The sequence below is a fragment of the Solenopsis invicta genome, chromosome 8 (genome assembly GCF_016802725.1).
Source record: "Solenopsis invicta isolate M01_SB chromosome 8, UNIL_Sinv_3.0, whole genome shotgun sequence".
Taxonomy (NCBI): Eukaryota; Metazoa; Arthropoda; class Insecta; order Hymenoptera; family Formicidae; genus Solenopsis; species Solenopsis invicta.
In genome coordinates, this window is record NC_052671.1 from 16,566,234 (window position 1) to 16,696,340 (window position 130,107).

The 130,107-nt window shown below is 33.0% G+C and overlaps 3 protein-coding genes and 1 long non-coding RNA gene across 11 annotated transcripts; 1 reads left to right on the forward strand and 3 right to left on the reverse strand.

Annotated features, from left to right (window-relative positions):
- Positions 1-6,370: 6,370 nt before the first annotated feature.
- Positions 6,371-13,731, reverse strand: LOC105202276. 5 transcript variants are annotated; one of them, XR_005575312.1, is made up of 5 exons: positions 13,470-13,725; positions 12,980-13,079; positions 10,328-10,687; positions 9,879-10,009; positions 8,793-9,533 (listed from the first exon to the last, which is right to left on the reverse strand). It is a non-coding gene; the product is annotated as an uncharacterized LOC105202276 (long non-coding RNA). The 5 variants fall into 5 exon arrangements; XR_005575311.1 differs by having other exon boundaries at positions 13,268-13,723; XR_003269503.2 differs by lacking the exons at positions 8,793-9,533; positions 9,879-10,009 and adding exons at positions 10,835-11,073; positions 11,612-11,853 and having other exon boundaries at positions 10,562-10,687; positions 13,268-13,731.
- A 7,091-nt stretch (positions 13,732-20,822) lies between these two features.
- Positions 20,823-24,515, reverse strand: LOC120358359. The gene is made up of 2 exons (XM_039452400.1): positions 23,553-24,515; positions 20,823-21,006 (listed from the first exon to the last, which is right to left on the reverse strand). Exons 1-2 carry the CDS (start codon positions 24,037-24,039, stop codon positions 20,987-20,989), a joined length of 507 nt encoding a protein of 168 aa, XP_039308334.1. The 5' UTR covers positions 24,040-24,515; the 3' UTR covers positions 20,823-20,986.
- A 41,950-nt stretch (positions 24,516-66,465) lies between these two features.
- LOC105194717 (ATP-binding cassette sub-family G member 1) lies at positions 66,466-103,659 on the reverse strand. Of its 4 annotated transcripts, XM_039452389.1 has the most exons (11): positions 103,590-103,659; positions 89,802-89,815; positions 89,192-89,420; positions 85,290-85,407; positions 81,300-81,495; positions 80,871-81,018; positions 79,693-79,932; positions 78,930-79,046; positions 76,279-76,539; positions 67,399-67,655; positions 66,536-66,874 (listed from the first exon to the last, which is right to left on the reverse strand). In XM_039452389.1, exons 3-11 carry the CDS (start codon positions 89,409-89,411, stop codon positions 66,536-66,538), a joined length of 1,896 nt encoding a protein of 631 aa, XP_039308323.1. In that variant the 5' UTR covers positions 89,412-89,420; positions 89,802-89,815; positions 103,590-103,659. The 4 variants fall into 4 exon arrangements, with proteins under 4 accessions (XP_039308325.1, XP_039308323.1, XP_039308324.1 ...); XM_039452390.1 differs by lacking the exons at positions 89,802-89,815; positions 103,590-103,659 and adding an exon at positions 89,503-89,755; XM_039452391.1 differs by lacking the exons at positions 89,802-89,815; positions 103,590-103,659 and having other exon boundaries at positions 66,466-66,874; positions 89,192-89,411.
- A 7,247-nt stretch (positions 103,660-110,906) lies between these two features.
- Positions 110,907-115,495, forward strand: LOC120358485. Its single transcript, XM_039452888.1, has 2 exons — positions 110,907-114,357; positions 114,810-115,495. Exons 1-2 carry the CDS (start codon positions 111,312-111,314, stop codon positions 115,493-115,495), a joined length of 3,732 nt encoding a protein of 1,243 aa, XP_039308822.1. The 5' UTR covers positions 110,907-111,311.
- Positions 115,496-130,107: the final 14,612 nt, after the last annotated feature.

The following is a 130,107-nucleotide window of genomic DNA, read 5'->3' on the forward strand; positions in this document are numbered from 1 at the left end:
TAGGATTCAAAAGACTGACATTTCAAATAATTGTTTCGTTGTCTTATATTGAGTTGTGTTCATATTATTGACATTTGAGTTAATTTATATTTGAAGGTTTGTTATCACTATTTTGTAAACTTTTCGATGATATTAAGATATGATTTATCTAATAGCTCGGTGTCTTTTATAGGTTGATACTTCAATTTTGCTCGTTAATATAAATCATTTCGGAAACCAGCCGTTTGTGATAATTGGTCTAAGTGATGATTACATTTTCCCAATCGAAATTATGGTCACATTGAATGATGTGATCGGAAATAACTGAATGTTTATCGAGAGCTAATTTAATGTTATTGCAATGTTCTTTGATTCTCGTTTTTAGCCGTCTTTTTGATTGATCAACATATGAGGCATCACAATTTTTGCATGTCAATCTATAAACAGTATTATTATTTTCAAAATGTAGAATGCTATCCTTCTGTATTTTCACAATTCTATTTAATTTATTAAGACAACGATATCCCAAAGAGTAATTATAATCTAATTTTTTAGTTATGGTTTCTGTGACACCCTGTATGTGCGCCATTATCAAGCGAACAGACATGTTTCTTTCTTTAAAAATAAAGAGGTTGTTATGGATTAATTTTTTAAATCTACGATTGATTTCGGTGAATATAATGTCAAGGATATCCATTATTTCTAAGTCTTTTGATACACAATTCAATATTTTTTTTTTATATGTGGAGTGAGATAAAAGTAACGCGTAATCTATTAAGTTATAAATTATCCCCACTTTTTGACACCGGAAGTGGTTTGAGAGATAGGAAAGTGTGCGTCCCAAAAATGTCTCTTTCCGATACCAGTCAATTCTAATGTGATTATTATCAACTATTACTAACAGATCTAGGAAATTTAACGATCGGTTCCTTTCTTTTTCTATTTGTGAATTTTTTCCGTTCATGTTGAGAATTAAATCTCTCAAGGATTGTGTCAATTTTATTTTCCAGAGCTATAAGAAAAATGTCATCAACGTATCTAAAGTATGTCTTTATGTTAAAATCAAAGAAATTCAGTATATCATTCTCCAAGTTCTGCATAACAATGTCCACAATGACGGATGATAATGGTGCCCATCGGGATGCCAAATACTATAGTTGTTTATATGTGACTCCATCGAACGTGAAAAAAGTAGATGTGAGTGTGAATTTTATCGCATCTATGAGATCTTCTTTGAGAATTCTTGTATTCAACTTGATAAAATTCCATCTCTTATTAACCCCTTTGATGGCTGACTCAATAGGGATGTTCGTAAAAAGAGAACTGATATCTAATAAGAAGAGGACCTTCGAATTATTGATGTAATTTTCATTAATAATTTTGTATAAGTCGAATTGTTAATATGATTTCTAGTTTTATGGATGCTATTTATGATTATGTCTTGAAGGAAAAGAATGTAACGCTGTATTTACTGAAGAAACTATGATTTGAAAGAGATAATTTTCTTTGTGTATCTTTGGAAGTCCGTATGCTCTCGGTAGTGAGGTGTTATTTGTCCGTAATCCATAAAAAACACGTTTAGAAATAAATTCGTTCTCAGTCTACTTTATTAGTATCACATTGAGTTGTTTTTCTATCAATTTTGTTGGATTTTTTTTCACTATTGAGTATGTGTTAGGGTCACTTAGGAGCTCTTATATTTTAATACGATATGCGTTTTTATCTAAAACGACCATGACGTTGCCTTTGTCAGCTCTTGTGGTTGTATATAAGGTTTATAAATCAATTCTAATTCGTATAATGCAACGGATTTACCTCTGATAAATTCAAAATTTTTTAGTCAATGTTGACATGACTCTCGGTGATAAACTTATTAATATAGGTTGCGAAATTATTACTATTTTCATGAACCGTTACTGTGTAGTCTATGAGCGTGATATTATTAATCTAACCTGACTTCTTTTTGTTATATAGCCCATCAAATTTGTTTTGATAACGTTCAGACACTCGTTTTCTGAAATTATTAAAAGAGCTAGTGTGGCGCTTAAATAAAGCGTTCCAAATATAAGCTGATAATCCATTGGATAGTACGTAAGAAGTGTGTAATAATATTTTGTGAGAAGAGTTAATTTGTCTGTGGAGGTCAAAAATCTCTATGTTTAGAGTGTTAGCAATAAAATGTTGTGTATTACTTTCTAATTTGTTTTTAGATTTATAATAAAAAAGAAGATAATCCTTTTTAAGACATTTGAGATGGGCAGGAATCACGTAAAATCGTTTGCACAGTTTCAGAAATTGTAGTTTTGATTTCCCTCAAATTATTTTGTAATAAATATCTCGACGCCTGAGCCGTAGAAGGTGCTATAGTAAATCGAGAAAAACATGAAGAACGGTCTATGTCAGAAAAATAACGGTCTATTTTGCGCGAGGCGTGAAGACGGGTCTATGTAGGAATGCTTACGAAGTACGGTTTACGTCAAGGAAAGCGTGAAGAACGGTCTATGTCGCATGAATTTGCAGAAACGTCTATGTACCACAACATTTATTTCTCATAAATTTTGTAGTGGTATGGCTGACAATAAGTGAAGGAAATGAAGAAAATTATGAAGAAAATTTTCGTACTTGTGTAATTGAATCAAACAAATGTTCGAAGAAGAACTACCCTCTGAATAAATTGCACGAAGCAATTGAGAGTTGATTGAGAGTTTCGACTCATTCTTACTCCATCCGTTTTTTGCCCAGCGGAAAAACATTTTACGACCGACTGTTGCCAACCAAAGATTGGCAACAGTCGGTCGTAAAATGTTTCATGATCAAAGAACACGCCGGTCGTGCCATTTGATTGATAGTACACAGATATTCGACAGAAATTGAACTTTGTACTAAAACGAGACTCAAATATCGATTGGGAGATACGGGACAAATGCACATCAGTAGCGATTATCTCTTATCTGAAAAAATCCATGTTAAATCGATAGTCGCATCTCTTGAAGTATATTGTTGACGCTTTTCTGTAATACAGATTGGTTCTCCCGCTGTGCTTACTTCATGAGCTATTGTCATCGTGGAGATCGTGTTTTGATAGTTATCAAGAATTATGTTTGTATCGAGTAAATTTATAATTTATAATATCAAAAACTGTTGAGGCGTAGCGCGCGCCTGTTTTGCAAGTTACTACAAGAAACTGAAGATTAAGGTCAATATTGTTGAGAGTGATTTTTATAATTACGTCCGTTTCGAATATTTGTTTAAGATAACATCAACTTATCACAAAATCGCATTCTTATATCAACGCGATTGCTAACAGATCTGACAAATCGATTAAAAATATCGACCTAAGAGTTCTTAATTAATATTTAGTGCCTTTAAGTTTATATTAAATGATGCCAGAGATAACTATTGAACGTTTCTAAATCGTTTTTTTATAGAATTACATTTGTTATCATTAGGAGTGGGTACTATTATTAGATATTGTTACTAGATATAAATAGAATTATCAGTTCCAGAGGAATGTATTATAATTTTAAAGAAAGAAGAGAAATAAACTAAATACAAAGATCTTTTCTGTATAAAACGTGTTAAACCTGAATTAGTTCAAAATTCTAATCAATCGTTGTTGATATGCCATTTGACTCTGGCCTGTTGAAAATCTGTGATATCCTTCGGTTCTATGCAAACAAAAGCTGCGATCTTTGAATTCTGTGTACTTAGGAAAACGAAAGAAAGTGAAAGCATTAATTATGATTAAACACGATTATTTATTAATACGGTTTATAATTCTATCACGGTTAATTTATGTGAAAAGCACAATGTAAATTAAAAGAATAAAACTTAAATAATAGTAGCATTGTTATAATAGTTGTAATAATTGTTGAACAAATGCGATAAAAGTTTGCTGCAATGTAGAATCTAATGTAACAATAAATAATCTAGTGGGAAATGTTACAGTGGAATAAATCCATTTAAAAAATGGAGATTGTATTTTATTTCCTTAACTATATAATTTTAAGCAATATAAATTCTTTAAACTTTTTTTATATCGTATATTGTATCAATGCGAGTTACATAATTCGATAATACATCATAATGCAACCATTGAAAACATTAACCAGTTCAGATAATGCTACTCTTGAAATTTCAAGATTTTAATTGATAAGATTATATTCAAGGTTATTTAAACTTGGCACCGTTATTTATATATAATTTCGATAAAAGAGTTTATTGCAATAATAATTTTATTTTTATAATTTTATTTATAAAAAGCTTGTTTCAAGACGCTACTTTTATCTCCATCATATCAAAATAAATCCTCTCATAAGTTGGCAGGACCAAATCAGCAGAATCGAATGCGACCTATCAGAAAATTTAGTACTTATTTATTACAGAATAAAAGTAAATAAATAGCTAAATTAGAAAATATTCATAAGCTTACATTTACGTTAAAAAGTTTTGTGATATAAATAATAATTGTACCTATACAATGCTATTTGTGTTGAATTACTGTGCATAATTTTAATGCATCTTTAATGCTATAAATTACGAGTTACTCCACGCTATGATCTTTTCGTACCGCAAGTAGATAAAATGGTAAAGGGAGATAAAGTGGTAAATAAGAATTCAATTATTCCTAAATTTATATTAATTATTTAAAATGTCTGAAAGAACAGTTACAATTCTGTCAACTTATACTGGTTAATTTTTAACGTAATTACTTGACTTAACAGAATTCTCGCCTCCGACCGAAGAATGATGTTATGAAACAAATTTGTTATCTTTTGTACGAATTTGACTACTCTCGAAAACCCGGGCTACAGTTAGGTACACTGAGAAAAAAAATTACTTGAAAGAAAAAAATTTTATTTGCTTCAAGAAAAGTATTTCTTTGAGGGGTCCTAGGAACATAATTACTAATTTCAAGAAGCAGTATTTGCTTTCTGGAAGTAATTATTTTCGAGAATGAAGGAAACATTTACTTGCATCTATGCAGATATTTAATAGAGTTAACAAAATATTCGTTTAGACGCGCAGAATGGGTCTCGGCTCCAAAATAAATATTTTGTTCGAAAAGACATATTTAGTTGAAGCAAGAAAACATTAACTTGCATCAACGCAGATATTTAATAGGATTCACAAAATATTTATTTAGTTACGGACAATGAGGCTTCACCGAGAGAAAAATTATGATTAAAATTAAGAAATTTTTTCTTTAAACATATTTTTTCAAGTTGAAGTAAAAATACTTTTAAGAAAAATAAAAATTTATTTGATTTTAAGAAATGACGTTATTAGCTTTTACTAAAGTAAATAAATTATTTGTTCAAATTATTTATTTAATTTAAATAAATAACTTTTTAATTCAAAGAAATACTGATGGAATTATAAGAAATAATTTCTTTGTTTTTTATTTAAAAATATATTTCTTTCATTTAAAAAAGGATTTTCGTTGCCCAGCCAAATTATTTCTTTGATTCTAACGAAAAGAAATAACCAAGAAATTTCTTTACCTCAAAGAAACTTTTGCTTGACCGTATAGCAATGCACAAATTTGTTTTATACAAACAAATTTTCTTTGATTCAAAGAATCTTTTCTCTGGGTGTTAGGTGTAAAAGAAATATTATGTTGATAACCACAAATATTCAGTATTCAGTATTCATAAAAGGAAAAAAATTTATTTATATCAATGCAGATATTTATGAGAGTCAACAAAATGTTTATTTAAATGCGCATAAGTAGTATCCGCCACGGAAAAAATTTTTAGTTGAGAAAAAGACATATTTAGTTGAAGCAAGAAAACATTAACTTGCATCAACGCAGATATTTAGTAAAATTCACGAAATATTTATTTAGTTACGGACAATGAGTCTTCGATTTAAAAGAAATATTTTCTTGGAAACCAGAAATATTCAGTTAAAGCGAAAAAAAATTTATTTATATCAATGCAGATATTTAGGAAAGTCTACAAAATGTTTATTTAAATGCGCATAATTAGTATCAACTACGGAAAAAATTTTTAGTTGAGAAAAAGAAATATCTAGTAAAAGCAAGGAAACATTAATTCGAATAAACGCAGATATTTACTAGGATAAAAGAATTATTTTTTTGAATATGTAGAATGGGTTTTCGTTACTCAAGAAATATTTAATTGAGGAAAACAAACATTTCAAGGAAAAATGAAAGAAATATTTATTATAGAGCGCACATACATATATAAATATATTTACTATATTTATTATAAAACAATATTTTATGATTCGCCAAATAAAAATCTCAGCTAAAAAGTATCTACTACATATACAAAAAATGTTACATAAAAAGAAGAAATAAGTATCTTTTTTTACTGGAACCTAAAATGAAAAAATTATGTTCTTTATGCTGAAAATAAAACTCTGTTTGAAAATATCTGTCAAATAAAAATACATAATCAGAAACCATTAAAAAACGTTTATAAACATTATTACATATATTATTAATATATGAATTAAGAGATCAATACTAGAATATAAATTAAATATTAGAAAATTTCTTATCACAGAATAAACCCTCACATTATTTTACTTACTCTATAAAACAATACATTAATACAGTCATATATCTTAAAAGTATACAGGCATATAATGTTTCCCATTCGACATAACTTTAATATAATAATCAGTACAATCTAAGAGATCTTTTCGAGAAACAAAACCCCATTTCTGTGTCTCATTTACTTCAAACGCACAAAAATGTCGATTGTAACAGACTGTAATCATTATAGTATATAAAAAGAAAACATGTTTTGACGGACTTATAATAATATATTTAATTTTTGCAAACGTAGATTCATTGTCGTTACTTCGTATACATATTACAGAATTTAAATCATATTTATTCCCATTTATTATTATCCATGTTATACAATCATAATCATTAAAACTGTCGTGGGGTAAAAGATTTTGTAAACGGCCATAGTTACTTATTAAATGCAATTTCGAAACGATAGTTCCAATAGAAATATCATCTGTAAGACCTTGATTGCAAAGAAATCTGTAGCATAGTTGGAGTTGATGTTTTACAGCTAGTGTAAACGAAGAATTTACTCGTGTTTTACATATCTTACTATTTTCTTTTATTTGCATATGCTTAGCTTCAAATCGTGTACATGTCATGCTCTTTAAAGGTCCATACGTGCGCATAATTCTTGGGTAATGCAATAAATTATGATGTTTATATTTTATTGCATTTGTAAATAATTTTATATGTAAAGAAAAATATTCAGAAATAAGTACTTCCAACAAATCAATAGTTTGTCTATTTATAGTGTGTAAGAAAACAATACTAACAATTTGTCTTAAAATTAAGTACAATTTCCAGATAGCATTATCAACTGGGATAAGATCTCCAATAATTAAACAAAGATTTAGAACGAGATATTTCATTTCGGAAGCTAATATAATCAAATATTCTTTTTTTATTAAATTTTGCTGTATTACAGGAATATTTTCACCAAATGAGGTATTCTTAAAATATCGAAGCCTTTCATTAAAAACTTGTAATGTTAATAGTTTATTTGTTATAATAAAATTTTTTAATATTTTCCCAATATCGTAACGACACACATCTTCTAAGAGATCGTGCATGGGATCAACAGAAAAATTTTCTGCGACATGAAAACTGGGAATATTATTAAAGATACACTCTTTGTCTGTTCCAAAAATCTTTTCCTTACAGTGATTTATGTAAGTGGTAATCGTTCGTATTAGATCCGTGTTTTCTCGTAATTGTTTCTGAATATCTTGTTTAGAAATGAAACAAATTCTGCAACAATATGATGAATTAAAACTTCTGGAAAATCCTAATATAGTATTCAATCCTAAATTATCTCCCGCAATAAAGCACAATTTGAAAAGTATTGTTTTCACTTCCCCGTTAATTTGAATCTGTATACCATTTACTTCCAAATCTGTTATAATTTCAATAACTTTTTTAAATATCGTCTTATTTCCCAAACGCTTTTGATCAACGGAATGATGGAGTTGAAATAGAAAAATATTTTCTAGTCTACTGGAATATTCTTCAGGAATACATGGAATTGTACAGTACATTGCACCAAGCTTATGTATACCCTTATGCGAACCTAAAGGATTATTAATTTCAATATCATCTGAAAATAAAATTAATGGTAATACAGTTGTACAGTCCAAATCTTTTACAGTAGACTTCCAAAACGCACTTTGAATTATTGAAGTAATTATATTGTTTTCATTTTTACATTTTTCAATGTATGCAGTTATTGTGGAGAAAACGTTTGGAATTTCCAGAAATTTTTCAAATACAATTTTTAAAAGTACAATACTAATCTTCGTATATGTTAATGACTTTTTCTTTTTGTTAAGTTGACTAAATATTATTGATGTATCTATTGTTATAGTTGAGGGCATTATTAAACTACCAATATTCTGTAAATATTGAAAAGTAGAATGTTCAGTTTTAAAATTATTAAACGCGTTTTCTATCACCTGCAATATGTCTTCCAAACCATCAATATTGTTATATTTAATTCTCAGTATTGATAAGCAAATGCTATTATAAAATAATGAAATAGTTTTAATGATATCGTTAACAACTTTACGGCTTAACGTTCCATAAGCATATAATTTTGCTACAATAAGAGTAGCAGCTTTACTAATTTTTTCTTGTACTTGTAATATATTCATGTCATTGCTTTCGTTACAAGTACTTGATATAATGTCAATAATACTACTACTCTCTTGCACCAAATAATCATTAATCGAGTGTATAGTGAATTGTAAAATAGATTTTTTTTTTTTTCGTGTACTTTTAACCGTACTAACGTATTGCACATGCTTCGAATTATTGATATGATTAGACAGAATATGCCTTTTTAAGAAGTATATGTTGTTATAAATTTGTGAACAATTTTCAAAATTGCATTTTACTGCATTGCACATAAGTGGCTTATGTCTTAATTTTATATGGCACATTAAATAATCTATGGATAATAATGAATGGGAACAAAAGAAACAACGCAACATCTTACATATAATGAAATAAGTGGAAAATGCAACAAAATTTTAAAATTTTACTACTTGCAAACTCAAAATAATTGGAACAATAATAATTAGAAATAAAATTGCATTCAAGTGGAATAACTAGTGTAGTACTCGAAAGGTGTAATATGCATGACGGAATCTACTGTCTACATTAATTGTTTCTTATAACTCATTGTCGTTATTTAACATCTTTATAATGTGTTCAGTACTAGGTATTATTGTATCTCACTTGATTGTTAACTTATAAATACATTTTTGTATAACTAACCATAAGTGTTCACTTGCCGTGGGATACTGTAACTGAAGCACGTGGAACGTCTTGAAGCAAGCGTCGACAGCTTCCACAGTTGAAGGTGTACTGTACAACACGTCGTTAATGCATAAATAAGAAGTGCTGATTTCGTGCAATGTGTGTCCAACAACGATAATGTACGGTTGAATAGTTTCAATTCCTTACACTTCTTGACGTAATCTTCTCTAAGTTTAGTAACATCACCAGGAATCTAAAGTACGATTTATAACTTGTATTAAAGTTTTCAAAATAATTTGTAATTACAAATATTAGTAATATTAGATAAAAAGGAACGGATGCAAAAACACGGATGGAGCAATATGTATCCCATTTGACAATGACTGCAAAACATATTCTTATATTGGATATTACAAGGATTGAGAAATGCATTGAGAAATATATTAGTGTTAATATTTAAATAAATGTAGATTGTTTTTGTTATTATCTGACCGTGCGATACCCGAGACAATACAAACGCGAAACGAAGCATGCTAATTTCTTCCAACCAGGATATATGTCTACACAACTTAATACTATTAATGTTTTAAATACTAACCACTGCATGTTTAATAATACTATCTTTTGCATCATAAATTTATGGTTTCCAAAATTTGTTGTTACATCGAGTCATTTTCTTTGGAGGCAGCAAATGAAGCAATATCATCATTTGTAAAGCGACCTTGAAATCTAAGACAATGAAAACATTACAATACGTACATCTTCTTGGGAAAATGTGGAAAAATTTGTACTGAAATCTATATATATATATATATATTGACCACTTCTTTTATGAAAAGTAGAAATAAATTATTGAAATTGTTTAAACAAGAAATAAAAATAACTGAAAATTTTATTGTTGAAAACATTATTGAAATTCGAAACAAAATTATTGAAAATCATAGAAAAGCAATGAAAAGTACTAAAAAGGCAAAAAAGAGAAATATGCATGACAACTATTGAAAAAAATTTTTTAAAAGAAGGTACAATATATTCAAAAAAGTTTACCTTCGTTAATGTTCGTATCTTGCAATGTTTCCATCAGAAATTGTAACTGATCATCTTTCTGGTTTGGTTTTACACAGTTTGTAAGACGATGGAAAAATGTATTCCATTTATCTATTGTTAATGTTTCTTCATTTAAAGCCATACGTTTAAAGTCATCAATTATTAATGAATAACCATGTGGATGTTTTAAAATGGACCATGTAGTAAAAATATCATATAACGTGTTTTCTTTCGACTGTTCAATATTTACTTGACGAATGTTAAACGTATTATGCCAATGTTGGAGCACAAGTTCCCACGGCATTTGGTTATTTTGCAACCAAAGTATGCTATCTTGTGCCTCGGGATCCTCTATCATATCTATGAAAGAATAATTTACACACGCAAGAAACAAAATATAAACAAATTGAAGAATAAATTGTATCAATATATGTACAAATATTTTAATAATATATGTACATAATACATGTATAAAATATGAATACACAACATTTTGAGTTATCTTACTATTTTCATCAGAATTACTTGTTGAATGTGTTAAATTCATTGTATTTTCTAATTTTTTTGTGGCCAATCTGCGATTTCTCCACAAGTTTAATATTTTACCACGTGCTGGTATTGATTTTTTTTAAAAGCTTTAAAAGGAATCCTTTTTAATAGGCGGTACATAATAAGTACTTGATACTTCCGTTGGAAAATCAGCAACGATTAGATTCGCTATCTTATCAGCACTTTCATTACTTAGGCTAAATAAATAAAAATAGACTATATATATAAATTTAATAAGAGACAAATTATAGGCTCATAATTTTAAAAATTATAAATTGATGGAACATGAAAACCAAAACAAGGTCTTTGCGTTAATTTGTATATATATACATTTTAATAATCAATTCTAAATAATAACAGTGTCAACCGTAAGATCAAACCTTGAGAACCAAGAACAAAAACCTCACATCACATACCGTATTACAATATTTGCAATAATTATTGAAAATTATAAATATTATAACAATTGTTGAAATCAATATAATTATAAGAAATTAATATAATTGTAAGAATTATTGAAATTAATTGTAACTATACTATTTATATTGTAATATAAGCTCGAACAGCAATATAAGGTTTCTTCTTGGCAGATGCTTTGATCCGAATATATCATTAATTATATCTCAATAATTGTAATAAATATCGAAAAACAGTACAAGATAGTTTTTCATCTCAGATTTACATCTGCAGCGGGTGCCGGTAAAATGTAAAAAGATATTTAAGTAAATTTTGTACCGTCCAAGACGATTCTCTACGTCTGTGACAACCATGTCACAAATCTTATTTCTTGTTTTTTTGGATAATTCTTTTTGTCTTGCGTACGCTTTCATTATTCGCTGGCCTGCAACGCATTCTTGTAAAATATCTTTCACTGGTCGTAAACGAAATTCATTTGATATCAAATTTGCATATGCATTTTCTTCAACAAGTTCATTTGCAAGTACATGATCATCACTTTCTTCATTATCATTTATTTTCTATAAATATACAGAAACGATTTTTTTTCACATATAATGAATATTTTAAATATGAATATTTTAAATGAATAGGAAAAATCAGTGTTATCTGTCTAAGGAAACAGGCATTGCAAAATACATAAAAATAGCAATAAATAATAAATAGTCGCCTGATGAGCCCAATGCTGTTCTTATAATGATCAATAATATATATTCAATAATAATATGCAATCAATAATACAAGTATATGCAATCAATAATATTCAAGTTAAGCACAAAAAATAAAAATATATAAAACAACAAATAAACATTTCGTTGAAATACTTCTCTTTAACATATTTAATTAAATATAAATTTAATTGATTTAAACAAAGTAATTTTGTGAATTATAAAAGCAAATGTCGAAATAAAAAATTCATAGCTTTGAATTTAAGGTGTCTAACATAATAAGTGTAGGAAATAGTTAAAGTAAATTAGTTTAGAGAGAGATATTCAAGGAAAATTTGATATCCAAGATAGAGAGAGATATCCAAGGAAAATTTGATTGTGGTTTGAACACATAATCATCATTAAAAAATACACAAATATAATAAAAATATTATAAACAAATATTAACTTAAGGTTTTTTTTTGTTTTGGTACATCGTCATTATCTACGGGATGCAACGGATTTTTTTTAAAAGTTTTTCGCCAGTAAGACAAAAAAATTGCCCTTGGCCCAATAAGTGGAATTAGTTCCGCAATCATTTCTTCCGACAATGCTTGTAAAATATTTGTTGTGATTTTTTGTTCTGTTAAATAAACGTGTATATGTATGTACTGTTTATATAAATATCAACTTCACCTTACAGGCTGCTTGGTTTAATTGTTTATATTATTAAAGATTCCAAACGTATTTTACGAAAAATCTTTTCTTATAAATATGTACACATATGTGCATACATATACGTACGTGCAGATGTGTGAACATAAATAGCACTCATAAATAAGCTGTACAATGCTTTTTGCTTACATTAGTTTATTACTTACTATAATAGATATATATATCATAAAAAATCATTAAAAAATTGCAAGAAAACTTTATGTTTTACAAGAACATTGTCAAAATACTTTTGAGTGCTATTGTATACGCATCATTGAATACTTACTTTCAAAGACGGGAATCAATTCTTGTAATTGTAGACTATGTAATATCTCATTCATGTTCTCATCTGGCATGGTGTTTGGCAAAGTATCTAGCATAGATATCTAAAATTTTAATCTTATAAGTTGCACAATATTCTCAGAAACTGTGCGTAGATGCGTATATTTGTGTGTGTGTGTGTGTAGGAACGTGCGATATGAACATTGAGATTCTTATACGAAAAAAATATAATAGAAACAAAGAAGTATTATAAAAAGAATCTTAGCATTATGTAATATTGCACATTACATACCTTTGAGTTTGGTAAATGCAATAATTGTTTAATACAAATTGCAATAATTGTTCTGCACACCGTATACACTAACACGTATATATATTTATATAAGAGAGTAACACTGACTTTTTCGCAAGAGTACGTTGCGACTCACTGAAGATATAACGCAATGTGACAACTGCGGATCGCGACTAGCAACAGAGATAATCAGCAATCTCACCTGACTCGAGCGCCTTCGTGTATCATTTGTTATTCGTGCCTAGTAACAAAGACGTTTGGAATCAGAGAGCCTTCATGTATTATATACATTTTTTGATCACAGTATATGTCTGCTTTGATCCTAGTAAATGTGGTCTTAATCTTTGCACATATTTCATTCTCTCAACGAAATATTTCCACTGAGCGCGTTCACGCGTCGCGTCAGTCCGAATTAACCAATCAAAGCATTTAATTTATCCCATCTTATTGCCGTACAATAAAATGGGATGCTTTGATTGGTTAATGCGATTGATGCAACGCGATGCGCTCAGTGGAAATTTGCCATTAGAAATCGGCCAAAGATCTCGAAGAGAGACAGAATTGACAATCACATTAGTCAGTCGGCCGAATTCTCATGCAGATACTAATGCTTTGACATTGAGCGTTGATTGAGAAATAGATAGTGGATAGCAATGATGCTATTTATTCTATCACATTTATTATTGCAAACAAATTATTTCTTTTGTTCAACAAAATATTTCTGTATTTCCGAAAGTTTCTCACTGCAAATACATGATTTCTTACGTTCAACAAAAGATTTATATATGATAGCATTGTATTCTAAATCAATAGATTTCATATTGCAAATAAATAACTAATTTCATTCAATAAAATATTAAATAGTTAAAAGAATTGATACATTCCAAGAAATCAAGTTTCTTTTTAAAAATAAATAATTTCTTTTGTTCTACAAAATATGTTTTTAAGTGTAAGTATTTAAAAATACATTCAAGAATATCAGGTCTCTTATTGTAAGTGAATGATTTTTGGCGTTCAACTAAAAAATTAGAAAGGTTTCTCACTGCAAATAAATAATTTTTTATGTTAAATAAAATATTTATTTAATAGTATGTATTCTAGCATACAAAATTTTGCATTGCAAGTTAATAATTCATTTCGTTCAATAAAATATTTAAATGAAAATATTTATTTATTTCAAAAATTTGAGATTTTAGTATAAGTAAATGACTTATTTCGTTCAACAAAATGATTATTTGAACATATTTATTTATTACAAAACATAAAATTTCTTATTGCAAAATAAATATTCTTTTCATGAAACAAAATATTTATTTAAAAGTACTTTAATTCATTCAAGAACATCCGGTTTTTTATTGCAAGAAAATTGTTTCTTTTGTTTAATGAAATATTTGTTACAATGTGATGCTATTTATTTATAAATTCTGATTTCTTATTGTAATAAAATCATTTACTTTATTTTAGTGAAGATATTATTTATGTCCTAGAATCATTACTTACAAGAACGAAATCGAAAAGTATAAAATAAATTACTTAAGAAAATGAAATATTTATTTACATGTGTACATAATTTGTTTTTGTGAAAGAAATATGTACTTATATCTAAGAAATTTCTTTCAAGAAAATGCGTTTTCTTGTTTCAAGAATATTTTTTCTCAGTGTACTGTCACATATGCTCTTGCGTATTAGTATGTACGATATTACGGCAAAAATTCTATTATTAAATTATGCGGTAAGAACTTTTCAAAACACTATAAATAAGTTTATTTTCGTTAAATATTTTGGTTTTATTTTTAGTAATTTTGCGTGAAAAGTACGTGCTTGGGCGGGGGAGAGGTTCCGCCCCTCTCCCGCACACTTTCCCGTATTTTTTCTGACCTAACCCATCCGTCTCAGTCGGGCCATTAACGACGGGTCCATTAACGATGGGTCCGGAAGAGGATGGGTCATAATTTTAAATCTAACATCGCAACGTGGTCAATTGGATACCCTTGGCCAAATTACAACTAAAATAGGGTTGGATTGGATTAGAAAAAATAAACTCGTGGAAATGCATCATTTACAAAAGTTTGGAATTCGAAGTTATCCGACTGATTATCTGACATACACTAAACCGTAATGAAACTAAACAGTAAACGAAATCAAAACAACGCATATTTTCCTATTTATAGACTTTTCACGCTTGTACTAAATGGTCACACAGAGCAAGGTCCATCCCCCCCCCCGCTCTCTCCCTTGCCAAGGGAGCGAAATAAGTACACACACACACACACACACTTGACAGTCCTCACCCTTCCACACTCATCCCGTCATTAGTGAACCAACTGTGACGGGGAGGGTTAGGTTGAAAAAAATACGATGAAGGGGTGCGGGGGAGGGGCGGAGCCCCTCGATTTTGAAAACTTCAAAACACTATAAATAAGTTTATTTTTGTTAAATTTTTTCTGAGTAATAATGCTTGAAAGTTACAGTTCATTGTAGCTTTCAAGCCTCACAACTCGGAAAGTACTCAATGAAAATAAACTTTCTTGTAGAGTTTTGGAAAGCTCTTGACACCAGCTATTAGAGTTTGGAATCAAAAACAGTATGTTCCGTTTAAAAAAATTGATGTGACTTTGACCTGAGCTTGACGACGCCATTCGAGCTCAAACTAATAGTACTGTCTTATGTCCCCCTTGAAACCATACAACTGTTGTCTAAGACATTTTCTTTGAAAATCACTTACTTCGAAGTTATTCGAGGTGCCCTCTTAAAATAAGACACCCTATAAAATAATAGTTTTATTACTATTTTCTATCATTTATACTTTTTTAATTATTTACTCTCATAACATATTAACATTTTATAAATTATACATGTATATAGGGCAAAAGTTGAAAAATCAAAACTAGCAGAGTTTAACCAAAAAATGTTACCATACAAATTGATAATTAACTCAGTAAACAATCTTGGGTCTTTCAATATCAAAACAAAAATAAATAAGATATAACCTCAAATTGTTACTTTCTTGTAAATCCCAGATTACTTAAATTCATTCATTACTAAGTATTAATGCAATATTTAAGAAAACTTGTTTTGAAAATTATAAAGAAAAGAGAAGGGAGAATATCGTAAAATAATTAAATAAATACAGGACGTGACATAATTTATAATTTGCCGCAGAGGAAAAGAAGTAGCATTCGTGAGATAGAAATCAAAGTATATAAACAACAAATATCATAAAAGCCATAAATGATAAAAGAATCACAAATTAATAGTATTTTGTAGACCTTACACATTAATAAATGCAACAAGATTTGATAAACATTTAACAAAGTTTATTTAAAAAAAAAGATTTTTCTAAATAATTTCTTTAGCTTAAAAAATAACGTTGTAATATAGTTTCTTTGCTGCTAGTAAATTTTATATAAAGAAAGATCACAAAGCTTGCAAGATTCGTAATACAATTAGCTTACAATTATTTCCCGTACATAACTTAATTTATACATATAGTGAATTTATACACATTACGTTACATACTAAGTTCAATTACATTATTTAAAAGCACATTCCATTTACATTCCAGGCTTTCATAAGCTAAACTAAAATTAAAAAATTAATATCTAACATATACATTAGGCAACATAATTATCGCAACACTTATTTATACCAAAATTTTGCAACTTCAAATAATCATAACTTCGTTAAAATCTATCGTACTTGAAAGTTTCTTTTTCCCCCATTTTAAAGCTCAAAATCTTTACTTTAAGTTGCACCAAAGTGCATTTGGTTAATTTTGAATACTAGCAAAATAGGCGCGCGCTACGCACGCGATACACAACTTTTGATATTATAAATTTACTCGATACACACATAAATCTCGATAACTGTCAAAACGCGATCTTCACAATAACAATAGCTCACAAAGTAAGCACAGCGTGAGAGCCAATCATGATTACAGAAAAGGGTCAACAATAAACTTTGAGGAATGCGACTATCGATTTAACATGGACTTTTTCAGATAGGATCGACTTTCTTCCTTCCGCCGTTTTTTTAAAAATAAGGACTTGTTTTGTTTCCAAACATTTACATAGTTTAACGCACTCCACGGGAAGGATAAATTTTTTCGTAAATGTCACGGTAGCCGTTGTAAAATTTGGAGTTTTCCCTGCACATTAAAAAAAAATCAAGTTTGTACGATTTTTGTTTCGAGGAGTTAGAATGTATCAAAGTTATGTATGCATTTCTGTCAGTTAACGCCGGCACAACGCCTGGATTTTGATTCGTCTTATTAATGATGAGGCGATCTTCTCTAACTGACTTTATTCGTCTTCGACCTTGTCCTCTTCTTCGAATCCAAATCCACCTGTTTCTTGATAACGAGCCCAAACTCGAGAGATAGAGGATCGATGAACACTTATTCTTCTTGCAACATAACTTTGATTCAATCCTTTCAAAGAGTAATGATTTGCGTACATTGAATTTTGTTCAAACTAAGCATTGTTACAACTCTATCGTTTGCTTCTTAAGTGATACAGTAAAGAATAAGTTTACGCTTATAGAGTTTTGGTTTTTACAGTTTCTATGAGAATCAATATAAATCGCTACATTTCACAGCGTTTCTTTGAATTATGCAAAAATGTTATCAAGAAACAGGCGGATTTCGTTTAAGAAAAGGACAAGGTCAAAGACAAATAACGTCAGCTAAAGAAGATCGTCTCATCATCAATGAGACGAATCGAAATCCGGGTAATGCTGGCGATAACTGACAAAAATGCATAAATAACTTTAATACATCCTACCTCCTTGAAAAAAAATTGTACATACTTGACCTTTTTTTAATTTACAGAGAAAACTCCAAATTTTACGACGACTGTCGTGACATTTGCGAAAGAATTCATCCTCTCCCGTGGAGTGCATCAAACTATGCAAATGTTTGGAAACAAAACACGTCCTTACTTTTAAAGAAACGGCGGAAGAAAGAAAGTAGATATTTAAAATTGACCAAATGCACCTTAAAGTAGAGACTTTAAGCTTTATACGACGAATTTGTCAAACCGTTGGCGACTTGGATGCTTCCCGTTTTCGATGACTGATGCGGCTTCTATTTCTATTGTCTGTACTATTTTTTGTTGCGCTGAAGATGACTCCAAAGCAAGTTGAAACAGTCGTTTTGTAATTTTGAATTGAATAAATGATTCAATATCAATACTTGTGATTGCGCTCTTTGACCCATGCTGACTCTCATTAGACTATTTTCCATTCATTAATTGTACTTAAATTTCGAGAGTCCAAAATTAATTAATTGTTTAATTTTTAACAAAGTTATGATTATTTGAAGTTGTGCAAAATTTTGGTATAAATGAGTGTTGCGATAATTTTGTTGCCTAGTGTATTTCAAAATTACATATACATCTATAAAATAAATCTTAACTATCTGCTGATATTCAGCTTCTATAAAAAGGTAAAAAAAAACTAATAACATATGACCTCCTGCAATGTCTAAATACACTATAACATGTAACGACCCGACTTTTTCCGCGCACGGGGCGGCGTGAATTCGGCGGACTAGGACGCGGATTGAGGTCGCCAAGAGAACTAGACTTTGCGGGTTGTTGTTGGTATAAAATAAGCGAATTTATTGCGCGTAAGAAAGCGAACAGTGTAGGAGTAGTATGGCGGTTTAGCAACGATGCGCGGACGAACGGATGGCGGTGACGCTCGAACGGACGTAACAGAGCTTAAAGAATACGCGCGGACGGACAGACGGAAATCGGAGCGCGCGGACGGACGAACGGTATTTACACGTGCGTTTAACGCGGTATCGCATACGGAGCTATTTACAAGGCTTGGTTCGCGGAATTTCCGAGCCGAGATTTCGGGGAACTCGGGATCTTTTGTTGACGCGCGGGGACCGTGGCCTTGCTGAAGTAGACGACGCGCGCGCGGTACAGCTGTACGCGGGTCTCGATTCCGGCGCGAGACGGTTAATACCGCGATGTTCGGCGGTGGTGATCGACTCACGCCAAGAGCTCTTGGTAGAGGCGCGGAACTCCACACCCCAGGTCGTGAGTCGATACACAAGCGGAGACGGCGGATCGGGACGTGCCGACTACCAGGATCCCCTAATGGAGACCAAGGTAGACTTGAGCCCGTGAACCGGCGGTTTGAGGAAGGCGGACAGCTCTTGTCAAGACTTCTTGACGGAAGCTAAGGCGCTTAACTCCCTGTGAGCACTAGGAAGGTTTTCTTCTACGGACAGGAGAGCGGACGGAGAAGAAGACCGCTCGACTCTCGGAGCGGCGGCGCTTATATACCCGAATCTCTAGGGCAGGGACGGTGCGGGGGTACGGAACGGTACGGAATCGGTGGAGGGTCTCCCCGCCGCTCGAGATCGGTCCGGCGGTCGCCACTCCGGTCGAGCGCGTGCGCGCGGAGATCTGCCACGGAGATCTCACGTGCGGATGCGTCAACGCGCGCTACGCCGGTGTTTGCGTGTCTTATTGGCGCAATGCGCCGTGTTTTTGCTGTCCGGCGGTTGTTCGGCCGGACAGCCCGGAACGGTGGACGGTCCGAGGGGGGAGCGGAAAGGCGGTTTGTTACAAAGTAATTTTAACAATTGTTCTTAGAATTCAAAACGAGTTATATGAAAATTTATATCTCATTCATATTATTTCACAATCTTTTCACTTTTATTATTAATTAAATAATATTATATTATAATTTAAATATTATTAACTTGGACTTCTGTACACGAAACGCTTGTCACGTGAGGAAAGTTAACGCAGTAACCAATTAATTTATTATTCTTTTATTAGAGTGAAAGAATGATTTGTTATTGCATCAACTTTCTTTGCACCACAAACCGCATCCTTTATGCAAGAGCAATATAAGACTCCTATTTAGGCTGTGTTCCACTGTTCACTACGAGTATTGAAAATCTGTAGAATTTATAGGGTGTTTCAAAAATACCTAACACTAAATACACTATGAGATTTCTACATAAAAATAAGTAATAAAAGTTCTTAGAAGAAAAATCAATACATCAATAGTTTTTGAATGGTGAGCTGTTGAAGATGATCAATTACAGAGCGTAATCGTCCGGCACTCAGGTACGGCGCACTCGAACAGTCTTATGTCTTTTATGTCTTAACTTTTAAGTATTAACTAAACTAAAAAAATAAAGATATTAAACATTTCGTTGAGTTATTACTTATAATTTAAGAAATAATGGTTCGAGTCTGCTTTATGTCTTTAACCATTTGATTATTGGCTATTTTTAGGAATAATTTATGTCATATGCGATATTGATAAAACTAACAAATTGAAGGGATTTCGAGTTTTTTGGATAGAGAAAACGTACTGCTGCAGCTCGTAGAATTCGAAGATCGCGGGCGCGTTTGTTCGAGTGCGCCGGATGGTTACGCTCCGTAATTGGTAAACAGCTCACAATGCAAACACTATTGATGTCTCGACTTTTCTTCTAAGAACTTTTATTACTGATTTTTATGTAAGGAATCTCGTAGCGTATTCAATGTTAAGTATTCTTGAAACACTCTGTATAACAAAAATTAAGAAATTAAACGAACTTACAGTGAAGTTCGATTTCAATTATGCTGTCTCGTCCGGATGGATAGAATTGTAGTAGCGTTCCGCTGCGCTATCCTCAACAGGTCTTTTACCGTAAAGCAAAAGGGGCGCCACCCGCCTGCACTCGGGTGCGCCCCGGTTGCACCTTCATTATTTTAAAGACAACAAATCTGAAAAAGAAAAAGGGGGTAGGGGAGGGGTGGGACTCCATCCGGACGAGACAGCATAATTGAAATCGAACTTCACTGTAAGTTCGTTTAATTTCTTAATTATGCTACGTCTCGTCCGGATGGATAGAATTGTAGATATTCAACGCTCAGATTTGTCATAAAAATGCCTCTATATATTAAAAAAGAACAATATAAGCATAAGAAGTGGTAAAACTAAGTATCGCTTAAAATAATATTCTGGAAAGATGAGGTCTTAAGTATCGGACGATTATAAAACTGGGCAAAGACATCGGAGGATCTGCTCCAACCAGCCGTGCGCCTGATCTCGTCTAGGCTAATCCCCTTACTTGCTGCGAGGGATGTAGCTGTGTGACGAGTAGAATGTGCGAAGAAAATGCTCGTATCTATTCCCGCTGCCTCGAGTTCTAACTTTACCCAGCGGGCTAACGTTTGAGTCGAAACTGGACCGTGTGGGGCGCGCAAAGAAATGAAAAGATGGTCGCAGCCTTCTCGCCGAAGCGCTGAAGTAGCTTTAAGATACCATTGTGCCAACGAAAAGACACAAACCTCCGGCTTATTCAGAAAAGGTTTGAACAAAAGTAAAGGTTGAGATCTTCCGATCCCGGAGGTCTTTAGACGCGAAGGAATCTTGATAATCAAGGAATCCGAGAAATACATATTTGAAATCCGAATCGCTGCCAGTGTTTGCATCCTCTGTGCAGTGGTGAGAGCAAGGAGCGTGATCAGCTTCCTTGAAATTTTTTCCAATGAAAGATCCTCATGAGGATATAGAGTAGCCAAATACTCAACTACCGGAGCAGGGTCCCAGACGAAGTCGTAACGGGAACGCTGAGGCTTTAATGTTGCGACTCCTTTAAAAAATCTCTTAACTAGAGGATGAGCGCCTATATTATCCGTAGAAATGAGAGATATAGCCGAGCGGTAAGTGTTGAGAGTGGCTTAAGAGCCCACCTCAGCGAAGGCGGACGATAGAAATTCCAAAAAAGAAGGTACTGATGGGGCGAAGAAGTTGAAATTTCTCTCTTTGCAGAACGACCACCACATCTTCATAGGCTTTGCATATTGGGCTAAAGATGCCCTTGAAAGGGAGGCAAGTGTCGTATCCAGTGCTGCGCTCGGAATTCCCTTTAGCAAGAATGCCTGCCGGACAACCTGGCGGCAGCCAAGGTAATTCTGTTCCAAGCGGGATGAGTGCTGCTAAAAGGAGATGACAGCATGTTAATATCTGGAGCCATGAAAATAGGTTGACTGATTAACAACCGATTAAATAAAGGGAACCAAGGTTGAGCTGGCCACCACGGGACAACCACCACTCCCTCTGCCTTGTCGGTAATAATCTTGCGCAGGACTTTGAGAATTAAAATAAAAGGGGGGAATGCATAAAAGTAAAACTTGCTCCAATCCAAGGAAAAAGCATCGACTGCAAAAGGATCTGGAAGCCAAGAAACAAAACGAGGGCATTTTCTGTTAGCCGCCGATGCGAAGAGGTCAATCTCAAAATGCCCAAAATATCGATCAATTCTGTCAAAATACTCTTGTCTCAGAGTCCACTCCGTTTGATCCGAAACCACGCGTGATTCCGCGTCTGCTTCAAAATTCTGAGCTGAGGGGATATAAGAGGCATAAATGAAAATATTTCGATCTGCGCACCAATTCCAGATCTAGCTTGCTAAATGGCGAATTCTGCAACTGTCCCTGGATAACATATCCAAAGTTTTCTGAAGAAGCTTCTTTCTCCTGTCCGGAGGAATGGAAACTGAAAAGGAGTCCGTGTCAAAAACGAAACCCAGAAATTGACAAGATCTTGAGGGAATCAGAACGCTCTTGCGTTTGTTAATCAGAAAACCTAGAGAAGATAACAATTCCATTGTAGTGGAGATGTTATCTAGGCATTGATCATATGATGCCGCAACTAAGAGGAAGTCATCCAAGTAGATTACAGAAAAGAAGTTTCTTACTCTAAGGGAAGATACCACCGGTTTTAAAATCTTCGTGAATATATAGGGAACCGAGGCAAGGCCAAAAGGTAAAACTCTAAACTGAAAGAATTGACCTTGAAAACGAAAGCGTAAGAACTTTCTGTGTTCGTTATAAATGGGCACCAACAAATATGCGTCCTCCAAGTCAATAGAGGCTAGATAATCACCCGGCGAGATGAGGCGAATTACGGTCTTCCAGTCCTCTAACTTGAAATGCGGAGCAAGGATAAAACGATTCAAGTGTTTCAGGTTGAGAATAAATCTCCAACCCCCAGAAGATTTGGGAATTACAAAATACGGAGACAGAAATTGATTCTCGCAGTCTATAGCTCTCTCAATTGCTGCCCTACTTTGAAGCCTGGAGATCTCCTGAGAGCAGATCTGCTCCTCAGACAGAGATAAATGGACAGAGGGCTCGATGGCCTGAGTGGGCAGTTGTCCCGTGAAAGGCAGCTTGTAGCCCGAGATAGTCTCTAAAATTCTTGGATCAGAAGTGATCTGCCTCCAATGGGGCAAGAAAAGGGCTAACCTACCGCCCACTATTACCTCTTCTCCGCTTAATGCCTCCTCGACCTCGACTGAGATCTGGCTTGGTATGACCGGCGACTTGTGCTCGCCCCTGATCTCTTTGTCGCCGTCCTTGTGTGAGACGCAGGGGCTCGGGCATTTCCCGATCTGTATGGAGCCACCCGTATTTCTTTACAAGTAACTCGCGCTGATCGGTCGCCAAACCTCCACGAGTCAGGTCTTGCCACGTCTGGATCACGATGTCCTCCCAGGGTGAAAACTCCTCATTCTCACGATCACCAAACAGTTGCCTGACAAGAGAGCCGGTATCGTCCTTGGCTATGTCCGCTATAGGCGGTGGCAAACTATTTTCGAGAGAGACATCAGGCTGTGCAGGGAGTGTCTCCACCTCACCTGCCTCACCTGCCATTGGAAAACGCAATAAACCGTCTGCAATTATGACAAGGAAAAAGGCTGTGTCGTCATGCCGCCTGTATTTCGCAAATACAGATCCAGCAGTATTCATACACACCTGGAGGGTCCGCTGACTCCACCTGAGGAGTCAATAGATCCGGGTCCGAGAAGGATCTTGTAACAGAGACCTCCTTTGTCTCAATGCGTGACCCTTGGCTCGTCTGCGTAATCGCAGAGCCGAATCTAACCTGCGGGGAGGGACATTGGGGCCTCCTAACCTCACTCTGGGAGAGAATGTCAATTAATCGTGACATCTTTCTCTCTAAACCCGCAATCCGGTCCGAAGATGAAGACCTTCTTCTTTTCCTAGATTTATGAGATGATTTTCCCATACCTGAAAACTTTAAATTAAAAGAAATAAGCGAACTGAAGGAAATGATAGAAAGACCCGTGTCGAAGAATCGCACAACAGGAAAACAATGAAGGTGCAACCGGGGCGCACCCGAGTGCAGGCGGGTGGCGCCCCTTTTGCTTTACGGTAAAAGACCTGTTCAGGATAGCGCAGCGGAACGCTACTACAATTCTATCCATCCGGACGAGACGTAGCATAATTACATATTTTCAATGTTCACTGTAAACAATAATACACGACTATAGTCACAATTATATCATAACGTCAGATGGAAAATAATACGTTAAAATTTTTTTTAGCTTATGTTGCCTCGTGTGCAAATTGTGAAAGTTTGCAACTTGTAATCACATCATGCATACTAATCAATACGTATAATTGCTGGTGTCGTTGTCAGTGAATATATCTCATTGTTAGTCACAACAGTTTCGCGAAATAAAGAGAAATAAAGTCGATTTACTTTATGACATAGAAGCGGCTATTTTTATAATAAAAATGAAAAATTTTAAGGAAAACGCTCTATTACACGAAGAAAAAATAAAATTGACTGGAATTACAGGACATGCCATGTCAATAATAGAAAAAGTCTATGTGACCATTATCCTAAAATAAAAGATCGTGAAATAACACACCCGTTTTATGTAACACGAGATGACTTATCGTACAAATACGACAATTTAGGAGCCAATTTTATTTAAATATACGTAGATTCATGCGATTATCGCTGTAAACAAACTAAGACCGGGAATACTTATTTTAAACTGCATCTGCAAATAAAAATAATTTTGCAACCAAAAAGCGAAACAATTGTGCAAGGTCACTGTCGAACGAAACATGATAGGTGTGACGCAATCCGAAGAACCGTCACGCGATGTCGTAATCGGGAGCTGTCTTGTAAAGTCCCGTGAATTTCAATGCCCTGTGAGCATACTAAATACGACAGAAAGTAAAATATAAATCAACTTTCTACATATAGAAATTGAAAAGCTAGGAAAACTCATAAGGATACCTATAAACGCGCTAACAAAAGATGACAAAATTAAAGTCTGTCATCAAGAGAAAATTCGAAACGTTTTACGAGTTAACTCATCTCAATCACGAAGAAGAAAAAGCTTTAATTTCTTTATGCGAAGAATATAGCGATATATTCCATCTCGACAGAGAACCACTATCATACATTAATGGAATAGCGCATGAAATAACGATACGCAAACTGATACCTCAAGTATAAACGTGTGCCCGTATCAACTTCCCAAGGAACTTAAACAAGAAGTAAATAAACAAATTAGCGAGATGTTAAAACAAAAAATTATACGTCCAAACATCAGTCAATGGAATACACCCCTATTGGTGATACCTAAAAAAGCGGACGTATCCAGTAGATCAAAATTTTGAATTGTCGTGGATTTAAAAAAATTAAATGATCGAACGATAGGAGACTCGTTTTCTATCCTACATATAACAGATATACTAGATCAACTAGGAAATGCAAAATATTTTACTACGTTAGACTTTGCCAGATCCGGTTATCACCAGATAGCAATAGCCGAAAAAGATAAACATAAAACTGCTTTCTCTAGATCTTACGCAGATACGAGTTTAACCGTATCGACTTTCGACTTAAAAACGCGCCAGCAACGTTTCAATGATTAATGAATACGATATTAACCGGAATGCAAGGTTTGGTATATTTAGATGATATCGTAATTTACGCATCCAGTTTAGAAAAACATAATAAAAGATTTAAAAAGATATTCAATAAATTACACACAATAAATTAAAACTACAATCCAAAAAATGCGAGTTCTTACGCAAAAAAGTAATGTTTTAGGGCATATTATTACCAAAAATAGAATTTTACCCGAACCAACAAAATTAAACATTGTGGACAAATTTTCTGTGCCAAAAATATTAAAGACATACAATCTTTTATAGGTTTAGTCGGATATTACCCAAAATTTATTAACTTTCTAAAGATTGCCCTAACAAAATAACTAGAAAAGGAAGAAAAATTTACATGGACAAATGAACAACAAAACGCGTTCGATATATTAAAAACTAAATTAACTACGGCGCCCGTTTTGAAATATCCCGATTTCGAGCAGAAATTCATAGTGACGATAACACCGTTGAAGCAGTGTTATCAAGCATCCGGTAGATCAAGAGCGCCCGCAAGCTGCGTACTATTACGCGCTGATAAAAACACAGTGATAATTCAAGCAAGAATTGATATAATAATAAATATATATTATAGTACTAAATATTTATTGTGAAACGCGAAAATCTTTAGAAAACCGCTGTGTTTCCAAGTGTTTCAACAATGTTTAAAATACGTTCAGTAATCTTTTTTGACTTCAAGAAAGAAAACTGTGAATACAGTTACCAGTTAAATGCTTTGAGGCCATAATGGAACTTTTAAAAGACGTAACAAAGAATTAATACTTTTATATACAGAATAACTAGAAGAATTATTGATTTTATGATTGTATAAAATAATCATATATTATTTAAAGTAATGACTTTTAAGGAACTTGAAAAATCAATTTTTCCAAGAATTAATTTATCATTATTTGTCTCTTTTTAAATTATACAATTTTTGTTGAAGACATTCTTTCTTCTGCTTTTCTTAATTTCGAGGTTTGTCGTTATAGGCTTCCCTCTATGTATTAAGATATTTTAGCGGAAAGTCATATCAAAGACATATTAGAATCATTCTGAATCATTTATAATCCATTTATGAAGTTAACCGATGTATTAAATTTATTTTTTCAGGATTAATTCAACTTTTGGGATTTAATTAATTTAAACTGCACCGAAAGACATTAGCAAGTTTCTTCCATCATATGATCACCAGTTTCATTATCGTTGTCACCAATGGTAAATTGCAAGTTGTCTATCGTTGCCATCATGTCACCCCAAGTTCTCAGCGAATGCAATACTGGAATCATACCAACGAAGACGAGCAGAAACAGTGAAAACATCGCACACAAGTTTGATAAGAATCTGTTAGAGGCACTTTCGTGAATATTCGGCTATAAGCCGGTGTAACAAAGCGAAATTCGTATCGCGTACGAACACGCTGATGCAATGCGTGCATCATAAAGAATAGGCGATGATCGGACGGCACGATACAATAAGACGCAAAAAAGGGAGAATAAAAAACGAAAAAGAAAAACTTTCGGACATTAGGAAGATCTCGAGCATTTCCTGTTGACGCACGACATTATCCGACGACAAAACATCGTTCGGACAATGCGGCGCTGATATTACAATTGTAAACACATTAAATTGTAAGCAACCATACCTAACATAATATAGGCGTCGCTGGTCCGGGGATCTCGGCGCTTGTTCGCAGCCGTTCGGCTCTTATTCGTCACTCTTGGGATCTGAAGATCCGGATTGCCCAATCGGGGTAAGAATTTCGGAAATCGGAACTAAGCGGGCGAAGACGCGGCAATTCAGAAATTTATAAATAAAGGGTCTGAAAGGCTCTTCAGTACTTATTATTCTATCTTCAATATCGGTCGACGTTGATAATGTCGGAGCATTCTCTTTTTCTGCCGTGCCTCTGCAAGCCGTAAAAATATAAGTTTGCCTATTCGCAAAAAGGCAGAGTTTCTATTTAAAATACGGGCCTAGAGCGAAATACGCTCCTGAGTCAACTCCGGCGATACAGGGTGCAAACCCTCTGCGGCATTATCGTTTCTTATGCTCCGAAGGAAAGATAACTCGACCCACGCGAATGATATCGCGTGAAAGTGTAACTCATTGTAATTGTGACAATTTTGTGCAATAAATAATAAGCGAAACCACAGTGGCAAAGGATTAATTTTTTTCCCATTGAACGTCCGGCAACACTGAGCGTAAAACGATTAAGCTTAGTCGTCCATTCAAAATCTACCTAGGTAGACGAATTTAATATATGATTAATAGTGTGATATTTAATATTTAACCCTTAAACACACCGATCCTGTAAAATACGGAAACACATTTTTGGGTCTGGGAGACTTTTTCAACTTTGAGAAGCTATAATTTTGATTACAATCAATATTTTTCTACGGTATTTTTTTAAAACAAAAGTTCAAAATCTCAGGAGTGTGACTGCATAATTGGCATTACCGACAAATAATTTATTGTGAAGTCATAAAAGTAAAACCATTAAGTAAAAATGAGAAATTGGTTAAAAATCCACTTTGCCTTCAAAAAATCATATCTTCGCAACAACAAACGTTTAAGGACTTTCAAATACGGCGTTTTAAAGCTAAAGAGTCATACTTTCAAAATAAAATTTGGCAAAGTCATTTCTTTTAAGAAGTATAATTATGTAACATGGAGAATATGAGGTATTTTTGGGTATCTGAAAATCCCATTAAAAAAAAAAAATCATATCTTTGTAACAAAAAACTTTAAAGAACTTTACAATACGGCGTTTTAAAGCTAAAGATTTATACTTAAAAAAAAAAATTATATTATTGTCATTTCTATTAAAAAATGTACTTATGTAACAAGGCGAGTATGAGAAATTTTTGATTAAATCGTGTCTAAAATTGAAAATTGATGTGTTTCATGATATATTTCGGAAAAACTTTTTTTTCTACAACATTTTGTAGTATTCCAACTTTAGACAGAGTATATGCGAGTAACATCTGCAAATCGACCTGTTCGAACGTATTTTGTCCAGTTTTTTTTATGTAAAATACTCACAAAAAAAGTTTCACTTACACACTATATAGGTCGCATTGACCCTAACAAAACTTTGCTGCCGTGCCGTTCGAATTCTAGTTGACCAAAAAAGTTGATCAACTATATCAATTGAAAGAGGAGATTTCAAACATTTTTTACGTCTTGGTCCGAACCTCCTATCACATTCCGTCTTCACATAGCAAGCGTTCAAAACTTCATATGGGGTCTCTCAGACCCACTTACGTGTTTAAGGGTTAATATTATATATTTAAGTAAAAAATTCAAAATATTTACTACACGTTGTTTGTCCAGAGAATTTTATATTTTACATAGAATTTTCTATTTGTGTTATTAAAAATTTTGTATCCATACAGAACCGATTGTTGTAAAGAAAGTTTCCAAAAGGGCTTTCAACTTTTTACATTTGATGTGTAATATTTTTGAAAGGATTCTGCAAAACGTATAAAATGTTGCAACAGAAATATTTCTGAAATCTTGTAATATAGAATATGTTGCAATAGAAATGTTTCTGAAATCTATTACATGTAGTAAATTTATGCATTAGATTTAAAGTATTTCAGGAATAATATTTATATTTATTAAATTTAAAAAAAATTTTTTTTTAGTAATTTTTTGATATAATAATATATTTCAATGATCTTTTAGCAATATTTCTACAAGGTTTCAAGTGCAAAAATCGCGGACATCTTGCTATATCAGAGAATTCTCTGAAACATTGCAGAAATATTTTAAAATCTTTCTGAAATATTCCACTTTCTTCAGATGAAATACTTTTGAGATATCTCTGAAAAATTTTGGTGTAGTATGGATATTAAAAATATTTATCTTTTACAAAGATTTAAAAAATTTTGATAATGACAGAAATAACTCAAGTAGCAAGCTGACGTAAATTCACCATTACTTTAATATCAAAATTTTGACGTCAGCTTGCTATCTGAGTAGTAATTGCCAAAACAAGTCAGACTCTGGTCACGAATGATCATTACAAAATAATCAATATGTTGTAATGCATGGCATTTATATAAGAATTTGTCTCATTGGCAGCCTAAAGAAGTTTAAACAAAATATTAAATAATTCAATGCGATTATCAATGCTTGATATTTCAACATAAATTACGCACAATTATTTTAATCTAACGTAACAAGAGTGATAATTAGCACCTGTGTATTTCATTATTTCGGTGGTATACATGTTCAAAAGTATGAAGTCACATGAAGACTAAAGTTTTAAACTCTTCCGTGTGTAAAACACAACCTTTAAACTATACACTCTTGCTTGGCACCGCTAACTTAACGCACGTTATTTCGATTAATGTTCCGTGAACGTTTTACTATAACGAATGGAGAATCGTTAATATTGTAAGTGCGACATGCATGATTACTTTAACCGTGAAGTGCAACAATCCCACATAAAAGTAGAAACGAATAAAGATTGAAATGCGCAACAAAAAGAAATCTGTTACAGGGCAGTAGCTATAAACACTATTTACATTTATATAATTATCATTTGAATGTCAATTTCATCGGAAAGTACTCGAACTGGTATATAAACGCATCAACGACAAGACGTGAATTGAAGTATTAATATAGCATATACAGTATACCAATTGAATCAGAACAACAATAGAAAAACAATAAAAAGAAAATACCAGTTTTTACTATAATAATATTGTAGACTTTTTAAATACTTTTCTTATAAATGTATTTATTATTAATATTTACAGCAAGTATATCTCATTTAAAACATGTAAGGATTCTGTATTTTTTCTTTTTATTTCTGGGAATCAAAGTACGCCGTCCCTAATCTTCATTGTATAAGGGAGAGGGGGATAAGATGATGACCTTAAGGTTTGTCAATTTTTGCTAATTTCTATGGTAATGTAAAAATAACAATCTATTTTTTTTTAGATTTACTGAAACCTCGTTTATCATCAGTTGTTTATCACCTTGTTTATCATAAAAAATTGGAAGTTGTTAAATAAACTAGAATTTTTTAAAATTTAAATTATTTTAGGACACGTCAATTTCGTCATCTTGCTCTCATATGCGGGTAAGATGACTTTTAATACCGAATAAGGTGAAAAACAGTCAAATAAAGGTAAAAATATACTCTTATGAATAAAAAAGATTTATTACAATATAATAATCTTACACAATTTTGATATTACAACGTAGTTGAAGAAAAACGTAAATAAAATAAAAAATATTTATGTAATCTACGAAAATAAAATTATTAAAATTGTGATATACGTTACGATACATATTGCGATTAAAATTGCGTTATATATTGTCAGAATGCTGTTAAGACCGAAAAAACTAATGCACAAATGCATTGTCTTGCTTATGCATAACTTTTGTCATCTTATCCCCAGTCGCCATGTTTATTTGTTTATGAAGTATAAAATATTGCAATACGAAAATTGAAAAATGTAATACATTATTGTAAACATTTTTAGCTATACAATATTGTGATTTTATAGAGAAAATAAAAATATTTATTATAATTATGTTATTTCTTATGAACGAACACTAAAAAGTTACGGAGGGGTGCTTCCAAAACACATTTCTTATTATATTATCTATTCTAATGGACAGATTGAAATCAAACCACAGATTATTTGTTACCATCTAAAGTCTCTAATAAATTGAGCATCGGTTCATTATTTGTTATTAACTTGAATAAATTAACAATTCGTCATCTTACTTACTTTGTCATCTTACCCCCCTCACCCCTACATCTGATGTTTTCAAAGATTACGATACATACATATATGACAACCATCACGCAAAAGCCGTTGTGGTAAAAGTTCTCGTGTTCGCGTGACATAAAATTTTAATATCCTCCACTTCTCATACCGTACCTCTTCTCTACATTTTGAGTTACATTGAAGCTGTTGTTATTTCTGTTGTTGTGCTTCCCACTCTCGATACAGGTATTAGTGGATTGGCGATGAGTACGTAAAGTTTAGTAAAGGCGTAACACTTCTTAAGGGGGCATATACACCCAGGAAGATAAAAAAAGTTGATTTTTTAATTATTACATATTTATAATGTTTAATATTTCGAGAATGACTAGTAAAAATTTCAAATAAAAATTCCGGAAAATGATGAAGTTATAGACCTGATAGCACATTGGCGCGCTGCTGAGATATCGTGATTGGACCCATCCCTTCGGTTTCGTGTCTAATACCACAGTAAAGACGCATTATTGGAGTGCTGTGTTGATAGCTATACTCAGAATAACAATAAAAGTTTTACCAATATAATTTGGAAAATAGCTCAAAAACAATGCACAGCGGTGCTATTACAATAGAAATTGCTGCAGACATAACTGCTTGCATATTCAGTGATGGTATAACTTTAATATTACAAATAATGAGCATTATGGATATTTCTCTCTGACCGAATGCATACCAATATGCTACGCGCGAAGATGATCGCCGCATAGCGCAAGCCGAGGTACGCGCACAGGAACAGACGAAAGAAGTCGCCGACAACAAAATTTAGACGATATGTGCATCGCATCTACTGCAGAAGACTTGTATTATGGCCCTGGAATTGACTCTGTGTAAGTTAAAAAAATTTCATGTTTTCTTAACAAAAATATATGTTGAATATTCAAACGCGTTCTTCTCGAAACGACATTTTCCAAACTGGTACCAGAAATATCTCGACAACCACTGAACCGATTTGCTTGAAATTTATACTGGCTATTTTACACATGATTATCTATTGCATAAGGGGTTTTTTTTAGACTTCTTAGTTTTTTGGGGGAAGCAAGAAAACAAACGAATTTTGTCTTGAAAATCGCAATTTTAAGTTAAATGCTCGCCATTTTGTCAAAAATTGAAATTTTTAAAATCGGCCCCTATACGCTAAAGATGCTATTATATATTTTAAAATTCCATAAACATTTTTTGTTTCAGTTGATTTTTGGCGACGGTACACCTGGTATCGTTTTGGGTGATTTCTTCAGGATTGCCTCTTCACCATATCTTTGTCATTTTACTCAATTTCTTAATAAAAAAAATCATGAAGTTTCTTCAAAATATATATTTTTAACTAAAAAATCCCAATTCGGTAACTCCAACACTATCCAAAAAAAAATTCCAGAAAATTGCTGTTTTTGTGGCCTTCTAGGTGTATATGCCCTCTTAAGCTAGCAGCAGACGATGTGATTTTTCGTGCAATCTAGAAAATTGCTACAAATGTGTTCAAACAGCTCTTAGAATTTCAAATAATTTACTAGAAAAGCGTAAATTGTAAGCAATCTAACAAAAAAAAATTGCATAGTCTGTCACAGACTTTAATCACTTATTGTATTCTTATTAGACAAACTCATTAACAGCACCGTGTCTTTTTGGAGGAGTCAATTGATATTACACAAATAATAGGTATTATTAATAATATCTAATGAATGTAATTTTATTACATCTTCAATGTTAATTTTTATTAAGTATTATGGATTTGTATAATATATAAGAAGATATTATTTGTAAATGACATTTTCTAATTAATTCGTTGTCATTAAGTCATTGTAGAAGTAAATATGTAGAGCGAACAGTTCATAATATAAAATAAAATAAAAGAGTGACTCAAAACGAGATCGCCGATCTCGTTAAATGATTAATTGTTTGGAGTAAGTAGAGCGCACCAAATTTTTAAAATTGTTAGATTCAGTAATTATTAAATTGAATTTCAATTTAATATTGTGATATTACTATTTTTTGTTGAAACAGTAATATTATTCTTACGTTTATTATTCTATAGGTAGATATAAATAAAAAAATTAAATTTTTTAAAGTAATAGAGAGAGATATTTTGACCGTTGCTGTATCAATACGAATTGAACAAGAATGCCTTTTACGGTCGCAGTTAGGTCTTCGTGCTTGTATTGTTTGTGTGATTTTATATACTTTCCTCAAGTTTTAAGAAGCGCGATTATTGAGGACGACCAAACCATGCTTAAGAGGCAACTTGTAAAAGGTGAGATTTCTTTGATAGATTCGTTTGCGCTAGATTCGTTCTACAAGGGTCTTCCTAGAGAATTTCGAGCAGAATTAAGGGGCGAAGATTATGTGGGCCTCACAAATGCTTTCGCTAAAGCAATTGCTATAAGTAAACGACTGGATAGGGATGAACTGCGCCAACAAGGCGCCAGTATCGGCCACCCACGCGACAGGTCATTCTCATCCTTTTCCCCATCGCAACCTAACATACTTCGCCGAGACCCTCCTAGCCGACCGCGTAATCAAGAACCAGCACCGACAATGTCGAAAGACTTATCGCGCAAAATCTGCAGTTATTGTCAGAAATTCGGGCATCTATTTTCGGAGTGTTGTAAACAAATGTATCATGCAGGCAATTCCAGGAATCGCGCGGACGGCCCTACTGGCCCGAATAATACAAACTCTAATAATAATTTCAATAATTCTAAGGATGGTCCAGCCGGTAATGCAAATGGCTGATACGGACACGCGCCGAGAAACTCAAATGGAGCGTCGTAGCCCGGGGCAAGTCGGGGCTTCGGGACGGTTCGCCCCGCTTTTCCAGTAGAAGTCCATCTTCACCCCACTTCATCTACATCCTCAGAACAGCCCCCGGAGACGTTCCCACTATTGAACTAAACTCACCCTTATTTGTGGGGGTGACCACGTTTATGCTCAATACAGGAGCACAACCAAATATAATTAAAGTCGGTTCGGTACACCCTAAATTGAAAATTGATTACACTGAAAAGTTGCCACTTACCGGAATCACTGCAGATATAGTCGAAATGATCTGTTCAATTAAGGGACGAATTCTTCGGGTGCCTATCATCTTTCAGTCGACTCAGTAGTCTCAGACGACTTTCTCATAATACAACAAGGAATTCTTGGAAGCTCATTCTTTGTTACAAATAACGCTCAAATCAATTATGATACAAACTGCGTGGCATGGCAAAGAAGCACCTTTCCCTTTAAGAAGCGCGAAAGCGTCGTTATTCCGCCACGCACCAATACGGGATTTATGATAAGAATATCTAACCCAGAAATCAAACCGGGATACCTACCGCGTCTTTACACTCTCAATGGAGTCATTATGGGAGACTCTCTCGTGACGTGCATTAACAATAAGTGGTATGTTCGAGTTATAAACACATTAAACTACCCACTAGAAATATAGGTCCTTACTTTAGCACTTCATAAGGTTAGCGAAATCGCTAATGAAACTGGAAAGTTATCAATTGATCTTCCACCCAACGCGGATAACCAGGAAACACCGCGAGCTGACTACCTTCTCAAGGAAACATCGGGATAAAAAGACTTTGTTCGCCAAATCCTTTTTTTATAAAAATTTGTTGGATGCATCTACTTTAATTATAAACAAATCCAAGGAGATAAAGAAACAAGCGTCAGCACGTTCAAAGGGAAACAAGTATATAAGGAAGCAAATCGTCAAAATAGTAGGATAACGGAACCTGTATTAATAAGCGATCACGCTCATACATCTTCCCGTAGAATCGACCAGGAGTCTTCAGCCAAGAAACAACAGCAGAACCTCGAGAGGTATCTACTAGAAAAGCTCGCCCCTCCCCTAGGAAACTGCAAAGCAAACGTTCTTCACTGCAAGCTTACTATTAAAAATAACGACAAATATAAGCGCTCTCATGAAACGAGGAAAAGGGCCTCATTATTATATTTGGAAACCCCGTTGGTAACCAAGATCCTAACACAAGCTGACGAAGTAATAAGCCTTCTGCAATTAGAGCATCTGAATAACGAAGAAAAAGCAAATGTGACAGATCTAATAATCAAACACTGCGATCAATTTCATTTACCTACAGAGTATCTCGATGAAACGTAACTACGCATAAAATTGTAACAATTGACGATACGCCCACTCACACTAAACAATACCACTTCCCAACAATTCACAAGGAAGAGATCGACAAGTCGGAAAATTGGTAACAGAAAAAATTGTAAAACCATCAGCCTCTCCGTATAACTCACCGGTTTGGATCGTCCTAAAGAAACCTGACTCGCACAAACGGTAACAAACGTTGGAGGATGGTGATCGACTATCGCAGGCTAAACGAGAAGATCATGGTGGACGCCTACCCTTTGCCTGCGACATCGTCGACCAGCTAGGCGGAACAAAGTATTTGTCCGTCTTGGACTTCGCTAGTGGCTTCCATCAAATCCCGATGGATTCTCAGGACGCTCATAAAAAGGCCTTCACTACACCGCACGGCCACTTCCAATTCGAGAGGATGCCCTTCGGGCTTAAAAACGCGCCCACTACCTTCCAGCGGCTTGGACCAAACCTTAACAGGACTCCAAGGAACAAAACTTTTTGTCTACATGGACAATATCGTGGTGTACGCCAGTTCCTTGCGTGAACACGATATTAAGATGGAAAAACTAATGGAACGACTGAGGGATGCTAATCTCCAGCTACAGCCGTATAAGTGTGAGGCGCGAGTCTATGGCGCGAAGTCGTCTACCTCGGCTATAATATAGGGGAAAATAAAATCTGCCCAGACCCACAAAAAATTTCAGCAGTCAAAAATTTCCCAACGCCAAAAAATCTAAAAAACGTTTGCCAATTTCTCGGACTTGCGGGCTATTATCGTCGATTCATTCCTGACTTCTCCAAGGTAGCAAAACCACTGTCGCAACTTAACAAAAAAATACCCCTTTTCATTGGAACGAAGATTAGCAACACGCATTTATAATGTTAAAGGATGCACTTTACAAGGAACCCGTTCTACAATACCCAGATTTTTCCCTGCCTTTCATTCTCACAACCGACGTCTCAGACTACGCGATCGGCGGCGTTCTAAGCCAAAAACACAATGATAAAGACTTACCAGTAGCATACGGCTCTCGTATCCTCAATTCGGCCGAAAAGAACTACTCAACTTTAGAAAAGGAGCTTCTTGCTATCACTTACTGTACTCATCACTTCTGTCCCTACCTCTACGGACGGAAGTTCACACTCATTACCAAGCATCAACCCTTCACGTGGCTACACAAAGTTAAGGATCTGACGTCCAGGCTGATGCGCTGGCGTCTGAGATTGAAAGAGTACGACTATGAGGTGATCTACAAATGTGGCAACGCTAACAAGAACTCCGACGCACTCTCAAGAAACCCTCCTTGGCACAACACAGCATTAAAACGAGTAATAGTCACAGAAATCATAGACGTCACAGAAGAAGAAAACAAAAAATGACTAGTAAAATAATTTGCTGTTCCTTTGACTATTGATTGTTTTATCGTCAAATTTATTGTATTTTAAGATTATAAGGTTATTATTAAGGGTACTACTACTTTTAAACAAAGGAAGTTCATCTATATTAAAACTAACATTTATTTCATTGTAAAGCTTACATAACATAATTCCCCCTTCTCTAACTGCCGGCTTGGCATAAATAAATCTGTTTTCAATAAAGTATGACTATCTAATGGTAATTCTGGATAAAAATAGTGAAGAATTTTTAAAAAATTATTAAGAACAGCTTAAGAAATACTAAGTTGTACAGTAGCCCAATGTCTTAATAGAAAAGGCAAACTTTCTCTGATATTATTTTGAGGTACAATTTTAATTACAAAATTATCCGCGATGTCATTTACAGAATTATCTGCAATTTCAATTGCAGAATTATCTACGATTTCATTTACAGAATTATCTGTAATTTCAATTACAGAATTATCTACTAAGAAATCGTTAATTTCAGATTGATCAAAATATTGATTAATTACAGTACTTTGAAGTTTTAGTTTTCGAATCTTATACTATTATCATTAAAATATATGTCATTTTCATATCTTTGTGTATTCATTTGTATCTTATTATTAACTTGCATTTGCTGTTGTATTTCTTTCCAAGTATCTCGTATATCTATAGCAACTCTTCGATATAATTGATGAGTACTTACAACATTTTTCTTTTTCTATTGAATTTTCTCAGCTATTTCTAAATAAATGCCAACACTTTTTTCAAAATAAGAATCTTATTCTAATTTTGTTCATTCTGTTTTTTTTTTAAGTTAGATTTTCCGTCTACTAGGAGCGTGCTTCAGTCATATCTTAATATTGTCTTCTATATTTTTGTTAATTCCTTCAGGTGTAGTACGTTTAAACGAATCTAACAGAAGAGAAATAAACAAATTATAAATATCGTTGACAAGTATTTCACAGAAAGAAAATACATGTTATGTATTAATATGTATAAAAAACAATATGTTTATGTCTAAAAAGTAGTACACAAATATATTCACTTACAACTACAATTTTTACAGATAAATCTAAAAATGGCCGCTTATTTAATCGTTTTCCGTAGAAGCTAAATTCTGATGCTAATGTATCTGTGAAAAGATGTTTCAGAATTCTTGATACTTTTGAATATATGTATATCTCGTCCATCAATTGTACATAAATAAACACTCTAAAAGATCACAAAATTAAAATGTTTCAAATTATAAAAAATATAAAAATTGAATTCTTATTAAAAAATGAAAAAATTCAGATACCAAAATATCACTTTGTGCCTTTTCTTTAAGTATTTCTTCCTCAGAATTGATATCATTTAAAGTTTTCATAGGAAACTGGAAAGAAAAATTTTTTTTTTGAAGATATTACTTCCTCTTTATTGTTTGCCAAGGCCAATAACTGTAAATTCTGAGTTTTAATTTGAATTAGAAGAAAAATAACTTTTTCTTGAAAAGCTGAAAAAAAACTACTTTAGAAACTATTTTTAAAATGTATAATTGTGTTAGTATAGAATTTTTAAGCAGATTTATGAAGATTTCCAACATTTCTTAATTTTAATAGTGTTATATTTATATTAATATTTAAAACTTAATTGGTATCATTGATTAAAAATAGACAATTTTATGCAGATACAAATGGAAAATATCTTACCTTTTGATTCTGTAATACTTTCTGTATTAATCTCGTGCGTATGATATCTACTAATTCTATTAGTCTACATTAGACGTAAAAAATTTTGAACTATTACTAGGTCCTTGTTTATGAAATATATTAGACGTAAGAAATTTTGAACTATTACATAGCGTCTGTTCAATAACTTCAAAAAAATTTACATTGGAAGAATCTGTTTCTAGAAAAAAATTTGATAATGTTAAAATTAAATGGTTTCATAAAATAATATGGATGAAAAATATTAACATAGTTCAAAAAATTATTATAAAAAATTAATATTTACTTATTTTACCATTTATTATTATTTAAAAACCTTTATATTTAAAATTATAAAAAAATTATACAAACATTTATAATTATATAAATAGTATAAATATGCTACAATTACTTAATAAATAATTTTTGTCATGATAAAAAGTAAAATATTAATATTACTGTAGTGAGATATACTCACGCGTGCGCAAATACACGCATACACAATCTTTTAAAATTATAATTTACCATTTCTAAAAATTGGAGTTTTTTCTTGAGGTTGAATCAAATTTAGAAATTTGGTCTTTAATTTTGATGGCCAATCATGGATCTCACCACTTTCTTCTTCATCGCTTAAACTAATTTGACGAGGCACTCTTTTCCTTTTGAAATTTTTACTCTCTTGATCTATTTGTAAATCAGATGTTTCTTCTAACAATTTACATTTTTGTCGAGCTTTTTGTAAATCATCTAAAATAATTTAGCAAATATATATCTATAGAACTTCAAATTAAAATAATGATATACATGAGGACAAATTATAAGTTTTTTTACAAAATATACATTATAAAAGATATTTAATTTTAACAAAAGAGCTATTTTATATAAATTCCGTACTAAAACACTTAAAAGTTTATTAAATTTTTTCAAACATAAGCTTAGTAGGTCTATGTCAGTCACAGCAGTACTTAGTAGTAAATAACAATTTTTACAGTTTTTAGCTAATATGAATTGCGTGCCGCATTTTCATTGGACGTAAAATGCAGTTGTTAAATGTTACAAATTAAATTGCTAGGCAATTCAAGTTTTTGATGCTAAGAAGTATGTACAAGATTCCTCCTCTAAAAACTGTTAAGAATTTATTATAAAAAAATATTTTACTCAAGATTTGAACCTGGAATAAATTCTGTTATTCAGTACAAAGTACCAACATAGTTGATATATTGGTGGTTAAATATAAGTTTAGTAGGCCTGACATAGGCCTACTAAACTTATATTTAAATTTTCGTCAGTTCATATTCTTGTATTGCAAATTTTTTAACTTAATTTTGCAGTAATTTTATTTTCCATATTTCCAGTGTACAAAATAATTTAATAATTTTCTTAAAACTGATTTTTGAACAAAAATATAAAAAATTTTAGATTGTAGATTAATTTATTTTAATTCTTTGATTTTATTTTGATTTATATTTATGAAATTCAAAAACATATATAATATTTTGAAATGATTTAAATCATAATTTTTTCATTTTTTGCTCATGAAAAAATAAAACTTTATTTTTATATAATAATTATAAATACATCTTATACTTACCAGTTTCATATAAGCATCGTACTACTGAATAAAGTACGTATATGTGCTGTATCCAATTTTGATCCGCAACATCAGAATTTTATAAAATTTTTTCAAATTTCTTTCGATCCTTTATAGGTGGCCAAAACACTTCTTTTTTTCAAGGTGTTAACCAAGTACTTCTAACGATTGCAACACCACCTCCATCATCAAATTCAGTTATCACATAAGACATAATTATTACTAATTACTCGTATTTAATTGTAGTTAAAAAGTTTGGAAATTCTACACAAAAATCTTTATAAAATATTATAAAATACATATACAAATATAAAATTAATTTTTAATTAGATTATGATACGTTTTAAATATTTTAATAAAAACATTAAGATTAAAAAGATATAATATACTTAATCTTATTTATTTTTTGTTTAAATTTATAAAATTATTTAATTCTATATGTGCAAAGTTATACATGAATGATATATATTTATCATTATTATTCTATTAATATTATTTAGTAATATTACAATATTTTACTCTATTTTAATTACAAAATAGTTTAATTTAGAATAGAAAATATATTCACATAAATCTCTAAAAGTAATATTTTTAACATACATATATTTATGAGATTTTATAAAACCTACATTTCTCATTATAACTTCACATGTGATCAGAATTTTTATTAAACAAAAAATAAATTAGTGCTTAGTCAGCTAAATCAATGTTTTTAAATAAAGTTTTATATAGATAACATTGTAGTCCACTTCAATATTCAAAAACATTGCGTCTGAGTGTCTTCATGTATCCATTTTATCAGTACAAAATTACCTTTTCAAAAAAAAAGGTAAAAAAAGCGCCTATGTGTGTTGCGCGCAACTTATTTTGAAATTGTAATTTAATAAAAATGATATACGTTTATTAAAAAAAAAATGTGTGAAATCTTTTAAAATGCACCTATTATAAAGAGAATATACTTTTTCTACAAAATTAAAGTAGTCTTTTGTTATTTTGTATTTGTAATTTCTTTGAAGAACATTCCTATTCTAACCCAACTGGTAGTATCTTCAATTTTTATATAAAACCCACGTGGTACTATCTCTGTATTGTTATTGAAAAATCTTCGTATTTTAAAAATTCAAGTGATAGCATCTTTAATTCTCATTGAAAAATTTTATTCTAACCCAAGTAGTATTTCCTTAAATATTTTGTAATTTAATTCAACCTAAATGCATTTTTCCAAAAAATCTTTTAAACAATCAAAGTACTATTTTTGTACTTTTATTGAAAAATCTTTGAATTTTAACCCAAGTGGTTGTATTTAATTTTAATAAGTTTCAATGGAATATTTAACGTTTAATTTAAAAGATTAAAAAGGAAACGGTACAAAATGAGAAAATTTTATTAAAATAAACAATTTTTGATGTACAAAAGTAATTTCTGATAGTCAGCATTTCTTAAAATTTAAGTAAAATAATAAGGTTTTTTTGAAAACTTTGAATGTGTCGTGTCCAGTTGAATGTATTTGAAACATTTTGTGTTTATTTTTTGCTATGTGATGTCTATTTTTGATGATCGTACGCAATAATGCACACAGTTGATATTGGGGCTATTCGTAATACCGAGCACCGGGGCGTATCATCGTTTATGTATCACTACATGTGTACACAATACATGTATGTCATCCACTGATGAGTCAAATATATACGATCCTATCAAATACCCAGTAAACATTTTAACATCTTATGTATATAGGTATATATGTGGGATGTGATCTTAGAAATATGGTATGGCTTTGAGCTACGCGCGCGACTTTGACGTATCGATCGTGTTGAGATCAATATCGGCGGGGCCGTCGTCTAGCGAGAGGACTCAGGAGGAGAAGACATTATAGCGTCATGCGTGTTAGAAACATCCTAACGTGCTGTATCCAATTTACTCGTGATATCGTTCTCTGAAGCTTGTCTCATTTGCTTAATTCAATAAATATTTGACTCTCACACAACAAACCTTGTGACATCATTATTCTTAATCCTACATATACATAGGATGTTAAAATTGTTGCTGGGTATTTGATAGGATCGTATATATTTGACTCATCTTCTGAGCTTGCACCAAAGCGCGCTAGCCGTTAGAAAATGCATCAGTACCCCGATGCCGAGGATGAGTACCAGATTATTGACCACGTTTACATCAGTGGCGTTTATCTCGATGAGGAATTTTCTGGGTTTCTTAAAGTAACAAAGCACTTCATCGCACTTTAAGTCCTCTCTGTCGTATCCGTATATAGTATATATTAAACTGTGCAAACCCGCACGAAAGTACGATATGTGGAACATCCAACGAAACGGGTACGGCGTATCAATGTAACGTAAGGCGAAGCCGAATACGGAGAATAGCGCTGCGATTATCGGTCCAATAAAGACTGCAATCTGCAAAATTAATAAAATTCTGCATCTTGTTTTCTTCATATATTTAAAATTGAATATTTTAGCATATTTAATTGTAATTTTGAAGACATACATACATACACATACACACACACACACGCGCGCGCGCCCACGCACACACGAACACACGCACGCATACACGCACGCACACACGCACGCACACACGCACGCACACTCACACACACACGCACGCAGACACGCACGCACATACGCATGCACGCACACGCGCACGCACACACGCACGCACACACGCACGCACACACGCACGCACACACTCACACGCACACACACACACACACACACACACACACACACACACACACATATATATATATAAAACTGTAGGTGATCTTTTAATTTTACTGTTGAACGCTCACTTAATCTTTGCTGTAGTAGATATTTGAACTTTGTAAAAAAAAAGTATAAAACGATTTTCCAACTAGGTCTTATTTTAAAAAGCAAAACCTTTTGATTATTTAAGTTGATTTTTCTCGAAGATTCTTTTACACTAGAAAGTGAAGGAAGAAATTCAAGAAAAAGAGGCCATTTTTGCTTCATTGTTATCTAACTCAGAGAAAAAGAATCGTACAATGCTCATCAAAAACGGAAATTAAAGGTAAAGATCCACGATTTCAAATGTTGTAAACCACATTTGCGTGCAATTTTTATTTTGCTTTGTGGAGCTTTGCAAAGTTTGTAAAATATTTTGAGATTTGACGCATCTCTATTTAAATCCGCGTAACTTCGTAAACAATCTGTAAATTGTTTAAAGACTTATCAATTTCAAAATTAGAGATTTCAAACTTTAGTATGCTTTTTTTAATTTTTTTACGATTATTTTTGACAAAGTTACACTCTTTTGAATTAGGCCTACTTTTCGGAGTCAGAATAGGTCATTATTTTGTCCAACCCATATATATATATATATATAGTTGTGCCCGTTCGGCCGAGCTTGATATATATATATATATATATATATATACATATATATACACACACACCATATATATATATATATATATTGTTGTGCCCGTTCGGCCGAGCTTGAGAAGCTGGCCGAAAGCAGATCTATCGATCAGACAAAAGAAGCGCGGCCGGCTGTTTTTCTGTTCTGGACGCGTAGCTGTCAAGCGACATTTGGATAATTCCGCTTCCAGTAAATTGTATATAATTACTTAATTAAAGTCAGTGTTCTTTTGTACAAAAGAGAGAGTGTAGTTATTTCGTGCTGTGTGCTCGCGCAAGTGATTTGTGTGCTCGTCTCGTCGAGCATAACAATATATATATATATATATATATATATATATATATATATATATATATATATAAAAGTATATATAGGGTAGTCCAAAAAAACCAACTATTTTTTTGTATGAATATATATACAGGGTGACCCAAAAGGTCGGAACACCTAAATATCTCGGGAAATATAAGTTTTACAGAAAAATGTTTTAGAGAAAAGTTGCATGGTTTCGAGGGAAACATAAGATGGTGTTATTAAGAGGATGCTATAGTGACCGAAGAACTTCCTTGACGTCGGCACTGCAGATTATTTTTCGAGGGAGACCAGGCTATCGCTCTTTGTTCAACGCATAGATCTGTCTTTGTTTTTCGATTATTTCGCCATCTGCAAAAAGACCTATCAACTACAGTCACTACTCTGCTTGCCATTGTATACGTGCGCTAAGCGAAATTTGTACACGTACAGTTGTTTACACGTTAAACTTTTTTATTAGGCTTTTGACTGGAATGACACACAGTCAGTGTTGTTCGTTTTCTAAAGTGCGGCCTGGTCTCATTTCATACATACAGGGTAGTCAAAAAGTAATGGACCCCCCCAATATTTCCGTTCCCTTGCATTTTACAAGAAAATGTTTCAGACAAAAGTTGTAGGGTTTAAAAAGATCTATTTACTGATCTTATCAGTTTGACCTTGGATGGTGTCGTCAAGGTCAGATCGAAATTACATTAACTTTTTTAAATAGCACCTAACTTTTTATTGCATATTCTTGTAGCTTATCTCGAGACCTTTCCAAAACACTACAAGAAAGTTTATTTTCGTTGAGTACTTTCCGAGTTGTGAGGCTTGAAAGCTACAGTGTACTGTAGTGTGGGTCCAGCCAGTTAAGGCAAGAGTGGCGTGTGTCCGGCCAGTTAAAGCAAGTGTGGCGTGTGTCCGGCCAGTTAAGGCAAGTGTGGCGTGTGTCCGGCCAGTTAAGGCAAGTGTGGCGTGTGTCCGGCCAGTTAAGGCAAGAGTGGCGTGTGGGTCCGGCCAGTTAAGGCAAGTGTGGCGTGTGTCCGGCCAGTTAAGGCAAGAGTGGCGTGTGGGTCCGGCCAGTTAAGGCAAGAGTGGCGTGTGGGTCCGGCCAGTTAAGGCGAATTTTATTCCAATTGGTCAGCTTGGGCAAAATATTCAATTGTACCAAACAATTCACAACAAATGTTCACATTGTTGCCCTTCAACAGCCTGGCAATGTGCCAATCTGTTATAAACAGCTGAAACCGCATTCCGGTACGTTTCCGGCGGTATTAGTTGTACCTCTTGAGTTATTCTCCCTCTTAAATCATCTAAATCTTGAGGTTTGGTGGAATAAACTTTACTTTTCAAGTAACCCCACAAAAAAAAGTCAAGTGGGGTCAAATCTGGAGACCGAGGTGGCCATTCAATATGACCCCTTCGCCTTATCCACCTGTCCTGAAAGACCTCATTCAAATATTGACGGACAATGACACCATAATGAGGTGGAGCTCCATCCTGTTGGAAATAAATTTCATCCATATTTCCACCAGCTGTGTCTCGAATAGCTGGAACAATTTGTTCGCGAAGCATGACTGTGTAAACCTGTGCTGTCAAATTGCCTTCAATGAAGAAAGGACCAACTGGTCTATCATTAAGAATACCAGCCCATACGTTAAGTTTTTGTGGATATTGGGTATGATTGTCTCTTTTCCAATGAGAATTAACGTCACTCCAGTATCTACAATTGTGTCTATTTACATTTCCAGTCAGTTCAAATGTTGCCTCATCAGAGAAAACAATATTATTAAGTAATAGAGGGTCCTCGGCAATCATTCCCATCATAAGGTCACAAAATTCGATGCGTCTATCAAAATCGTCTTCGGACAACTCTTGGCACAAATGGAGTTTGTATGGATGCCATTTATTCAATTTCAAAATTTTACTGACAGATCCATGAGAGATTTCGTGTTCTTGTGCAACGCGATCGATGGAAATATGGGGATTTTCAACGACAGACTGTAAAACATTTAATGCCTTATCATTATTTGTTGCTGTTTTACGTCGACCAGATCTTGGGCGGTTTTTAACGCTACCAAGGTCCTCGAAACGTTGAATAGTACGGATTACAGTACTTTTAGAGATCCTATTATTTTCATTCCGAAAATTTTCATTAAATAATCGCGTTATTGTTTTATACCCTCTTTGTTGATCTCCCCATCCTCGCATCATTAACAGTGCTATTCGATCTTTTTCAGAAAGCTCCGCCATTCTTAATTAGAGTAAGGAAGAATTAAACAGGTAAGTGATAGGAAATCACGTCCACGACGTGAGTGCTGCTCGCTAAGAAGACAGCACTGCATCAAAGATTAAAATCAGTGATCCGTATTGTTTGCTCAAGAGCTCGTGCATTGGTACTTGCGAGAGTGAGAGAATAAAGATCGCCTTTAATTAGAGAACTACCGATACTCTAACATTGTATCTTTGATGCAGTGCTGTCTTCTTAGCGAGCAGCACTCACGTCGTGGACGTGATTTCCTATCACTTACTTTAATTCTTCCTTACTCTAATTAAGAATGGCGGAGCTTTCTGAAAAAGATCGAATAGCACTGTTAATGATGCGAGGATGGGGAGATCAACAAAGAGGGTATAAAACAGTAACGCGATTATTTAATGAAAATTTTCGGAATGAAAATAATAGGATCTCTAAAAGTACTGTAATCCGTACTATTCAACGTTTCGAGGACCTTGGTAGCGTTAAAAACCGCCCAAGATCTGGTCGACGTAAAACAGCAACAAATAATGATAAGGCATTAAATGTTTTACAGTCTGTCGTTGAAAATCCCCATATTTCCATCGATCGCGTTGCACAAGAACACGAAATCTCTCATGGATCTGTCAGTAAAATTTTGAAATTGAATAAATGGCATCCATACAAACTCCATTTGTGCCAAGAGTTGTCCAAAGACGATTTTGATAGACGCATCGAATTTTGTGACCTTATGATGGAGATGATTGCCGAGGACCCTCTATTACTTAATAATATTGTTTTCTCTGATGAGGCAACATTTGAACTGACTGGAAATGTAAATAGACACAATTGTAGATACTGGAGTGACGTTAATTCTCATTGGAAAAGAGACAATCATACCCAATATCCACAAAAACTTAACGTATGGGCTGGTATTCTTAATGATAGACCAGTTGGTCCTTTCTTCATTGAAGGCAATTTGACAGCACAGGTTTACACAGTCATGCTTCGCGAACAAATTGTTCGAGCTATTCGAGACACAGCTGGTGGAAATATGGATGAAATTTATTTCCAACAGGATGGAGCTCCACCTCATTATGGTGTCATTGTCCGTCAATATTTGAATGAGGTCTTTCAGGACAGGTGGATAGGGCGAAGGGGTCATATTGAATGGCCACCTCGGTCTCCAGATTTGACCCCACTTGACTTTTTTTGTGGGGTTACTTGAAAAGTAAAGTTTATTCCACCAAACCTCAAAATTTAGATGATTTAAGAGGGAGAATAACTCAAGAGGTACAACTAATACCGCCGGAAACGTACCGGAATGCGGTTTCAGCTGTTTATAACAGATTGGCACATTGCCAGGCTGTTGAAGGGCAACAATTTGAACATTTGTTGTGAATTGTTTGGTACAATTGAATATTTTGCCCAAGCTGACCAATTGGAATAAAATTCGCCTTAACTGGCCGGACCCACACGCCACTCTTGCCTTAACTGGCCCGACCCACACGCCACTCTTGCCTTAACGGGCCGGACACACGCCACACTTGCCTTAACTGGCCGGACCCACACGCCACTCTTGCCTTAACTGGCCGGACACACGCCACACTTGCCTTAACTGGCCGGATACACGCCACACTTGCCTTAACTGGCCGGACACACGTCACACGTGCCTTAACTGGCCGGACACACGCCACACTTGCCTTAACTGGCCGGACCCACACGCCACTCTTGCCTTAACTGGCTGGACCCACACTACAGTACACTGTAGCTTTCAAGCCTCACAACTCGGAAAGTACTCAACGAAAATAAACTTTCTTGTAGTGTTTTGGAAAGGTCTCGAGATAAGCTACAAGAATATGTAATAAAAAGTTAGGTGTTCCATTTAAAAAAGTTAATGTAATTTCGATCTGACCTTGGCGACGTCATCCAAGATCAAACTGATAAGATCAGTCAATAGATCTTTTTAAACCCTACAACTATTGTCTGAAACATTTTCTTGTAAAATGCAAGGGAACGGAAATATTGGGGGGGTCCGATACTTTTTGACTACCCTGTATAAGCTACAGAACGTTAGTAAATGACAAAAGTTAACCTCGGTTGACAGATCCACGTGTAGCGTAAATATCACATCACAATGCTGCTTAGATAAATTTCGCAACATTCAGCTCGCATAGGCGAAACATCGCATTCGCGCGTGTCTACATGTCGCTAAGCAGCGGCGCATTCCGCTCATTGGCCGGTTGTGAATTGACGCGAGCCGTGTATCACTGCGCGCGGGTTAGAAGGAGAGAGCAGGAGGAGAAAGATAGAATGGTGTGAGCCCCTGCCGAGCGGAGACGACAAATCGTGCGATCTGTTCTGTGCGACTCTGTGAGCATTGTACCGGTGATGAGTTAAGTAAATACATAAGTACCTACATAAGCATTTACCTCTCCTACATCGCTCCCGACAGCAATCTTTTCGATGGCACGTGTGGAAGGCGGACGAGTCGCGCTCACGCGTTACAGTTGCGCCACACCACGAGCCAAAAATAATAAATTTTTAACTTTTTGTTCGATTTTCTCGTAAAATTTACCAGCCCGCACTTTGTTTTGGTGCGTACTTTTATTCTGTAAAAAGATTTTGTGATCTGTAGAGCCAATTCGAAAATTAATGAACACTGTAATGTGTCGGTAATTTCCGTCACTATAGCATCCTCTTAATTTGATCTTAAGAGGATGCTATAGTGACGGGAATTACCGACACATTACAGTGTTCATTAAGTTTTGAATTGGCTCTACAGATCACAAAATCCTTTTACAGAATAAAAGTACGCACCAAAACAAAGTGCGGGCTGGTAAATTTTACGAGAAAATCGAACAAAAAGTTAAAAATTTATTTATTTTTGGCTCGTGGATCTGTCAACCGAGGTTAACTTTTGTCATTTACTAACGTTCTGTAGCTCGTATGTATGAAATGAGACCAGGCCGCACTTTAGAAAACTCTAATGAACAACACTGACTGTGTGTCATTCCAGTCAAAAGTCTAACAAAAAAGTTTAACATGTAAACAGCTGTACGTGTACAAATTTTGCTTAGCGCACGTAAACAATGGCAAGCAGAGTAGTGACTGTAGTTGATAGGTCTTTTCGGAGATGGCGAAATAATCGAAAAACAAAGACAGATCTATGCATTGGACAAAGAGCGATAGCCTGGTCTCCCTCGAAAAATAATCTGCAATGCCGACGTCGAGGAAGTTCTTTGGTCACTATAGTATCCTCTTAAATAGTTGCTTGAATATCACGTGAAGGACACCTTCAAGTTTTCAAATGGGATTGCCAACTTTTTATTACATATTCTTGTCTCGAGTTTATCTCGAAACCTTTCCAAAACACTACAAAAGAGTTTATTTTCGTTGAGTACTTTCCGAGTTGTAAGGCTTGAAAGCTACAGTGTACTGTAACTTTCAAGCGTCACAACTCGGAAAGTACTTAACGAAAATAAACTTTCTTGTAGTGTTTTAGAAAGGTCTCGAGATAAGCTACAAGAATATGTAATAAAACGTTTGCAATCCCATTAAAAAAATTAAAGGTGTTTTTTACGTGACCTTTAAGCAACTATTCAAGGTCAAATTAATGACATCATCTTATGTCTTCCTTAAAACCATGCAACTTTTGTCTGAAACATTTTTCTGTAAAACTTATATTTCCCGAGATATTTAGGTGTCTCAACTTTTTGGGACACCCTGTATACATATATATATATATATATATATATATATATATATACTCGTATATACAGGGTGTCAGGTAACTACCGCCCGTGGTTTCGTGGATTGATAGATCAAGTAAAACTGAGCAGAAATGTCCTTTACCATTTTTTAATATTTGCCATAGTTAACGAAAAAAAAATTATCAAATTCTGCGAATAAGCGCGTATCACCGCGCGCAAGGACCGCCCGCCGGTCGCCGAGACGTAGGCTGCCGCGGCTGTTGGCGCGGTGCTGTGCGGTGAGGAAGGAAAAGCAGCAGTAGCTTTGGCCTGCGAGCGGCGCGGCAAGGAGGAAGAAGTAGCAATGGGTACTCGCGAGCGGCGATCGTCGGTCTGAGCTGCTCGTTCCCTTGTTTTCTTATGAAAATGAAATTTTTTAATACAATATTTAAATATGGAAATGTATCTTGTTTCATTACAAATGTGTGTATACACACATACATGCATGAACAACGCGTGACAGATACTCGCGATTTAAGAAGTAATGAAAAAAGGTACATTTCCATATTTAGATATTGTATTAAAAAATTTTATTTTCATTAGACAACGAGGGAACGAGCAGCTCAGAGCGACGATGTAGCACCGCTCGCCGCTCGCGAGTACCCATTGCTACTTCTCTCTCCTTGCCCCGCCGCTTGCAGGCAGCAACTACTGCTACTTGTCCCTCCTCACCGCACAGCGCCGTGCCTACAGTCGCGGCTGCCTACGTCCCGGCGACCGGCGGGCGGTCCTCACGTGTGGTGATACGCGCTTATTAGCAGAATTTATTAATTTTTTTTCCGTTAATTATGGCAAATATTATAAAATAGTAAAGAACTTTTCTGCTCAGTTTTACTTGATCTATTAATCCACGAAACCACGGATGGTAGTTATCTGACACCCTGTGATATATATATATATATATATATATATATATATATATATATATATATTCATACAGGAAGTTTATGGATTCGACATTTATTCGTTGGATTTTGAAATGCGGAATGAAAATGAGATTCAGTTTATATACAGATTAGCTATTAGAGACAGAATTTTCAACGACAAAAAGAGATATATAATACGGTAGTTCTACAATAAATTTTTATGAAAGTATTAAAATATTCTGTCTGTTAAATAATTTTTGCAAACTTTAAAGTTCATAACAATAGTGAAACTAATGATGAGTGTGCTTATGAAAAAGAATAAGACATAAGAGAAGTAAAAAACGGAGTAAACTTCTTGCATTAATCATCGCACGACATCGAAGAATAGCTTGGATTTGTAATTTAATTAATCAATATATTTAAATGACGTAACTTTAGATCCGGAATTGGATTTATAGTTTTACTTGGTATCACTTAAGAAGGAAGCAGAAGAAATTCACCTTAATCGGCATAATAACACCGATGAAGAAACCCCACGCTTGCGCCGTCAGACTGGTAGCTATGCTGACTAGCATAAACAATATTATACGATTCGTTTCTACGGGCTGGTCGGTCAACCAATAGCTCACCATCAAATACGACGTCGCACACGCTGCTTGGAAGAATACCTCGACCAGCAATAAGCTGATGTAATACGGCGCTAATCGGTACCAGCAATTGAAATGCTCTTTCATGAGAATCCGCATCTCCAATGGAACTGAAACAAAAAGACATATAAACTTTAATTTGAATACTTATTGAATACCAAATTAATTGAATAAAGTAAGAATTTTTTTGAGCTATTGAGCTTGATGGACCGATTAAACTGTGATGAAATTATTCGGCAATTAATTTATTGAATAATATCTGTATGGATAATTCGTACGATGATTTAACGTATAAAAAAAAGATTATGTAAGGGATGAACGAATAATACAGTTAGAAATTTTAAAGTAATTCTGCCAATTGGACTTGTAGTGTTTTCTTTCACTAAAGGAACAACTCAGGGTTTTTTACTCTGATAGTAATTGGTATATTTTAGTTCTCAAAATACAAAGGAATAAGCTGTTAACTGTTAGGCGTGTGTGTGTCCAAAATCTCTCCTGCTAACCTGACATGTGTCTATATCTCGATATCTCGATATCGAGATCTCTCCAGTGACGCGCTAAGTCCCTAGATACTACAGGACTAATCACCAATTAATCTTTGATTAAAAGATCGCTTTTAAATATGCATATGTCAATTTATGTAGATATATGCAGAAATAAAACGCATTTGAATATTGTAAAAAAAATTTTAACTAGTTTAATTAATTTTAAGAGAAAAAAAGGAAATCGTAGAGATCACTTGCTACATAAATAAACAAAATATTTATCTCAATAAATTGTTCGTACAAGCCTTAATTTAATTCTCTATAGTCCTTTTCTGAAATAAACGCGCGAGACAATTATCATTCACCTATAACGTTTAGTTTTATTTAATATTATTTTACATATAATGTGTAGTTTTTACCGACAAAATTACGCAAGGTTTGTCAGCGTACCATTGTAGAACAATTTATTCGAATTAATGGCTGCATGCATTAAGACATCCGTCTCATCCATAATGTCATCAAAATAATAAATCTCGTATTCAATTACTCAAACAAATCATTGACAAATTACTCCAATTGTCAATGTGCTCAAATACGTATTAAAAAGATGTAATAATGTTAATAATTTATTTACGATTTAAATCTGTTTTCCCTAAAACTACAGTATGAACCGAGACAAAAAGTGATTGCTCTCTGAAATTTAATCACAATAGCTGTGACAAAGATATTCGTACTTCTTGACCTACATCTTGGAGTAATGAAAACCAAGCGTTCACCAATACGACATACCGCTCGATGCAGTAACAGTGAAGATAATTATCGTCAAGCAACGTTACTTTGAACATTTTGAAAGATAAGTGAGATTGGTGACGACCGTTCTGGACTGTAATGATTGACGTTTTTTTAACTGCTGGTGACATTCGGAAATATGTGTATACACACGTCTACGGCCTCTGTATATGCGCGCGTGGATACAACTTCGGAAATCAAGTCAAATAAGCCTAGAGTGAAATCTACTTTTATTACAGCAGATTGCATGAAATTATAAAATAAAGCAATGAAAGAAGCTAGTAAAATCTTTCGATTGATATGATTAATCAACTTTTTTGGTCAACTAGAATTTAAACGGCACGGCAGCAAAGTTTTGTTAGGGTCAATGCGACCCATATAGTGTGTAAGTGAAACCTTTTTTGTGAGTACTTTACATAAAAAAGCTGGACAAAATACGTTCGAACAGGTCAGTTCGCGGATGTTACTCGCATACTCTGTCTAAAGTTGGAATACTATAAAATGCTGTAGAAAAAAGAGTTTTTCCGAAATATATCATAAAACACATCAATTTTCAATTTTAGACACGATTTAATTAAAAATACCTCATATTCGCCTTGTTACATAAGTACATTTTTTAATAGTAATGACAATGATATAATTTTTTTTAAGTATGAATCTTTAGCTTTAAAACGCCGTACTGTAAAATCTTTAAAAGTTTTTTGTTGCAAAGATATGACTTTAAAAAAAAAAGTGGATTTTTAGATGTCCAAAAATACCTCATTTTTTCTATGTTACATAATTATACTCTTTAAAAGAAATGACTTTGCCAAATTTTAATTTAAAAGTGTGACTTTTTAACTTTAAAACACCGTATTTGAAAGTCCTTAAGAGGATGCTATAGTGACCGAAGAACTTCCTCGACGTCGGCATTGCAGATTATTTTTCGAGGAAGACCAGGCTATCGCTTTGTCCAACGCATAGATCTGTCTTTGTTTTTCGATTATTTCGCCATCTGCGAAAAGACCTATCAACTACAGTCACTACTCTGCTTGCCATTGTTTACGTGCGCTAAGCAAAATTTGTACACGTACAGCTGTTTACATGTTAAACTTTTTTGTTAGGCTTTTGACTGGAATGACACACAGTCAGTGTTGTTTGTTAGAGTTTTCTAAAGTGCGGCCTGGTCTCATTTCATACATATGAGCTACAGAACGTTAGTAAATGACAAAAGTTAACCTCGGTTGACAGATCCACGAGCCAGAAATAAATAAATTTTTAACTTTTGTTCGATTTTTTCGTAAAATTTACCAGCCCGCACTTTGTTTTGGTGCGTACTTTTATTCTGTAAAAGGATTCTGTGATCTGTAGAGCCAATTCGAAAATTAATGAACACTGTAATGTGTCGGTAATTCCCGTCACTATAGCATCCTCTTAAACGTTTTTGTTGCAAAAATATAATTTTTTGATGGAAAGTGGATTTTTGATTAATTTTTCATTTTTGCTTAATAGTTTTGCTTTTATAACTTCACAATAAATTATTTTTCGGCAATGCCGATTGTGCAGTCACACTCCTGAGATTTTGAACTTTTGTTTTAAAATAAGTTGTAGAAAAATATTGATTGTAATCAAAGTTATACCTTCTCAAAGTTGAAAAAGTCTCCCAGACCCAAAAATGTGTTTCCGTATTTTACAGGATCGATGTGTTTAAGGGTTAAACTACATATTTATTATACTTAAAACTTATTTGTATCTTTTTTTCTATTTTGCCAATTCCTTCCACAAATCTTTCTCCACAATAAAATATTAACGCTCTAATTTTTTTTATGCTCTAATGATATTCACCACATATGTGATTAAGCTAAGTTAGGTTTTGTGAGAGGTTCTGTTTTGCGAAAAGATATATTATTTTTAAGAGAACTTAAAGAGATCTTTAAAAAGTCCTCTTAAAAAGATCTTCGCTCTGAGACTCTAGAGACATCTGTAGATAGACATCATAAAAAACTCTTTTGAAAGATATTTTGGAAAAAGATGATTTATTGATGTCATTTTAAAGAGAAATTAATGAGATCTTAAAAAAGTTCTCTTGAAGAAGTTTTTTGAAAGACATTATGTACAAGAATAACTTATTGATATCATTTTCAAGAAAAATTAATGAAATCTTTAAAAATGACTTTTCCTCTCAATAATGCTCATTGGGATATTTTTTAATAGAAATGGCAGTGAGATAATTTTTGTTGAAAGAATGACTCTTTAGCTTTAACCCTTAAACACATAAGTGGGTCTAAGAGACACCATATAAAATTTCAAACGCTTGCTGTGTGAATACGAAGTGAAATAGGAGTTTCAGACCAGGACTTTAAAAAAGTTTGAAATCTCCTCTTTCGATTGATATGGTTGATCAACTTTTTTGATCAACTAGAGTTCAAACGGTAGGACAGCAAAGTTTTGTTAGGGTCAATGCCACCCATATAGTGTATCAGTAGAATTTTTTTGTTAGTTATCTTATATAAAAAAAACTGGACAAAACACGTTCAAACAGGTCCGTTTGTATATGTTATTCTGTCTAAAGTTAAAATATTATATTGCCGTGAAAAAGAGGACTTCTGCGTAGGGCCCAAAATATATTATAAAACACATCACTTTTCAATTTTAGACATCTTGAGTTTATCAAAAATACCTCATATTTGCTTGTTACGTAAGTATATTACGTAAGTATATTTTTTAAAAGGAATGACAATACCATAATTTTTTTTAAAGTATGACTCTAGTTTTAAAACGCCGTATTTGAAAGTTGTTAAAAGTTTTTTTGTAGTGAAGATATGATTTTTTAAAGGAAAAGTGGGTTTTTGAACAAATTCTCATTTTTGCTTAATGGTTTTTCTTTTATAACTTAACAACATATCATTTTTCGGCAATGCCGATTATGCAGTCACATTTCTGAGATTCTCAAACAATTTAATAACCCTAGATAGACCTAATTAGCTACTTACTGGCTAAAATAATAAATATAACATTACATTATATCCTGAATAGTTATAACATTCAGCGTAGCGTCTCCCGACTGCTGGTTAAGTACAATTTATTATTGAAAAAAAAAGTATTTTATTAAACAAAGTGTAAATTTCAATTTTAATTTTTAATTGGTACAATAATGTGCTAAAAATATAATTAGCATTTAAAATGTCAAGTATTAATATTTGCTTTAATTAATTTTTATTTCAAACTTTTAAAACTATTTTTTAGTATCTGTAGTTTTATTTTTTGTTGTTATTTTAATTGTTTAATTGATTTTTATTTCGAATTTTTTAAAGCAATCTGTTTATTATTATTTTTTAGTTTTGTTGATTTTCTGTTTTTATGTTAATTTGTTTTTTATTTCCAATTTTTTACTAAATTTGTTAATTTAGTTAATTTTTATTAATTTGTTGGTTTTTTCTTATTTTTGTAATTTTTGTAATTAACTTTTTAATTTTTTAATTTTTATTTAATTTTAATTAACTTTATAATTTTTTTAATTGTTTTTTTTTATTTTTAATTTTTTTTGTTATTAATTAATTTTTAATCTTAAACTTTTTAATTCTTGTTATTAAACCAACTTTTGGCAGCAGTCGGGAGTTTTTTTTTTATTATCTCTTATAGTTTCGACGATACACGCTTCAAAAGAAAAAACCCGATTTTCTTCAAAGGGGTGTTTCACCCTTAAAAGTGTAATAGGACACGTGTAAAAAATACGTGTCCCTTATTTTAATCTGTACAACATATTAAAGGCACGTCGAAATCGAAGGGAGTCACTTTGTAGCGCACGAACGCGCGGACGGGTGCACGTACCGTGCGTATCGAGAGATTTTTAATTATTTTTGGAAAATGGTAATGTTGTATCGTAACTTTATCATATACCGTTCAATTCGTAATAAAATAAGCTTTATTTTGCTTATAAAAACATAAAAATTTTGAAAAAAAATAGGTAAGTGGTGGGGGAAAGTATTAAAAAAAATTAAAAAAAAAAATTTTTTTCCGCTGTCATAAATTACTCTTCGAGCCATTCAACTTTCATTTAAAACATTTTTTTCTATCTCTTATAGTTTCGACGGCATACACTTCGAAAGAAAAAAACCGATTTTCTTCAAAGGGGTGTTTCACCCCCTTAAAGTGCGTATGGGCACGTATAAAAAAATACGTGTCCCTTATTTTTATCTGTACTACAACATATTAAAAACTCGTTTTAATCTGAGGCGGACACTTCCCTGTGTTTCCTTGTGAGTTAGGCAACACTGAAGCAAAAATGGCCGTTTTTGCTTCAATGTTGAATAATTCAGTGAATAAAAACCGTACAACGCTCAACAAAAACTTAAATTAAAAGTAAAGATTCACGCTTTTGAATGCTGTAAACCGCATTTTTGTGGAATTTTTATTTCACGCTGTAAAGCTTTGCAAAATTCGTGAAAAAATTCGACAAATGTCAAAATCTTATAAAAATTTTGCTAAGTTGTACAGCGTGAAATAAAAATCGCATACAAGTGCAGTTTACAGTATTTGAAAGCGTGAATCTTTATCTTTAATTTACATATTTGTTAAGCTTTGTACGATTTTTTTTCATTGAGTTATTCAGCACTGAAGCAAAAATGATTCCTTTTTTCAATGTTCAATAAATCAGTGAATAAAAATCGTACAACGCTCAATAAGTACGCAAATTAAAGATAAAGATTCACGCTTTCGAACGCTGTAAATTGCATTTGTGTGAAATTTTTAATTCACGTCAAATAAACTCGTAAAATTCGTCATAAATTTTGCCGCATTTTTATTTTTATCCGTATAGCTCCGTAAAAAATCAGTACTTGTTTTCAAAGTCAATATTAAAAGTGTATGTAGAAATGTTAAGCTGTAAAATGCGTTTTGAAAGATTTGATTTATCATTTTTGTTGGTTTATCATGTTACACTCTCGTTTGAAGAGTAACTATAGGTGATCCTTTAATTTTGTTGTTCCACACTCACTCAATTTTTACTAAAGTTGTTCAAATGAACATAATAAAAAAGAATATAATTTACGATTTTTTTTGTCACAAACTAATCATCCAATCAGCATAAATAAAAAAACAAAAATATTTGGACAATTTTAAATTATAACGAAAATTTTATTTTAGTTTTATTTATTATTAACACTGAAAACTTTAATGAAGTTCTGATTGAGCATTACGTTTTATAAATACTTTTCTTAACTCATTGATTGACTGCATTACACGCAAATGCAAAGCATTTGAGCATAATGCAATTGATCTATGAATGTATATATAAGACAGCATATATGTACATATAAATTTAATTAAAATAGATTTTTAATTTTTTAGAAAAGAAAACCAGAAATTATGAAGTAGTATAAAATTCCTGAACAAAGGTATTTTGCAAAATTTTATTACTTACTATAAAATATATAATATTATTCTTCACAATCTTGCTAAGTAGAAATCACATCTTTCATTTAAAAAAATAAATATTGCTTCACATTACAAAACGCGTAATATTAGTACAAAATTATCTTTTAAAAAAAGGTAAAAAAGGCGCTAAGTGTGTGTGTGTGTGTGTGTGTGTGTGTGTGTGTGTGTGTGTGTGTGTGTGTCCCTCAAATTTTGATTTTTTCTACAAAACTCAAGTGGTACCATTTTTGTTTCTTCATTGAAAAATTTTCCTATTCTAACCCATGTAGTACTCCTTTTAACTTTTATACAAAACCTAAGTAGTACAGTGCGCGTCAATAATTCGCTGGGTCATAGTAGGTAGCTTGACTTACCAACACTGAGTCGATAACGATGAACGCCTGTGCGCGCGCGTTTATACGAAAGGGACATGAATAATAAATATTTGGCACGGAGAATATACGTTACTGATTCTTTTAGTTATCCTCTTCTTTCTTCTTAGTTTAATTTAGGTTAAATATTTTTATTATTTATGTTAAAATGTCTACATGTTAAGCTGCATAATAAAATAAATAGTAAAATTAAAATTCAACACACAACTTTGATACTTTGTTTTCAATTTTAAATATGAATTTATTTAGTTTAATGTAATTATGTTTTTTTCTATTGCGTATAAACAATAATGTATTCATATAATTACATACGCAAAATTGTTAACGCCGAAATGCACGCAGAATAATCTCTTTTACGTTATGTTTACACCGCTTGTAGATCTATCCTTATAAATTTGATTTAATATTATGTTATTTTGCACAGACAGAGATATACATAACAACAAAGATAAACGTGTATGAAGAGGTGAAAAAGGTAAAAAAATAAGTGATTTATTAAAATTAAAAATATATTGGTTTTTTAATTTTTTTTTTAAATTAAATTTTGCATTTTTGACGAATGTTCCACCGTTAAATAATTTGGTGGTTCTGAAAAGAACCGTTTGAAATAATACTGGCACCAGCTAATAGTCGGTCCAGTATCCTTCCCGTGCAACCACTTGCTGCAATTGCCTCTCTACCGAATCGTTTAAATGTGCAAAATATTGAGGCTTATGCCTCAAATTTTCCGAGTTCTTGGCATGTGCAACCAGTTGTTTTCTAGTTCTCTCATGTCTCATAAATAACTAAGAGAATCAGTAATGTATATTCTTTGTGCCAAATATTTATTATTCATGTCTCTTCCAAATAAACGCACGCGCGCGGGCTCGTTATCGACTCAGTGTCGGTAAGTTAAGCTACCTACTATGACCCAGCGAATTATTGACGCGCACTGTACTATCTATGTATTATCATTGAAAAATCTTCCTATTCCAACCCAACTAAATACATCCACTAAGGTTAGAACATATTTTTTATTAGATTTTTTATTACACAGAGAGTACCATTTGAATTTTATTTAAAATTAAATTAAAGATGTAACGCTGGTACTTTTCCGGTGCGGCGGGAGTAGCGGGATATCTTTCGGTGCGTTAGGTTATCGTGATCTGTTGCTCGGATGTGCTCGCCGGATGCCAGTGTTTTTCGGTAGTAATGAGAACTCCGTGTTGAGTACAATAATGCAAACGTAACAATATATTTATCAGATGTAATTAAAATACACAAGTAATACAAGTAAGGCACCGGAGTGCTCGGTTAAACAATAATCGGACCCGCGCAAAATAAAACGGACAAAATATAATTCACGGCGTAACTTAAGATTTAAACAAAAGAACAGATTCGGATAACTAAAGAAACGGACGGACTGGTATTATGCGCTATGCGCTCGGAGGTAATACAGGGTGTCCACTACCTGGAAAAACCTGTAAAGTCATGGAAAGTCAGATTTCACATTATGCCCCCTGGAATCTTGGATTTTCCTGGAAATTTGATCAATTTGATCATTAGTCCTGGAATTTTTTGAAGTTTTACTTCTAAAATTTTATATTTTTTTGACAAAATAATTTCTTACATTTTTTAAATTTAGTTCATTGAAATCACAAATATTACATTATGTACGTTTTTCAAATTTGCGCACTTTTCGTATACCGTAGAGCATGCGCATGTTGTCATGGCGCATCTTCATATCGCTATATGTACCTTATCTGACAGGTTTCCTAACCTAAGTTCGTCAACTTTAACAATTGATATTTCACTTTGGGAGGCAGAGCAGCAATTATTTCTGTCATCTTCTTTCATTTTGAGCAAAAAGTTTAATTTTATTGAAATTGGAGGTAAGGCCCGTAAAATTATCCAATGTAGAAATTTCGTTCCTATGGTTTGGATTATTTTCAGTAACAAAAATACAAAAGTTAAAGTAACAGTATTAACAATTACGGTGACTATCATAATTTCCTCGAATACGCCCGTCGTAGGAATTGTAATAGTCACCGTAATTATTAATACTATCACTTTAATTTTTGTACTGATGATGATCCAAATTATAGAATCAAAACTTCTACATTGTTAATTTTTATTCAATAATAAAGTTATTATTTGATTATTATCTACAGATTGACGGCTTTTATGATGTCAAAATTAATAAAATTTCAAGAAATCTGGCTTAAAAACTCTGAATTTCAAAACTGGCTACAGCCTATAATAGAGAAGTCAAATTATGCTCGCTGCATTTTATGTTATTGCAATATTTTTTTGAGTAATATGGGAAAGTCAGTTCTTGTAAGTCACATGAAGAGCAAGAAACACATTGATCGATGTAATTTCATATCATTAAGAAATTTTTTAGCTACAGCTGACGATTCTGCTTCAGCTGTTTCTTCTATTTCTTCCTCTGAATCAGCTCAAGTAAATCCTGAATCTTCCTGATCCTATTGCTAAATCTTTGTCTACGTGTTTCTATACTAATCAATTTTTACCTAATCAATCGATGCAACATGGTATTGAAACATTTTTGTTGAAAGATGATATTATAAAAGTTGAAGTACTATGGTGCATAGAAACTGTAACGACCCACAAATCATTGCGTGATTCAGAAAAAGACGTACGTGTCCTTAAGAAAATGTTTACGGATAATTATATTGCTCAAAAAATGCAACTGATGAGAACCAAAATTGGATATATTATTATGTACGGCATCGCTCCTTTCTTTAATAAAAAATTAATAGAAAATGTAAACTGTGCAACTTTTATTGCTGTTGGCTTTCACGAATCTCTCAACAAAGTTATAAAACGTCAACAAATGGATATAAATGTAAGATTTTGGTAAGATGAAGAAAAAGAAGAAATAGGAACATGATACTTAAATTCACGTTTTCTTCGACGCAAGAGCAACGGATCTTCTTGAAGCATTTAAAGAAGGTATTGGAAATCTGACAGAAAAATTGCTGCAAGTATCTATGGATGGACCAAACGCAAATTGGGCTTTCTTAAAATAATATAAATTGGAATTCTCAAACAATAAATTACTTGATATTGGAAGTTGCGGTCTCCATTCTTTGCATTGTCCATTCAAATCCGGTATATGTGCTACAGATTGAAACATTATCTCATACATGAGAGCATTGTATAATCAAAGATGTGCCAGCTCGTAGAGCTTTATACATTCATTATTCTGGTTCTGATATTTTTCCACTTAAATTTTGCTCCATAAGAGCAAAATTGGAATGGTTGGAAAATTGTGCAGTAGCTCAAAGAGCAATGTCACACAATGCATTAAAAAATTTGTAGAAGGTTTACAACGAGACAAAATTGAACCAATGTGTGAAAGTTATAAAATAATTCTAAAATGCATTCAAGATCCTTTATTATGTGCAAAGCTTGCTTTCTTCAAATCTCTTGCTTCCGATACAGAATCTTTTTTAAGGGAATTCCAGTCAAACGCATTTTTTTTACATAGTGCTCTTTGTTTAATGTTGAAAAACGTTTTATGAAACCCGAAATAATAGACAATATGTCATCAATCTCATTAAAAGATGTTCAGACACAGGAAAATTTACTTTCAGCAAAAAATATTAGGATTTGATACACTAAAAGCAATAAAAAAGTCGACATTAAAAATGTAGATTTTCTTTAATTTTGACAAGATTATAAGAAGTGTCTCCAGAAATTTGTTTCCAAATTAATGACACAATCTCCGTTAACATATACTTTGACAAAAGCTGTTACTTGCTTAGATCCAAGTCTCATAACTTCAAATTTAAATTTAGCCAAGAAACGTTTACACAATTTATGTAGTATTAATGAAAACAATCGTTTAGCTGGATCAATAGCTGATATCGTACGACAGTTTCGAGACCTTACATCACGACCGTACATCATGGATATCATGAAATCTTATAATCGTAATGAAAAACGCCTAGATCATTTTTGGCGAAATATTGTAGGCCAAGATTTTAAGGAATTTATGAATGTAATAAAAATGATTTGTTGCCTTTTACATGGCAATGCAAATGTAGAACGAGGTTTTTCAGTAAATGCTGAATGTCTTTAAAAATATGAGAGAAGAATCCATAGTTGTGCGTCGTCAAATATATGATGCCGTATTACGTGAAGGTATTGATGTTTTACAAATACCTAAAGCTCTTTTGCTTATTGTTCGAAATGCTCATTTCCGTTACATAGAAGATTTTAATCGACGTCGACAGCAAGCATCTGTTGTAGAACAAGAAGCGTCTATGAAAAAGAAAAAAACTTTAGAAGTAACAGAATTGGAGAACAAACGTTTAAAAATTCTAAAAAATGCTCAGAAAGAAGCAAATGCACTTAAAGAATAAATTGAAACTTTAAAAACATAGATATATGTATATATGTATGTAACTACTTTGTGCTTACTAAATTATTTAATTATATATAATGTGACGGTGTTTTACGCACCTGACACAAGTTCAGTCGCCCGCTCACAGCGAATCTCGGGAACGCGGTGTTGATCTCCCTCAAATAATTATCAGCGGACGGAATTGGGCGCCAGGTACGAGAGAGCGTGCCACTCTTTTCGGCTCATTAATTTCGCGACTTTACATTAACGTGCTAACCGTGAGCGGTGACGACACGACCATCCGGCAACTCCCCGCTAAGTCGATAGAGACGCGGGGGCGGGTCGGTGCGGGCAGGTGGTGATCGGGGGAGCGAGGGAGAATCGTAGAATAACGAGGCCGGAATTTAACAGAGAAAATAACGTATATTTCGAATTCCGGGTTAGTCAACTACAAAACCTCGCACGCGGTTTACCCGCGTACGGAATGCGGTACAGATTCGCGGAATGTTACTCGAAGCGACTCAGTAATCGGACGATATCGTATGGCAGTCACAAGCGTAACGTTTCAATCGCTTCGGCGAGGTGGTCGCTGCGGGAGAAGGTGCATACATCAAGGCGGAATTCCGCGAAGCGAGTCATGCACACGCTAGTCGAAAGATCTCGCGTTTTCTCTCACCGCTACTACCGTAATCGAGCTACGCTCAACCCGCAGAACTAGACAAAACTCACACACGTACAACTACATAAACTTACGACACAACGACGGCTTGGCTGTGGCGATACAGGTGCGAATACCGAAACTAAAAAAACTGCATTAATACGGCGGGATCGGGCGAGCAATGTCGCGGCTGTAACAACGGTTACGCTTACGATTTTACACGCGAATACGAGTGGACTCTATGTAGTCCTGTCAGTCGCGACGTCACTCGTCCTCGATCGCGAGATCGGTGACTTTACAATACGTGAGTTACGCTCGTCTCACCCTTCGGCGCGGCACGGAGCCTCTTTCTGTGTCCTTTCGTGACTTAGCCTCTGGTGTTCGGCTCTCTGGCTCGGGACACGCTCACAGCACCAGAGCATCGATCCTCGATCCTGCGGGAGGCCCGCGGTGTTGCGTCCCACTTATCGCCGCTGCCGCTTCCGCATTGGCTGTTATCAGGCGGCTAGATCCTGGCGGTATGCGCATTATTCTATCGTTCTGCGCTTCTGACGTTAATAGCGCGCGAGGCCCAAATTCGGCAGGTGATTTTCGGCTTCCCCGGGAACTGATATCGGCCGGCCTTATCTCCGGTGGCGGATGGCCGCCGCCTCAGGCCCGTGGTGCCTCCTCTGCACGGTTCTCAATCTCGCCTCGTTCTCCGTTTTGCCTTTTAACTTCGCACAACTTCCGCCTGCGGAATCGTAACTTTGCCGTTCCTGAAAAATTAACTTCCGACAGACCAGGTTCTCGTTCGGCGGCAAACGAAAGAGACAGTGTGGGCGGTACAACCTGTGAGCCCCCGCGTCTCGGGGTGCTCCGTAAATCCCTCGGCGATGTTCCTGGATCCTTGCTTCCTTCCCGGTGCTTTTGGGTGGGCGAGATGTTTTTGCCCGTACAAAATGTTCTCCCGCAGTCATCGTCTCTCTCCTCGACGGACCTATCGTTCACTTGAAATTAACAGCGGTCGCAGGGACAGCACAGAGACGAACACACACACTTATACAATCGCGCCAACGGAATCGCGCCTGCTTCCGAGCCGGAAGGACGCAGCATCCGTGTCGCGCTTCGCGGTGAGACCATACGGCCCTTGTGAGGGACAACGAACGCAAGTTGCACCGTCACAATAAATATATTTTTTTATTAGATATATTACGTTTGTTATTACAATTTTTAATAAGTTTATGTTTATATAGTTTTTGAATTATTTTTGTCTGAAAGAAATGTATGTTACATATTTTTTGTGATTATATAATACATATTTAAAGTATGTTAAAAAGTATGTTTAAAAGTGTGAAATAAAATCAATTTATTTCAAAGCTATATTCAAAAATTCTCTAATCTTACATGGAATTTTGATAAAAATTCCTGGAAAATCCTGGATTTTCATGGAATTGATTTATAAATTTTGAGTAGACACCCTGTAATAATCGGAGTTGCCATGAAGCGGCTAACCAAAATGCGGTTAAACGGGCCGTGATTGGCCCGCGCGACGGACGGTCGTGATCGCGGAATCGGCGGCGCGCGGTGCAGCGGACAGTTCCGCGATACGCGAGAGTGATCGACGTTAGAGACCTAAGTGGTCTCACTCCGCGAGGTGTTGTCACCCCGTGGGGAGCAGGTTTACGGATTGAGCCGAAGGAAGGCGTCGAGTATTCCCGACGACGGTGTTGATCTCGAGAATTCCCGAGAACGGACTTGCGGGATGGACAGTTCCTATTGGCCGAGAATACCCAGCCGCGGAAACGACGAGTATTTCCGTCGCGGAGGATGGGATCGGCAGAATATTCCCAGCCGTTAGGACCGACGAATATGCCTGTCGTGAGATAGTTAGAACAAGAATGCCCGTTTCCGAGGAAGTGCTTGAGAATACCCAAGCTAAGGAGCGCCGAGGATACCCGGCGCAGGAGCGGAGTAGGTGCGAGATCGGTGGCTCGGAGCGATCTGATTTCGGCTGCCCGCTGCCGGTTCATATAGCGGTCCGCGCGGACGTACCAATCAGCGCGCGCAGTTGGGCCAGCCGGAGTGGGAACGCTTGCCGAACGCGGCGTGCGGCACGCATGGTAGCGCGTGATTGCGGTAAGCTTCGCCGAGCGCGTGCACGTGCTCGGTCTTACGCGTTGTGTTCGGCGTTTGGATCGGAGTGGCGGTGCGGCGGAGGGGCGTAACGTTACAAAAATATCACTACTTGGGTTTTATTAAAAAAATAAAAATATTATCACTTGCATTTTATTTGTTAAAAGTAATACAGCAGTTATTTCATAGAACAATATATTTTCTCTATAATTGGCGCAATTTAAAGATTTCATACATTTTTTTGGAAAAATACATTTAGATTGATTTAAATTTAAGATATTTATTTTTTAGTAAATACAGTCGGGTTGGAATAGGAAGATTTTTCAATGATAATACAGAGATGGTACCACTTAGGTTTTGTATAGAAATTAAAGGAAGTTTCACATAGATTAGAATAGGAAAAGTTTTCAATGAAGAAACAAAGATCATACTACTTGAGTTTTGTAGAAAAAAATAAAGATTTGAGGGATACACACACACACACACACACACACACACACACACACACACACACACACACACACACACACAAACACACACACACACAACACACACACACACACACACACACACACACACACACACACACACACACACTTGGCGCTTTTTTTTATCTTTTTTGTATTTAACTCATCTTCTGTTCAGCTTGCACCAAAGTGCGCTAATCGTTAGAAAATGCATTAGCACAAAGATGCCGAGAATGAGTGCCAAATTATTGACAACGTTTACGTTGACAATATCCATCTCTCTGAGAAATATGATGGGTCTCTTAAAGTGACAGTACAATTTATCGCATTTTAAGTCTTTTCTATCGTATCCGTATACAGTATATATTATACTGTGGAAACCCGCACGGAAGTACGATATGTGGAACATCCAACGTAACAGGTGCGGCGTATCAATGTAACGTGTGCAGAAGCCGAATGGGGAGAATAGTACTGCGGTTATCGGTCCAATAAAGACTGCAATCTGCAAAATTAATGAAATTCTGAATCTTATTTTCTTCATATATCTAAAATGGAATATTTTAGCATATTTAATTTATAATTTTGAAGATATATAGGAGATTTATAGATTCGATATTCATTCGTTGGATTTCGAAATGCGGAATGAAAATGAGATTCAATTTGTATACGAATCAGTTATTGGAAACAGAATTCGAATTTGGAAAGAGATACGTAACATTGTAATTCTACAATAAATCTTTATGCAAGTTTTAAAAAATTCTGTTTGTTAAGTAATGTTTGCGAACTTTAAAATTCATAACAATAATAAAACTAATGATGAGTGTGCCAATATATGAAAATGAATAAGACGTAAAAAAAGTTAAAAAACGGAGTCAACTTCTTGGATTAATCTTAGCACAACATCAATGAACAGTTTGGATCTGTTATTTAATTAATCTGCATATTGAAATGACGTAACTTTAGATCCAGAATTGGAATTATAGTTTTACTTGGTATCACTTTGAGAAGGAAACAGAAGAAATTCACCTTAATCGGCGTAATAGCACTGATGAAGAAACCCCATGCTTGCGCCGTCAGACTGGTAGCTATGTTGACTACCATAAACAATATTATACGATTCGTTTCTGCGAGCTGTCCGGTCAACCAGTAGCTCACCACCAGATATGGCGCCGCACATGCTGCCTGGAAGGGTATCTCGACTAGCAATATGCTGATGTAATACGGCGTTAATCGGTACCAGTGATTGAAATGCTCTCTCATGAGAATCCGCATCTCCAATGGAACTGAAACCAAAAACTATAAACTTGAATTTGAATACTTATTGTATATCAAGATAATTCAATAAAGTAAGGATTTTTTTTTTAGAAAATGAGTTTAATGGAATGATCAAACTGCGATGAAATCATTCGGCAATTAATTTATTAAATAATATCTTTATGGATACAATAATTCTTGTTTAACATATGAAAAAAAAGATTATATTAGGGATGATGAATAATACAGTTAGAAATTTTGAAATAATTCTATCAATTGGACTAATTACCTATTATTCTTTGATTAAGGGGTTAGATCACAGTAGAATTTTAAAAAATTCGAAATTTTTTTTGCTTAAATAATACATTAAGGTTTTAGAAATAAGATCCAAAATGTTTTATAAGTAGGAAAAGTTTTTGATATAAGCGTATTAAATTTTGTTATAGCTTATTAAACACTAATTGAAATTTTAAACACGTTTTTTTTGAAACCATGTTTTTCAAATCGGGCGGAAGGATAACTCGGTCAAATCTTTACCGATTTACTTTAAATTTTAATTGCAGCTTTAAAACGATATTTTACATGGAAGTACGTACGGCATTTTAATTTCACTATAAACTTTTTTTTGTTATAAATCATTTTCTCGTCATTTTTTTCGTCAAAAACTAAAATATTTTTTTATTTGTGCACCATTTTTTTCAAAAAAACAAAAAAAAAAGAGATTTCCGTACGTACTTCTATAGAAAAACATATCTAGATTTGAAATATTGTTGTGCCCGAGCTTGAGAAGCTGGCCGAAGGAAGATCTATCGATCAGACAGAAGAAGTGCGGCCGGCTTTTGTTTGGTGTTCAGGGCGCGGAGCCGTCAAGAATTATTTTGTACAATTACGCTACGATATTATTATATAAAGTTCCACGATTAAAGCTTGAGTTCTTTTTGTAAAGAGTGTTTATTCATTTTGCGCGTTCGAGTGTCCTAGCGCGAGTGAAGTGTGTGCTCGTATCGCCGAGTATAACATTTTGGGGGCTCGTCCGATTTCGGACCACGAAATGGACATCTCGGAAGATTTTACGGCAGCGTCTCCTGCAAGAGCGGAGAAACGTCCTCTTCGTAAGAGAATGCATCTCCGTACACCTGCGAAACCTCGACTCTCCACCGAAGCAAATTCTCTTCGGGCGGTCGCCGTGGAATTGCGTCAGTTTCGTGCTGAGAGACAAAGGCAGCGGCAGCGTGAGGAAGAAATGCAGGCACTGCTCCAGGAACGCGACGAGATACTTCAGCGTCTAGAGGAGCGGCTACAACACTTTTCAGGCCAGTCGTTACCTTTTTCTGTTTGTCCTCCAACCGCGGAGATTCCTCGGGATTCCGGAAATGCGGGCGTTAATTTTAAATTAAAGCCGGATATTTTCGACGGGAGTGTTTCGTTGCGCGAATATTTTACACAAATTGAATTGATTGTACAAGCGAGTAACTGGGAAGATTTTACGAAAGCGGTCGCGTTAGCCTCGAGTTTGCGGGGGAAAGCGCGTTCAGTTTTAGACGGAATAACGGAATTAGAAAATTTAAGTTATGGAGAAATTAAATCAAAGCTCGAATTACGTTTTGGAGAGGGTCATTTATCTCAAACTTTTTACGCTGAATTTACGAATCGTAAACAAAAATTTGGAGAAGATTTAGCTTCGTTGGGAACCGATTTAGAACGACTATCACGTTTAGCTTATCCGGAGTGTCCTCAAGAAGGGCGCGACAAAATTGCTTGTGCTCAATTTATTATTGCAATCTCTGACGGATTTTTGAGACGCACTCTTCAACTTGAAGGAATTTCTTCTTTGTGTTCTGCAATTGAGAGAGCGAAAATGATTAAAGCTATTCAGGAGACTAGTTTTTCTCGCGTTTCCTCAAATAAAGATGGCGGAAGGAGAAAATTTTATCCTAGAGAGCAAATGAGAAAAGGAAACGGAAAGGAAGGAATTTTTTCACAGGATTCTAAACAAAAAAATTTTAATAAGTGGAGGGCCGACAAAGAATGTTGACAGTGTGGTGCAAAGGGACACTATAGATCAGAATGTCCTGCGGTTTCTTTTTTAACAAAGGGAAATTAGGTTTGGTCGAGCTTAACGGGGTCGACTCGACCATTCGAAGAAAGACTCCAACATTTTCGGAAATTAAAAATTGTAGGAAAATTAAGTTAAAAGATTATTTTTGTTATCCTGGTTTTATTGATGGACAGGATTGTATTTTTAAGATTGATACATGGTCAGACGTCTCTATATTAAATAAAAAATTTGTACTACCACTTATTGAAGAACTTATGTTAGTGTGAATTCTTTACAATTAAGATATCCCACTGGAGAGAAAGTTCCTATAATTTCTAAAAAGGAAGTTAAGATTGTTTTAGGAGATCATAGCTTAGAATTTCTGGTCTTTATTGCAGAAATCGAAGACGATTGTATTCTTGGAGTTGATTTTCTTTGTAAGTTAAATTTAGAAGGAGTTTTTGGTTTAAATTTTTTTTCTCCGAAATCTAAGGAAATACAAAAAACTTTTGTGCTCGAATTAGTAGAGATATAGTTCCAGACTTTCTTGAGGATCTTTTTCTTAGGAGTTCTGAGAATTTGAATGATTCTCAAAAAAAACTTTTTGCAGAATTTCTTTCGGAATTTCAGGACGTTTTCTCAGGAGAAATCGTTGCTGAAAATTGTAAAATTATTGAACATTCTATTCAAACAGAAAATTGTTCTCCTATTAAGCAAGTTCCTCGTCAAGTTCCTTTATAAATGAGAGAAGAAGTGGAAAAGATCATCGAAGAAATGAGGCAACAGGGTGTTATCGAAGAATCAAATAGTCCTTGGACCTCTCCTGCAGTTTTAGTTAAGAAAAAAGATGGTTCAATTAGATTTTGTGTAGATTACAGAAAGTTAAATAATGTGACTCTTAAGAACTCCTACCCAATTCCCAGGATAGATGATTTAATGGATCGTTTTTCAGGAAATTCTTGGTTTTCCACTCTGGATCTCAAGAGTGGTTATTGGCAAGTTAAAATTCGTCCTGAGGATCGAGAGAAAACTGCTTTTTCGATTGGAAAAAGGTTATGACAGTTTACAGTTATGCTTTTTGGACTTTGTAATGCACCAGCTACCTTTGAACGTCTTATGGAAAAAGTTTTTCAGCAGTTACTTTTCAAAATCTGCATGGTTTATCTCGATGATGTCATCATTTTCGGAAAATCTTTTGAGGAGATGTTAATCAATATAAAAAAGGTCCTTTTGTCTTTACGAGCAGCAAATCTTAAACTTAATCCTAAAAAATGTACTTTCTTCGGGAGAAAGGTTAAATATTTGGGTTATGTCATCTCAGAGAAGGGAATCACCACTGACCCTGAAAAGATTGTTGCAGTTAAGGATTGGCCGATTCCTAAAAATAAAGAACAAGTCTCAAAAATAAAGAACAAGCTTCTTAGGCTTTTGCTCATATTATCGAAAGTTTGTGAAGGGATTTTCCCTTATTGCTAAATCTTTATTTGTCTTAACTAAAAACTTGAGTAAATTCAGATGGGATAATGCCTGCCAAGAAGCTTTTGAGTTGTTAAAAAAATTTTTAACTACTTCGCCAATATTATCATTTCCTACTGAGGAAGGAAGGTTTATTTTGGATACAGATGCTTCGTATCATGGAATAGGGGCGGTCTTATCTCAAAATCAGGGAGGAGTAGAAAAAGTGATCGCTTATTTTAGTAAGGTGTTGAGTAAGTCTGAAAAAAATTATTGTGTAACTTGGCGTGAATTATTGGCAATTATAGAGTCAATAAAATCTTTTCATCACTATTTGTACGGACGAAATTTTCTTATAAGAACAGATCATGCTTCTTTAAGTTGGTTATTTTCTTTTAAAAACGTTGAGGGACAGTTGGCCCGTTGGTTAGAATGTCTTCAAGAATATAATTTTATAGTAGAACATTGAAAAGGAAAATTACATGGGAACGCTGATGCCTTGTCAAGGCGCCCTTGTGCTAAAAAAGGCTGTAATTATTGTTCTAAAGTTGATCTGAAAGAGAAAAATTCTTCAGTTAAATTAGTAGGACGAATTGTTTTTGGGGAGAATAATCTTGAAAATTGGAAAAATTTTCAGAACGATCCTTCGTTGTCTATTTTCTTGCTAGGAAAAGAGCTTGGAAGACGGCCGACTCGTCAGAAAATTGTCTCTGAAGACGAAACTTCTAAAGTTTACTGGTCTATTTGAGATTCTCTCATTATTAAAGATGGAGTGTTGTTTAGAAAATGGGAATCTCCAAATTCGAAACGTCAAATTCTTCAAATTATTGTTCCACGAAGTCAGGTTCAACGTGTTTTGGAGGAAGCTCACAATTCTTCTTCACGATGGCCATTTCGGTGTTAATAAAACTTTAGATAAAATTCGAAAAAGATTTTATTGGGCGACTTGTAAGCAGGATATAGAACACTGGTGTAGAACTTGTGTTGTTTGTTTATCGAGGAAAGGTCCTTCCGATAAAGGAAAATCAGCATTGCAAATTTATAATTCTGGCTTCGAAAGAATCCAGATGAATATTTTAAGTCCACTTCCCCAATCTTCTTCAGGAAATAAATATCTCTTAGTTATTATTGATTGTTTCACAAAATGGGTAGAGGCATTTCCATTAAAAAATTTTAAAACTAAAACTATTGCCGAAGTTTTTGTAAGTCAAATAATTTCTCGTTTTGGTATTCCTTCGGAATTACATACTGATCAAGGGAGAAATTTTGATTCACGAATGTTTTCAGAATTGGCACGTTTACTTGGAATAAGAAAAACCAGGACTACTCCTCTTCATCCGCAGTCTAATGGTCAAGTGGAACGTCAACATCAAACTTTGTTGGACTATTTAGCAAAATTTATTACAGAAAATCAAAAAGATTGGGATCGATGGATTCCAATGAGTCTTTTAGCGTATAGGTCTTCAAGGCATGAGGCCACGGGTTTAACCCCTGCGGAAATGAATTTTGGTAGGGAATTGAGACTGCCTTTAGATTTACTCCGTGGAAAACTTCCTGGTTCCGATTCAGTTAATTCTAGGGGAGATTATGTTTCGAAATTAAGAGAAAAACTTTCTCAGATTTATATCGAAGTTAGACAACGGTTACATGTTAGGTCTCAAAAAATGAAAGATGTTTATGATCGTAAGGCTCGCTCTATTTACTTTGAGTCTGGACAGAAAGTTTGGTTTCACAATCCTCGTAGGAAAATAGGTAGGTCTCTTAAACTGCAGAGTAGTTGGGAAGGACCGTTTGAAATTGTCGAAAGGTTAAATGATGTAGTTTATCGTATATGGAAATCGCCTAGGCATAAAAATAAAGTGGTACACTTAGATAGGTTGGCTTCATTTCAAGAGAGATAAATTTTCTTTAGAAAAAAATACTCTGAGCTTACTTAAATTCCTTATTTTATAAAATTGTTTTCTTGCATGTACTTTTTTTTTTTTTTTTTAAGGCAAAGAGTCCTGTTCAGACGATTACTGGGAGCCGCTTCTTTTTGGACGTTTGAGGATGAACTGAAATTATAAGGACAAGTCTTCTGGTTGTATAAACAAAAAAGAAGACTGCCTCGCCGCAGGTTTTTGAGCCGTGGTTTTCCCTGTGGGACTGAGGGCAAATGCCGAGGCAGGAGCTTGGTGAGTCTTTCGAGACGTTGATACCACCACCTTGCTCGAAGTTTTTTTGAAGAAAGAAGATTCCTCAGAAGAATTCTTCGGAGAGAATTTCTCTGAAGAGGTTGTTCTTCGAGAGAGGAGGATTTCTTCTGTGATTAAGAATTCCAGGATGTTGTTTGGATCCAAAGAAGAGTGACTCGGGCCGAGCTTGAGAAGCTGGCCGAAGAAAGATCTATCGATCAGACAGAAGAAGCGCGGCCGGCTTTTGTTTGGTGTTCAGGACGCGGAGCCGTCAAGAATTATTCTGTACAATTACGCTACGATATTATTATATAAAGTTCCACGATTAAAGCTTGAGTTCTTTTTGTAAAGAGTGTTTATTCATTTTGCGCGTTCGAGTGTCCTAGCGCGAGTGAAGTGTGTGCTCGTATCGTCGAGTATAACAATTTCTTTGAATTTTTATTCTAGGTTAAAAACACAGATATCTATACTAAACCTAAATCGCTAGGTTCGGCTGAATAGCTGTGTTCGGTTCCGGATTTGGCCATCTTACCCAACAAGAAAATGGCTCTGACGCGTGTGTTAGTGCTTATGTGTTGTTAATTGAGCTAGAGTTCCTAAAATAAATTAGGAAATAAATGTTAGGAACTCTAAGTTGAGCCAGTTGAAAAAAAAGAATGAATGTATATGTTTGTAACATTTGAGTTTTATGACATTTTAAGGTTATACATATTTCAAATAAGCATTACAGGTGTAGTCTTTCGGATATGACATTTTTTTTTATTTTGTGTGCCTGTGTAATTATAATTAACATGATAATTTCTAAGTTCAACATTCTAATTTAGTTGTAAGAAAATCTTACAGATTTCATTAGAATTACGTAAAATTACGAGAAAATCTGAAATTAAAAACATTGAATCAAGTAAAATTAAAGAGATTGAATGGATCTAGTTTTTTATTCCAACGCACACCGCAGACGCGTTTAATAATTGGATTTAAACACATAAATTAAACACGTGAATCGATGATTTATCATTAATTTTAAGTTACATAACATGTGAAAAAAAAAATCTAAATGCTTCATAAAGACGGTAATAATCATTTGCATCAATGACATGCGCGAAAGATCATAATACCAATAGGGTAAAGTCGGTATATACGCCGCAGCTATCGAAAATTTAATTTACTAAGTATTATTTACTATGTTTAAGGAAAATAAATTAGGCTAATAAAAACTTCATACTGTTTACTATTATAAAAAAAATTTTAAGTGCGAAATATTTCTTTTCTTATACTTGAAAAAAAAACTTAAAGAAACCCTTGCATTTTTGTCATATAAAAAAAGTGGCGGGATTTTCGACTACTCATGTGTAAGATACACGGCGCATCGAAATTTACAAATAATATTTTCAGATATGATATAAAATAACATAATAACTTACAAAATGTGTTTATAAAGTTCATTAGGGAATAAGAACAGTAAATATGTATTCAAAGTAATAATAATGCAATATTAAAGAAGTTAATATGCACAGACATCAACAGAGTGCGCATTGTGTTCTCAACATAGTGCTCAACATAGAGTAAGTGCTGCTTTCCAATCACGCAGTGTCTGTATTACGGCATAAATCCCGTTCGCTGAAAAGGCCGTATATCCTAAACAGATGGAATATACAAGATATCAAACTAAATAAAGAATACAAGAGCTATGCACTTGAATCTTGCTTGTATTTTATCCTTTACTATCGCTCTACATTTACATATCATGAAATAATCATTATGTTTTTTATATTTTCTACAGTAATTATTTTACGTAGACGGTAATACACGATCGCGCTACTTCTACATGGAAAAATTAATTCAATTTACGATATTTTCGTTAATATTAACAATAAAGAACTGTAATTACAACACAATACTAATATAACATAAAGGCACATAACAAAATAGTTCTGAGCAAACTATCTTTATTTCTTCTATTTTTTCTGACTGCTGCGGCGTACATCCTCCCGCGGCGTAAATACCGACTTTACCCTATAACTAATAAAAAATTGTCATTGCAATGACTAATGCAATTAATTAACTTTCCTTTGTTAAATTACAAGTTATTATTCATCCTTGACTGATATTACAGATGATTTAATTAATCGGAATGTCTCGGTATGTAGAACAAACGTCAATTGTATTTTCATCGTAATTGTCTACAAAAATTTGTGATAAAAATTTGCGTTTTTGCGTTAAGTATTTGTAGAATTTTTTACTTTTAAATTTAAATTCTAATCTTTTTCTTTTGCTAACAAAATTGTTTCTTTGATTATTTTTTCTTGATAATGCAAAAATGATTACAGTAAATATGACACATTCACGTACATTTTCTCCTGACTCACAAATTTTTATAAAAATATTAATGACTATAGAAAACAATATATCGAATGACAGTAGAAGACAATACACAAATTTTTATAAAAAAAATTAATGATAATAGAAGACAATGCACGAATTCTCATTAAAAATTTAATGGCAATAGAGACAATACAATAAATTAGCGCTGTGTGTTTAATCATCTTTTGAATTCTGTACTTCTGAAATTAGATCCATGTACAGCACGTAGATCATTACATGTCATATATAATTTATATTATTTCTTTTTAATACGTTTCCAAATTTAATGTTCAAAACTCAAGTAGTTTTTCTTTGAGAGTGCTTAATTAAGAAACACTAAAAAGTATAATAAAATAAATTGTTTTGAAAAAAATTTTGTATCTAAAATTTTAAATAAAACTGGAAAATCCGAAAATTCTAAGGGAATTCTTTAATAAACTTTGAGTAAACATCTTAATTAACATATCATTATTATTGATCGTTTGTAGCTAAAAGAAGATAGATATATTTTTAAAAACATTAATTAGAGTATTTTCTAATATCTTTTTGTGAATCGTGATCGAATATCTGCTCAAACAATTTAATGACCCTAGATATTGATAAACCTAATTTATAGCTACTTACAGACCGAAATAACAGCCATTTTTCCAATGCAGACGAGGAACAGCAATGATCCATATAAATAAACATAGTTTGCCAAGACATTAGCTTGATAGCCGCTTCCCATGTACAGATTTCCGAAAATTACGCCAATTAACAGATGATAGAGCAGTCGTGCCAGTAGTAAAGAATAGTGTCTTTTCAAGCTTAGAAGTCGCCTCTTGCACAAAAAGTAGCATTGCGTCAAGAAACCGGCAGGCGGTGGTGGTTCCTTGATTTTATCTGCTGGAATAATACATATAGTATAAATTAGCATTATAATTACTGCTGCAGACTAAATTTTTTTGAAGTTTTTCAATAATTTACTATTTTATGTGCACAGAAATATTAAAATAAATTAAAAATAAATGTTTGCTAATATATCCGTTAGCGCGATCAGAGAGAGAGAGAGAGAGAGAGAGAGAGAGAGAGAGAGAGAGAGAGAGAGAGAGAGAAAGGGAGGGAAGGATAGAAATAGAAACAAGTCATTGAAGGAAATCCTGTTCGTCATGAATAAGGCATGAGAATGTGAAAAATTATTTATAGATTACCAAATCATTTTAAATTAATGAGTATTTATACACAATTGTAATAAGAACACATAACTGACAATAAGTGTCTATAGAAAGATACAGAGAGATGAATTATTCTCTCGCGCATTTAAGTACCGCTAGTATAAATATAGCATTACTCTATACATCATGTTTCGGATTCTAAGCGTTCAAGCTGCGTTCTATATATTGGGTGTACAACTTAGTTCGATCCGTTTTCAAAAGATGGCTCCAGGTGCTATAAATAGTTGACGACGACAGCTGATTTTTGTTGTATCGTGAAGTGTCAACATTTGTTAACCAAATATTGTTTACAAGCCTTTGAGTTTTGCATAACAAATTTAATTTTTACTGCGTTGAAAATGTCGAGTATCATTCCAAATAAGCACCATTTGCGACAAGTTTTGATTTTCTGTTTCAATTGAAAGAACAGTGCAGTTAAAGGGCATCGAATGCTTGTGGAAGTGTATGGTAAATCTGCACCATCGGATAAATCTTGCAGAGAATGGTTTTGACAATTTAAAAGTGGTAATTTTAGTGTTGAAGACAAAGAGCGTTCGGGTCAACCAAAAAAGTTTGAAGATGAAGAATTAGAAACATTACTCGATCAAGATTCGTATCAAACGCAAGAAAAGCTTGCACCAAAATTGGAAGTTACTCAACAAGCTATTTCAAAACAACTCAAAGTCGCGGGATACATCCAAAAGCAAAGAAATTGCGTTCCATACGAATTGAAACCGAGAGATATTGAACAATGATATTGCGTGTCCGAAATGTTGCTTAAACAGAACAAAAAGGAGTCTTTTTTGCATCGAATCATTTCCGGGGACAAAAAATGGATTCACTACGACAACCCAAAACGCAAAGAATCATATGTAAAGCTCGGCCAACCGGAAACATCAACACCGAAACCGAATATCCATGGTGCCAAGGTAATGCTCTATATTTGGTGGGATCAGAAAGGTGTGATCTACTATGAGCTGCTAAAACCTAATCAAACTATCACGGGAGACTTCTACAGGCAACAATTGATCCGTTTAAAGCGAGCTATAGCCAAAAAACGTACAGAATATGCAACCAGACACGAGTCTATAATCTTTCACGATGACAACGCTCGGCCTCATGTTGCTGTTCTGGTTAAAAATTATTTGGAAAATAGCGGATGGGAAGTTCTGGCTCACCCGCCTTATAGCCCAGACCTTGCCCCTTCTGATTACCATTTGTTTCGATCGACGTAGAATGCTTTGACTGGAATACGCTTCACTTCAGAACAAGGTATCAAAAATTGGATTAATTCATTCTTGGCTTCAAAAAATACATGCTTCTTCCGCGACGGAATCCATAAATTGCCAGAAAAATAGGAAAAAACTAATGGCTAGCGATGGACAATACTTGGAATAAGGTATTAATTTATTTTATCGTTCAAATAAATACGTTTTTCAAGCAAAAAAACGGATCGAATTAAGTTGTACACCCAATATAAAAATAAGAAAAAAAATTATTGAATAAGCGAGGTCCATAGAAAATTCATTAAAAAGGTAATGACAAAGGAAATGAAATTTGTCGTAAACAAAGGAAATATTATTATTAAAAATACAAATTTATTATGTTCTATTTCATCGTTTTTATCGACGATTGTTGGATGCACCATCTTTTATCTGAACGTCAGTTCCATGAAGTACATACATGTACAGGAGATCAATTATTTTTTACAAAGAGTTTTACGGACTGATAAATCAAATCTTACGAGAAAAAATGTTTTTAATTTTATTTTGCTAATTTTAAATTTCCTAATGAACATGCCATAAAACATGATTGCACAATCTCTTGGCCTTCAAGAGCGTTTCAAATTTCAAACGGCTAGATTTTTAGATATTTATTGGCTATAATTTGTTATAGACCTTATACTTATGTAATAATTATGTTATTCTTACCAAAGAAACTGGCGTAGTTTCGCAGTTTCTTGAAACTAAAAATATCACAGAATGTAAATAATCTGCGCGTGGATAACAATTTTATCTACTCGAAATTTACAATTAAATTTATAATGTAGAAATAAAATTCCCGAAAAAGAAGCGACCTTACTTTCTTCAGGCTGCCTCGCGGTAAGGGCGACCTGCTTTTCATCGTTCGGTATCGTTTCCGCCGCCGCCACCAGCTTATCGAGCTCAACTCCGTATTCGCCGATCGCCACCTCGATGACTAAAACATATTTAAGGATTCGATTTTAAAGCTATGCATTATTTCGAGAACTATATAATTATTCGCTCTTATGTAGCATGCTTTCGAAGTAAATGTTGACCATTTTAACACCTCGCCGCCGAGCGCACTGTCAGTACATTTGCAATCAACTTATTCAAACACGTCGTTATAAGACTTTGACACGCGACTATTCTTACTTCGTTATCTTGATGTTTCTATTAGAGCGCTTACAATATAAATAGACGATGTTATCAATAAAGATCTGAATCATCACCCACTATATGTATTTAATGACATTTGTCGGCAATATCAAACACAGTCTAGATTTTTAACTTTAACTTTTTCAAAACTATTACCTAATTTATTTAAGACCGTTACTACACTCTCGTGTGTGTGGTGAGTCAAGCTACTCTTCCGTGATAACGTGCAATTTATAATAATTCGCTTTAGATATGATTTTGCTGTCTTGGAACGGGCCACCTGCTGCCTTGGTCCGTTTCTGCAGAGTGCGATTTCGTATTCCATCAGCTACATTCGCCCATAAGTAGCTCATAGTCTCAAAAGCGAGAGCGAGAGAGAGAGAGAGAGAGAGAGAGAGAGATAGCCCAGACTTTAAGATTGCTCTAATTGTTCCAGCTGTACGTACCGAAATCTGCTACATTGTAATTAAATGGACATTGGGCGCCGACGGAAGCCAGGTGTGGTATCAAGGATCTAACCGGGCCTCTGTATATGCAATGACCATCGGCCACCACGTACAGGGAATCAAACTTCTCCAGAAGTGAGGCGCTCGGCTGATGAATCGTACAGATTACCGTACGCCTTTCTAATTCCGCCAATCGTTTCATGAGAGCGACGCATTGGCTAGACGAGAAGGAATCCAGACCTGAAAGGTAAATAATTCTCACTCTATCCTAGAATGCGATAATACACATTCTGCGATAAACGCATTTTGAAATCGTTTTCCGCACCCAACGCATCGAGCAAGAAATGAGATTCGAGCGCAATCCCCTATTCTTGAACATATATCGTATATGAAAATGGCAGTTTCGTATACGACTCTCAATATTTGATTTTCATTCCTGGAGGCCGATTCTCAAAAAATATTGCATACAAAAATACTAGGGAACTCTATAATATATGTAACGTATACTATAATATTTTCGTATATTTTTATAAACGTTATTTTCCAAGAATACGGCCCCTGAATGATTACTATGCAGTCGTATTCGAAAAGTACCATACGATTTACACCGTATGGGTCATGGCATTTAAAATAAAGATACATATGCGATAAATAATCGAAATTCTGCATAACAGTGAAAATTTTATATAACAATGGCAGCTTTAAAAAGGTTAATTCATTTTAAAGTAATAAATATTTTGGAAAATGCAAACATTGTGTTCGAAAAATACAGAAAGATTTCAACGTAATGATCAATTTGAATTAAAATGGAAAATGTAAACATTGTGTTCGAAAATACAGAAAGATTTCAACGTAATGATCCATTTGAATTAAATAACTTAGAGTTTGTAAGATTATTTCGTTTAAATAAAAATATAACACAAAGAGTAATTGATAGAGGAGAAGAAGGTAATATGGTATCCATTTTCATTTTATTGAATAACTTTGTTCATAATTAATATTTTCTATTAAAACTTGAAACGATTACATTTGTCAGAGTGTTGTTTGACAGATTCTAGATTCAAAGTAATGAAATATTTATTATATATATATATATATATATATATATATATATATATATATATATATAATTTAAATTAAGAATTTTTTATCATGTAATCGATATTCCTAATGCTTACCAGTTGTTGGTTCGTCGAGGAATAATATTGAAGGATTAGTTAGGAGTTCTAAAGCGATATCAAGCTTCTTTTTCTGTCCTCCCGATAATTTTCCGCATAAAGTGTCGTAGCAATGGCTCAGCCCTAGCATCTCCAACAACTCTGAAACCTGCACACGTACAACAAGAGTAAAAACTATTCTATTTCTATAAAGTTTCATTTTTATAAATATAATTGCAAGGCGCAGCAATATTCAGATCAACATTCAGATAACAATGAACATAACCCTTAAATTAAACGCGTCATGAAGAAAGAAGTTTATGAGAAGCAGTCGTGGATCTTTCTCAAGTTGCCTTTCGAAACTGAACATAAGATCTTATAAATAGGGGTCAGATTTCGGAGAAGAATTTACGACGCAATAATTAAAGTGGACAGACAATTGTGACAAACCTGAGTGTGCTTATAAGCGGAGCTGATTGTGCAGCCAAGTTTCAAATGAGCGGCTAAAGTCATGGTTTCTCCGACGGTGACGTATGGTGTGAGAATGGTGTCCTGGTGTATGTAACACGACATCCTCTTCCATAGTTTACTCTGTAGTTCACGGACTTTACCGTTGATCCGAACTTCTCCGCTCACACCCTTTACCCTATGCAATGCCATCGTTATATTTGTATATGAATAGTTACGTTGCTAAACAAATATTGTAAATTACTGACTGCCTTCTGGTGAAAAATTAGAAAAAAAACATGAGATAAAGTTACATAATAGTTATACATGTATTCAACTTTGCGAGGATGCTAAAGTATCGCAAATTACGGGCATTTACAGACATTACTACATATCTTCGAATTTACATTACAAAATCACAAAAACTTTTTTTAGAATTGAAATATGCGTAAAAAGAAGATGCGCTCAGGTCAATTTTACAAGAAAATTGAACAAAAATTTAATAAATCATTAAAAATTTACTCGTATATCCGTCACCTAAGGTTTACTTTACCTTAAAGGTGGAAGGTCATATAAAATCGATTTTTTTTATTGCGTGTATTTTTATATATGTATTAACCCTTAAACACGTAAGTGGGTCTAAGAGACTCCATATGAAGTTTGGAACGCTTCCTGTGTGAAGACGGAATGAGATAGGAGGTTCGGACCAAGACATAAAAAAAGTTTGAAATCTCCTCTTTCGATTGATATGGTTGATCAACTTTTTTGGTCAACTAGAATTCGAACGGCACGACAGCAAAGTTTTGTTAGGGTCAATGCGACCCATATAGTGTGTAAGTGAAACCTTTTTTGTGAGTACTTTACATAAAAAAGCTGGACAAAATACGTTCGAACAGGTGGGTTCGCGGATGTTACTTGCACATACTCTGTCTAAAGCTGGAATACTATACAATGCTGTAGAAAAGGGAGTTTTTCCGAAGTATATCATGAAACACATCAATTTTCAATTTTAGACACGATTTAATCAAAAATACCTCATATTTGCCTTGTTACATAAGTACATTTTTTAATAGAAATGACAATGACATAATTTTTTTTTAAGTATGAATCTTTAGTTTTAAATCGCCGTATTGTAAAGTCTTTAAAAGTTTTTTGTTGCAAAGGTATGACTTTAAAGGAAAATGGATTTTTAGATACCCAAAAATACCTCATATTCTCCATGTTACATAATTATACTTTTTAAAAGAAATGACTTTGCCAAATTTTATTTTGAAAATGTGACTATTTAGCTTTAAAACGCCGTATTTGAAAGTCCTTAAAAGTTTTTTGTTGCGAAGATATGATTTTTTCGACGCCTAAACAATACTCTGCAGAATTGCGTTCTTTTGCACTCACTTTTCATTATTATTCTCCCCGTGCATATAAATATACAAGAAATATATTTCATAAATGTCTTCTTTATCCCAAAACACTGAATGCATGGTACACCTCTATTAATGATTCTCCGGACATTAATATTGAAGCTTTAAATTGCATAAAAGAAAAAACTGCTTTAGTCAATTTTCCGTTATATGCTGGCATTACATTCAATGAAATGGCTATCAGAAAAATAGTTGAATATGATGGCTCAAAATATTATGGCTATGTCGATTTTGGGTTTGATTCTAATTCTAATTGCATGCTTGTTGCTAAAGAAGCTTTAGTATTTTTATTGACATATTTCAATCAAAACTGGAAAATTTCTGTTACCTATTACTTTATTAATGGTATAAATGCTGAGGAAAAGAAAACTCTTTGGTTAAATTGTATTTCTGCGGTGCATGACTATGTTATAAAAGTGCGGCGGTGGCAACGACTCACGGCAAGATCTCTTGGTAGAGGCACGGAACTCCACACCCCTGGTCATGAGTCAACCGTGCCAACGGAGAGGAGAAAGGATGTAGGTTTCTCCGATTACCAAGATCTCTTAGTTGAGTTTAACTTGAGCCCGTGAATCGGCGGTCTAGGAGTCGGAGTGCTAACTGCCAAAATCTTTCAGCGGAAGCTAAGTTTTCTTAACTTTGGACCTAGCTCGGGAGACACTTCTTTGCGAAAGGAGATTTAGAAAGAAGCCACTTTCGTAGAAGCGGCACTTAGATACCCGCATCTCGCGAGGAGGGGATGTTTGGGGAGCGGTCGGTACGTCAGCGAAGAGAGGATTCGCCGCCACTCGAGATCGGCAGCGATCGCCACTTCGGTCGCTTGCACGGCGCGTGCGCGCAGAGAGTGCCTCGACGCGCGGATACGTGTTCGCGCGCTACGCGTATTTGAATTATTATTGGCGCTATGCGCCTCTTCTTTGCTGTCCGGCGAGTAGCCGGACAGCCTGGAGCGGCGGATGGTCCGACGGAGAGCGGCAAGGCGGTTCGTTATAATGTTTATATGACGACAGCTAATTGATATCTGTTCGTGCTTCGTGAACAGCGAGTTTTTCTGCCTCCTGGTTAGTCGCAGAGAGAAACGCGAAGAGTACCGAATTTCACGGAGTTTACCGATCTTACCAATACTATTATAAGTGGAGATAAAATACAACTCCGAGCGAAACGTCTCCATATACACGAAATATAATAATAAATACGAAACGGTATCAGTGTTCTCAATTCTCGGATAACTCACTCGGTAAATTCAAGTTCAAATTCTTTGCATTATTTAGTTTAATAACTTGTGAATGTAGATGACGTCGATACATAAATTACTCTTTGTTTTCTTTTATAAATATTAAAATTGACTATAACAATATTTTCTTAGAAGTCTTTAAGATCAAGAATTTCTAATTTTTTATAAAAATTTCAAAATTCCCTAATGCAAATTCAAAATAATAACTTTGAAAGTCACACAATTTTCAAATACATATTTTACGAAACAAATGCAATGAATGTTTTTAAATAACTATAAAGAAATACAGTTATTATTAAGTTCATTTAAAGTGAAAATTTCTAAGGTCTTGCGCACAATGGAAGAATATTAGATATTAGAAATTGGAATTAGAATTTTAGAATTAGTTTCCTCAATAAACACTATAAATAAATAATAAGTTATGTTGTGTTTTGTTGATGTGCTATATCTTATTAATCCACTGTGCATTATATTCAATATTCATTGAAGAAACTGATTCTAAAAAATTTTTCTTATTTTTAATATTTAATATTCTTCTGTAGCTATTAAGAATCTAATATAGCGGATTTACACTTTTTAAATGTTACTTTGCACAATTAAAAGTAAACGTCTTCATATATATCTTCATATTCTCACTATCATAATATAAATTATCATCTAAATTCATACACCGCAAATTTTGGACCCACTTTAAATTTCCCATTCAAAAGGTTAATATTGAATGTAATCGAAACGTTATTTGTTATTCTTAAATCTCGGACAATAAATGATGAATAAATTCTAGTTTTTTTTTGTATTATTTAATATTAAATGTAACCGACAACAGAGAGAAACCTGAGATTTTCTAATAAGAGTGTATTTTCATACTCAATCAATCTCGAATGACGAAAACAGGAAAATTGCAACTTACAATAGTTGCTAGATGCAGTATTATCTGAAACTTTGTTTTCATAATAGAATTCCTCTATCGAATCATATTACAAGTATGTACAAATGCGGTTCGATGTATTATCTTGCAAATGGTCAGGTTTCTATTTTGAGCGTACTTCGCGCAGAATAATGATATTTAACTGTGCTGAACTGCTCAATGAAATTCGTAAAAATAAAAATAAAAAGCGCAGAATAATAAGATTAATTCATTCAGACAGTATGTTGTGGAATGCACAATAACAGGATAATAATAGATATACAAAATGATTATCCGTAACACTTTAAATGCACTCAAGGATGAGGTTCGCACGTGCACAAAGGAAAAACAAAATTCCAAAAAGTAATTCGCGTACGTGTTAATTTTAAAGCAGGTATGTGAAGAACAATCTTTTAATTTTTGGTACTTACGTGAAACCGGCAAGAGCATTCAGCAATGTCGATTTTCCAGCCCCGGACGGCCCCATTATGGCAACTAATTCGCCGGATTTAAATTCGCCTTTAACGCCGTGCAGAATTTCCTTCTCGCCTGCAGAGAGAGCAAGATGCAATTAAATTGCAATTAAATTATTGCATCATTCAACATGCAATAATTCACAATTAACATGTCTTAGACGCGTACGTGAAAAAATATTTCTTAATTTTAGCTCGATCCACGTGAATGCATAAGAGATAAAAAAAAAACAGCGTGGGCATGTGTTATAGAAAATCATGTATCTTTAGTCAAACCGCAAAAATTTATATAACAGATTAAGGCTTGTTATTTTATAGTTTTATACAAATATAACCACTTCAAGATTATTTTGAAATCATTGACTCTAGATATTTACATGATATCTTATTTGCGCAAAAATGAGACATATGAGAATATATTGAAAAGAGTTTGATAAAAATAATAAAGTCTAGATGAAAACTGTTAAACTTTATTGAAATAATTTTAATTAAATATTCAGTTAATATAAGTAAATATTTAAAGACCAATTAATAATCTAATGCTTACTATTATTATATTTAGTTACTATCTATTAAAATAATTAACATTAACCAAGTATTACGTCCGCCGGTTTAGAAACTGGGGCATAATTTATTTTGGTTTTTTATATTATATTTGGTCAGTGTCACCAGTTGTTATAAGTGTAGGTGATATGTCCACCATTACAACAATTATTATTAAGAATAGATGAAGAAAATTGGAAAGATTTTGGGAAATTGTATAGGGTACATTTGAATTCTTGGCTGTGTGAATAAGTGTGCGTGGGATTATAGTTTAAATAAAAGTGCCGTATTTGATGAGCAGCCAGTACACGCAATCATCATGCGATCTTGAATTTATTGTTTTATTATTATTTCTATTTTTAATTGTAGCGACAAATATTACAAAAAATAAACGACTGTGTGTAGCCGCTCCAATTTCAGTTATATATATTCTAATTCGAAGATGTTAACTGTATTAAACTTATTTTTATATTTCAAATTTCTTGTTATTACAATTTCTTGTTATTACAATTCATATTAATTGTATTTTTAAAAAATTAACTGCATTAAAAATTATTTTGACTCATATATACAGTTAATGTGAAAAAAAAAGAAAATTTTATACGCTAGACGTAACACCAGTATTTTATACCATAGCTTGATTATTATTACTAAACTCCTATTTTCAGTGTAATGAAAAAATACTGTGTACAAAGAAATAAAATTTGAAATATTTCACTGGAATTAGTAATAAAGGCAATTTTATTTTTTCCTTTGCATAAGTACAAAAAATAGATTTATTATGTAGGTACAGAGTGTCAGAAAATATTCATTTATGCTCTTGTAGGTTAATAGAGCAAGTTAAACGAAAGTCCTTTGATATTTTTCATAATTTGCAACAGTTATCGAGATAAAAAATAATAAATTCGGCAAATAAGCATATATTTTCCCTACCCACAGCACGCGGGGACCGCCCTTCGCTCGCTAAGCCAGTGGCAGCCGCGGTAGGCGGCACGGCGAGAAGGAGAAGCAGCAATGGCTATTTTAAGCTGGGTACATACTAACGAACTAGAGTCCCTAGAAGTAGAGAGTCTGGACATCTGTTCCTAAAATGTCGGTGATGATTATGTCAGTGTATGTACGTGAGCTTTATGTGTGGGTATGTTTATCGTTGTGTGCACTTGAACGTGTTGTATGCTGTTATCGCATTGGCTAAAGAGGATTAAACAGGGATCCGTATTGGTGCTGCCATTTTAGGTGCACAATCACGTGTATCCAATCACGTGGAACCCCGTGATGTCCAGACTCTCTACTTCTAGGGACTCTATAACGAACAAACATCAAACGAACAGCTGCATTATACTTATAAACGTTTATATCGCGCACGAATTCTTTTTGATGTATTGCCTTATGAGGGAATCGAGCCGAACGCGAATCGAACGTTTTATTTGTAATCACTTTAGCATAATATCTACTAAATAATAACAATAAACGTTTAAATTTGCTGTTCGATCAGTGTTCGTTCGCTGAGTCTGTACCCAGTTTTACCCGCCTCACTGCCTGCCACGGCTGCCACTGGTTTGACGATCGACGGGCGGTCTCCGCGTGCGGTAGGTCGGAAAAGTATGTGCTCATTTGTCGATTTTATTAATTTTTATCTCGGTAACTATTGCAAATTTTAAAAAATGATAAAAAAACTTATTTTTGCAGTTTGATTTGCTCTATCAATCCACAAAATCACGAGCGAACTTTTTCTAACACCCTGTATATACGTACAAAAATACCGCTCTCCTATTATTAAAAACCATGACAAGTGTTTCATTAAATTTAAAACTATTTTTAGTTTTTAAGACTATTTTCGGAAATATTTCTTTAAGACGTTTTTTAGAAATCTGTAAGATGTTTTATGGTCGAATTTGAGACTTTGTGTTATCTGGATTGTTTTGCTTTCAACCTTTCATAATATCATATTGGTATTCTATTGCGTTCTTTCCAAAATTGTCGAGATAATCGTTATTATAATCATGGTTCCACGAATAAACTTTTGTACGTTGTATTTTCAAAAAGTGTCGCGAGACTTTCTCCGTTTAAAACTTTCTTCGTTTATCGTATAGCTACGCGATACAAATACTTTCTCTTTAAGAGGACCGGTACACTGTGTAATTAGACACCGTGCAAATAGACACGGTGTAAATAAACACGATATTTTGAATACGGTTCCATTACCGGTTCCAGACACCGTTCAGTTGCCCATGCACACCGTTCAGTTGCGCACCGCTCACTTGCACTGTTTATTTGCGCATGAAAAGACGCTTCCAAAATTAGTTTTATTCGATGCGTTTTTGCATGAAATAAACAAATCTGGCAGAAAAAAATGTCGTACTGCCTCGCGAATCAAGATATTAATCATTAAATTTGACGACTGTTGAGGTTAGGATAGCATTTAAGATTTTTTTCCCCCCCCCCCCCCTCTCTCCAAGGGTAGTAAAGTGGATGGTTTTGATGTTATGTGGTAGATTCTGTGATACCATTGTAAACCTATAAATTTCAATCAAAAGTTAGTTTTCATTAAGTACCTTCAGAATTATAAGGCTTGAAAGCTACAGTGTACTGTAACTTTCAAGCCTCATAACTCGGAAAGTACTTAACAAAAATAAACTTATTTATAGTGTTTTGGAAAACTCTTGTCACCAGCTATTAGATTCTGGAATCATAAATATGGTGTTTCATTTAAAAAAGTTAATGTGATTTTGATCTGATCTTGGCAACGTCATTCAAGGTCAAACTGATAAGTAAGATAAAGTAAGATAAATAGATATTTTAAAGTTCTACCACTTTGAACGTTTTTTCTCAAATGCTTAGTTTTCGAGATATTTTGGCGTTCTGGTACTTTTTCTCCACCCTGTACATGTATATGACTCAGATATATGTATTATTATTATTAGATCCCAGATTCAATCCCCGACTGACAATGAGATATTATTTTTCACAATAAATTTTTTACAGAATTTGGAGGGAAGGAAGAATTCTTACTGCGATATTAGATTGAATAATAATAAAATGCTTATAAGCATTATTATTAAATAAAATTGATTGTCGATTTAATATTGTGCACCCAGACCCAATTTGGGACTGTGTTTCAAGATTAAAAAATTTATCGGTTTGATAAACTTGAAAATGTAAAAATATAAAAGCACAGAAGAAATATCAATACTAACAATAAATGACTGGTCAAGGCTCTTTAATTTGCTATTCTTTCACATGTTGACCTTTGTCCTTTTATTATTAATACTTTTTATTATTATTCTATTTTATTTTCTTGTTGACATTGTACTTACTGATTGAGAAATTGCGTATGTTCCATTCCCTGGCGCGGTAGCGTATGTCGCGGAACGACAGGTCCAACTCAGGTCTCTTTGGGAAGGAGTTCTTCTCCCGTTGTAAGACATTATTGTTGTCTATGATAGCCGTGTCTCGCATATCATCCTGGCTGCTATGATCGAACTGACAGCAGCTCACAGACGATCGTGACGATGAACAATCCGTCCGGGTGATCATCACGGCGGGCTGGAGATAAAACGATGATTTGAAGCGCAAGCCCTCGCTTGCGTACGTATGTACAATAAAAATAAAGAAGAAACAACGTCACCGAGTCTCGAGTGTCATTCGGTCCCGTACTGTTTGAGCACACGCATTATCTGTTTACTGAACTTTCTTTTAATTTTCCCGTACTCGCTGATCACGGATGAAATATCTGCCGTGTTGACTCTTGTGTTTCACGTCGTTTGGGAGGGTTCCCAATTCGCACAGACCCGATCGGACACCACCAATCACGTAATCTAATCCAAGCCAACCAATGGAAATACTCTAGGCATCGGCCGTTATAATTGGTGGTGTCCAATTGAGTCTGTGCGCAACTGGGACCCTCCCATGTTGACTCTCACGTACCTTATTAATTCAATCTGAAACGAGAAATTAAAGGAATACCTGTCAATTAGATATTTTAACTTTGTACTAATTATTTGTTAAAACATCGTTTGTATGCAACTAATAATATTCATTAATGACTAAGCAAGAAGTACAAGCGTAAGAAAGAGCATAGCTAGAAAAAGTTATAGACAACGTCGCTAGTTGTAATAATAACTTGATTAGACGACAGTAAAGAAAAAGAAAATATGCGGTCTCTTCAAAGCTTAAAATTAATTCGAAGTCATCACAGAAAACAGATTTGCGCGAAATATACTACAAGTTATCAAATAATTTGTAATTTCGTTTAGTATAGTACGAGAATAGGATTTCATGGTTGAAAAAAGAAATATGAACATTTCAAAAATCTACAAAACGCTTAGAAATATTTTACAATAATTAAATTTGATGTGCTTACATGTGGTATTAGGAATCGTATTCCAATACATTTGCAAATGGATTACTAATTACATGTCGCGGCTTTATAATAAAGGAATATAATATTATTAATTGTATTTATTCTATCTTGTTATAAAGTAAAAATAAATTTATATATATACAAGGTGTTCCAGACCATTGTATGCAGATTGTCACGACGAGATAGAAGAGATCGAGATAAATCAAAAAGTCTAATACTATTTTGCGATATTTGCAATAATTTTCGGATTATAAAATATTAAAGTTAAACGAATAAGAGCGCGTGGAGAGGAGCGGTTACTCGCCTTAGCCATAGAATCGCCCACCGCGGCCCGACTGTAAACTACAATAAGTGGCGCGCGGCGAGGGGAAGGATAGTTTGGCACCGCCGCTCTCTTATGTCTCCGCATCGCGCTGAGGCTCGCGTTAACACTATACGCGATCACAATTATTAAGTATTTTGTTCTTCGTAACATTCATAGCATTTTTTATAGCAAAGAATCAAAAATTAAATAATGTAACTTTGCGAATGTAACATCACACCTCCCTTTTTAAAGTACAAGACCACGGTAAACATTATCCCTTTGAACAACAGTTCTAATTAATACTATTCGAATTTCACCATTATGTGTAATTTAAAAAAAAAATTAATTTTTACCTTTTCTTTACACTTTTCATATTAAACACGGTGAGATACTCAGATAAATAATACCATGCTGATTATAATTTATTGCAGTTCTAGCGTCAGCTTTCAGTAGTTTCCAGCAGAATGTTATTTCAATGCTCATATTTTAAGAAGAGTTCCAGCGATTGCATATTTTTCAATTAGTTTTTAATCTCTGAATACTGCATGATTTCATAAAAGAAATGTGTAGTTAAATTTTGTAAATTGGATTTTTTTTGTAAAACGACTTCGTATGTTCTTTGCACCAATTGGTTTATCTCATTTTCTGTGTAAAAGTATTAAAAAATACAATTTTACCAAAAAAACAGTTTACGAGATATTTTATATTAAAACTATGCCACACTAAAATTTATTTTTCCATAAACTTTTTTATAACTGTGCATGAATACTTGAATGCTTTTATTACAGAATAATTTGCTACATTAATTAATAATTAATAGTTATTATTTACTGCACACTAGCGACCACGCTTGATTCGTATCTGCCGCATTTTATTTTGTTATTTTGACATTTTCATGAGTCTCGAATCTTTTATTGAATTAATAATTTGCTACATCTGTAATACAGTATCCAAATGGTAATTAACAACAGTGTTTCCACTTTGAGAAAAAATTTTCTATTTATAATTTTTGAACTTTTGAGGGAAGAAGAGGGCAAAGGAAAAAATGAAGGAAAATTCAACAATATAGAGAAAATAATAAAGAACGTATAGTTATCCTCATTAATAAATTCCTTTTTAAGTGTAACTAATATAGAAATTAGGAACAGCCAGTTAGGAGTCGATAGCATCGTTTGATTGGCTGAGGTTGTTATAATTCCTATATTTTCTCACTCTACATCTGAGAAACTTGATTAAACTTAAGAAATTGGCAATCTTATTAGATATCTATGATTCTGTGTTGTTTTGTAAACAAGCATTAAAAAATTGATAAATTTTTATTTTTTAAAAATGTTTGTTTATTTTCTTTATTTATTTTTCTCATTACAAAAAATACATTTTTAATCAATTTGATTGAAAGTAGACATAACCTATTTCCTTTTTCTGGATTAAAAGCATTAACTTAAGTTCAACCTGACGTCTTAGAATGACATTAAAATATAAAGAAATTATAAACAATTATAAAAAAATAAAATAAACGATTTAAATATGATTTTAAAAATTTTTTATTAAAATAAAAAATTTTGATGTTAGCTACTCTTAAATAATAAAATCTTAAATACCAACATTTTTTTATGTAAAGGAAAATACGGGAAAAATTCAAGGTAGAATGTGAGAAAAAAAGAGAAATTTAGGAAGAAGAAGGGAAATTTTAGACCACTCTAGTGGAAACACTGATTAACAAAGACATTTTACGAAATAGTATTAAACATTTAATATTAATTTAATCTCTTCTACTTAATTTATATTTATAATCTGTATTAATTATTGATGTAATATTTAATAATTTGTAAGGTTTACGTTTTGCAAGTAGTGCAAGTTTAACGTATTGCATAATAATTCTTAAAATTAATATTTAAATCAGTGAATAATTAGAACTGTTGTTTAAAGGGATTAAGAGGTGCGGTCGCGCCCCCGCCAAGTGCCGCACAGCGACTAGCCTCTTTTACGCAAGTCAGCGAGTTCCAAGCAGATTATCATATCTCAATAACGGCTGAAACGTTCAAGTTCTGAATAATCTTAATCGATAGCTTGGGGAAAATTGCATAATAAAAGTGTTTTTATTTTTTCTCTCCGTGCCCTACGAGCGGAGATATTGCAATGCAAAGTCTAAGTCAACATTTTTCATGTAAGAGACGTCATTATTACCAAAATAAAAATTTTTAAACTACAAAAACTTGGCGTTGCTGGATATCTAAATATAATCTAAATACAATGTTGTAAAATATAATAGTTATAGTATGAGGGTGTGGGATGGTGGTAGGGAAAAGTCGCGTAATAAACACGATTAATTTCCTCAATCTTCCTTTAATCCCAATAATAAAAATGAATTATAAATATAGAGTTAGCACCAATATTTAATTAAATCTGTGTGTGTGTTAGTGTGAAATTGATATACGTTGCGGTCGCGGCCGTATTGACTGTTAAATTGTCTTCGTTGCAATCGTTTAGCTGGACGTCGTTTTGCTTTCGGAAAATTGTCGGTGAAAAGAACGGTTAACAGCCTGTTACTAATCCCCTGGGAAGTTTGTCGTTGGGCACGGCGGTCGATAGATCATCGTCAGGCCGACGAGGATGATGCCATTAAGTGGCACCCGAAGATGCCGCGCGAGGTATTGCGCCCTTTTAACGCCTCTGTAGTTCAGGTAGTCGAGGATCCCTTGGAGATTTCTCCGGAATCTTAATAAGAATCAGCTTTCTGGGCAAATTATTAGCAAGATCTCGGGCGGGAAATTTAAATTTTCTTTTCTATCATGGAGTTGCACCAAACCCATTTAAAATCAAATTCTATTTTCTCTTTAGATATTTAATATTTTAAATTAATTTTCTCTTTCTCTAAAATTATTACATCAAATTTATAATTTCTCATTGATGTCTCTCTTTTCAAAAATAAAATCTCACATAGACTAAGGAACTGATTTAAATTAACTAGAGTCAATTTCTCCAAAAATTCATACTACTTCTCATTTTGAAACCTTAAAACTCCTCTCTGAGGGTAAGAAAGAAACGCAGGTTGGAAAACCAGGTTAGCGCATACTATCTAAGGCCTCTTCTATCCCGATTCAAAAAAAACCCTCTCGGAAAGAAGCGCAGGCTGGTAACACAGCTTAGCGCACACTATCCAAGCCTTCTCAATCTTCTATATTTCTCTTATAAAAATCCTTTTATAAAAACCATCTTATAAAAAAATGACTTTAGTCAAAATTTAAGGTTTCCTTTCTTCTTTTATACAATTAATAAATCTGTTTCAAAGGAACTCCAGAATAAAAGTAATTCTAAATTATAAATTCAACTCTCTTAAAAATCAAAAATTTAAAAGTCTCTAACCTTCTCAAATTAAAATCGAAAAGTCAAGCTTTATCCTTGTGGCAAAACTTATAAAAAAATCATTCAACTTGATAAAAATGAATCCCGTAAAAGAATATGAACAAAGGCGGCCTTTTTTAGCGCCGTCCGCGAATATAAAACCGCGCATAATTAGTAACACTATTGTAAATTATAAAATTAAAAAATCACCAGCGGGAAGTTATATTTTTGTAAACCAATCGTATTAGCACGAACACATTTATTCAAATAAGCGCACACACAGCTCACACAAACATGCACGCATATGTATTTCCTTATATTAAAATAAACACACATGTAATATACAGATCAAATTCAAACTCTTTCTTTCACACCCATAATCCCACGCACGCTCAAAACACACCACCCAAGCCATCTTAATATATCCAAACATACATTCATTCGATCTCTCCTTATTTCTAACAACCAATAACATTTGTCGCTGCGAAAAAGAGCACGCCACCCCGCTTTGCAACAGCTAATGACAGCAGCCATTCAAATAAACCACACACAAAAATTATGCCGCCCAGTTTCTAAACTAGCGGACGTAACATAAACATATTTCAGGCGATAATTCTCCATCTATATCATCTGATAATAATTATCACAAACCTGACATAGATATTATTAACTTTAACATCGACGTTGAAAATGTAAGCTTAGATAATGACCCATTATTTGACGATGAAGATAATTATTATGACTGTGAAATGAGGACGAAGATATTAATATTAATGCTACAGGTACTACAGATAATACAATTAATGAATGCTCCAATAACTTAGAAATAGTTAATAATGCGATACCAAGATCTAACTTATTGAGTAAAAATGAAAGAGGATTCATATCGGAATTAAAACGTTAGGCAATAAATTATAAAATTTGTCTGAATGTAATCAATGATTTTTTCCGGATATTAAGAAAGCATATTTTGTTCTTATCTGTTTTTGCCTAATGATTCCAGAACATTTTTAAGAACACCGCGTAAAAGTATTGTAATATAATAAATTTAGCAGAAGGATTATATTGGCATTGCGGTTTACGTAATATTGTTAAAAAAATAATTATCTAATATGAACAGTTGGCACTCCCATCAAATAATATAAATTTAATTTAGAACTTAAATGGTTTACTTTTGTTTAGATCTTCTAAAGTTTCATTTTGGCCTATTTTAGTATCAGAAGTACATTTGAAGAAAGTTTATGTGGTAAGTTGTTACTACGGAAATGACAAACCGAACAGTGCAAAATAATTTTTTAAAAGAATTTGTTCATGAATTAATTAGTATAAATGATAAATTGCCCATACAAGTTTCACTTTATGCAATTGTTTATGATGCTCCGGCAAAATCTTTTATATTGTCCACTAAAGATCACACCGGGTAGTGCCAATTGTTCCAAATGTTGTATTTATGACATACGAGTATATAAAAATGATGCAGTTTCTTTTTGAACGTGTCCAAGTCGTCTTCGACTATTTACATTATTATAATATTTACATTATACTACATAACGATTACTCTTAATGCTAAATTTGCATTTATTATTTAATAAAAGATCAATCCTAGAAAGCAAAGTACAAAAGGATGTCAATGACTCGGGACTTTGAAAAAAAAGCTTGAATTTAATAAATTGGAAAATTATATTCCACATTTAAGTATGCTATTAAATGTAAATTTAGTATTAAGATTAATTGTTATGTAGAATAATGTAAATATTATAATAATGTAAATAGTAATGTTGTAAATGGTGAAGAAAAAGGATTGAACATAGTGTAAGTATGTTCTTGACGTAAGAGGTCATGTCCTGTAATAAGGTAATACCTCCACGTGGTACCTCCACAGGATGGGTAACGCAAAATTACCTTTCTGTATGTACATTTTCTATTGTCACAAAAAGTAAGTAAAGATTTTGAAACAGCAAAAAAACTACATTGAAGTCATTAAAAGCATAATATACTTTTCTTTGTTTCTTTTCTTGTCATACAGTATAAATAATAGAATTTGAAATTATTGCGATAAATTTTTAAAACTTATGTGTCGTCATATTAGATCCGCTATTTTCAATTAAACAATTGTAATTATACAGCAAGTAATCAGAGACTTACAAAACCATCAGATATCGATATTCATGTTATTTACACATTTTTAAATTCTTGTCTTCCATATTGAATCCGCCATTTTGATTTGTTTATTTTTAAAATCAATGACTAAAATAACTATACACAACATGATCTCATATAACTTTTTGAACTTTATTCAATGGCAGATGCGAGAGAATGTTACGCGCCGTAAGTAACGTTCGCGGGATGCATTTATGGTTTAAATTCAAAAACTTTTTAACAAATAGTCGGAAATTAATTTTTCAAAAAAAGAATTAAACTAGAAACGTAGAGCTAATTTGCTTAAAAAGTTAAATATTTTGTAAGATTTTTTGTTTTTCAATTATTTGATTTTATATTTCGAAATTTATCATTTTTTTTACGATTTTTCACAATTTTTTTAAAGTTTTTTGTTTACGGTTTGCATAAAACATTTTTATAAGATGCGAAAAAATATTTCCTATATTGTAGAAACGTTTCTACGTAAAATGCTGTAAAGCTGACCTCGCTATCATTTTTTCTTTAACCAGAAAAAATTCATAAAGAAGTCAAGTTTGAAAAAGCTGTTTTTGCGATTATTTAAAAAATGGAGGGTGTTGGAACAAAACGGACAACGTAGTCGTTTTCAGCGTATCAAAATCCTATAGAAACGTCAAAGTTCAAAACACAAGACCGCCCCCCCCCCCCCAATTTTGTAGCCTGTGTAATTTAAGTTTTAGTGTCAAATGTATCTTTAGATTATATGCATCTGCTTGGGAGTCGTTAGGAAATTATTGCTTTTATGAATAAAAAGCCTCTTATCCGTACGTCTAAATTCAGCTGAAGTTCAACAAATTTCAGAATTATTAATAAAAATAAGAGAACGAACTCCTACAGAATTTGTAAGAAAACCAAGAAGTTTTAATGATGTTATGTATTGGAGCTACAGAATTTCGCCACTTTTTATTGTATACGGGACCCGTAGTGTTAAAAGAAATTATAGAGCAAAACATCTATATTAATTTTTTAACTTTACATGTAGCTATATCAATTCTTATTAGTCCAAAATTGGTTAAAAACCAAAATAATATTTTATATCCTAAAATCTATTGATTCATTTTGTAAACTCGCCACACTTATGTTCGAGTCCGTAGTTTACCGTACTTCTATTCGTAAGACAGCTCAATTTTTCGTCTTGTCACTTTCATTTTAATTAATATTTTAAAGCTTCCCAGATAACACAGAATATTCTACGGATATTCTATGTTGAGACTAATATTCTTTTCTAAGAATATTCGTACAGATTATTTATAGAATGTTCCTAAAACATTTGAAAATTTGTTAAACATTTTGAATGTTCTAGGAAAATTCAAGAATATTACTAGAGAAGACTTTCTGCAGAGTGCGCTTCAATCGCTTGTTTTTGGGAATTTCTTGGCGATACGTGACCACATGCAGGTTTATTTTAAGCAATTGTGACGATAGTAAGTTATCCGCTATTCCGTGTTTTCTCTCTTCAACAGGTTAAAAAATCAATTTAAGAGAACACTAAACTACAAAAGATTTCCCGTGAGCTGGCCGTGATATATATTATATAACCAGCTTAATTTAAAAATTGTAATTTAAATTAGCTTACTTAAAACTACAGTTTTTTATCATTAAGTAATTATATTATAGCATAAATAATTTTATTTTATCACTACATATCTTAAAATTTATCTACAAAACGTATAGAAGCATAATAAAGCGCAAGTATTCAAAAGCAACCTTTTATAGAAAAGTAAGCCACAATACTGCTATTGCGCTAGAACTTTCGCAACCGAATAATAATGTTGACAGTCCTTATAATAATAACAGTCAAAACATTGATGATATTAATTTTCAAAAATATATTTCCGAAGAAAATATTTTTGATAATAGAAGTTTAATCGTTTTTAATAATTATGACAACAGAAATGACTATGACAACTCATCAAACATGTCTTCTAATAATTCAATGGAAAACTTAAATTCTTCAAATAATACTGTAATAATACTAATAATTATGACAGCGATTATGACAACTCAACAAATATGTCTTATAATAATTTAACGGAAAACTTAAATTCCTCAAATAGTACTGATAACGACATCGAAAATAGATTTATAGAACAATTACATTTATGGGCAGTTACAAACGACATAAGTCACAGTGCACTAAAAGGTTTATTAGAAATTTTAAATTCATCAGGAGGTCATTCAACTTAACCTATTGCTCCTAGAACACTGCTTTCTACTCCTCAAACTAATCTGTATAAACCTATAGAGTCGAGAGTGTATTCATATTTAGAAATAAAACAAGCAGTAAACAAACTTATTCATTTTATAAATAAGCCACTTAATAAAATATAGATTTATTAATTAATATAATATGGTCTGCCCTTAAGTAAAAGTTCAAGTAGTCAAATTTATCCAATATTATGCTCTATTTTTGGTTATTCAAGTGTTTCTGTTATTAGAATATATCATGGCTATGAAAAACCTTCTAATGCAAATGACTTTTTACAAGATTTTATGGAAGAAGCAATACTGTTAACACAAAATGGATTTATTTTTCAGGAACACACTTTACTATTTGTTATTAAAGGTTTTATTTGTGACGCTCCAGCCAAATGTTTTATTACATATGTATACTAAAGGTCATACTGGTTTCTTTTCATGTACAAAATGCATGCAAAAAAAAAAGATATATTAAAGGTAGAGGTTTCCCAATATTAATTTAAAAAACAGAACTGATCAAAATTTTCGTAATAAGCTACAAACTCAACATCATACAAGAACATCAAAATTAGAAAATATTCCTTGTCTTGACATAATTAAAAATTTTCCACTTGAATCTATGCATCTAATTTACTTGGGTGTTATGAAGAAGCTTATCGTTAACTTATGGCTTTTTGGAAAAGCTTTGAATAAAGTATCAAAAGTTTTATAGATAATATTTCAGAATATTTTACTTTTATAAAACCATATGTCCCATCTGAATGTGTGAAAAAAACTCGCCCAATTGAAGAAGCTAAACGTTGGAAAGCAACAAAATTTAGATTCTTTTTGTGATATTGTTGGCCTATCGTCTTAAAAAATTCAATATCGGACAAAAAATATTTACATTTCTTGTACTTGCATGTTGCCATTAGATTTTTAAGTGTTATTGAACTTTATCTTAATTATTTAGATTATGTTCCATTATTATTAATTTATTTTGTTAAAAAGTTTATAACTATTTACGGAGTAAAGTACATTTCGCATAATGTCTATGGTCTAATCTATGTTGTTGATAATTGCAGAATTTTTGGCAATTTAGATTCATACAGCGCTTTTTCATTTGAAAATTATCCACAGCATTTGAAAAGATTAGTGAGAAAACCTGATGCTCCTTTGGCCCAGAATATCGTTTGCACGAAGCTAGAAACTTGCCATTTAATAAACCTATCAAATTAGAAAAAATATCATTGATAAATGAACATTATGCAGGTCCGTTACTAACAAACAATTTTTATGTCCAATATGAAAAATGTACAATAGGCAGTATTTCTTTAACTACAGAAGCTGACAATAACTGTTGTTATTTACGTGATCGCAGTATCAATATCATTCATAATTTTGTAAAACAAGATAATGTTTTATACGTAATTGGTAAGAAATTTTTAAATGTTAGTAATTATTTCATAGAGCCATGTAAGTTGTCTCTTTTAAATATATATTTAGTAGACCTATTGAGTGAGTTGTCAACATGGCTTGTTAGTAATATTTTAAGAAAATTTGTTATTTTTCCCACTAAAGAACATGCGTTTGTTGTACTTCCACTTCTTCATACATTATAATCTTTTTCTCTTACTTGTATAACTACTAATATAAATTATAAATTTATTATACAATTTTATCCGCCGTAAATTAATAATCATAAAATATTAACAAATTTTTTTTCTTAACTAATGTATCTTTTATCATATTATTAATTATTAATTATGATAATTGTTCCAAAAATATTTCATAATCCATAAGTAATTATTTTATCAAATTGTTCATTAGAATTCATTACAAATTTATCGAAGCATTCTGTTTAATTGTACAATACCACCGACAAAAGACTATTAAAGACCGTCAACCGTGGGTGACAAATTTTCGAGGCCGTTACTGGGGCCCCAGGGGCCCGGCGGTAATTGAAGAGCAATGACGTTATCGACTATATGATTGTTAATACAAATATTTGAGTAATACGTTATTAAAATCTTGATTTTTTTATTATACGAATACTTCATAAGCAAATATGCATACTTATATTTAATAATATCATCGTATATTGCTTTAAAATTGTAATTCTTTTTGATCAGTTATTATCTCTGTCGATAATCAAACTTGGATGTTAACATCAAAACTGCAATTTTTAATAAAAGTCGAGAATTTTTGGGTTACAAATACATAAGCATATCTATGAAACTTCAAGATAACAATAAATTATAAAATTAGTGTATTGTCAGTTAATCATTAAAAATTTAACAGTCACAAACTCCCGGGGGTTAGCGGTCTTTAACAGTCTCTCGTCGGTGACAATACGTACATTGGTGATTGTGCACACTGTATAATGAGTTAAACAGTAGTACATTTTATCGAAGAAAAGTCGGTAGAGGCTGTTCCAACATCGTGGATACATGGTGAAACTTGTTATTGGCCACCACTTATTGATTCAAAATTGATAAATTGCATTAATAATTGCGAAAAACCTATGCTAAATACTTGGACACTCCATAAAATCAGGAAACTTGGCAATGGACATACTCATGGTAAATATTTTTGCATTTGTTAAATAAAATGTTTTCTTTATTTGTAATAAATTTTCATATGATTATACATATGTTTATTATTTAGACACTTTACGCAAAGCAAAAGAAAAAGCTGCATTAGCAGAAGAAACATCTGATTTGACATCTGATTATGAATTTGCAAAAAGAAACCGTAAGAGGAAAAGAAATTCTGGCGATGAGGATAATTCACCATCTAAGTTCGTCCGAAGATAAAATAACATCGAATTTAAAACTACCAGAACCACCAAAAAAAAGAGGTAATCTGTAATTTTTAAAAGCAAATTGTAGTTGATGTTTTTAATACTTATACATAATGAGGATATGAATATTTTACATTTAAATGACGAGAATGACTATACTGATCGAGAGTAGTTCTTAATGCTCAATAATTTTTTAGGTGAATTTATTAACATTTATAAGATTCTCTAAATTGCGCGCCGTATATTTACCAGACTTAAAATAGCTTTTAAGAAAAACCTAGAATGTAATATCACTAAAATAAATTGCTAATCAATTTAATAATTTTGATGCTTACACGCATCTCTACAAACTTTTTTTATCTCAAAAATTATACAGAAATTGATTGTAAAAAATATTACTTCAGCCCTATTTTTCGCAATAAATTCTTTTACAGTTTTCGAAATAAGGGGAGTAGAGATGCGTGTAAACATCTAAATTATTAAATTAATTAGCAATTAAATTTAATGATATTATACCTATACATTCTGAGTTCTTCCAGGTTCTTCTTAAAAGTTGTTTTTCATGTCCGGCAAATATACAGCGCGCAGTTTGGAGAATTTTGTAAATATTTATAACTTTACCTAGAAAACCATTGAACAGTAAGAATTACTTTCCGCTCTCATTATTTAAATATGTTGACGTACTTCCCGATCATATTGGGATTTCGTTTGTATATTAATCTCATTTAATAAATTTACAAAAATTCTAAATATTAACAAGACAGATAAACAGTCACACAATTATCTTTAATAAACAAGAAAATACAAAAAAATACATAAATGTAAAATAAAGTTATTTACAGGAAGTAAATAGTAAAAAACAATAAAAAGATACCAATATCTACAAAAACATGTAAGTAAACTGCAGTAAAAAGAAAAAGTTATTCCAAATATTGTATTATTTTTAGTGTCTACTTAAATTTTATTTTATATTTATATATGAAAACTAGAAAAAATTAAACTTAAACTAAAAGAAGCATTTAATTTAATTAAAAAGCGTTTTTGTTATACAAGGTTAAAAAAGTTTTTATTATACACGATGAAGTTGTGTACCTGAATAAGAAATGTCATTTGTGATTGTATAACTTTGAAGCCTACTCTACAATAACGTAACATAGAGTCGTTAAGCTATAATACGCGCTTTAAGTCTGAAAACTATAATTGATAAAAATGAGACTTCCAGTCGCGGCTTACAGTCCTATGAGCTTATATATGTTACTACGTTGTAGAATAGGGTTTAAGGAGAATAGTGCCACATACTTAACATCGATAAATTTTTTTATTTTTAAATTTATTTTTCATATTTTTTTTATATAATCGGTTTAATTAAAAAATATTGTTTTGTTAAACAAGACAAATCCCTTTGTATCTAACTAAGAAATAGGATTTGTTTTACCTGAGAATATTCCAAAGTTTTCAAAGAATATTCATAGAATATTCTGAGAATGTAACTGTGCTATTTGGCTTTTATTGTAAAAATTAAAAAATACATAGTCTAAATATCATGCTCATTATAAAATAATAGCAGGTTAAGAGGATGATTGGAAATAATTAAATTTATAACAATTATATAGAGAAAAAAGTAAACTATAAAACAAGATTACATTTCAGCATTTTACCGGATCAGAATATGGCAAATTAGAGTTAAAAATCTATGTTAATGAAAAATAATTAGAAAACGGTCTGTATAAAGTTAAACTAATATTGGTTTTGTTCTTAAAGTTTTTCTTTTTATTTATGATAATGTGAATATGAACGAGGAAAACAAAAAGCATATCATGAAACATAAATAAAAACAGAATTAACGTATTTTTTAAATAAAATAAAACGTATATACTTCTTGATAATGGCTAATATTCTAAAAAATTCTTCAAATAATTAATGTATTTAGTTATGTAAATAATATGCTTTATTTTAGAATTTGTAAACTGCAGCCTGTCTTGCAACAATTTTATAAGAAGATATGAAAATTGAATAATCTCATTCCTGCGCCTTTGGATAACAGTATTCAAATTCGTATTTCGAAAAATCACGCAGAGAGTGCTCTTATGTATTCCATATTCCATATTTCGACTTTGCAAGTAATTTCATAAACTGTAAATCTGATAAATTACATTCTTTACTACTGAGCATGATAATTGCTGCCAGCTTAAAAATTTAGAGTTAATACATAATAAAGAATATTGTAGAAATTAAACAAAATACTATTTAATAGTACAAAAATTTTATACGAAAATTATGACATACGACGTTGATGTTACATCAAATTGTGCAGGAGTATATCACTAGTCCAATTTATTAATTGCAAATGAATCAATTAATTTAATGGTCATTAAAGGCAAAATGTACAAAATGCTGAAATAAAGCGCTCAAGAAGGACAAAAAGAGCACGTTTTTAAATACAAATGAATATGCGTGTCTCTTATAACACTCCTCGTATTGTCTCAACAATAATAATGTATGCAATAAACGATTACTATTATATATATATATATATAAATCTACCTTTTTTCTATAATAAGCAATCGGGGGCCGCTCCCGTTTTTTGATGTAACACTGTCCACTATGAATGAACTTTCACTGTTGAAATCAACTTGATCGTGGCCTATATATATGCACATGAATTCCCTACCTGCGTGAGGCGCTTTGGAGAGGGAATTTTATGAGTTTTCAATTATTCATGAAATTCCTATAATATAGAACAGAATTGGAGTAGAAAGTGAAGCGATTGTTTAATTTTTTGGATTTGTTAAAATTTATAACTCCAAAACAAAACCGCATAAACAACGCCGCGACATATAAATTGTTCTTTGTTTTGAAGAATTACTAGAAAAATTAGTGTAGGAAAACTCGATGAACATTTTTGTGATTCTCCTTGTCAGTGTAACATTATTTCTTCTTGTTTCAAACATATATATTTTCTAAGTCACAAAATACAATAAATATTGAAATAGTTGCAAAATTAAATTCTTGATATTATCCCCTTAAAAAAAAAGACACCTTGAGTTATTTTTAACAAAAAAGCAGAATTGCAAAAAATCCAAGTGTTAAATTTTTTGCCAAAAAGTCAAGGTGTCTGTTTTTTTCAAAATTGAATTAGTTGCGTCCGATATTGCGACCGATTGAATTAGACCGATTGTTGAAATTCCATTCGTCTTCAAAAATGTTTTGACACGACGTAACGTTACGGAAATTATGAAAGAATCTCAAACATCGAAAGAATGTAAAAAAAAAACATCCCGCCTAAATCAGGCGATCCGAGATGTAAACATCTAAGCATCTTCGTCTGACGAGTTAGTATCGATTCCTGTCGCAATAGCTATGCTGTAAAAAAGCGTCTGGTCTTGGGCATACGGCATACGTTGCCTGGCGCACGTACACAAAAGAGAGACCTCGGTCTCTATCAATTGTATAAATTATAATACAAGAGTATTTAATATTATTAATATATTTATAATGATTTGTCTCATGGTTTGTCTTTGTGTGTGTATGTGTGTGTATTACATTTTAATTTTTTTTTGCACAATATATATACTTATCTTATTATTTTAGAACCAGACAAAAAGTGAAGGTATGCTTTTGTTTTCGTGATTTCGTCTTTGCGCATTAATTATTAACGCGGCTGGTTTCTGTGGCAAAAGTGGTCTCAATCCTGAAAACCTGTATGGGTAAATAACAAAATTGAGTTATTTATTACATTAATAACCATTATAAATAAGTTATTAATTAAATAATGTGGAGAAATAAACAAGATCTATTATATAATAAAATGTACGGTACTATTAAAATAAAAATTTGATTTCTCCCGGTATGGCAATAATATATAACAAAAATATGGATATTATACGCATGACATTACTAAACATTTGTTACACTGTATTATTGTAAAATTACTTAATTTTTAGTTTAGCTAATTCTGTTTTCACGAAGGTCAGAGAGAAACAGACAAACAGTAATGAATTTAATAGAGGATTTTCCGTTACTCTCGGTATACGTAATTTTTTAGATATAGCTTTCATCATTTCTGGCATATATCAATAAAATAAACTTATACATATTTGAAACCATCCCCATATGAATACGCGTAACTTCGTAAACAATTTGTAAATCATTTAACTACTTATCAATCTCGAAACTAGAGATTTCACGCTTTAAAATACTTTTTTTTTAATTTTTTTTATATTTACTTTTGACAAAGTTACACTCTCTTGAATTACGCCTATTTTTTGGAGTCAGAATAAGTGATCTCTTAATTTTGCTATCGAGTGTATTTATTTAATACAGGAATCACTCATTGAATTAAAGTATTATATATTCTAATAAAGTAAATATTCATATATATAAATAAGTAAATATTTCATTAATACTATTCGAAAAGTTATTAAAATTTATGAAATTTTTTTTCTGTGTTGCATAATTTTCTTTAGAAATACGTTAAGGTTTACGATACTGAAAATTATAAATGACAAAAAAATTCTTGAAACTATTTTTTATTGAAACGTTTTAAATATATTTTGATACGTTATTTTCAATATTAATATTTTTTTATTTATAATTTCAATATTTAATTTATAATTTCAAATTGAAACAAAAATATCCTTGCGTTGTGTGCTAGTTGATAATGCCTTTTTGAAATTATTTGTGCACAAAAACATGGACCAGTCAATTTCCAGAATTTCTTTATGCATGTGGTATGTACATGCAGCTATGGAAATTTGTTTGGGTAGGTGCTAAGTCTCATTGTGCATCTTTGAAAACACACTTTAGATAGAAAACTTTGTTTCAGCAAATGTTTTTGCGGTGACTCAAGAATATATCGCGAGCCCAACGTCAAAGAAGAAGAAGAACAAAAGGAACGAAATTTTAATTTTAGCACAATTTCAAGGTTTTAAGAAAATGTTGTAGAAATATAAATTTTTTAATTTTATTAACGAAGGCTGTTCGAGGCCGTTCGGTGATTGTGCTACTTTGTACGTGGCCTAGTAAAACAGGTTTTGGTAGTTATTTAGAGATAGTCTAGATGGCACCAAGAGATCCTAAAAGGTTCATATTAAGTTCAGCTAAAAGAGTAATGAGTTCTTTTAATCTTCAGAAAATATCACGAAAAAACTCATTTTGCGTTCCCACGCACAACAGGGAATGTCAGTAAAAAAAAGTTATAATAATACATAAAAAGTTCAGCAATGTATTCCAAAAGAAATCATTTTATATCCATAATAAACTAAATTGAAAATCATATATAATACGGTATCTGTTCTCCCTAAAGAATTCTTTTTATGCAATTGTTGAGCTTCCAAAGAACTCATTGAGGACAAATTGAGAACATTTTTTGTGCTATTTGCAGGTGATACAATAAAATACTAAAAATTATTTAAATTCTTATCTCTATTTCATAATTTATAAAATTATATAACGTAATAAAGTCATATAACAGTATATATAAAGTAAACAGTATAATATAAGTAAACAGTATAAACAATATATAAGGTAAGGTTGCCGAAATCGCACCACTTTTCACATAAAAGCTTATAACTAAGAAATTATAAGGAATATTTTTAATTTTTTTACGTCATAATAAAGCACAATTATTCTCCTTTCATATTTATTTTTTTCAGAATTTTATGTATTGTCATAATTTTTTAAATGATGATTTTTAGTAAGCCTTCAAATAGTGTGATATAGGCAACTAGTCTCCTAAATCACACTACAGGTTGCCAAAATCGCACTGCTGTAAAAATACATGGTAATTTCATGAAGTTTTTATATCATGCAAAACATTTTCTTGTTTATGACGCATAATATACTTTATTAATTTTGTAGTAATAAATGAAATTACAAAAAAACACTTTTAATTTGTTGAAACATTACAAATTTCCATAAAATATGTAAGACAATACTATAGTATGTTGAAAATAAATATTGTTATAGAATATTGATGAAATACAAAAAAAATATTAATAAAATTAATGAAACAAAATTAATGAAACATTAGCAAAACATTAATTTATCTTTGAAATAATGCATACTTAGAACATTTATAGAATTAAATTACAAACATTTTTAATTTGTTGCAACATTATAAATTGCTATAAAATATGCAAGACAATACTATAATATGTTGAAAATAAATGTTTTTATAGAATATTAATAAAATATAAATAAAATAAAATATTAATAAAATTAATGAAACAAAATTAATGAGACATTAGCAAAACATTAATTTATCTTTGAAATAATGCACACTTAGAACATTTATAGAATATTTAGTTATATATAAAACATTTAGAACAGTTTTATTAAATTTAGTAAACAAAAAGTTTCGAAGCAAGAAGATAACTAAAAAATTAATTAAAAGTTGCTTAAAACTTAAACTTAAAGTAAGCAAAAGTAGCAGTTAAATTCAAAATCTTTTTTTGAAGTACCTGCACATGATTCATGTGCCCATTTTTTACATGAAATGCATTGTATCATATCTTCTATTGAAACATTTTGACAAAGGTGGCAATACCAATCATTACTATTTATTTCAACCATTGCCAAAGACTACATCTGTTTAGAGGACGTTGATGTTGATTGCTTTTTAGTTTTCAATTTTGGTAAATTACATGAAGTCAATGATGTAGACTGTAGACAATTTATTAAGTTTTCTTGCAATTTGTTGTGATTTCTTCTCCTGCTGTTCTTCAAGTTTCTTTTGTAAGGGCTTGTCGTAAAAAGCTCTGCTTTCTGAAGTCGATTGTTGTTTTTTACAACAGAAATTGGACGAGGCACTGGACTAATTTCATAGACAGTTTTGAGTAGCTTTCTTGGCTGGCACTTTTTAGTAAAATAAGGTTTTTTATTAAACGTAATATCAATTTCTCCGCTTTCTTCTCGACTTTCATTGCAATTTTCAAATTCTTCTTTTTCTTCTTGGCTTTTTTCGTAATTTTCAATTTGTTTTCTTTCTTCCCGGGAAAAAAGGACTATATCTGCCAAGATATGATTATATCTGGTTTATCAGATCTGGCCAGATATGCAATTTGTCTCTATCTGGTCAAATCTGAAAGATCTGACCAGATATAATTATTTGCTGAATTCAGATCTGCTGAAATAGGGATGTTATAAGGGAAGTAAAATGATATAAAATCATATATATGTCTAATGTTTTTATTTTTTTGTGAATATAGATATATATTAAACATTTTTGTGAATAAATATATATATATATATATATATATATATGTGTGTGTGTATATATATATATATATATATATATATATATATATATATATATTTAACGTATCTAAAATTTAACATATCTAAAAACATAAAATAATACGGTTTCTTTTGTTAGAGATGTTATAATAAAAGTTAACATAAATTTTCATTATTGTTAATAATAAATAGAAAATGTAAATTAACGAATTGACTAATTTCACAGCCTTACTTTTATAACCGCGCTTTAGTCCCGGTCTACAATGGGAGTAGTAAGCCTTAAGTCTTAGGAAATTAACCAATCACAGATTAATGAAGACAATAATTGACTATGATTGTTATTGTACATCAGGACTTACAAAAATTAACAACTCCTATAACATGCTACACACTGCTATTGTTTGGCATCAAAACAACATCAAACATGTCACTTGATGTCATTTTGATGTCAAAAATTACGAATACTAATGAAGTGTGTATCTCAATAATTGTGGCTCCGTTATTTATAGCCGATGCGCCAGCAAGAGCTCAAATACAAAATTTAGTTCATTTTAATGGAAAGTACGGTTGCAACATCTGCGAGATAAAAACAGAAAGATACAAGCCAGTTTTTGGACAAAAAATCATTCGTGTTTATAATTATCCAAAAAAACAAATCAAACTAAGGATAGCGGAAAAAATGGAAGATCAAGCTGAAAGAGTATTAATAAAAAAGAACGAGATATTAAAGGTGTCAAGGGTTACTCCGTAGTTTCTCTATTACCTTTTTTAGATTTGTCCACTTGTCTCTTGCTTGAATACATGCATTCGGTTTTGTTAGGAATAGGCAAATAATTCATTAATATTTGGTTTCATAAAAAAGGTGCATGGAACATTGTACAATATTTAAGGGAAATTGATAAAACAAGCACACAAAAAAACAAAAACGTCATGTCCGAGAGACTACATCTATGTATTCTTATGTATTTTGACGCCCTGAAACCGAATGTGACCTCAGAATTGCTCTATCAAATCAAGATTTTTTTACATTCAAAGAATTGCTAAACGTTCCTTAAAATTACACACTATTCAACCCGGTAAAAAAATCCTAACCTAATGGAGCAATTCTAAAGTCACATTCGATTTCAGGGCGTCAAAATACATAGGGATACATAGGTGCGTAGTCTCTCAGACATAACACTTTTGTTTTTTTGTATGCCTGTAATTACCAACTCGAATAAAAATTATCAAAGACTTCATATTCTTAACTTTAATTAATAAGAACTTATTTATGTGTTGATTAGGTATAATATGTTTATCTTTAGCTTAAAGCTTTCTGATGATAAAAGAACATTTTAGTAAATGTAACATTATAAGGTTGAAAAATAAAGTATAAATTATTATCTATTTGCAAGAAGAATGTAATAGATCCATATTTCTTTCTTTTATCTATTTCCAAGAAGAATCTAATATCTATTCCAAGAAGAATCTAATAAATCCATATTAGTAAAAAAATTACACAAGCATACAAAAAAACAAAAGTGTCATGTCTGAGAGACTACACCTATGTATTTTGACGTCCTAAAACTGAATATGACTTCAGAATTGCTCCATCAAGTCAGGATTTTTTTTACCGGGTTGAATAGTGTGTAATTTTAACCCTTAAACACACCAATCCTGTAAAATACAAAAACACATTTTTGGGTCTGGGAGACTTTTTCAACTTTGAGAAGCTATAATTTTGATTACAATCAATACTTTTCTACGATTTTTTTTTTAAACAAAAGTTCAAAATCTCAGGAGTGTGACTGCATAATCGGCATTGCCGATAAATAATTTATTGTGAAGTTATAAAAGCAAAACCATTAAGCAAAAATGAGAAATTGGTCAAAAATCCACTTTTCTTTCAAAAAATCATATCTTCGCAACAACAAACGTTTAAGGACTTTCAAATACGGCGTTTTAAAGCTAAAGAGTCACACTTTCAAAATAAATTTTGGCAAAGTCATTTCTTTTAAAAAGTATAATTATGTAACATGGAGAATATGAGGTATTTTTGGGTATCTAATAATCCACTTTAAAAACAAAACCATATCTTTGAAACAAAAAATTTCAAAGAACTTTACAATAAACGTTTTAAAGCTAAAGATTCATACGTTTTAAAGCTAAAGATTCATACTTTTAAAAAAAAATTATATTATTGTCATTTCTATTAAAAAATGTACTTATGTAACAAGGCGAATATGAGGAATTTTTGATTAAATCGTGTTTAAAATTAAAAATTGATGTGTTTCATGATATATTTCGGTAAAACTCTTTTTTCTACAACATTTTATAGTATTCCAACTTTAGACAGAGTATATGCGAGTAACATCTGCAAATCGACCTGTTCGAACGTATTTTGTCCAGTTTTTTTACGTAAAATACTCACAAAAATGTTTCACTTACACACTATATGGGTCGCATTGATCCTAACAAAACTTTGCTGCCGTGCCGTTCGAATTCTAGTTGACCAAAAAAGTTGATCAACTATGTAGGAAATATTTCTCGAAACATATCCTGACACGAGTTAAGAAACACTCTTGTAACATGTCCTAACACGTTCGTACAGGATCCAACCGTTACGTAAGCACGTGAACCGCGGAGCTGTGCGCCCAGCTCGCCCCTCCCGCACAGCTCGGGCCAATAGGGCCGTAGGGCCACCGAACGCGCAGTATATATGCGGGTGCGTGATAACGGTCGACATCATTCGATTTTTGAGACGTTGGTGTATAACTCTTTCTAGCAATAAACAAGTGTTACATTTCAACTCTGACTCGTCGATATCCTCTACTTCCACATCAACATCCTACAAATTTGGGGGCTCGTCCAGCCGGAATCGACGCAACTAGATTGAAATTCTGCGAGCTAAGAAGAAACAGCGAGAAAACAGCGAGAAACAGTGAGAAAACAGCGAGAGACAGCGAGAAACGACGAGAGACAGCGAGAAACAACGAGAGACGACGAGAGATAGCGAGAAACGACGAGAGACGACGAGAAACAGCAAACAAGATGAGTGGCAGAGAACCGAGCGATTTCACCATCGTCGAGTTGAAGGAGAAATTAAAGGATCTTGGTTTAAGCCTAACAGGGAACAAAGCCAAGCTAATCGCCCGATTGATCGAAGCGGATCCAACGGGAGCGTGGATGCAAGACGCTCCGGAAGTTGCAGAGACAAACACGACGGGCGCGGCAGCTTTGCCAACCGCCGACAACCACCAAAGAGAGATCGAGTTATACCGGCGGGAAAAAGAGCTTGCTGATCGTGAGTTGGCTCTTGCCAGAGCAGAAATACAATTACTACGAGATATGCAGCGATTAAATGTGTCCGACCGAGAGCAGCGAATAGAACGGGAAACAGTATCGTCTAAGTTGAACATAACGGCCGTAGCAGATCTACTGGGCCACTTCAACGGAGATACTGGCGACTACAGAAATTGGGAGCAACAATTAACATTGCTAAGGAGGACGTACGGCCTAACGGAGAACTATACCAGAGTCTTAATCAGTATGAGACTCAAAGGAAAGGCTCTAGAGTGGTTCCATTCTGAACCTACTCGCGTAGAGTCCGCCGTCGACGACCTGCTGAGTGAGCTGCGTGAGATGTTCGATCATCGACCGAACAAGATAGAGCTGAGAAAGACGTTCGAGCAAAGAGTATGGCAAAGAAGTGAGACGTTCCACGAATACGTTCACGCGAAGACAATCCTCGCTAACCGAGTTCCTATCGACAAGGACGAGGTACTAGACTACATTATTGACGGCATACCAGTGGTGAGCCTGAGAGATCAGGCGCGCGTCGGAGGATTTACATCGAAGGCATCATTACTGCGAGCTTTCGAAAAAGTGAATTTGAAGGAGAGACTGCCTGCCAGTGTTACGAAAAAGACGGAGCCATCCGGAGGTCGTCGTCAGGATGCAGAGAAAGCGGGCAAGAAGGAGGTCCCGCAGAACGAGAGACGGTGCTTCAACTGCGGCCAGCGGAACCACGTGAGTGCGGACTGCCCAACAAAGGCGGAAGGACCGAAGTGCTTCAGTTGCGGCGGACGCGGGCATCTGGCATCGAAGTGCGATAAGCAGCAAAAGACGGTGAGCGACACCGACGTTGTTACGAAAAGCGTCCGAAAAAGGTATGTGAAAGAAGTGTCAATTAGCAATCGGAAATTAGAAGCACTCATCGACACCGGAAGCGATATCTGTATAATGCGCGCGGATCAATACATTAGAATAGGCGCTCCGAAATTAGAGAAAAGTGAAATTCAATTTTGCGGTGTAGGCTCCGGAAATAACGTAACTTTAGGCGAATTTAATACAGTTATAACTATTGATGATAAGAACTATCCGATGCTTATCCGTGTCGTTTCGGATACGCTCATGAAACACAGCCTGCTCATCGGTGCAGATTTTCTAAAGACTGTAAAAACTACGATAAATGCGGAAAAAATCACTATCGATGCACTGGAATCCAATTCAAAAAATAAAGAATTCAGCGAGATATCTAAGATAGATTTAGATCTCGACGAAGCAAACAATATAGACGTAACGCATATATCGAATACGGAATGTAGAGACACGGTTAAAATTTTAATTGACGAGTATGAGCCAAAGAAAACGCGAGAAGTCGGATTAAAGATGACGATATTATTAAAAGACGATGAGCCTGTGTATCAAAGAGCAAGACGATTGTCGCCGTTAGAAAAAGAGCAAGTAAACGCGCAAATAAACGAGTGGATACGCGAGGGCATTGTGCAGCCATCTTTGTCGGAATACGCGAGTCCTGTCGTATTAGCAAAAAAGAAAGACGGTTCAATCAGATTGTGCGTGGACTACCGGCAATTAAACAAAAAGATAGTTAAAGATCGGTACCCTTTACCGCTCGCGGAGGATCAATTTGACTCATTGCAAGGCGCGAATTATTTTACTACGCTCGATTTAGAGAACGGGTTTTTTCACGTTCCGATGGACGAACAAAGCCGGAAATTCACAGCCTTTATCGTACCAGATGGGCATTTCGAATTCTTACGAGTTCCTTTCGGTTTGTGCAATTCTCCAGCCATCTTTCAGAGATTCATTAATATAATTTTTCAAGATTTAATACAAGCCAAAACAATATTAACTTACATGGACGATTTAATTATACCGTCCGTTGATCTTAAAACAGGAGTGGAGAATCTCCGAATAGTATTAAAAATCGCGAGTGAAGCCGGATTAAAGATCAATTGGAAAAAGTGCCAATTCTTGCAACAGCGAGTAGAATACCTTGGTCACGTGATAGAAAACGGTTGCGTGAGACCATCGGAGCGCAAAACGGAGGTAGTAAGAAAATTTCCCGAGCCCAGTTCGACGAAACAGGTTCAAAGCTTTTTGGGATTGAGCGGGTATTTCAGAAAGTTCATTTCTCAATACTCAACTATTGCGCGCCCGTTAACGAATCTATTAAGAGCGGATTCGAAATTCGAGTTTGGCGAAAGAGAGAGAGAGTCATTTGAGCAATTGAAGGAAATCCTTTGTAATGGTCCGATTTTAAATTTATATATAACAGGCGCGGAAACCGAGTTGCACACTGACGCGTCGACACACGGATACGGTGCAATTCTTTTACAAAAGAATAAGAGCGATAACGCGATGCATCCGGTCTATTATTGTAGTGGTAAAACCACGCCGGCGGAAGAAAAATACACGAGCTACGAGCTAGAAGTATTAGCTATCATTAAAGCACTCAAAAAATTCCGAGTCTATTTGTTAGGAATACCGTTTAAAATCATTACCGACTGTCGTGCGTTCGCGGCTACAATGAACAAAAAAGATTTATGCGTGCGCGTAGCCCGATGGGCTTTACTGCTAGAAGAATACAATTATACGATAGAGCATCGGCCGGGTAAAAATATGGCACACGTCGATGCCTTGAGTCGCAACCCGTTACCGCAATGTATGCTAATAGAAGCTCATAAAGACAGTTTACTAGCGCGATTAGAGAAAGCTCAACAAAACGACGTTGACATTAAAAGAATTTTTGATATCGCTAAAACACAAAAAATTGACGGGTATGTCATAAGAGGTAGTATACTTTTTAAAGAAGTAGACGAATTGTTGTACCTGCCGCGTTGAGGTCTCAAATTATCCGACGGGCACATGAGAGGGGACATTTTTCAGTTGCGAAAACGGAGGCATTGTTAAATAAAGAATACTGGATTCCACACGTCAAAAGTAAAATTCAAGAGATTATTAAAAATTGCATCCCGTGTATATTAGCCGATAAAAAGCAGGGTAAACAAGAAGGATTTTTAAATCCGATCGCGAAGGGAGAGGTACCACTCGATACCTATCATATTGACCATCTTGGACCGCTTCCCTCTACAAAAAAAAGCTACAACCACATATTTCTTATTGTCGATGCATTTTCTAAATTCGTATGGTTGTACGCGACTAAGACTACCAATACAGTAGAAGTTTTAAATATTTTAAAAAAACAATCAGTAGTTTTTGGAAACCCCCGCCGAATAATTTCAGACCGAGGCACAGCCTTTACGTCGAACGATTTTCAAAATTACTGTAAAGAGGAAAATATCAAGCATGTGCTTATAACAACCGGAATACCTAGAGCTAACGGTCAAGCGGAACGAATAAACCGTACATTAATTCCCCTGTTAACTAAGCTCGCGGATCCGAAACGAGAAGAGTGGTATAAGCATTTAGGTTTAGCACAGCAATGTCTTAATACGACATTACACAGAAGTTTAGGTGCATCTCCATTCAATGTTTTATTTGGAACTCATGCGCGTCTCCGGGATGCTTGTGAAATGCGCGAATTGTTAGAACGGGAATGGATCTCCGAATTTCAAGAAGATCGCGATGAGATTAGAGATCGCGCTAAAGAAAACATTGCGAGAATTCAAAAAGAAAACAAACACGAATTCGATAAAAAGCAAAAAAAAGCAACGAGTTACAGCGAAAGCGATCTAGTAGCGATTAGACGTACGCAGCAAGGCCCAGGACTGAAATTAGCTAATAAGTATCTAGGCCCTTATAAAATCATTAAGATACTACGCAATAATAGATACGTAGCCAGGAAGGTGGGCGACCATGAAGGCTCATGGGAGACATCCACTGCCGCCGATTATATTAAACCGTGGGCGAGCATAATAGATAAGTCTGAAGAAATGAGCGATTTAGATCTAGAAAATAATGCGGACTAACGGATATCCGGGGCGGATATCAAAGCAGAATGGCCGAGTGTAGGAAATATTTCTCGAAACATATCCTGACACGAGTTAGGAAACACTCTTGTAACATGTCCTAACACGTTCGTACAGGATCCAACCGTTACGTAAGCACGTGAACCGCGGAGCTGTGAGCCCAGCGCGCCCCTCCCGCACAGCTCGGGCCAATAGGGCCGTAGGGTCACCGAACGCGCAATATATATGCGGGTGCGTGATAACGGTCGACATCATTCGATTTTTGAGACGTTGGTGTATAACTCTTCCTAGCAATAAACAAGTGTTACATTTCAACTCTGACTCATCGATATCCTCTACTTCCACATCAACATCCTACAACTATATCAATTGAAAAAAGAGATTTCAAACTTTTTTTACGTTTTGGTCGGAACCTCCTATCTCATTCCGTCTTCACATAGCAAGCGTTCAAAACTTTATATGGGGTCTCTCAAACACACTTACGTGTTTAAGGGTTAAGGAACGTTTAGCAATTTTTTAAGTGTAAAAAAGTCCTGACCTGATAAAGCAATTCTGAGGTCATATTCGGTTTCAGGACGTCAAAATACATAGGGATACATAGGTGTAGTCTGTCAGAAATAACACTTTTTTTTGTGTGCCTGTGTAATTTTTTTGCTAATATTCAACCACTTCATTCATTTCATAGAATATCACGAAGTATTTCTCTCCATTCTTTTTACAAAGCTTCTGAGGTTTATAATTGGATTTTATTCTATTCTGTTCCAATTTTGTCCAACTTTTTACCTGATAAATATTTCCAATACTGGCTACTTCTAGTTATTGCTCTCTTTATTCTACTTCAAAACAGTATCAATATAGAATTAGAGCTTAAAAAAGCGAAAATTTGCTTAAAATTATTCGTAAAAGATATTAAGTTTTGTACGGCAATAGAGAACTAACTTATTACAATGCGCATCAACCTTTACATCTCGGTTTGTGTGTTCGGCGATGGGATCCTCTCTATGGGCAACATCGGGATTCCCAATTGAAAGCTCTAATGGTTTTCTAGCAAATTATGAACATGGAACTAGGAATATGAGTCAAGAGATTATTAATAATTTAAAGATAACTCAAGGTGCAGCAATTTAAAAAAATCAGTATTTTGCTGACAAACATACGACTAACCATCATTCATCTAATATCAAAAAAGATTGCAAATTACTTGGTTCTCCTCAAGAATTGAAATTTATGAATGATATTGAGAGAAGATATTAACATTAAATGGCCTACACATTGATAATTTATCTATTTACGCTTGAGATAAAATTAAAAATGAGCTTTATACTTCAAAACTATATAAAATTACTAAAAATAATAGCTCTAATGTATAAGTAACGACCAATGACAATAAAACTAAATATGGATCTATTAGATTCTTCTTGGAAATAAATAATAATAATTTATACTTTATTTTTCAACCTTATAATGTTATATTCACTAAAATGTTCTTTCATCGTCAGAAAGCTTTGAAAATTAAACATATTATACCTATTCAACATATAAATCAGTTCTTATTAATTAAAGTTAAGAATATAAAATCTTTAATAATTCTTATTTGAGTTGATAATTATTTATGCAAATCTCCAAACAACTTCAACTTAAATTTTTAATGCAATTTATTAATTAACAATCAAATTGACATTTCTTTACTTTTTTAACTATTACCTAATAAGCTTATGTACTTAATAATTTAAATTCTATTCTTCTGCAATTGTCTTTTGTATTTTAGATGTATAAGGCACATTGATAAATAAAATTATACTAAATAACTAACGTTTTTTATTTCTAAAAAGTACTTTGTCTTCAGCAAATTATGTTTGTATCATAATTGATTTATTGTAACATATTACATATTTAATTAAATTTTTTTAATTTGCTATATATAAACTAAATTTCTGTTTATATATTTAACACTTGCCGTAATTTTTTGTTTCTCGCCTCTTCTTGCATTGAGGTTATTCGCGTTTTACGCTTCTATTAAAAAGTACTCCGTAATAAGACGATTTTCGATCATAAGCGGGGTGCAGGCACCTATAGCACGTACTGTACTGAAGTGACCGGAGTACAGAACGCAGGAAATTTTGCTCGGACGCAAATAACCCCATGATGGCTAGTAAAAGTTAAATATGAAATTAGACAAATATCATTAAACATTTAATCATAATAATTAAATATGATCAGATATCAAATCAATTTGATTTGCTCAGATCTGAATGGCTTTTAATCAAATACAACCTCATTTCTATTTATAATATTTCGAGATATACATATCTGACCATTGGTCAGACGTAAAGTATTTTGGGTCGCATTTGTTAAATATGATTATATCTAAACAGATCTGATAATATCTATCATTGATTTGTAGCGATACTGCAGTTATCTGAACTGTTTCGCTGAAAATCAATGATAGATATTGTCAAATCTGAACAGATATGTCAGATCTGGATTATTCTCGAAAATACAGAATCACAGATATTGTCAGGTATGAACAGATATGTCAGATCTGGGATATTCCAGAAAAATTGAATTGCAGATATTGTCAGATCTGAAGAGATATGATCCGATTGAAGCCGTCAAAGAGTACAATATATGCCACATATGGTTATATATTATATATTGACAGATATGATCAGATCTGCGTAGATATGATGAGCCATATCTGAGTATATCTAATCAGATATAATTTGATCTGCCGAGATATGATTTGATCCGGTCAGATCTAATTCTTTTTTCCCGGGTTCTTGATTTTCTTTGCAATTTACAATTTCTTCCCTTTCTTCTTTACAATTTTCAATTTCTTTTCTTTCTTCTAAACTTTCATGGCAATTTTGTGATGGCATTAATGCCTCAGCTGCTATAAAATCAGTATCGTTAAAGATATGACAATCTACAGGCCAGATACCTGTAGCTTTAAAACCGTTCATGGCGTTGCTCATTGTTGCTACTTTTATATAGGCTTTAGAAAATAGACCAGACACGTAGCACTGCCTTAAAGGAGGAGGGTTGGTTCTTTACCAGACACTCTCTTTATTGAAACCTTTGGCGCGGTTTACAGATATCTTTTCTGGTTGCCAAAGACTTAATTTTGGATGGTGTTTCATAAAAGAATAATACCACTTTTTGCCAGCAATTTGTTTTTCCTTGTTAAAAAAATTCCGAAGATGAGGATTTTGCATGAGGATTTCATATGCTAATCGCCTAAAATCAAGCGCAATCAGACCAAACAAGTTTTTTTCAAATTATAAGATAACAACCACCAATTCTTTTTCAGCTTCAAAAACCTGGTTCTTTACCGTTCACAGAATCTGCAGTAGCTCGTTTCGTTCCACGTAACACTTCATTCCGATGATGTCGCAAAAATGTTTTTTTGGAATGTTATATTTCCTTTTTACGTTATTAAGCGTTATTTTACCATTTTTGTATTCTTTAAGAACACGATTCATGGATTGCGGACACCACTGTCCGTATTTTCTCTTGGACATTTCCTGTAAAAATTATTCATTTTCTCTATAATACATTAACTGTTTTGAATTCATCTGCAAAAATTGAGCGCTTTTACAGAAAGAAGCAAAAGACCTCTATAGCACAAAAGTTAATGTGGTAATTATTCTGTTTTGAATATATATATATATATATATATATATATACACTTGCCTCTAATATTAATAAATTATCCTTATTTGAAACATTTTTGTTTGAAACTAAGAGAATTTTAAATAACGTCACTCTGCCTCGCGAAGCAAAATGTTAATCGTTAATGTTAAAAATCCTTCAATTTTACGTTAAGAAATCTGTCTCTGGCCACAGAGTGCTTACCATACCGACTTATAGAGAGAGGCCCCATGATGACATGACCGGATTTAGGCGACTCAAACATAGTGCGATTTAGGAGACTAAAGCATTTTGTAAAACTTTTTTTATTTGATTTACAAATAAGAGCATAAATAATATTTGAACCTTATTAATTTAATTCTAACAATATTGCGATTATTATAAATAATCAAAATGCGTGTTATTTATATTATCTTTTTTACAATCAAGCTACGAAATTTTGTCGAAAAATAGCAACAAAGTTACTTTATTTTTCTATAAATATTAATAACAAAATTTCTGTTACTCTTAACATATTGAATACAATAAACATGATAATAATGCTATATAGATCTCAAATAATCCCACAAAGAGTGTACAAGTACAGTAGTTGAATTTATACGCGAAGTGGTGCAATTTAGGAGCCGGTGCGATATCGCCAACCTTAGTTTACAGCATAACAGTATATAATATAAACAGTATCCTCCTCCTCCTATCCTTTCTGAAAAAATGTATTGCATCGATTCTCGAATTATCGAATTTATTGTTGTCGCTTTTCCGAAGTGCTGATTGGTTCTATCGTTGTGCTAACTTCGTGATCGGTTGTCATAGTGGAGATTGTGTTAACAGTAATAGACATAATAACTGTTACATGCATATATATATATATATATATATATATATATATATATATATATATATATATATTCAAGAGGTTAATAGTGTAATATTATTATATTATCGAATTAATTATTACAAACTTATTTATTGCGTTGGTTCTATTTCCTGCATCTAAAGATTTTTCTTTTCCTTTGGAGGATTTCATGATTGTTTCAGATAAGTTTTAATAAACGTCTTTATTTATAGTTGTAAAAATTATCTTTAGAAGGAATTGATACTTTGTGTTGTACTTTATTTTCAGGTAGCGATTTTGTTTAACATTTATTACATTATTGTTGTTAAAATGTTCTTTTGTATATAAACATTATTATTGTGAGGTTGGATTAGAAAAAGTATAAAAATGAATTAATGATAGAAGAAAGAAGAGTTTTGTGGCACTAATACAGAAAGAAGAAGGGAATTTAACAAGGTGGAGAAGGTAATGATATAAAGATTTTTTAATAAAAGAACAATGGGTAAATATCATGTGATATTTGATATTTTGTGTTAAAAAAATAAAAATTTTTCTAATAGAATATTATCAATTTTAGTAAATATTTATAAATTTAAAAAATTTATTTCTAATGAAATTTTATCTATTTTAGTAAATATTTTTAAAAACGTGAAATGATTATAAAAAAGAGAAGAGAAAAGGAATGGAATAATATGCTATAATATAAAAAAAAAAGAAGGAAGGAGGAAGGATCAAAAGAGTTTAGAGTGAAAATAAAATAATTGAAAAGAAAAATGAATTGAAGGTGTTGGAGAAGGTAAAGATTTTTAAATTAGAGTTGAATACAGTAAGGACATCAATTAAACATCAGATTAAGAGTTTTTTTTAATAATAGGCAAATATTACATGGTATATTGACATTTTGTGTCATAAAAATAAAAATTTCTGTAATAGAATATTATGTATTTTAGTAAAATTTTTTAAAAATGAGAAATGATATAGAAAAAGAGAAATAGAAAAATATAAAAACAGAAGAATCGAAGAAGTGTAGAATGGAAATAAAATTGAATAGAGATAGGAATTGAAGGAGTTGGAGAAGTAAAAGTTTCTGAATAGAATAATACGAAAAGGAAAGAAGGAAGAAGGAAAGATCAAAAAAGTTTAAAATGAAAATAAAATTGAAAGTAGAAATGAATTGAAGGTGTAGGAGAAGGTAAGGGTTACTAAATAAAGAATGAATAAAGTAAAGACATCAATTAAACACCAGACTAAATGTTTTTTTTTAATATTGGGCGAATATTACATGATATTTTGTGTCATAAAAATGAAAATTCCTGTAATAGAATATTTTGTATTTTAGTAAAATTTTTTAAAAACATGACATGAAGATACAGAAAAAAGAGGAATAGAATAATATAAAAGGAAAGATTGAAGGAGTGTAGAATGGAAATAAAATTGAATAGAGATAGGAATTGAAGGTGTTGGAGAATGTATAGGTTTTTGAATAGAATAACACGAAAAGGAAGAAAGGAAGAAGGAAGGATCAAAGAAGTTTAAAGTGGAAATAAAATTGAAAGGAGAAATGAAGGTGTTGGAGAAAGTAAAGACATCAATTATACACCAGATTAAAGATTTTTTCACTAAGTAAACGGTGAATAAAGTAAAGACATCAATTAAACACAAGATTAAAGATTTTTTTTTAATAATGGGCAAATATCACATAATATTGTGATATTTTGTGTCATAAAAATGAAAATTTTTCTAATAGATTATTATGTATTTTGGTAAAATTTTTAAAAATGTGAAGTGAAGATATAGAAAGGAATAGGAATAGAATAATATAAAAATAGAAGGATCAAAGAAGTGTAAATTGGAAATAAAATCAAATGAAGGTAGGAATTCAAAGTGTTGTAAAAGGTAAAGGTTTTTGAATAGAATATGAGAAGGAAGGAAGGAAGAAAGTAAGAAGGATCAAAAAATTTTAGACTAGAAATAAAATTGAAAGGAAAAATGAATTAAAGGTGTTGGAGAAAGTAAAGATTTTTAAATAAAAGATGAATAAAGTAAAGACGTAATTAAACATCAGATTAAGACTTTTTTTTAATAATGTGCAAATATTACATGATATATTGATATTTTGTGTTATAAAAATGAAAATTTTTCTATTAGAATATTATGTATTTTAGTAAAGTTTTTTAAAAATGTAAAATGAAGATAGAAAAGAAGGAATAGAATAATATAAAAAGGAAGGATCGAAGGAGTATAGAATGTAAATAAAATTGTGTGGAAGAAAGAATATATAAGGTGTTGGACAAAATAAAGACTTTTGAATAGAATAATATGAAAAGGAACGAAGAAAGGAAGAAGTTTCAAAGGAGTTTCAAATGGAAATACAATATAAAATTGAAATGAGAAATGAATTGAAGGTAAAGATAAAGATTTTTAAATTAAGGATGAATAAAGTAAAGACATCAATGAAACACCAAATTAAAAGTTTATTTTTAATAATGGGCGAATTTTACATGATGTTTTGTTATTTTTTGTCATAAAAATGATAATTTTTCTAATAGATTATTATATATTTTAGTAAAATTTTTCACAAATGTGAAATAAAGACATAAAAAAGAAGAAGAATAGAATAATATAAAAGAAAGGAGTGTAGAATAGAAATAAAATTGAATAGAGATAGAAATTGAAAGTTTTGGAGAAAGTAAAAGTTTTTGAATAGAATAATACAAAAAGAAAAGAAAGAAAAAAAGGATCAAAGAAGTTTAAAATAGAAATAAAATTGAAAGGAGAAATAAATTGAAGGTGTTGGAGATGGTAAAGATATTTAAATAAAGGGTGAATAAAGTAAAGACATCAACTAAATACTTGATTAAAAGTTTTTTTTAATAATAAGCAAATATTACATAATATTTTTATATTTTGTGTCATAAAAATAAAAATTTCTCTAATAAGTTATTATGTATTTTAGTAAAGTTTTTTAAAAATATAAAATAAAGTTATTGAAAAAAAAGAAAAATAGAATAATAAGAAAGGATAGAAAGGAAAGAGGAAGGATCGAAAATGGTAATAAAATTGAAAGGGGAAAGGAATTGAAGATATTCTGGGAAGGTAAAGATTTTTAAATAGAGTTATACAAAAAGGAAGGAAGGAAGAAGGAAGAATTGAGTTTTGAAAGAAAATAAAATTGAAAGAAGAAAAGAAATGAAGGTATTGGAGAATGTGATAATTTTTAAATAAAAGACGAATAAAATTAAGAATGCTATTGAATACTGGTATGAAAGTTTTTTTAAATAATGGTTTTTTTAAATATCGTGTAATACTTTTATTTTTTTTGTCATAAACAATAAAAATTTCTGTATTGGAATATTACCTATTTTGCTAATTTTTTTTTTAAATTACTATTAAAGATAAAAAAAAGAAGAGAAAAAGAATAATATAAATTAGAAGAAAGGAAGGAGGAAGATTCAAAGGAATTCAAAATGAAAATAAAATTGTAGAAAAAAAAATTTGTGATGAAGGCAGTAAAAATTTTTTTAATAGAGTAACATAAAAAGGAAGGAAAAAAGAAGGAAAGATCGAAGGAGTGTAGAATGGAAATAAAATTAAAAGAAAAAAGGTATTGAAGGTTTTGAAAAAAGTAAAAATTTCTGATTAAAATAATATGAAATGGAAGGAAGAAGTGGGGATGGATCAAAGGAGTTTAGAAAGAAAATAGAATTGAAAGGAGAAAAGAGTTGAAAATGTTAGAGAAAGTAAAGATTTTTGAGTAAAATAATACAAAAAGGAAGGAAGGAAGGAAGGAAGAAAGATCGAAGGAGTTTAGAATGGAAATAAAATTGAAAGAATAAAGTAATTGAAGGTGTTGGAGAAGGTAAAGGTTTTTGTATAAAATAATATAAAAAAGGCGGAAGGAAGCAGGAAGGATCGAAGGAGTTTAGAAAGGAAATAAAATTGAAAGAGGAAAGTAATTGAAGATATTTAAAAATGTTAAGGTTTCTAAATCAGAGATGAATAAAATTAAAAATGCTATTGAATATTGGTTTGAAGGTTTTTTTTTAATAACGAGTGTATATAATGTGATATTTTTATAATTTTTTGTTATAAAAATAAGAATTTATCTAATATAATATTATCTCTTTTAGTAAAGTTTTTTAAAAATGTGTATTAAAAAGCAAGGTAAAAAGAAGAATAAAATAATATGAAAAGGAAAGGAAGAAAGGAGAAAGAATTGAAGAAGTTTAGAATGAAAATAAAATTGAAGGAGGAAGGAATTTATGGTGTTTAAAAACGTAAATATTTATGATTAGAACAATATCTAAATCAAGGAAGAAAGGAGGAAGGATCAAAGGAGTTTAGAAAGAAAATAGAATTGAAAGAAAAAAGAAGTTGAAGGTGTTTGAAGAGGTTAAGGTTATTATTTTGTTCACCCTTTTTAAATCAAGGGTGAACAAAATTTGGAATTCTATTAAATACTGGTTCGAAAGTTTTTTTTAAAATAATGCGTGAATATTATTTGATATTTTGATAATTATCATAAAAATAAAAATTTCTCTAATAAAATATTATCCATTTTAGTAAAGTTTTTTAAAAATTAGTATTAAAGATTAAAGAAAGTATAGAAATACAATAGAATAATATAAAAAAGAAGGAAGGAAGGAAAAAGAATTGAAGGAATTTTGTATGAAAATACAATTGAAAGGAGAAAGGAATTAAATGTATTGGAGATGGTAAAGATTTTTTAATAGAATATTATAAAAAGGAAAAAAGGAAGGAAAGAGGAAGGATCAAAGGAATTTAGAATTGAAATAAAATTGAAAGGAGAAAGGAATTGAAGTTGTTGGAGACGATAAAGATTTTTGAATAGAATAATAGAAAAAGGAAAGAAGGAAGGAGAAAGTATCGAAGGAGTGTAGAATGGAAATAAAATTGAAAGGAGAAAGTAATTGTTCGTGTTTGAAAAGGTTAAGATTTTTAAATAAAGTATGAATAAAAAAAAATTAAGACATCAAGTAAACACCAGTTTGAAGGTTCTTTTCTAATAATGTGCTACTATTACATGATATTTTGATATTTTGTGTCATTAGAATAAAAATTTCTCTAATATAATTTTATCTATGTTATCTGTTTATTTCGACAAATTGTTTAATTTATTACGTGTATCACGGATCCTGCAATATAGACTCTAATCCAACATGTTTTACGTTGATCGTATTTCCAGTTATTATTCCCATATAATCTTCTCAAGTTAGTCATTTATTTTAAATTATTTATGCCTGTTTATATAAACAACACAAAGATCTCTTTAAAATTTCTGTAGTAATTATCTTTTTAAATAATTATTGATACAATTAATATTTAATATTTTAAAATACTAAAATTATTAAAAAAAGTTTATAAATAATAAAATGCAAGCACCCAACTGTATTAATAAAATTCTAGCTCAATGAGTTTCGAAAATACTAAGATATAAATGGCGAATTTATAAAATCCAATTGAAGAAAAATTCAACCTTTTTAAAAACCACAAATATTTTTATCTGTATCTTAGAAAAAATTAATATGCTATTTTAACTTGCTTAAGTTAATTAAAATTTTATAAATTTGTAATTTTTGTACAACACTCAATATATGTAAAATAAAATAATTTTTGAATACCTATATTATATAAAGGTAAAGGTTTGTAAATAAAGAACGAAAGAAATTAAAAATGCAATTAAACGCGAGTTTGAGGATTTTTTTAATAATGGTTGAATATCATATCGTGTTATAAAGTTTTGTGTTATAGAAACGAAAATTTCTTTATCTCTTTTAGTAAAGATTTTAAAATATGTGCAATGAAGGTAGAGAAACGGAGAGATATGAAATAATATAAGAAAGAAGGAGAAAGAATTGTGAGTGTAAAATAAGTAAAAAATAGAAAGCAGAAAGTAATTAAAGGAGGTGGAGAAGGTAAAGTTTTAAATAAAATTCGAAAGAAATTAAGAATGTAATTTTACACAAATTTGAAGGTTTTTTTAATGAAGGATACATATCATGGTATATTAATATTTTGTGTTTTAAGAATTACTATTTCATTAACCGGACATAATCTTTTGTAGTAAAAATTTTAAGTGTGAAATAATGTAAGGAAGAAGGAAGAAGAATTGTGAGAGTGTAAAATAGGAAAAAAGTAGAAAATAGAAAGGATTTAAAAAAGACTGGGAAATGTGAAGATTTTTAAATAAAGGACAAAAGAAATTAAAAATGCAATTGAACACAAGTTAGAAGATTTTTTTAATGATGATTTTTTTTTATGATGTAACGATACGCCCCTCCACCGTCCGTGCGCCTCCGTTCCGTCCACCTTCTTCTTCTTCTTCTTCTTTATTGAATTGGCACCCGTCCCCAGTAGCTAGTAGGACAGGGACGATTTGGCCATTAACCAGAGAAATTTTTCGGGTAACAGAAAGGTATAAATGATGGGTTAAGAGATGTAACGAGTAGACGGTAATTATGATAATAGAGAAGAATTGGTGATGGCGGAGGAACCGGAGCTCTGGGAGCACGGGCGCGCGCTCCGAACAGCTGCGGAGCCACTTAAAGTGAGCATTAAGCGCCCTCCCCTTGAATCGCGTCGGAGACGTGAACTCGTGCTTGCACACGAGGCGGGAGGGTTCAAATGTTGAGTTCGCACGACTTGAAATATGAAAGTATGAGGCGACATAGTTTAGTAGTAGGATAGCTAAGGATAGGAAAGATGTTGATTTGAAATGAAGGATATTTGTCTTTAAGGTATTGTCTGAGATTAGATGATTTCGGAGTGGTAATAGGACAGTAAAAAATGATGTGCTTGGCGTCCTGCCGACCTTCCCCACAGGGGCAATTTGGTGAGTCTGACATATTTTTTCTGAATAGGCTGTATTTTAAGTTGTAATGGTTGCTTCTGAGTCGGTTAATTATTACAATTTCTTCTCTGTCAAGAGGTTTGCGATGAAACCAAGGGCGTTTGTGAAGAGTATGTTGGTATAAAGAAGCATGTTGGGTGCCGTTAACTTGTGCCGCTTCTTCCAGATAAGCTCTGAATTTGCTGGAAGTATTACAGTTGATCTCGGCGAAATAGTCCGCGTATGGAATGCGAAACGGGGGAATGAATCCTTGGCGGGATGCAATTTTGGCAGCTTGATCTGCATTTTCGTTTCCTGGAATTCCTTTGTGTGCCGGGACCCAGCATAGTGTCAGGTTGAAGTTTAATTTATCTAGAAGAAAGAGCTTATGTTTAAGTCTGTATATAATGTGGTTGTCGGCCTTGTGGTTGTATTGCGAGATAGCTTGAAGCACGCTTAGTGAGTCGGTGAAAATGACGGAGTTGATCCAGTGGAGTTCTTCGATAATTCCTATGGCCTCAAGCAGTGCCCAAGCTTCGGCAGAGAAGATGGATGTTTCTGAGGGAAGTTTATGCATTATGGCTTTATTTAGATTAGGGATGTATATGCTGGCGCCGACGGCCAGAGAGAGTTCAGACTTTGAGCCATCCGTGTAAAGGTGAGTGTGTTCTTTGAAGAGTTTATCAGCTAAGTGCCGGAAACATTGGTTGACCAGGTCCTGAGAGGCATCTTTGTCCAGCTTCGTGAGAGAATTGTTGATTTGTGGGGAGAATGAGTAGGCAGAATAAGGGTATAGGAATTTCGGAGGAATAGTGCTACGGAATATTTTTGTTAAGTCTCCTGAAGCTTGGATGTAAATTCCAAAAATTGGGAATTTTTTAATGAGATTGATTTTATCCTGTGGTGACACCACCAGATCCCTGAGGGATTTAAGGTAAAAAGTGGCAGGATTACTTTTATTGGCAAGGGCTTTGTAGATGTATTTAAAGGAAATTTGAGAGATTCTAACTTCTAAAGGGGGTTCTTTGGATTCGTATAGCATTATGTTGATGGGAGTGGAATTTCTATATCCGAGGGCAACTCTGATGCATCTATAAATAAGTCTTTTAAGTTTCAGAAAATTTGATGAGTTATTGCGAAATTGAAAGATCTGACCCCCATATTCGACAGAGCTTCTGAAGATAGCTCGAAAAATTTGCAGGAGTAGACGGGGATGAGCCCCCCACCAAACGCCGGAGAGAGATGAAATAATGTCCGCTAGTTTCCTGCCTTTATGTATTAGATATTTCAAGTGTGTGTCTCCTTTGAGTTTTTCGTCAAACCAGATGCCCAAAAAACGGGCACTAGGAACTCTGGGAACTAGGGTGCCATTTATGAAGATGTCTGAAGGACTTTGCATATTTTGTGAAGAGGAGCGCTTCCGGGAGAAAATCAAAAGTTGAGATTTGGCGGGAGACAAGGTCAAGCCTCTATTGTTAAGAAAGTTGGAAACTCGATCCAAGTTGTGCTGGAGGGAGCCAAGCGCGCTGCCGATGTTTTTAGCGGATACAAACAGTGCGATGTCATCTGCATACTGCAAGATCTGGCCTTCTCTGGATAAATGTTTGCCGATGTGCCTGAGGTATATGTTGAAAAGGGTAGGACTTAATGTGGATCCCTGGGGGGTACCTTTGCGTGTAAGAAATGGGCCTTTGAGATCCCTGTCTGTAATAAAGAAGAGTTTTCTTTCCATAATAAGGTTGGCAATAAATTTGCAAAAGTTAGGGGGCAGTCCCATATCCACAAGATCTTGAATTAATATATAAGGAACAACGTTATCAAATGCACCCTCGATGTCCAGAAACACACAAGCAACAATTTCCCCCCTAATGAAGGCAGAATGCACGAAACTAGAGAGAGAGACGAGATTATCAACACAGGATCTGTTTGATCTGAAGCCAGTCTGAAAATCTGGAACGAAACAGTCACCCTCAACAATCCATCTAAGTCGGTAGTAAAATATCTTTTCCAGAATTTTGAGAAAGCCAGACAAGAGTGAGATAGGTCTTACGCCTCCTTGAGGCTTTAGGATTAAGACTATCAATGAATGAGACCAACATTCTGGGAAGGAACCTTCCGATACAATAGCGTTGTAGAGATCCGCCAGAGTGGAAAGGAAGGAGTCCGGAAGAGCTTTGATTATGTTATATGAAAATTGGTCAAGGCCCGGAGCGGAGTGAGACTTTATGTTTTGCAATACAAAAGCGATGTCTAGGGAAGAAATCTCAGAGTTCAGCAGTTTGTACCTTTCGGTGTGATTTTCGTTTGAGTTAGTATTAGGATGATGTTTTGTAACATAAGAGGATATAGAGCGAAGTGCTTGGAGGTCGAGTAAGCACGAGGGTGGGCATAATTTGTTAATACATTCCTGCTGTGAGTTGGCCACTGCCGATGAGTCTTGTAGATGTAAAGATTGAGCAAGATTGCGTTTTTTAAAAAGTTTTATCAGTGACCAGAGTTCTGCCGAGGGGGTCTTGGAGTTAAAAGATTTACAGAGGTTTTTCCAGCTGTTTCTTTTTTGTTTTTTAAGAATTTTGGAGCACGATCTTTTGGTCTGAATAAAGAGTCTGTAATTTTCAAATGTAGGAAAGCGTTTGTATATGGCAGTGGCCTCTTTTCTAGAATCAACGGCTTTCTGGCAATCAACATTCCACCAAGGGGGGGCACCTTTAGAAATTTTTGATGTGGCAGATTTAGGAAATCTTCGATGCTCTGGAATAAAATTGAATATTAGATTCGTGATGTGTGAGATAAAGCTGTCATATTTTTCACAAGCGTTGGCACCGGAGAGGTTCTCATAGGAAACTGGGTTGTTAAGACAGAGGGCTCCAAAGGCGTTCAGTTGATCACGAGAAAGAGACCATTTATAGATGAATTTTTTCTGCTTTGATAACGTGCCGTTAATTTGGGTAATTATGGGAAAGTGATCACTGCCCCAAGAGTCGTTCAAGGTCTTGGAAAGGCACAAGGAGGCCAATTTATGAGAGGAGAGTGAGAGATCAATGATAGAGTCCCTGCAACCGGGGGGAAGTAGAAGGGTAGGATTTTTATCATTAAGTATGACATAATTGTGTTGATCAATGGCCTTGGCCAACAATTTGCCTGGACCATCGTCGTATGGGTTATACCAATAGGAGTGATGACAGTTGAAATCTCCCACTAATAGTACAAGTTGAAATTTGTCCTGAAGTTCTAATATCTTGGAAAATGTTGAGAGAGGTGTACGTCTACCAGGATGGC

Excerpts from the sequence above, each read along its gene's own strand:
- LOC120358359 (XM_039452400.1), bottom strand. The coding sequence starts at position 24,039 with ATGAATACTGCTGGATCTGTATTTGCGAAATACAGGCGGCATGACGAC. Across the intron at positions 21,007-23,552 it reads AGGCATTAAGCGGAGAAGAG|ATTTGTTGTCTTTAAAATAA; the intron begins GTAATAGTGGGC and ends TTTCTTTTTCAG.
- LOC105194717 (XM_039452391.1), bottom strand. The coding sequence starts at position 89,411 with ATGATCACCCGGACGGATTGTTCATCGTCACGATCGTCTGTGAGCTGC. Across the intron at positions 81,019-81,299 it reads CCGCTTATAAGCACACTCAG|GTTTCAGAGTTGTTGGAGAT; the intron begins GTTTGTCACAAT and ends GTACGTGTGCAG. Across the intron at positions 76,540-78,929 it reads CGCGAGGCAGCCTGAAGAAA|CAGATAAAATCAAGGAACCA; the intron begins GTAAGGTCGCTT and ends GTATTATTCCAG.
- LOC120358485 (XM_039452888.1), top strand. The coding sequence starts at position 111,312 with ATGAGTGGCAGAGAACCGAGCGATTTCACCATCGTCGAGTTGAAGGAG. Across the intron at positions 114,358-114,809 it reads TGACGGGTATGTCATAAGAG|ACCGAGGCACAGCCTTTACG; the intron begins GTAGTATACTTT and ends GAATAATTTCAG.